This window comes from Rhinolophus ferrumequinum, chromosome 2 (genome assembly GCF_004115265.2).
Source record: "Rhinolophus ferrumequinum isolate MPI-CBG mRhiFer1 chromosome 2, mRhiFer1_v1.p, whole genome shotgun sequence".
NCBI classification, from domain to species: domain Eukaryota; kingdom Metazoa; phylum Chordata; class Mammalia; order Chiroptera; family Rhinolophidae; genus Rhinolophus; species Rhinolophus ferrumequinum.
Window position 1 is genome coordinate 98,503,381 of NC_046285.1, and position 122,906 is coordinate 98,626,286.

Here is a 122,906-nt window from a genome sequence, read left to right on the forward strand (position 1 = left end):
CCTCCATGTTCACTGCAATAATATCCACAAGAGCCGAGACATGGACACAACCTAAGTGTCCATTAACCGACTATTAGATAAAGAAGGTGTGGTACCCATACACAGTATTTCTTATTAGCAGGATTTCTTATTAGCCTGAACCACTCTTGGTAGCTTCTCCTGGAAGCACCCATTCCACCACAACTTCCAAATTACCCAAAGCCTATTGGTTGGTTCATAAAACCCAGTTTTCCTGGAGGATGTCAAAAACTGGAAATAGTTTTAGTTGATTTAATAGAAAATTTTAAAATAGCATTTTGAAAAGAAAATAATGAATCCTTATAAAAGTAAACTGCTTTATAACTTTAGATGATTTTTCACACCCTTACCCTATCTAATTTTTACAGCAGTGCAGTTCAAGGGGCAGAGTCATTGATTATCTTTAATTTGTATAATGTTACAAATCAGAAAACTGAAACATAGAGAGGTTGGGTGACAGAGAGATTATTTGTCTGGGTGGGAATTGAACCCATGTCTCCTCTTTCACTGTTATTGTGTGTTCCTTCCACAGCGGAATGATAAACAGAGCGCAGACTTAATGGATCTCAGCTATCCCACTGAAGTTACTCATCATTGATTGTATGTGCACAAAGATTTCACTAGAAGACATTCAATACCACAGTATCTATAATGCAAAAATCTGGAAATAACCTCATACCTAAGGTCAGGAGTTTGGTTAAATGAACTGTTCAACACTGTGAGATATTACACAGTCGCAAAAACAATGTTCTAAAAGTGTAATTGTTGACATGGAAAACTGTTCATAATATAATAATAATAATTATGATTTTAGCTGTCATTTTTATAATCATATGTATAAATAAAATGCATAGGAAATAGTGTGGAAGGATACATACTAAAATATTAATAGTGGCTATTTATGGATGTTTGGATTACAGATTATTTTATTGTCTTCATTTATGTGAATTTTCTAATTTTTCTATAGTAACAGTCTAATTTTTGAGTACTTTGCAATGAACTGAATGTTTGTGTCATCCCCACCCCCCAAATTCAGACGGTGAAATCCTACCTCTCAATGTGATGATGGTATCAGGAGGTGAGGCCTCCAGGAGGTAATCAGGTCATGAGGGTGGAGTCCTCAGAAATAAAATTAGTGCCCTTATGAAAGGGATTCCAGAGAGGACTCTCATTGTCTCTCCACCATGTGCGGATGCAATGAGAAAACAACCTCTGCAACCCAGAAGGACGTTCTCACCAGAACCCAACCACACTGGCACACTGACCTTGGACTTCCGGCCTCCAGAAATGTGAGAAACAAATTTCTGTTGTTTATAAGCCACCCAGTCTTTGGTATTTTGTTTTAGCAGCCTGAATGGACTAAGACATACTTTTTCAAGTTTCATAATTATTGCATCAGGAAACCTCATCTGGTTACAGAACAAACATGTGTGTTTATACCTGAAGTAAGTATATTTAATATAAAATGACAGGCTTTTTCATTTATTTTATCTTATAATTAACTTGCTATGTATGGTAAACTCAGTTTACTTCTTTGAGAATAATAACAAACATATTTCATAAGCTTATGAAGTCCACTTTTAGTAAATTTCTTTTAGGAAACAGGATTAATCATAAACCACAAACATTTTCATGTTTATTGTGTTGGGGTTTCTTGCCCCAGAAACCCGATGTATTACTGCTCAAACGTAAATCATAATTACTATAGTCTTCACTGGACAAAGTCATAAAACCACTGACTGGGGCCAGCACAAGCCCGTGGGTCTCTGTCAGAGACCGGCAAGGCTTCAAAGTCCTTTCAGGTCCTTTTCTGTTTGGTTCCGTCAGATTTCCCTGAGCTGCTGTTCAAACCCTCTCACGTTTCTCTCACTCCCAGCTCCTCTCCCACCTGACTGAATCTCATCAGGTGACCTGCAGTCTTTTTCACTCAAACCTAGTGGTTTTCCAACTCCATTAGCTGAGGAGACCTTTGTTCCAAGGATTTCTTACCGGGAGGCACTATAAGTAGGGTGATATATGTGCTGGCTTGTCTGGGATGGTTTACATCTGTCATCCTGGCTTAATTATTAAATCTCCCCATTTCACTTTCTCGTGCCCTGGTTTGGACAATAAATTTTACAGTCTCACTGACAATGAGAAAAACATTGAAGATGGGAGCTGTTCTGGTTGGAAACTATCCCTTGCCCTTTTTTCTGCATCTTGGCTCATTCTAATGTTTCCCCCATTTAGTGACAAAAATTATTTCTTTTCCCTGTGAGAATTCTGATCCTTACTTCGTAATCATTGGAAGGTGGTCCAGTGATTCTCAGACTATTGGGCTGCGTATATGTTAAATATGCTATTAACTGCCTGCCACAAAATAGGGCATTTCGAATCCTCATTTCAGAGCTAGAGAAAAAAAATGTGAATAAGCTGTATCCCTGCAGAGAAAAAACAAAAACAGTGCGAGAACCAAAGTCTCCTCATTCACAGACTGTTTCACCCCACGCTGGTTCTCATCAGAGCCACGTCAGGAATAGATTCTCCCAGGTTTCCCTTCAAGTGGAGAGAGAGAGACAAAGGCGGTTGCCTTGGAAACTCTGCCTGGCGGGCTGGCATCACTGGATTTGGCTCGCCCTGCTCTATGGCTGACATCCAACCCTGACTAATTTAAGTTGTTGTTGGTTATGGCTTTGTTAAGGGGGTACAGTGCCGGGGGTGGGGGGGAGAGAACGGGAGAACAGGCCAAAGTGAAATATATCTTTTCCACTGAAAGCAACTCAAGTAGTGACAAAAGAAATCACCAGTGTATTTTAAAAATTAATATTCTTAGTGAAACGTTGGTGACTGGAGACACTGTTAAATAAAGGGTTCGCATACTCATGTGTTAATTCTGTTCAGAATGCCATGAGCCGATTCAACAATATTTTCAAGATGTGCCACCTGCCAGCCACCTACAACTGTTAATTAGGCAGCAGCAGCAAGTGTGGGTGGCGCTTCCATTCGAAGCCTCCTTTGTGGTCTCGGTTCTCCCAAGGGCAGAATATCGTCCGTGTTTGCTCCTCAGACACGGATGGTCTGTATGATCCTCGATTTGCTATTGATCAAGTTTCCCGTGTCAAATCAATCATAATTACAACAACATAGCGCTTCTGATGGCTTTCACTAGATTAACTAAAAGAAGAACTTGAACAGATCATTCTGCTCATTACATAGAGGAGGAAACTGAGGCTGGGAGATGGGAAGCCAGAGACATGAACTGCTCATCTAGTTAGCGGTTCACCAGGACCCAGGCTTCCCAGTCTGGCCCGACCTCACTGCATTCATGACCTGTGCCTCTGCGACATTCTGTTAAGTAAAGTTATTTAACACAGGAGCATATTTTTAAAAATCTTGTTTCACTCAATGGAAGTCTGACTTAAAATGTTATTGTCTGATTATACAGTAGTCCCGCCGCCCCCAGCAGGTTTCGCTTCCCACCGTTCAGTTACCTGAAGTCAACAGCGGTCCAGAAATATTAAATGGAAAATTCCAGAAATAAATTCATATGTTTTAAACTGTGTATCATTCTGGCTATCGTGATGAAATCTTGCACGATCCAGCTCCATTCTGCCCGGGACATGAATCATCCCTTTGTCCAGTGTCTCCGAGCTGGAGAAGCTCGCTGCCCATTAGTCACTTAGGAGCCGTCTCAGTCATCAGATAGACTGTCATGTTATGCTGTACTTGTGTCAGGTCACCCTTATCTTAATAATGGCCTCAACAAGCAAGAGTGGTGAGGCTGGCAATACGGAGAAGCCAACGAGAAGCTGAGAGGCGTTTCCTTTAAGTGAAAAGGTAGGTAAGTATGGAAAAGAAAAAAACCCACAACAGTATAAATAGGGTTCAGCACTAGTCATGATTTCAGGCATCCACTTGGGTCTTGGCACGCATCCCCCCATCCTCAGGATAAGGGGGTGGGGACTGTGGTACTTGAAGGTTTCCGAAAATATTTTAACCTGAATAAAATGCTTTTGATGCCTCCTCTCACAAAGAGATAATACTGTACTTAATCTCTCTAAAGGACTAAATGGCATTAATACAGGCAAGCACTCCTGGGAAGTCTGGTGAGTCACACATAATAGCAAGGTGATCAGAAACGTGCTTATTCAGGACGGCTGACACCTCTCACTGTGCAATTTCAAACCAAGCTGGGAAACGCATTAGGAAAGCACTGGGGGAGGGGCCTTCGTAATGAACCTGAGTCACGGAAACTGAAGAAATGACTGAAAGAGAAAACATAATTAACTTCCCAGTGTGAATTATAAATCCCTTGGAAAAAAGGCTTGTGGGCATGTAGGTGCAGACCCTCTCAGGACTGAATACTGAATGACCTAAACTGTTGGTAATCTGGCAGAGGGGTGTGGGAGGGCGAGGCCTTGACCATTATTTTAATTAAGGATCTTAGTTGCCAGAGTGGAGAGGGATAAACTCCAGGTTGACACGAGGCAACCTACATGTGGGAAGGGGTCCCACAGCTACTCAGTTTGTCACTGTGGGTATGAACAGGCTGGACACCGCAAATGTCTGCGTGGTGAGATGCGGCCCCTTGTGGTCTGATTAGGCAAAAGTTCCAACTCAAAGCCAGAGAGTCTTACTAGCCTACTTTACCGGTGTCAAACGGAGGCACTGAAAAACTGACTTCGGTATTCAGAGAAATGAATAATCGTCACAAAATAGATGAGCACAGGAAAAGGGTGTTTCATCACTGTCCTCTAAACCAGCGCATTTCAAACGTGAACGCGATGGGGACCACCTGGGGGTTCTGGTTCACAGCCGGCAGGGGCAAGGCCTGGGGTTCCGCATCGCTAACCAGCTCCCAGGTGATTCCCATCCCGAGTTGCTAGGGGCCTGGGAGAAGGCCCCCACCCTGCGGGTGGCCGGGGCTGCCCCATCAGATCCCCACTCCTGGGACCACTTACAGTTCCTTTCCACACCCAGACACTAAGGAATGTGGGTAATCATTTGTCTTTTGCTTCTTCAAGTTCAAGGGCCTGTAGACACACACCCACCTCACCCCCACCCGCGCCCCCAAATTATCCTTTTCCCCATCCCGCTCCAGGAAAGAATGTCTTGAGAAGGCAAAGCCCACCTCCCTGCCCCCTCCTATCCTATCAAGGGCCTCTGATCCTAGAAAGCAACTATTTCAGGTTGCCATGGAACTGTGCCTTGTGGATTTCCAGGTTAAGGAAAGCTGTCTGTGATTTTCTTTCATGGTTTTCCTGACCACTGAAAGCAGCAGGCTGTTGCCAACGCCATGTACTTCCACCTCTCCTCTCCTGATGTACACGTTTGAACGTGGCTTATATCTGTCTGTCTGCCAGGCTTCTCACCCACCCCGACTGTATACCTTGTAATTCTGCATCTTGTTTCAAGTGGCCGAGTTGGTTTACACACTCCCCTCCCCACCCCCGTTCCAAGAATTCATTGTATTTGGTTAGAAAAATTTTTTTGGTACAAAGTATTTTTAACTTGATGTGGGAGCAGAAAGATGGAATAGATAAGACAGTAGAATGGATCACAGGTGGGTAATTACCCATGGAAATGAGTTCAATTTGGTAATTTTCCCTTGAATTCCTATTTACACGATTAACATTGAATTCTCACCCCACACAACCACTGCATTACGGGGTAGTTTCTCTTTATTTTAACTTGTCAATTCTGAATATTAAAAGCAACTTAGAATGCTTTAGTATAAAATTTTTTCTCAGCTTAGATTTTTTTTCAGATTTTTCCATTTACCATCATAACTGTAGATGGTAAAAAGTAGACAGGGGATGGAAACTGCTTTTTTCATATAACAAATAATAATATCCAGTGTACAAGTTCCCACAACACGTTAGGATTCTGGAAAAAAAGTCCTGCTCTTGCAGGAAAGATTCTCACAAAACTATAACAAAATCAAATGAGGCAAGAACATCCTGAAGTAATTTAGGAATAATGAAGTGGGGGAAATTACTTCTCACTGAGAAATCAGCAAGGGCTTCCTGGAGGAAGTGGCATTCAAGCAGGACCTTGAAGGATAAGAAATATATACACATATAGTATATATACTGGGTGTGCCAAAATAATGTATACAAGTGGACACTTTGGTCAACGTTGCTCAAGCAGTGGTTCACCGTAATCAGACGTGTCTGGACACTGATGGTAACCACTTTGAGCACCTCTTGCAATTGCAGAAGTCAAATGTGACTTATATTCATCTTTTCTTATTGGTATATATTGAGTATTACAATTTTAATATTTTTTTCCTTTCTTAAAATGTGTATGCATATTTTGGGCACCCTCTGTATATAAAAGGGCGTGTGAGAGACACAGAGTGTTCTGGTTGATAAAAGCTCAGAGTGCCAGACAGGAAAGGTGGGAGGAGATAGTGCCGGGAAACAGCTTGCGTGCTGTGGGGTGATACCCAATGTGAGAAGACTCACTTGACAGTGGTGTGTTCTTGGATCAGGGGGTAGAGGGTTAAACCACGAAGACCAGCTAAATAATTTGGGCAAGCGATAAGCCTTAGGGGGAGATGGACAAGCGGGTGGAAGGAGGGGCTTTGGGAAAGAGTGGGGACCGGAATGAAGAGAGGTGGGGCAAGGAATGGTGAAGAGTTAATGTGACCTGAGGGTTTGGGGTCCAGGGCATGAGAAAGAGGCTCACGTCCTGAGAACTCAGGAAGGGGACAGTACTGTGTCGGGCCTTGAGAGGAAACAATCAATGCGGATTCGAATAAACATGCTCCGTGTGTGTGTGTGTGTGTGTGTGTGTGTGTGTGTGTGTGTGTAGGGCACTTTAGGGTGGGGGGTGGGGGAGGGTCAGCAGGTCAGCAGGAGTTGAGGACCAGAGCCCAAGGGAGACAGTTCAGGGCTATGGGGATTAGAGACACAGAGATAGTCACTGAAGTCATGACATGGCAGCAAGTACCCGAGAGACTGGAGGGAAACAGGGCAAGGGCAGAACCAAGGGGAAGCAGGAGGAAAGAGAGCAGCAGGAAAGGGAGGCGAGGGAGGAGGAGGAGGAGGACCAAGAGAAGGGCCGGTCAGATGCCACTGGTAACAGAGCATGAGATACCTCTGTTTCTGGGTTTGATGAAAATGTTCAGATACATACAAAAGTAAGGCTATAATGAAGCCCCATCATCCACGCAGTGGAGACCAACGGTGTTGACTCTGCAGCTCCCTCTTGCTGTGCGGTTACTTGACTGAAATGTTTTACAGCAAATCTCAGGCCTCGTGGCATTGCACACTTGTATGTTTCATTAAGCATCGCTCAGAAATAAAGACAATAGAGAATTTTAAAGGGAGGACAATTATGAACTGTTGGGAGTTGTAGAGATTGCAGCCAGCCAGTAACACTTTGTAGGAATTTGTGGGTGGCCTTCAAAGGAGTGGTTTCAATGAAATGCCCAGAGTGGATGACCAAAAGGCGAGAGCTCATGTCCTGTGTGGGTATTTTAAGTAGCTGTCAGCGAGGCAGCTGGCCATGGGAAGAATGCTTGTCACGAAGAAGAGACCTGGACATGCTCTAAGGGGCGATTCAATAATCGGTAGAGCAGACAGAGGTTGAGGACGTGAGAAAATCGATGTGTGATGATGCAGCAAGTCCTTCATTCCACTGACTATTAAATGAGCACTTACTATGTGGCCGCATTCCTTTCCGGGCAGGCATAAGACAGATACAGTCTCTGCCCTAGTGGAGATGACGATCCAGAAGAGACAGACGATACAATACCAAATGTAAAACAGGATGTCCGACGTGGTAAGTGCAATCATGTAAACTAAATGACGCAAAGGGCACAGTGGTGCAAGGGAGATGCAAGACACAGGAGCGTGGAAAGAGCTTGGCACAGAGGCCCACCGGCACCTCTGGGCGCAGGAGGGGACAGGCTGGCCGTTGGACAGCCAGAGACTCTCAGAGAGCGGGACAAAGGCAGGGGAGGGAATTCACATCCGTGGGGCTCAATTAGCTTCACTGTATAGAAAAAAAAATACAATGGAGAAGCTCCTGAGTCCTAAGCACTACTGGCCCCTGGGATTGCTAATACTGTGGTAACTCACACCACTTCCCTCTGTGTATATCATGCTAAGAAACAAGGAGACATCCCAACTGCAGCTCAGAGCAGAGCGAGCAGGCAGAGGGCCTCGGACGAAAGCACTGTGTCCGTCCATTCATGAGCCAAGTGGGACTTTCGGCCATTTATTTTACTTCTGAGTCTGTTTCTGCGTCTATAAAATGGAAGTAATGATTCCTATTGGAGAGGGCTTCGTGAGAACTGGGTGAGATAACATACATGGAGCTCCAAGCACAGTGCTTGGTACATGGTAAATGCCATTAAATGTTATGTAAAAACAGAGAACCCATCTCCAGGCCAGCAGCCGTCAAAAAGCAGCTCCTAGTCCCCTTCAGGGAAAACCTTTTGAAAGCTTAAGATTTCTCTTCAAAGAATATGTTTACATACTCTTGTATTTGATTTGGAAAGCATTATTCAAACACACAGCCTAATTTTTTCAAAATTTCTATTGTTCTCAAGAAGCTTCCAAAATCCCAAGCCCAAGGCTTCTGAGAATGGTAGACAATGGTTGGTGGAGAGAGGCCTGTAGGTGACGCTGTTAAGAAAGCCCTAAATTATTCCATTTTCTCAAGTCTGCAAAGCTGGTTCCGGATTTCCATTGCCCTCCTCTGAATTATTTCCCGTTTCCTTTCAGCTTATGCGTTATAAAGCTGAAAGGGCCCCTGAGGGGCTCCCTTGTCCATCTTTCTGCTTGAAAGCTAGTCAAATGGAGCTAGTCTAAAACCAAGGCGGTAATTGTTTAGGGGGAAAGAGTTAGAGTTCTTTTCGCCGAGCTAGCAGAAGTCAGGAGGAGCTGACTTGATGAAATAAGGCCAGTTCTATTGGAAATCCCACTGGGACCAATAAGCCTGGACTCCAGCACCTCCCTTCCTCAGACCCCTTCACGCCATGTGCTCTGCCTTCCAGTTTATTATCACAAGAATTTAGCATAAACATTCTGAAGAGACTACAATTATATACATACATAGATTGGCCCCAACTGTCCTCAGACCATCGTGATCAGCTGCCTCAATAGCAAAACACCCTACAAATGGGCCTCAACTCTCATTCAACAAAATTAATGATCAGTACCCAAAACATGCTTGAGTTAGAGCAAAGGATAAATGCTCTTCCCTCAGTTCAAAAGTGATTGCAAGGGAACTTTCTTGGCTTGTTGTTCACAGTCATGGAATCGCCCAGCTATTGATCTTATTCAGGAAGAATAAAAATGATGTATACATTATTGACTATTCATATAAAATCTTAAGTCATTTGCTTTCAGGGAGAGTTGGTCCTCCGAATCCGCAAGTTCCATACCCTCTGATTCTATAAGATGCGGGTCGAAAGTATTTGGGAAAAAAAAGAGTTACATTATTGCTGATGGCCGAGGATAGTTACGTCTGTACTGAACGTGCACAGGATTTTTTTTCTTGTCATTATTCCCTAAATACAGTATAATAATGGTTTACATAGCATTTCCCTTGAATTAGGTACTATAAGTAACCTAGAGATGGTTTAAAGTACACAGGAGGATGTACATAGGTTATATGCAAATACTGCGTCATTTTATATAAGGCACCCAAGGATTTTGGCATCCGAGGGAGTCCTGGAACCAACTCCCCGCAGATACCGAGGGATGACTAAACAGTATTTTTTGCTTTTTCTCCAGAAGAGGTAAAGAACGTGGTTGCAATCTTTATAAGATAAAGCATTTCGTTTTAGATTTATTAAATGAAAATATGTTAGGACTTGGTTTATTGGGGGTTGAAAAGGAAGTCATTTTATCTTCTTTAAAACTTGAAGTCAAATACTATGGAGGAAGATTCAAAATATACGGTAATGTGCTGGGAAACCAGCTCTGGGGGACAAAATTTTGATTATTTAGCACATGCTTTCTCTGGTTTAAATACTTCTAACCATAGTCAATTTGAAGCTACCAACAATTTAACAACCAACTCACAAAATTCCTGAAAATTTAAGAATTGGCTCTCAGCTCCTTCACACCCTGCAGCTAGACAGAGGTGAGTGGTATACAATTTCTCTCATGCCTTATCTCTTATTTGACAAGCACATTCAACTGTTAAGCCATAAAAAATGTGAATTTCACACCATATGATCACATTTAAACAGGTTTTTAATAGGTTTTTCATCCTACGTAGTCATTAAAAAACAGGTTATAAAAACATTTAATGATGCAGAAATATGTTTATAAAATGTTTAGTGAAAACAATGTTTTCGCATATAAAAGGACTCCCAGGATATACCCTCCAAGGTGAGTAATTACCTTTTAGTTGCCATATTATATATGGATTTTATTTTTTTCTTTGTGCTATTCTTGTTTTTTCAAATTTTCTACAACATTCATATATTATATTTGTAACTGGAAAAAGAAATAAATCCAATGTGTTATATTTTTTTAAAAAAATAACTGGACATTTCAGATTTTTTTCTTTTACATCCATAGAATTTTATAGGCAGATTTGCTAGAAGAATGAATCAGATTAATCTACTTTAACACAGCTAAATATTCGCCATTTATTTTTGTGATGCTTTACTGTTTACGAAGTCCAGTAGTCCCCACTTACCCTTGGGTAGTATCCGGACAGTACCAAACCCTATGTATACTATGTTTTTTCCTATACATATATTTAGCTTCTCTTTGGCTTATCTGAATCGCCAGCATCACTACCCTTATATTTTGGGGTCATTATTAAGCAAAATAAGGGTGACCTGAACACAAGTACTGCAAAAGCATGACAGTCGATCTGATAACTGAGATGGCTACTAAGAGACTAACAGGCAGGGAGCGTAGACAGAGTGGATATGCTGGACAAAGGGATAACAAGAGTGGGACAGTGTGAGATTTTATCACATTGCTCAGAATGACACCCAATTTAAAATTTATGGATTATTTCTGGAATTTTCCATTTAATATTTTTGGACTGCCATTGATCGTGGGTAACTGAAACTGCGAGTAAATGAAATCGTGGAAGCGAAATTGCAGTTAAGAGGGGACTACTGGTCTATCACGAGGTCTGGCAATTAAGTTCACGAACTCATCCTAGAAAAAGTGCTACATACTTCATTGCTGAAGATCATTACGGTCACCTGCAAAGCACTCCCCTTGGGAAGCTATACACCAATGCCAGCGCCTAGTCCACCCTTCAAAGCAATTTTGGAACTCTCTTTCTGGAATGGCCATCAGAGCTGTTGTCATATTACCCTTGATGTCCTGAATGTCATCAAAATGTCTTCCTTTCAATATTTCCTTTATCTTTGGGTAAAGAAAGAAGACATTGGAGGCCTGATCAGGTGAGTAGGGAGGGTGTTCCAATACAGTTATTTGTTTACTGGCTAAAAACTCCATCACAGACAGTGCCGTGTGAGCTGGTGCTTTGTCGTGATGCAAGAGCCATGAATTGTTGGCGAAAGTTCAGGTCGTCTAACTTTTACACTCAGCCTTTTCAGCTGAGTGTAAAAGTGTAAAAGTAGTAAACTTGGTTAACTGTTTGTCCAGTTGGTACAAATTTGTAATGAATAATCTCTCTGATATCAAAAAAGGTTAGCAATATCGTTGCAACAAGTTCACGAACTTAATTGTCAGACCTGGTAAGCATTATCTAACTTATCCGTGATGTAAGGAAAGTAGATTATATTCTCATTTTACAGATGAGGAAACAGAGGCTCAAAATGATTAAATGATTTGTTCAAGGTCACATGGCTAATAAAGTAGCTAAACTAGGACTCTGACCCAGGATTTCTGCTACCCTTAAGATCTTCCCTGAAAAACATGGTGAGGGAAGCTCTGCTCATGTCTCCTTTCAAGAAGTTCCTACTGAACACTAGACCCAATTCTGCAAGGAAGCACCCTCCTGGTTTTGCCCATCGTAAATGCCCCAAGCATGACTAGAATCATCCAGGTGGGGCACACTCCATGCAGGCACAGATGCTGTACAGAACAATGCCCAGAGCAGGCCCTTGCGCTTGGCAATGGATGAACATGACCGGAGAATCTACCGAGAACAGAACCCACGCTCTGGGACGAAAACCATGTACAATGCTCTACATACATGTATTTACAACAATCTGTAAAGGCCACGCAATGGGTTCTGGTATCAGCCTCCACAGCTTCTCCCTAAAGAACTAGGGAGTTCCCTTTACAGGGATGGCTGAAGGAACAGTTTCTGGAAGATCCTGTCTGAAGCCTCTTTGTAGGGCCCTGTACAACTGGGGCTGGGACATCTGTTTCTTGCTTCAGGTCCCTCATTCCTACTCACCGGCAGTGTTTTACCAAGGCTTAGTAACCAGAAACACTTTGCATTATTCACTTTTAAGGAACAGAAGAAACAAGAGCTCATTCCTCAAGTCATAGGTTTTAATATGTGCATATACAACGCAAGTTAGAAAAAGCAGCATTCTGACGAGACCTCATGCCAACTGGAAAAGCCAGGCCACTAGGCCTCAGGGGAAATGGTGGCCCCAGGAGAGGTTGGCCGGAAATGTGGAAAAGGCCTGTGTCCTACACGTGTCAGTACAGCGCCTAGAAGGACACAGCAGTCCCACCTGGACCCCTCGGGATGGGCAGTGTGGGAGCCTCAGGGATGTCCCACAGTGACGACAAGGCCACCCCTTCAGTGACTTCACAGGCAGAGGCCCAAGACGCACACTGCCTTAGGAGACACGCTTGTTTCCTGGGCTTCACTTTTAGACATTTCAGTGGGATACAAATGTGTGTGAGCTTTCTATCTGCACCACAGGGGTAGTCAGTCAACTCCGGAAACCGAGTTTGCGTGGGAAGGCTCAGCAACGGCCCCACCGGAGGCAGCACCTGAACCGTTTCTCTCTTGACCCACAGTCCAGCCTGAGTTAGCACCGCGGAATGAGAAATACTTTTCACTGGGGAAGTAAGCAGTTTTCCAGATGTGTGGATGGGCTAGAAATCCTGCCCCAGGATGAATGCGGTAAGGGGAATTAGGGAACCAAACTGCCCACCTCTCAGGAATGGTCCCGCTGGGAGTGTTCTGCTGCCTGCACAACCAGACAGTTCGCTGAATCCTGCTGTTAACAACTCTCCCATCTGTTCCAAATGAACTTTCACGCAAGGTGCCACTGAAGCAACTAAGACGACACTGGGGACTTGGCCAAACTCACTGAGGCAGGATAACTGTCTTGCTGCCAGCAGGTGCTGGTATTGCTTTCACTTTATGGTGAAAGCTAGTATTGCTTTCACCATATTCTAGCTGGTACCAGCTTTGTGAGAGAAGAGACCTACAGGGTTCACCACCTGCAAATTACCGGAGGCTGTTGACGACCCATCAATAAGAGTTTAATATTTCGAATGATCAAGTCAATGTGATAGCACTTTTTGTTGTGATCACTTTAAGTAATCTCAGAAATAATGAGGGAACTTCTGAGCAGAAACTGAGCTGTTACTCACACAAATGAATACTGTTAGGTGGCCTCATCTGTACCCCAAAACAGAAAAGGGCCTGGACATCATGGGCTTACCTTTATATTCCTGGGCAGACCTAGTACAGTGAGTACCATGTCCAGTAAATGTGGAATTCATGGCACCAAGTTTTATGAGCTCAGTGAAATGCCTGCAAGTCAGTGTTGTAAAATTCAATCATAAAGCACTTTGTTTTCATCTTTATTCTCTTCCCAATTATATAAATACCACGGGCTTACTGTAAGTCTTCCATTATAGAAAACTGGAAAACTGAAAATTTCCTCAGAATCCCACCCTCAGAGATGACTATAACTCTCTTTGGTAAATGTTCTTCCAGATTTTGGGAGCACATAGTAGTAAATAAACAGGATCAATTGGAATTCTACTATTAGAATACATGCTTTTCTGCTCTTGTGCAAATTTTCAAATATTTCTGACAAATAATTCAATTGACCAGTTTCGCCAGAGAGCTGTATGTATTCGTTTTCAGGGAGGATTCAATCACACAGTGAATAGAAAAACCGCTAAGATTTTCTTACCATTCAATATTAAATATTACGCAAAGTATTAAAGGTGAAATAGTTAAAAAAAATAGGAAATGAAGGATAATGAATTTGATACAAAGGAGAAAACAGTTCAGAAAATTATGGCAGTTTCTCATCAAAATAAAAACTCCTAAGTTCTATTTCCAGCAAGTATAAAATGACTTTAAAATTCAAATTTGGAGAACTATCATCTCTTTACCATCAAATATAGCTTAAAAAAGTTAATTCTACAATTCTTCTCACTAGATCAACAGAAAAGAATACAATGTACACAGCCATATAGAATTCTCTCAAGTCTAAGTGAAATAAGTTATAACAAGAATTGCTACATACAAAAAAATTATCCAATGGTAGAGGAGTCCAGAATAGGAGACTTGGAACAGATTTCAGCTTTTGCATCTGGTAAAGGACAATTTTGACTCAACCTCCCACAGCTTAGTTTGTAATGCTTTCAAAACATCTTCCATCTATTGAATTGAAAAAAGAATATAAAAAAATATACATACGATTATGATTAAAATCATACATGGTTAAATGTGATTAAAATATACATCATTAATGCAGTTTCTAAATACGTTATGAATTACACATATTCAGTGTTAATTTAATGAAATTATTTAAACTAAATTTTATTTAAATAAAACATAAATCTATTAACAGAAGTTCTCAACCTCTAATCTATAGCTCTTTTATTCATTCATGACTAGCTTGCCTATCTGGCCATGAGAAGATGTTAACACTGAAAAGTAAAGCTGCTTACAGCATGAGAACTGAATCAAGTGAAATATTGATTGATTCAAAGATATACATATTTCTACTAATTTAATAGTTTTGGTGTACACACACACACACACACACACACACACACACACACTATGTTGATTTTGGCATGAAATGGCTTCCTTATTATTTTTTTTTATAAAGCTTTAGCTTGACTTGTAGTTTGGTTCCCCCAAAATCAACCTTACTAAGAAGTAAAATACGCACTCTCTTATTGTGAAAGTGCTAGGACCAAAACAGATGCCATTATGAGGAGTGCTTGTTCACTGACAGGAAGTTGCTCAGACAAAGATATAAAAAGTGCAGAACAAAATTACCTGCTTTAGGGAATTTTCTATTTCAATTCTGCTTTCAAGATTAAAAACCTCTTTATCTTCTGACACGATCTGCTTTTCAGAGGACCCTAAAACATAACTGAAGTACAGCACAGCTCAAAGTTAGAATACAAACAGTGAGCCAATATTAAATTTGTGTTAGTTAATAATATTAAACTAAATTACACTATATTAGTACCAAATAAACACATAAAACAACTACTGGTGTTCACAGCAACCTATGTAGGAATCTGTTCTATATAAAATCATGTTTTTCTCCATAATGGCTTTGTCCAGATAGTCATACATATTTCCCAACATTGTAAGTATTTCATTATTGGAAATAAACTTGCTCTTTAGTAAGCTGCATAATTCGAAATTCTATTTTAAGGTTTAAAAAGATCCTGAAGAAGCCACTGCTTTTTTGCTTTATATAACTTTTCGGGAACATGTGTTCTTTCAAATTTGACTTTTAGTAAATAATTTGTGGAGTCAACTCTTGATTACCCAAATTTGGGCAACTTCAACAGTCACCCTCCAAGTTATGCTTTGCTCAACTCTCTGGGGTTATGAGATGCTGTGGTTTAGAAAATACACTGCTGAATAGCAGAAAGATTGGCCTGGCAATGGGAGGAAAACAGGCCCAGCACTGATAACCGAATAAAAGCTAAATAGTAAGGAAGAAGGTGCTAGTATTTCTCAAAAGAAAACTTAATTCAGTTGCATTTATTTAGTAAAAGTTTTTATCACATGTAGCAACTTCACTATGTCACTTCTTTTATCAAAGAAGAACACACGTGTCTTGGAAACCCTGCTGATGATGCATCTGAAAAACAGCACAGGAGGCAAAATTGTGGAAGACAATTTAACCTGCTTAGAAAAGAAAATTGAGATAAAGTGGAAAAATTAAATGACATTGAGTAATTTGTAAAACTGTAAATAAACATTACAGAGGGCATCCACTTCTAAAACAAACCAGGTTCCTTGGCATCAAAATTCTGCCCCAAGAGGTAACTTTACCCTAAATGCAACTGTTCAGGAAAAAAATAGATTTAATACTATGATCCTCTGTGGCAAAATCTTCCCTTCATTTTCTCTTATACAGATACGCATCACTTTTTAAAGTTCTGTACCACCCCTGCTGGATTGAGATTTCATGTCTTTTCTGCTTGTACTCTCCCTCACCTCATTTCCACAAATCTTTGCAAAATTCTCAAGGAGATTAAGGGAGCATCTGTTTCGGCTGGGTCACCTATGTATATTTGAAAACCAAAACAGATGTGAGATCTCTCCAGACAGACCTACGCGCTTTACAACAATGAACCGTACTTGTGTTGTAGTATTCTTTTGTGTAAGAATTACAAAAAGTGTGCAGATTTTACAATTTTGATCTAAACCTGTCCAGTTTCAAGGAAGGTGGCAAAGCGGCAGTTATCAAAGAACAGATGAGAAATAATTATAATAAAAAGAATACGGTTTTAAGTTTTTTAAAGAGAAAATCGAAGAAATTCAACAAGAATGACAAAATACCTCAAGTCATTAAAGTGTAGGCACTTTCTTTTCTTCATAAATTTTTGTTCTGAACTGATATATAAGGTTTCTTAGGCTTCTTTAAAGTCTTAGGGTTACTTCTTTTCCAGTATAAGTGAACATACTTTGGGGTCAGTTGATTTATGTTTGTTTGCTATAAAAAAAGACTAATGAATTGGAAGGCCATTTAGATATCTGAAATTCTTAGACTGACATTTGTCATCAGACTCTAATTCGCCTTGCTTCCTAATACTTTTTAGAAATCTTGGCAAGTATATCTTGGCACTTTTTAGGTATCTTGGAGAATAAATCTTGGCACTTCCTTGCATCTCTCAAAAAACCAGAAGACGATTCTTTACTAGACTCAAGGAAACACATAGTTGGACTTTGTATTTCTACTTTTCCAAATCTGTATTTTTTTTTTTTAAAGGAGGGTGCAGCTCACAGTGCCACATGTGGGGATCGAACCAGCAACCCTACTGTTACTAGCACCACACTTTAACCAACTGAGCTAACCGGCCACCCCATTCCTAACCTGTTTTGAAATTCCTATTCTTTCAGGATATTCTAGGAGGCTAAAAACAGGGGAAAATTTAAATGGACAAAATCTATTGATCCCCACAATTGCTTTAAATAAGTCCTATTAAACTACATTTGACTTTTAAGAACTATTGAACATATTTTTACTCTGAAAAATGTTCTCAGTGTTTTCTCCTCACAACTTAGAATATCTGACTTTTTCAATACCAAATAAACCAGGTCAAAACCAAAAATCACTGGCTTTATTGTCAGAAATTATTACTTGAAAATATATTTTAACCTGTGTTGAATTAGTTCTGATGTTTTCATACAAATTTCTCCTCAAACCACTTTCTGAGAATTCCGTTATGAGGTATTTGTTTCCATACATGTCACCCTTACCTTTCAATAGCTTCAACGCTGAGGCAAAACAAGTCCCTCTTATAATCTAGATTACTGGGTGTGCATCTGTATATGTAGCCAAGATTGAGTGAGCACCCTGTGCAGTACAAACTCTCCAGAATGCTGCAATAAAGAAATGCCATTGCTTTAGCAAACAAAGTAGCAACGTGTTACAATAAAAGTCCCATTGTTAAAACCCATAAACACTTAAACATTTAAGTATGTTACTCCAACTATACTAAACCATATGCATAAAAAAGAAAAAAAATGATACTAGTAACATGTTTATATCAGGAATGTAGCCGGTCACCTCCAGGCCACATTGCCTTAAGCACCTAGAGACAAGGGGCACATACAACAGTGATAAGAACAGAGGATACTAAGGTGGTATTTTTCAGGAATGTAAATGCCTCAATCCGATATTAAGAAAAATTTGGAAATAAGACAAAAAGATTTTACATGGCCTTTTAATGTCATATTGTCCAACAAGCCCACCAGGATCATTTCCACTCTGGGGCAGGTGGTAGGCAAACCTTTCCTGTAATGATCTAGAGAAAAAATATTTTAGGCTTGCAGGCCATGTGGTGGCTATTGCAACTCCTCACCTCTGTTCCTGTAGCACGGAAGTAGCCACAGACGATACAAAGCTGAATGGATGTTGTCTGTGCTCCATACAAATATATTTACAAAAACAGGTCCTGGCCGACAGGCCATACCATTCTCGGGAATGTACCAGTGTTTGTTTACACTTACTACTGATAGAGTGCCCAGACTCTCTAAAGTTAGATGATGACTTTCAGAAAGAAGATTGATGAATTACAGATAGTTTTAGTGTGGCACCCAGCAAATTTTTTCTGCTAATAGAAAAGATAACCCTGAAGGTTGAGGTTTTACTCTCCTGAAGGACAGTAAGTAGATTTGTTCTCCAGAGAGTTTCCCCCCCGATACCAGCTTTGCCACGTTCTGGTTCCCTCATCAGTGAGTTAAATAAATCTCTGACATGTGCTCATTATGTATTTGTTAGGGTTGCCTTTTTTTTTTTTAAGTTATATTTTGACACTAACATTCTTCTGTCAACTACAGGTATGTTCAGCATAGGTAATCACAAATATTTTACTTAATGATTCATCATTATTTCACCACAAAATTGTTCCTTTGTTCCCGGTACTTCCCAACTCAGGCTCTTCGTATTTGAGTACACCCCACCCCCACCCCCAATGCCAATTCATGTCTTCTTTAAAACTTAGAATCCACTGTCTCCCAAGTGCCTTCTCGAATTGACCCTTCCAAATTTCCCATTCTATAAATATCTATACTAAAAATACAGTCCCAACACAGCAAGTTGATGATAACTGGGGATTTAAATCTAGCAATGATCATGACAGTGTAAAATACAGCACAAAAGATAGCTATTATTTCAAAAGTACTGTAATTCCTTTCGGTATGTGAGCCACTTGTAATAATCAAATAGCTCTTCCTGCCATCAAGCCAAGTGGAGTCAACCGAGACTCAAACAACACATTAGATCGCGTTACAGTTCACCGCAGACACCGAGAGACAGCATCATATGGAACAAAGGACAAATGGGTACGTTATAATTTCTCACAGGTGACACACTTAGCCAGATAATATGCCACCGATCATACAGTAAGCCTCTTTGGGCTTTTATAAGCTTCTGTATGGTTTCATATGAGAAATATAAAAACACGTTAAACCTCAGGGGGGAACGCTACCTGCACTACGGACAGTGAATAGGAACATCTCCACACTACATATCAAGTCTCGTGACTATTACAAGGCTGCCATTTGCAACCACCAAGACTGTGAACCAACATGTAATGCAGGTGTCATCAGAGCAGGAAGGATACTTAGGTAAACCTATAGCACAAAGACACTGGTCAGTGGATAAGACTGCGTTATCCTAAATTATCACAATCAAACTAAACGCCACTGATTAACACACAAGAACCCATTCACACTCCGGGAGGAACCATGCAGACGGTAGTTACTGTCATCGCAGCATCTTTCTGCTTTCACAGCCAGCAAGAATTTGACCAGCATTCACTCCTGTCACTGCACAACAATGCTGAGAAAGCAGTGCCAGAAATCCTAAGGTGACTTTAAACAAGGAACGAGTTAGCGTGTAAGAAACTAAACAAAAGACAGCATCAGGATGAAGGAAACATCAGAGGAAACAGCACTGCTACCTTTCAACTCATTTCTAAAACCTACAGGTGCTCTTGTCGGCCATCGGCGCAATGGCTCCAGCAGCTATTCGGTGGGACAAGTCTATCAAAAAATTCAGGAGCATCCTAAAGCAATATGGTACTTCCAGAAGTGTGGAACGTGTGACCCTAGTGAAATGCAAGACAAGGCAAGGTGGCACGAACGATAGGTTTAGATGAAACAAGGAAAAAGAACTAAATACTGGCTCGCAGGGTGAGTTAAGTCCCTTTTCAATTCTTTATCATTCCTGATTATAAAAAGAAGTCTGTTTGGTGCTAGAATGTCTTTGACACAAATTTCCCAGTTGCAAATCTTTTAACAGTGAGAACAGACCTCAGGCTCAGACCCAGCCAGGCAATGAACTGTATCTCAGCTAGAATTTAATAACATTGGTTTTCATTGTAATTATCTTCAGTTACTTTCTAGTTACAACAAATGATACATTTATGGCAGTAATATAAAAATTCTGAGTCAACGGAAAATACTAATACTTAATACTAAATCCTAAGTACATGATAGCACAGCTGGTACTCAGATGGGGCAAAAATGGTGAAGATAACATCAAAATGACTAGAGTTGAGAAGTAGAGAAGAAAGAACATAGGAAGCAAGGAGAGATACAAGCATCATCCTGGCTCTTACTACTAATTAGTCTTGTGGCCTTAGCTAAGTTCTGACCTCCTGAGGCCTTACTTTCTTCATACACGAGATGAGAAATGATCTAAGGCTGGGTTTTCCAAATTTTCATCACCTGCATGCCAGCAGTACAATTTTTGCTACATAAACATAATACCTGTATTATTATGAATTTCACTCCCCTTAAACAGAGTAATTTTTTCACTGAAATACACTTCATTTAAATAGGACACTCTAGCATTACTAAAAGTGAAAAACGAGTATTTTAAAATATATTTAAAATATATATGTGATTATTAATTTCTGTTTGTTTGCGTACCACTGAAGTTATGTCATATACATTAGTAAGACATGTTTCGGGCAATAATGACATAAGGCAGAGCTTCCCATTCAGTTTGCTGAGGGTGCCACTTATAGCACATGGGTGGCCACAGGACCTGGGACTGCTGGAGCCCCGTGTTATTTCTGGGTACATGCAGCCTTATCGATTGACCTCCGTAAGCTATATGTGTGTGTACATATGGTATCAGCATTTTGTATGAGTGCCATGACATGAAAAAGGTGGGCACTGGTCTAAGGCACCTTTGGCTCTGAGATTTTAAGATACGGGTATTTTCTTTTTCTGGGTTTTTTTTTTTTTCTTTTCTATTTTCTTCAGCACCAACCAAGCCCAAAGACCCAAAAGGGAGTGTCAGAATGTGCCTTTAGAAATTTAGAAAACTCTTCCATCTCCATATCCAGAGGAGACCACCATCACCCAAGAATTGATACACTAGAATGACTGATTTTATAACTGACTACCGTGAAAAAAGTTTTATCCCAAGTAATCTTACTGGTGATAGTCTTCTTAAAGAGTTTTATTTGAAAAATAAACATTTTCCCTAACATACATACTCACATAGATATAGCCTTACTCACCAACCATTTTCATTTTCACGTTTGGATAGTACCTGTTCCTTATCCACAGACACATTACAGGAAACACCTAGAAAGAAGTAACAACAATTTATTAATGTGGTTTGTTATAATACACATGCAGACATTTAGAGAATTCCTAATTCAACTTTTATTTTACAATTCAGAGGGCCAGAAAAAAAAAAGAGTCCAAAGTGTCTATCTATCTGTCTGTCTGTCTGTCTCTCTCTCTCTCTCTCTCTCTCACACACACACACACACACACACACACACACACACACGGGTGGTTTAAAGCTAAATGTCCAGGAGTATTCTGGAAAAGGGTGGCAGAGTAAGAATTATTTCCTTCCCTCCCAGAAAACTACTGAAGTTAATAAAATGAATAAAATCAGAGGGGAAAATTCAATCGACAGTAAAAGCTGGAACAATTAGAACCTCAACTCACAGACTACCAGGAATACCTGCCAGGTACAGTAAAACTACCAGGAATACCTGCCAGGTACAGTAAAACTGGAGTCAAAACCAAGGAAGATGCTGAAAGCCAGTGCACAGCTCTCCAGAGCTTAAACGTACAGCTTATTTCTCTAAAAGTAATTAGCGAGTGTCCTCAGGAAGCCAGCCAAAAACCTTTTAGACGCGGATAGGAGTCACAGTTGAACTCCAGAACAATCAAGAAGCACTCCTAGAGGATCCTGGTCCAGGACCCACTAAAGCAAAGGATGGGGCCTAGGCAAGAGATGGTGCTAAAATGGCCAAAACACTCTGGATGTCACCTCCTCCTACAGTCTACCTTAACTCGGTAAACTCTACCTATCTATCCAGGGGCTCAAATCAGAAACCAGGGTGCCGACCTTGATTCTGCATCCCCTCATGCCGCTCCCCCACACCCACTACACTGATAAGCCCTGTCAATTGTGCCACCTCACAAGTCGCACTCCAGCCCCCAAACCGCCACCACCTCCTCTTGCCTAAGCCACTGCACTAGCTCCGACCTCCACTTCCATCCTTATTCTTCCCTTCAATGCTTCCTCCAAATGAAAATCTGGGTCACGTCACACCCCTGCTTACACAACTCACTCACTAGAATAGATTCCAATTCTGCAGAACAGCCTACAAGGCCCTGAATTTTCGGGTGTCTTCCTTCCTCCCTAAGTCTTATCGTTATTCTATTTTTTGGCCACACAAGTCTCCAGGTCTTTGCACTAACTGCTCCTTGTGCCTGGGAAAAGCAAAGAGCATGATCCCAGAATTGTACATACAGCCAAGTTGCCATCATGTATAAAAACAACAGAAAGACATTTTCAAGCACTCACACTTGAAGTTTTCTTGAGGATGGAGAGACCACTGACAGCAATTAATCAAACTGAGGAATGAGAAAGCTATCAATAAGCCTTCTCATAATATTGATGAGTCCTGGAGTTGAGAAATGAGCTCACATAAATATTATATGAAAGCTAAAATGACCGTGCTATGGCTACAGAATAATATGTAAATGTTAGAAATCTTGACAAAGTAAAAATAATTCAACTAACTCAAACTGGGGCAGAAGAGAATGGAAATTAATCCAAGAGTTCATTGTTGTTGTTTTTTTATCTTTCATTGGGGGAGATGTTAAATCAATTTGTAAAAATCCCTATTTTACAGAAGAGGAAACTGAGGCACAGAGATGCTAAGTAGCTTGCCCAGAGACATAGCTGGAAATGAGCAGGCCAGGATTGAAACCCAAGCAAGCAGTTGAGGGGGCCATCACCACACTATAAAGCCTCTCAGCAAGAGCGCAATAAGCATCTGATAAAATCAAGGATATCCATGTACACTAGTATGGAAAAATATTCAGACTATATCCGTGGAATAAAAAAAGTAAGGATGCTTAGCAGTATAAATAATACAATCGCAAGTGTGTTTTTAAATTGAGACATACTTAGATATGCTTATACAAGCATGAAGCACATCTGGAAAGACAAACGAGACTAAGCACGTTAACTCTGGGGCTATGAAGGGTCAGGGTCAGGGCCAAGGCCTTTTTTACGTTTACATCCTTCTCCACTATTTGATTTCAACAGGTCAAAGGGTTAATCCCAATGAATTACTATGGGAGATGTATATTCTTAGGCTTCTGTTTAACAACTGAGAGGGACTCCTCAGCGATTATTGCTAATGAACCGATGCATCCTTATGGCCAAACGGCAGGTACCAAAGAGTTTCAGGTAACTGACCGACACTGGAGCCCACCATTCTTCCCGATATTTTGTCACAGGAAAGAAACCATTCCAGGAACGTCAGTAAACTGGTGGTGAATTTGTGCCATCAAAACATTTATAGAATTCAGAGCATAAACTTCAACTTGAAAACCACAAGGCCTAAAAGAAGAGCCAATTTTACACGAATTCAGAAACAAAATATGTGTGAACCACTCCCCTAAATAAATACTATAAAAGCAACAAAACAAGGTAACCAGGTAAAGGTGGGAAAGCATACTGGTAACTAACTGGTAAGGCCAAGATTAAAAGCTAGAACTCCCGCCTTCCTGTTAACTCTTACTAGATCCTCCTTCCTCTCCAATTTTGATGGGGTTATTCGTGCTTTTATTGCAAGTTTCCTTTTAAAACTTTTTTGATAGCATTGTGTTCTGTCAACTCCATGGTCGCCACACTTCAGACTGTAAAGGGGTCTGTCGATACAACTAATCTGATGTGAGAAATCAATCCTGACGTCCCCCTGCAGGAAGCAGGTAGCTGAAAAGCTTGATTTCCTAAATAATCCATTTGCAATATTATTTACCAATTAACAGCCCACTAATTTCTATGGGGAAACAGAGTGTCTACTGCTCAAATGCTTACAATTTACTTGGTCATTTTTTACTGAATAATACAACTATACCCATTCAACCGCTACTGATGATGAATGGACGGGGGATCCCAGAAAAGGACCTGTCACTCGTGAGCCCAAGGAGCAGGGGTGACCCTCCTCTTCCTCTTTTCCTGGGTTAGCTCGCCCTCTTGGATTTTTCTGCTTTTAAAGACCTTGGGCAGCCCCTAAGCACCCACCCCACTCCGCCTCCTCCGGGGTCGCCCACCTGGAAGAAGGCGGCCCTGAGCACACACCCCCCGTCCCCCACCCACCCACCCCCGCTCCCGGCAACTGACAGCGCAGCAGGATGCAGTTGGTGTCCTCCTGGCAGGTCACCCAGCTCAACGAGTCGCCCAGCGGCCGCCGGCAGCCGGAGCACAGAAACACCAGTGGCCTGTCTTCCTCCTCGGCGGGCTCCGCAGCCTCCGTGCGCCGCGTCTTTTCCGCGCAGGCCACAGACATGTCCCCGCTCACGGAGTTCCACATGCTCGTCCACTTCTGCAGCAGCTGGTGGCGGCTTGAGTCTTCCAATAGTCGCTGGCTTAACGGCGAGGGTTCGTTCCATGTGCCCTTGTTGCCACACGCACAGCTGGTAGAGGAGCAACCTTCGCAACTGCCCCGCGACCAAACACCCGCCATTACGTACAAATAGCCCGCGCAGCAGAGCGCCACTGGGGAAGGCCTCTGCGCATGCGTGGGGCGTGGCGAGAAGGCGGAGCCGGGGCTTTAGGGGCGAGGCCTGAGGGAGGCGGGACGGCGAGCAGCCCGCTAATGCGCAAGCTCGCCGTCGCCTGAGCCGGCCGGGGGTGATTGAGCCAGCTGCAGGTTTTCCGTCCTTTGTAAATCAAGGCTGCTAGAGATGTGATGGCCAGTTTACCTGGTTAGGGGTGTCCAGCCACTTACGTAGGAGGGGCGGTGTCTTTGAGAAAGTTACGCGCCCCGAACTAAGTTCCCGTTCTCTCACCGAGACCTGCACCGTGGTCGGTAAAGCGACTACGCCGCCCCACACGGCACCCAGAGACAGAGGAGTTGGGCACATCTGCTTTCTATGGCCTCGTCCCTCCTGGAGGCGCTACAGCCCCTCAGACTGGAGCGTAATGAGATCGCCTGAGAGCTGGTTCACACAGAATACTGAGCCCCACCTTCATAGATGTGGCTCGATGGGTCGGTGGGCCCAAGAATTTGCCTTTCTAACTAACAAGCTCCTAGGTGATACCCACTCTGTCAGCATTGGCAGCTCCACTTTGGATTGCCAGTGTTCCAGTGTGTCTGCCTGATTTCCACGAGGTGGAGAAAGCAGGGGCTGTTGGGGAGCCACCCCGTCACACATTTCTTGGGTGCCCTGGTATGGCTCCAACAAGACCCTGGAAAGGGCGCCGGATCACTCCGGCCAGCCCTGCAAAGCAAAAGCATACGCGCGGTGTGCAGCTGCCTGTTGCAGGAACGCTTGGAAGTGCCTCTGCCGTCCGGATCTGGGAGCCATCTGCCCCTTGCGCGATGAGTATCCCTTCTGTGTGATAAGGACAGACTTGCTCAGCTGCCCCCGAAAGCCAGCCTCGGACGTTAAAGCACCACAAATAGAGACGGGAAAGGCTGATGGGGAACTGACCAGCTGCAGCGCGGACAACCCGGGAGCATGTCTAGAAAGAAAGTTACCCCCAAGGCCCAGGGTCTGCTCAGACGATCCTTTAGGTGTGCCCTAAATCACTGCCCACTTTGTTGGTCAGATAAGTTATTTACATAAATTTTACTTCAAATTTTAGCGCCTCTGGCCACTTGCAAAAAAAGCAAAAGCTTTGGAGTCAGAAGCCTTGGGTTGACCCATCCTTCCCTGAGGTTCTAGTAACTGCGTAGGAAACTGCGGAAAGGCTACTTGCCTTCCCTGATTCGGATTCTTCAAAGATTAATGGGTCAGTACTGCACCAGTGATGTTATGAAGGTCAAGTGATAGAATATACATGAAAATACTTTAGCTCACCATGCCCATGTCAATTAGCCTCCAGCTAGAGGAAAATACTTCGAATTATTTTCGGTTTTTATTTCACGCATAGAATTGCTTTCCCTCCTTTTTTGTGCAGGCAAGCTTGACGTCTCTGGACTGTGGTTGTCAACACAGTGTCTCTGGTACAAGGTTGATAAAACCTATATATGTTCTTTAGTAAGTGGGTAGTCATCTTGGAATTCAAGGGATGATTTCTGCCTCAACACTTAAATTCTGTGGCGGGATATCCCAGTAAAGAAGAAATGCAAAGTGGATTTCCTGATCATTTCCTCACCGACACACTTTTGCTATGGTGCCGGCCCATTCCTCTAGAAATAATAATAATAATAATAATAATAATAATAATAATATAAATTATATTTTACAACTGTATTGCTATAAAGACTCAATATAAATATGATATATTAAAACATTTTCTTTGACCTAAAACTTAATTTTTTTCTTCTGATGTTAAAAGAGATTAAAACATTTTTATGGGGACCCACAATTATATTATGGGCCTTAGGCACCACGCCTAGTGAGATGTCAACCTCAATGCAAAACAAACTCTACAGTCCCAAGTGTTATGAATACATAGTATTTAGATACCCACAAAGTCATATTTTATGTGGGGACATGCTTGAGGAAGAAATGAGATGCTTGAGGAAGATGACCTTGGATTGGGTGGTTGTAGTTGCTTCCTGGACAACCAGTCCCACCCTTCCTCTTAGTTTTACAACTGGGAGATTTGGATAAGGTTGAGTCCAACCCCCATCACCTCCACTGCCATCACCACCAATTCTAGGAAAGGGTCCCCAGAGGTTTAACCTAATCAGAATAACCCATCTTCTCCATAGTCATTGATGGAGGAATGGCTCCTATCCCAGTCTTAAGCCAATCAGTGCATTGTGCTTCTTTCTCTGGCTATAGGGATTGGCTCAGGATAACAGCTTCATCTAAGTTGTCAAATTTTGTCCAATCAGAGTAAATCTCAAGACTCTTGTTCAATGGTTAAAGGCAGAGATGTTCGCTTTGTTCCCTGAATGTGAGCAGGGAAGCACATACCCAGGTCACCTTTCAAAGACGGAGGACAGAACAGAGAGAATCACAGAGAAACTGAGAGCTCAACCTCTGGACTTTTTCAGTTATGCAAGCCAACATATTCTCTTTATTGTGGAAGCCAGTTTGAGTGGTTTTGGTTTTACTAGCAATTAAAAACTGTGTGTTACAGTATGTTAAAGTGGAAATTTTGACTGAGACTCGAAGATGAGTAAAAATGACACACTAAAATGTGTGAGACAGATTGCCTATCTCCTCTGCAGGGAACTTCAGAGCCGATATTGGAGAACTAATTCTTTCCTGCCCTAAACTAGCTCCCACCTTTGGGGAATATTAAAGCCTGGAGAAAGTGGTGACCAAGATAACTTCATAAGAAAGATTTCTTTGGAGACAGGCTGGGTTATGAGTTCCACTTCTCCCCATGAGAGAAGGTGGAGAGTATCTTCCCCTTGCCTCAATCTGGCTAAGAGACTTCGAGGAACCAGTTACGGAGTCTGTGGGTTCCCAGGTGTTTGGGGACAGTGGACAGCAGGCATCAAGCTGTCTTGGTGGCATAACAAAGGTGAGCCAGGTAGGTTGTCAACCAGATAGGAACTTTGGTGGGTAGGTCACCTACCCTAAGAGGATACAAAAGAATGAAGATTCTCCAGCAGCGAACATCCAAGTGTGAAAGGGGCCTTGGAGAAGCAGGGCTGAGGGGAGCAGCCAGTCCAAGGGGAGACCTTCCTGGGTCGTGGGTGTGCAGCTGGGGGTGAGAGTGCAAGGTGTTTCCAAGGGGTCGAGAGAGAGATGGTTCTAACCATGCCAGGCCAGAGGGTGCGAAGCCAGGTTAGGATAGAACCAATTCAAATGAATACCATCTTGACCTCTTTGTTCCCCATTTTAACCTAGGAATGGAAACAGCAAGGAGAAGTGAGAAAGAAAGCAGAGCCAGCCACACACCCCTCCCCCACTAGAAGCAGGGGCCCACTTACATGTCCTACTTTGGGGAGGAGAACAGTTCTTATCCTGGAGTGAAGATTGCAGTATTAATATCTTAGATTGGATATTATCATTCTGACATTGAGATTTTGTTTGCAACTAAAGTAGCTGCAGCATTGTCTACCCCCTAAGAGGTACACTCAAATTCCGAGACTACGGGGAGCATTTCTTTACAAACAGTCTGATAATAAAGGTGTAGATGGCACATAGGAGAGAATCTTGAGGGATAGCGCAGGAACCCAAGTGAACAGCAGTGCGCTGACACAACCCTTCCCTTGACCCAAAGCGATGCAGGGAGTGAGAGGTTACTAGAACCCAGAAGGAAAGAGAGTTGTGAAGAGCAGACTACTTTGAGAGGATCACCCTTCCACCAAGGGACACAGCCAGCTGAGGTGACCTCACAGGGAGGAAAGCAAGAGATAAAAATCCCCCGACGACCGTGGTCTCATCCCTCCCTCCCTCCACTTTCCTGCTGGAGCTCCCAGTGGTCAAAATCCAGTAGCAATCCAGAGATCACTGAGCATATTGATGCGATTTATACAAGTGAGGGTGGAGAGTGATCTGGAGAGGCAAGCAGAAGGAACCCCACACACACTGCCCTTGTCTTCATCCTGGGGCACCAAATAAGTCCTGAGGGCACGGGAGGAAGCAAAATTCCAAATAGAGTTCTATTTTGATTCTATCCTTCAATCCTTCTTTTTGCTCAACATACCCATTACTCGGACTATCTGATTCAATCCTCATTTCTGGCTGGGTTCAAAAGCTTTGGTGTAAATAATAAATAAATGCTAGTCTGATTTAATGTCAACGGCTAGCACCAGGGGAGAGACAGAGAGAGAGAGAGACAGAGAGAGAGAACAACTAGGTACAACTAGGGGAGAGAAGAAATAGGAAAAAGGATAGAAGAAACTAATGAGGCCTTGACAATTTTGCTGGAAAAATGTATGGCTTATTAAAAATGCTCTGGCAATTGGAGAACATGGGGAGTTAATGGCTACTGATTGCAATCATGCTCTAGATTTTAATTGCATGCACTTCCTTGCACTTACCCATAAGAATGACAATGAGGTATGATTGTAGGTCACAGAAGTCAATTGTCTGTCCCCTTTAGTATTTAGAGAGCTGGTTGCAGCTGCATTTGAGGACCATTTGGTCCAACTCTTATTGGTGGAGATATGTCTGGGAGCCAAATGGCACCCACAGCTGCCTCCCCCTACCTGCTGGCACCAAGAAATTTCCATGCTGCTCACTGAGCCCCCAGGGACCTCCTGCCACAATCAGAGCCCTCCTTAGGGGGATAAGATGTGCTGTGGGAAAAGTATGGTTAGATATTTATATCTGTGTTCCAGGAGTGCAACAAGAACTACAGGAATATGCTTCACCTTTCAAAAACTCCTCAGAGGCAGGATGTTCTTTAAATAGTTCTGTTCCCCTCTCCTAGTCAATGTGTGGAATCACGATTTTCCGGTCTTTAACAGAGATATTTAATTCTCATGCAAGTTGGAAAAAAAATGAAAAGAACATGTGATTTTCAGAAAAATCATAATATATTTGAGCTGGGAAAGAATCATAGAGATGCTTAGTCCACACATCTCACTCTGCAAAGTCATGAATCTAGTGAATGGCAGAGATTAGTGGCCATCTGGGCTGTTATATGTCCAGTACCTTCTCCTTTTCTTGGGAAAAGTGCTCCACCCTCCTCCCCAACCCCAGGTGGGGCTTCCCATCTCGAAGGTCTTATCTCACTCCTTCCCCATCCCAGAGGTGGTCTGTGCCCTAGCTCTGATAGTCTTAGCTTCCTGGCCATCCCTGGAGCTTTTTAATGCCAACGCTTGGAGGGAGCGTCCTCTGCCCACCCTTTCCTCTTGAATCACGATCGCAGAGCTGTCGTCAGGCGTGTCCCCAGCCACGTGGAACAGCCTGGCCTGACACTGACCCTCAGAGAGAAGATACGAGGTGGAGGCTGAAAGTAACAGCTGCATCCCCACTTCCATATCTCTTTCCTGTTCTGTGAGCTCCCCTCACAGCACCCCATAAACCCCACTGGTGTCGAAGCTAGTTAGAACCAGGTTTCTGTCACTTACTGCCAAGAGTCCTGACTAACACACAGATTTCAGCCTAGAATCTTGGTCTCTGGACCCTGAGTACAGTGGGGTCTGCACCAGATTGTTGAAATATAACTTCATACATTTGATAGTGCCTTGTATTTCTCAAAATACAGGTCTTTAAAAGAGGCTAACTCTGGTGAATAGCAATATCATGTAAGGGAAGTATATATTTCCAGTATAAAATTCTTAAGTCAGTCCCTCACTTTCTTTCCAAGCACTTCCTTGTGTCTCTCTTAGGTCTTTCCATTTTTCTAATGCAAGCAGAAGAAGGTCTCAATTAGGGAACACTAGCTTTTTAACACCTGTACCAAACACCTATAAATCTCCCTTTTAACTCAGAGGGTGTTCTCTAAACTCCACACATACTGATCACAAAGTGAGGGCTGTGACTTCTGAATCTGGAATTATACTAGTGAGACCTCAAGTCAAATTACGTATCTTTTGAGAGATTTGAGGAAATGCTGCACCCATCGTAGAAGTATTGGATGATACAGTATAAGAATATTCACAGAGAATGAAATTAAATAACTAAGAAATGTAAACGGTGGGGTTGGGGAAGGTAAGAGGCATAAGCCATCAATCCAGAAAGTCCAACATCTAACTTATAATAGGTGGCTCTCAAACAGACAGGAAAGACAAAATAACAAAGGAGAAGAAATAGTCAAAGAAATACTACAATATAATTTCTCAGAGCTAAAAGATATGACTCTTCAGATGCCAAGGATGTACCAACTGCCCAGGACAAAGAATGAAATAATCTCACATCAAGACTTAGCATTGTAAAATAGCACAACTCTGACCTTCAGAGAAAATTCCAAAGTTTCAAATAAGAGGAAAAAAGGTGCGAGAATCAGAGTGGCATTAGATTTCTCATCAGTATCTCAACTTAAGAAGCTGGAAAGTTCAAAATTCAGGGGTGATATCGTTTCCAGACTAGAATTATATACTCACTCAAGTCATGATCCATGCATGGTTGACATTTTCAGACATAAATAAACTTCAAAAATGTATCTTTAACATATCCTTTCTTCTTTGAAAATGTGCTGCAATAAGAAATGGGAGATGTGACATCACAGTAAAAGAAAAGCAAATGTTTAACATATGAAAAGACACTCTGCCACCCTTATTTTTAAACTATGCTGAAAACCAATAGCTCACCTATCAGTTTGTTAAAATCCAGGAGTTTGACAAGACAATCTGTTGCCCAGGCTATTGCCTCAGAAAACAGGTAGTTGTATATAGTGCTGATAGGTATACAAGATATTATAACCTCTGTGGAAAGGAATTTGGCAATACCTAACCCAATTACATACATGTATGTATCCTTGGATGCAGAATTCTCACGTTCAGGAATCAATCCCAACAATATGACAAAAACAGAAACATAAGACATTGAGCACTGTTGCAGTAGCAAAGACCTAACACAAGCCAAACGTCTCCCGCTGGGAATTGGATGACTAAGTTGTAGTATATCCACACAATGGCAGCATTATGCATCTGTAAAAAAGAAGAACTAGCTCTGCATGTCATGGAGAGATGTCCAGAATAAATTAAGTGATAAAAGCATGGTTTTAAAAAAAAGAGATATAGTTTGCTATTGCACATCTGAAAAGGGGGAGAAGGAAAGACTGAATATACATACATATTTACTTATATTTTTTAAAATTAAAAGATAAACCAAAAGCCCTTTTTAAAAGTAATGATTTGACTGAAAGTAAAAGGAAGGGAGAAGAGAAATAGAATCTAAAGATCTACAAATAAACCTTATTTTATAGATTTAACTTCGGAATCATCTAAATATTTTACATAATTATAAAACAAAATAAATGTTTTAGAAAACAACCTCTAAAAATTGAAATATTTAATATATTTAGTGGGTGGCACAACTCCATAAAAAAGAACTATTTCAAGTGACTTTAAAACATGGATTTTACTACACATATCTTGTAGCATATACGTTAAGGACAAAAAAGAAAAAAGAAACTGTCCCCCTCATAAAAGATCTTAAATTGTTTTCAGTAATCATGTTCTTGTTGATATTGACATTGTTATTCTGAAACTGTCTGTGTATTAAATGTTGAATAATTATGTTAGTATCATGGGGAATAGGATTTTAAGTTCTGGAGAAAAAAAGGATACAGCAAAGAAAGATAAGGTTAAGTAATAACTATGGCTGTGATGTAAAATTGGAAGTATCAATATGAACTCGTGATGCTTTTCATTTAAAAAAAATAAATATTTCCTGGGGTGACCGGCTGGCTCAGTTGGTTAGAACATGGTGCTGATAACCGAGGTTGCTGGTTTGATCCCTGCATGGGCCACTCTGAGGTACGTCTCCTTAAGAAAAAATAAAAAATAAATAAATAAATAAATAAATAAATATTCCCAAGCTCTCCACATTGAATAAGCCTGAACATTATAACCAACACTGTAGCAATAAGCATACTTTGCATCCAGATTACGATAGCTAAACACCATTTCCTGCTAAAAGAAACCAGGATTCCTTTGAGAAATGGATGAATTTGATGTCTGGGGCAAGAAACATACAAAAGGAGCTTGGAACAACTTGTCATTCCAGAGAGCGAGGTAGTTAGAAAAAAACAAAACAAAACAAACTGCTAATGAAACCCACATCAAGAGGCTCTCCCTGTCCAAATATAAGGTAATTTGCAGGTCAGTCAAGATAATAGCTGCAACGGATGGGAACACATCAAATAGGTTTAAATGCATGAGTTCAAGGATTTTTAAAAAATTTTTCGTGTCAGAAAATGCTAGAAAACCTAATCATTATTTTGAAAACTGGCAACAAACAAACACATAAAGTAAATCAAACATTTATTTTCCAGTGATGTGAACTGTACCTCGGGTAACCGAATAGTTTAGGAAGGAAGCGTTTTGTTTGTTTTCTTTTTAGAAGTACAGCAGCTAATAAAAAGAGGAAGGAATGATGGAGTAAGATGGTCACCATTTTTTACAAAGCGACATGCATTGAAGGATCTCAGCAACGCTCGTCACTGGCTGGTCATGTCACAAAAAATAGAGACAACCAGACATTACGTGCCTCTTGAAGGAAGGACAACGCACCGCTCTGAGGTATTCTTGCCAAAAATATTGAACTGAAATCTGATTCAACCTCTAGACGTAACTTCACTTTCCAGGAAATACAAGGCCTGGGGAACTTGGCTGCCATCACCAGGGGATCCAGCTGGCAAATTCTTCGGGGCAAATGACCCATTTCCTCAGCAAATAAATGACAAGTTCAAAAAAAATAATAAAATAAAATAAGAAGGAGAGAAACCTATACATTTAACAAAACTTCAGTCATAACAACCAATTGCAATGCATGTATCTTATTTGCTCCTGATTTGAGCAAATTAATTATTAAAAGGAATAAAGAAATGATGAGACAAAGAGGGAAAATTTGAACATTGGCTAGATAGTTAATACAATTAAATAATTAGTAATAATTTTTAGGTGGGATAATAGTATTATGGTTTTGTTTTTTTTTAAAATCCTCCTTCAGAGATACATACTGAAATATTTGCAGATAAAATGATATATTTAGAATTTGCTTCACAGTGTCCAGAATGGGGGGGAGTGAATGGGGATGTAGATAAAAGTAAATTCGCTACAACTTGATCATTGTTCAAGTAGAGTGGGGTTACACGGAGTTTCATTATATTCTCACTGTTTTTGCAAATGTTTGAAATTGTCAATGATAAAAATTTTATTTTTGAAACAGCCATGCAAAGTTTCCATTTACTCTGTTATATACCTATGCTTGTTTCAATATTAAAATGTAACTTTTACCCAAAAAAAGGTTGACAAAAATGGACACTCCAGATAGAAGTGCTGTATTTATCTGAAGGATTTGTATACCCACAACACAACATTGTTTGCCCTATGTGGTGGGCTCAAAAATAGCCCCCCAGAACATCGACACCCTAATCCCTGGAACCTGTGAATGTTACTTTATGTGGCAACAGGAACTTTGCAGATATGACTAAATTAAGGATTTTGAAATGGAGAGATTATCCTGGATTATGTGGGTGGGCCCAATGTAATCATAAGTATCTTTATAAGAAGTAGGAACAGACAGATTTGACTACAGAAGAAGAAGGTCATGTGACAATGGAATTAAGGAGTGGGGGAAAGGCCATGTGATGCAGGACCACAAGCCAAGGAGCGAGGACAGCCTCCAGAAGCTGGGAAAAGCAAGGGAACGGCTTCTCCCCCAGCGCTACCAGAAGGAACCAGCCCTGGCAGCCCCCTAATATTAGTCCCTTATAACTCATTTTGATCTTCTGACTTCCAGGACTGTAAAATAATAAATCTGTGTTGTTTGAAGCCACCAATTCTATGATCATTTGCTGCGGCAGCCACAGGACACTAATACACCTGTTTGCAGATCCCAGTACTGAGCAGAGCGTGGAGGCTGCCCCAGCCGCCTGCATCCCAGCTTTCTGCCTGGAAAATGGGGCTGCCAACACCTACAGCAGAGTACTGTGGGAATGACGTAAAGAGCAGCACATAGCGGCTCGCTCAGGTCATTGTTCAGTAAATGTTTGTTTTCCTCCCTTTCTAGGTTTCTCCTTTCTACCTTGCCCCCTCTACTCAATCTGTAGTCACAATGACAGCTAACGAGTGTGCACATTTCCTGTAAAAGAAAACACCCCAGAAAAAAAACAAAAACAAAAAAAACTTCACCTTCAAGCTTTGGGTTATAAATTAAAGCGGGAAGAAAAACAATGCTTACGGTCAAGGTCTGCGAGGTATTGGTTAATATAAATATGTCATTATTAGCTCAGAGAGCTGACCTTCATGGGAGTAGTCTTACTAATGTCAAAAGAGACATTTTTTAAATTTGTTTTTCTACCAGGGAACTTTCATGGGTATTTTGTCAAGATTATTATCAGACCAATAAATTCATTTTAACAATCAGTTATTTGTCAGGCAGAAGTGAAAATTCCAAACAAATGGAATTAAATTATGTTCAATTGGAAAATGTAACATGGAAGAGAGGAAGGGAGGGAGGGAGGGAGGGAGGGAGGGAGGGAAGAAAGGAGGAAGGAAGGAAGGAAGGAAGGAAGGAAGGAAGGAAGGAAGGAAGGAAAGAAGGAAGGAAGGAAGGAATGATGGTTAACCTTATGTGTCAACTCCATTGGAATACACGTGCCCAGATACCAGGTTAAACACGACTTCTGGGTGTGTCTGTGAGGGTGTTTCCAGAAGAGGTTAGTATTTGAATCCGTGGACTGAGTAAAGCAGATGGCCCTCCCCAGCGTGGATGGGCATCATTCAATTTATTGAGTCCCTGAGTGGAACAAAAACGTCCAACTCGCTGTCTGCGTGACTCCTTGAGCTGGAACATTGGTATTGTCCCACCTGGTTCTCAGACCTTCAGGCTCAGACTGGAGTCTATACCACTGGCTCTCTGGCTCGGGCCTTCAAACGACACCACTGGTTTCTCCAGGTCTCTGGCCTGTAGACAGCAGACTGTGGGACGTCTCAGCTTCCATAATTACATGAGTCAATTCCTTGTAATAATATTCGTGTGTGTGTGTGTGTGTGTGTGTGTGTGTGTGTACACACATGTGCATGGGTGTGGGCACATGCTGGAGGATGATGATGGGAGCTGGAGGTTAGGAAAATGTTTACTAAAGGTCCTCCAAGAAGGGCAGACAGGGAGCTGGAGAACATGAATAGGTGAAGGCAAAAGGGATTCATTTGCATCCAAGGTTGGCGTTATACACAGGAAGTGATCGAATGGATTAAGAGACAGGGGGCGAAAGTAGCGATAGAAGAGAAGATGGGCACGATGGAGAGTGAGAAATGAGAAAAGAAGAATGGTGCGATAGGAAGAAAGGCCGCATTTGCTGGCAGGTGACAAAAACAGCTTCTATTAATGAGTGGCTTCTATGGACAACGTGCTGCTGTAAGTACTGTACCTGGATGTTCACCCCACCCTGGGAAACACAGGTGATGGTCATGCCCCTTTCACAGATGAGGAAAACCAGCTGCAGAGGTGAAGTCACCTGTCTAGGTCCACCCTCCTGGTACAGACAGCATTCAAAGACTCCATGCTTGTGCCCCGTCCACTCTACTGCCCTTTAACTGAGTACACCTGGGAGGCACGTGCACAGGTGGAGCGTGTTTGCAAGCGGACATTTTGCCCATTTTGGAAGACCAGGAGCTTGTTTCTCCCTTTCTAATCAACTGCGCTGCCTCCGTGGTTCAGGGAGAGCGGTCCCTGCAGAACGCTGCAGGCACAGTGGGGCTGCGTGTACAGGATCAAAGCCAGCAGAGAGCCTGTCTACACTGTCCACACCCATCTTTGCTCTGACAGCGTAGGCATGCATCAACAATACTGGGAAGTTGGTATATGGGAGGCAAGGCCCCATGATTCCGTGTGTTTTAATTTCATAACTAATTCTCAAAGGCTAAGTCCTACTACTCCCGTCACATGTAGTCTTACTCATTCCAAATATTTGAAATATTCCTCTTAATTGCGTCTGTGGCTCTAAGAAAAATGAGTGTATAACTTGGAGACATGCCCTACAGAAAGCCAGAAGAATCCTCGTCACACTTGTCATTAGCCAAGGGCTGGGTGAACCCTGGGGCCCTATTACCCAAGAGCTCAATCCATGTGGGATCTTGGCCCAGACAAACAGCCTCGTCCGTCTGACCAAATGCAGCTGACTGGTTGATTCTTGGAGGCTTAAAGGCTGGGAGGCGTACTCAACTGGGGCGAGGGGTTCCTTGGGTTTAATGAATTAGCTGTGTGTACATGAGCGAGGTTCCAAGTTCAGGGCCGACATCACTCAGTTTCTGCCCTCAGATAATGAAGTTAAGCCAGTGATTTGCTGGTTGCTTAATGGCACCAAGTACCGCCTTAATGTAAGCCCAGGGCACGGTCAGCCCTTCGTTTTGGTATCATTACCTTTTTAAGTATTTAAGGCAAAAAGTGATTGTCCTTTCTAGCCCTGTTCAGCAGCTTGTCTTTCAAGGGACCCCGGATATCTGTTTTCCTCGCTACACAGAAGAGCAACCTAGAGCTGCCCTGGATACACAGTCTCCAGCCTTGTAGCTCTGTTTGTTTTGGAGTTTTATCAAGAAGGGCAGGATGGAGAGCTCTACTTGCGTGCTGAGGAGATCAGGCACACGCCCCGACCTTTCTCCCAGCCAATGGCTCTCACATGTGGGCAGGCCTTGAGCCTGGAGACCCACAGACACACTTAGATGATTTTACGGAAATCATTCGGCCAGCCTACTCCGATGCACTGCCTCCCAGCGCCACAGACATGGCCAACAGGACCAACGCCTCCTCCCTGTACTACAGCTACGAGTACTACATGGATTACCTGGACCTCATTCCCGTGGATGAGAAGAAGCTGACAGCCAACAAACGTGAGTCCTGACCTGGGGAGGCCAGCCAGGCACAGGCTGGGGGCTTGGTCCAAATGACTTTCTCTCCATTCACGTCCTGACTCCTCCAACAGCTGTCACAGTGAAGCGGAACATGACCCTGCACTGGGAGATACAAATGAACGGGGGTAAAATGGTATCTGTTATCTGCTATCTTAAGTTTAGAACCAACCTCCTAAGAGCCAAGATACTCTGGGAGCAGACAGACACTCTATCTGCTTTTAAAATAGGTTTCTTGGTAGAGTTTCATTTACCTGGATTCCAAACACTGAGGTGAGTTTCTTTACACTCTTGATTTCGGGTTTTCTGTTGCCTGTGTGCCGATTTGGGAGAGAGTTATTTTCTCGTTCCCCTAAGATGTATGACTTAATAATTTCTATTAAAATACCAGCCGACGTTTAATCTTCATGGTCTCAGGAAGGACACCCCAGATGAGTTAACATCCTTTCGCTCATCTTCCTTCCCGTCTTTATCTCTTGGGTAACATGGTACTTTGTGAACAGTCTTCTCTGATTATTCCAACTGCTCGGTCAAGATAATTAACAAGTTACCTGAGGAAATGAGCACAAAAAACAAAAACAAGGTCTCGGCACTGCGAACCCATCTTCTGCCTATCTTGGAGTCTCAAGTTCCTTTGTTATTTCACTACAGCCACACCATGTGTCTGTCAAAAAGTAAATGCAGTAACTAGAAGGAATGGGATGCTTTTCATATGAAAAGATAGTCTGTTCTACACCAACTCAGAACTGAAATCCATTTAGATGTTACTATGTAATAAAAGGGGCAGAGCCCTGGCAGAGCCCTAGGGTGTCTTGTCAGGAAGTGTTCCCGTTTTCAGTTCCATTTACAATTTCCAGAAGTTAAGTGCAGGCGCCCGTCTGTGTCTGCTGAGGACTTACATGTCCCCAGCACCATACTAAAGCTTTTGGGAGTTCAATAGGTTTGGAGTGTGTTTTTTTTTTTTTTTTTTTGATGCAAGGTATATAATCATGAAATCAAAATGCAGATTTTTGCACACACAGCTCACAATAAGGAAGACAAATAATAATAGCGAGAAGTTGGTAGGGTTGAAATAAAAGCATACTCATATGTATTGTCCAAAGTTCAGAACTTCAGAATGCATACTGGTCTGGTTAAAATGTAGATTTGCGTTCAGAAAAGTCTTTTTTAAATTAACACAAATTAAATTCTGGGTCCGCCTCTGACACTGACATCCTCTTGTGTGCCAGACATCCTGCTCTGTCATAACCTGGGCTCCAAAGCTTTTCCTCGCTGCTTTGAGTTGGGAACTGTTTGCAACGTTAGAATTGTATTAGGTTGGTGCAAAAGTAATTGTGGTTTAAAAGGTTAAAAATAATTGCAAAAACTGCAATTACTTTTGCACCAACCTAATAGAACGCATAATCTCAACCTTTGTCCCCACCCTTACCCACAGACAACTTCCCTTTCCAGGAAAAGTGGCTGATGTTCTCTCTAAATTGGGTGTAAGGTTTGAGAAGATGTTCTTTCTTGTAGATGTGAACTAGAGTTGCAAGTTTACAGCCTGGTGAGTGCAGAAACGAAGTCAAATAAGACACACCTCCCCAAAATCCCAAACCCAGTAAAGACCGTCTCAGTGAGGAAACTTGCCAAAGAGGCCAGTTGCTCCCCTACCCCAAAACACCTGACATGTCCGGGTTTTTTAACATTCACAGAGAGAGGTCAGTTGCTGGATCCCCCCTGTGAAGAGTAAACATCTATTGGTATTTTAATAGAAATCATTCAAGTTATCTATCTTAGGGGATGGACAAAATAACTGTCTTCCAAATCTGCATACAGACAATGGAAAACATGAAAACTACAATTTGAAGAAACTCACCCAACTTATTGGAACCCAAACAAATTAAATTCTATTGAAAATCCATTGTGAAAGAATATTGTTTCAAAAGTGTCTTAGTTCCTTAGAAAGTTAATTCCAAATTTATTACAGAGGGTATCAGATACCATTTTTCAGCCAAACGCATAGATGCTGAGAGGTCTTTGACACCCACAGAGAGAAGTAGGTGCATCTCTGGCCTCCTTTATTCCTGTTTGTATCCCAGATGTCCCAGGCTTCAAGTCTCATCTGAATTTAATTTCTGTTTTCTCTGGAAAAGGAGTTTGGGGTTAGACAAATACTCTCTCCCCAAGGTGTTTAAGCCCTGAATAGGTAGCCGTCTCATTTTTTCTGGGGAGCCAACTGGGACTATGTAGAGGGCAGATGCACGCACTCCAGAGCCAGTTGGCTGGAATTCACACCTGAGCTCGGCCAGGGACATGACGACCTGAATGAGCTTGGGCAGGTAAGTTCCCGAGGCCAGGCCTTCATCAGGAGGAGGAAATTGGAACCGTCTCTCACTGGGAGAAGTGTTACAAACGTGGGGCAGTCTTTAATTCACCATAAACAAGAAAAATATGGCAGGTGGCCCTCTGTGCTCCACCGATAAATAAAACAGGAGGGGGAGCAAAGAACTGGGGCCCAAGGAAGGATGGCAACCTTGACTAGGGTGGTGAGTGAAGACCTCCCCAAGGTGCCTGTGAGGAGGGAGAGATGAGCCTTGAGGAAGTCTCAGGGAGCCTTCCAGACAGCAAGGGCTCTGAGGCAGGGGGTGCCTGGTGTATTCCGGGAACGAGAAAGACATTGCAGTGACTATTTCCTTATCGTTTTGGAAACGACCTTGGAAATATCTTTTTCTCTTAAAATGGAAACCACTTCATTAGTTCATACGTCAACACAACCCATCCGTCAACAAGTAAAAAAAATAAAAATACGGGCCCGTGACATGAAAAGGCAGTATAAAAAGAGGAAGCTCAAGTGGCCAGTGAACAGGAGAAAATGCTCAACTTCACAAGTAATCAGGGAAAGGCACTGGGGAAGAACAATGAGACGCCATCTCACACCCACAGCATCCGCAAATGTAAAAAGATTGATATTGGAAGCGGTGGGGTAGGAAGTAGAGAAATCGGAGCTGTCAGATGCTGCTGAGGGGATGAAAATTACTTGACAAGGACCAGAAACGTTGAAGATGCTGACATGGCAACAGGAGTATGTGGGGTCCTGAGACCCAGAGAAGTTGAGTGATGTGCTCAAGGGGAGCCCAGCAAGGTATTCGCAGAGCTGGGGCTTGGACTCCAGGCGCCAATGTGCCAGGACTCCCCAGGACACTGTCGTGAGCAGTGGGCAGACTCTCAGGAGGATGTGTCATCCAGCAGAGCAGAAACCTTTGCTGTGTTGCTCTCTCTATCCCACCTCCTGAATAGTGCCTGGCACATAGTAGGCACACATAAGTCTTTGTGGAATGAATGAATAAATAACCTGATGGGAGGTAGGCAGCTCTTGTGTGCATTATGCATTTTCACGATGAATATCTGTGTCAGTCATCAATTTATTCCTCTCAGTTCTGAATGCACCCTTCAAAACATGTTCTGTGATAAATGATGGGATTTCTCTAAAGTGAGCCCGGTGTAAAGCTTTCCCAGGACAGGGCTCTGAGTGGCACTGCAGGACGCCTGGGTTGGGTGGGGGGCCCGCAGGGGGATATGAGGACGTCTGGTGGGCCCGGCCTAGTGCCTGATCCAGAACATGGTCCCTTTGAGATCTTGCAGCCTCTGTGTGGCAATAACTTCTCTGCAGCCATCTCAACCTGCAAACCAAAACCCCTGTCCATGTGGCAAGTGTGGGGAGGGCGTTACAAGCTGAGCAGTGGCTCCTCCACAGGCGCCTGCCGGCAGGACCCCACCACCAGCTGTTGGTCACTTCCTTCCTGCCGGTACTCTGGAAAGCTGTCCGTGTTTTTTCCAGCTGCTTCAACTCAGCCCTGGCTAAACTAGCCAACATCTCTGCTATCTGGTGGCCAAACCACACCTTCTCCAAGATGTGAACCCCTTCCGAGTTTGTCCTTCCTTGGATTTTGGGGGCTGGATAGTATCCCCTTTCCCTAAATTCCGAGGTTGAAGCCCTAATCCCCAAGACCTCAGAAGGGACTGTATTTGGAGATAGGGCTTCATAGAGATCATTAAGGTAAAACAAGTGCATACAGATGGGCCCTAATCCAATATGCTGGTGTCCTTATAAGAAGAGGAGATTAGGACACACACACACAGAGGGACGGCCACGTGAGGACACAGGGGGAAGGCGGCCATCTACAAGCCCAGGAGAGAGGCCTCAAGAGAAACGGACCCTGCCAACTCTCTGGACTTCTGGCCTCCAGGACCTTGAGGAAATAAATGTCTGTTGTTTAAGCCACCCAGCGTGTGGGACTTTGTCATGGCAGCCTGTCTTAGTCCATGTGGGCTGCTATAACAAAATACCACAGACGGGTGGCTTATAAACAACAGAAATGTATTTCTCCCCGTCTGCAGGACGGGAAGTCCAAGATCAATGCAGCAGCACACTGCCATTTTTGTGAAGGTCCTCTTCCTGGAATAGCTGGTGCCTTCCCGCTGTGACCTCATAGGGTGGGAGTGGCGAGGGGAGCTGTCCCTGGCCTCTTAAAAGGACACTAATCCCATCCAAGCAGTCTCCACTCTCGTGACCTACGTAAGCACCTTCAAAAGGCCCTAATACCATCACACTGGGCATTAGGATGTAACATATGAATTTGGTTGGGGTGGGGGGGACACAGATATTCAGACCATAGCACAGCCTGAGCAAACTAATACACCCGGGTCCTCTCCCTCAGCTCAAGGATACCTCATAGAGTTTCCTTATATCTTATACTCTTTTGTCGTATTTAATAATTCTTCATATTAAGTTTCCCTATTTAGCCTACAGTGTGATTTCATCTCCTGACTGGGCCTAGCCTGCTACAATATCCTTCCAGTCTTTTTTCTTCTGCATCTGTTTAAATGCACAAACAGCTGCATTGAAAGAGCAAGTTCATAGAGTGCACTCAGAAAGCGGCTCTAATTTGTCTCCAATGGCCCCTGCCAACCTGCGTATTGGTGCGGACTCTTTCCGTGCCTCTGGGTGAAAGTTTGAGCAGGGTCTCCTACTTTCACTGTTCAGTCTTAGATTTTTAAAAATGTCTACCAGTCACTTTAGGTCTAATTCCATGAAATAAATTTTGAACATGTTTAAAAACAAACAACCTATGAACTTCTTTAAAAGTCAGAATTTCCTCTTTCCCCAACTTGAGGGCAGGAGTGCTTCTCCTTTCTTTGTTCTGCTGGCAGCTTTCTCCCCTAGCCACCTGCCCCATGTTGGTTTGTGACATGTCTTCATTGGAGCACAAGGAACAGGAGGTGAAGGCTGGCACTGGTCTGGGCGTGGAGGTGTCCTCTGTCAGGGCAGTGAGTCAAACTGGCTCTTTCTCTCCTGGTGGGGTGCGTTTTGAGACACCCCCACCCCCAGAGGTGTTGCTCTCTTCTGCTGGCCTCAGAGGATGCCCCCAGGGCCCTGTTCTCAGAGGCTGACCCCACCTGGACTGGTTCTGTTGTAGGCCCACTCCCCTCTAGGCCCTGCTCACGCACATGGTCCCTTTAGGCCAGCTCCAGGTTGACACTGAGCCGGCACCCTCCCTTAGTCCCTCTGCTGGGCCTTTGACAACATACAGCCTTACCCCTCAACAGCTGGCGCTTGTTTTCTGTAGTGAACAGTGTCAGGCAGTGTCAATGGTAGGTGGTCTCAGGGATGCTCTGTCACACTGTGTCATAGTTGGGATAAGGTAACCAACAGTCTGGATGAGGATGAACAGAGGTCATTCCACTAAAAGCAGGGGACCTTCTTTGCTGACAAAGTCAATTTTCTCTCCCCATCAGTTCGTCTGGGTTGGATCTCCTCCCCAGTCGGACAAACCAGGAAGCATCATATCCCAGCTCTCTGCAGTGGGCACATCAAAGACAGAAAGATCCTGGGAATGGATCTGTGAGCTGGACGCTTTAGGGTGAAACAAGGAGGCAAAGCTCTTGCTCTCACCTCTTCTCACTAGAAGGTCGTCTGCGGCCCCTAGTTGAAATATGGCAGGTCAGGCTGGGTTCAAGTCTTGTGTCACCTAGAGAAGGAGACAAAATAGAGAGAAAAATACCCGGGGCTCATGTGTTAACTGTACAAGTGTTAACTGTACAAGTGGGAAGGATTTTAAGATTTTTGTGTTCACGCCCACACACTGGAATTTATTCCATTGTGGTTGGGCGGAAAATTGGAAACATCTAGGGGTTTACATATGTTTTTAGGCAGCATTCAGTGAGCAGCTAATCGAAGGCTGTGAGTTGCCCTTTCTCAGGGATGGCTTGAAATCTGGTGTGATTTTGTTTCAGAGACTTGACAAGGATTTTTACCCTTGTAATTTTCGTATGTGGCTTCTATTTCCTAGAAAGGTTAAGAATCTCCCCACCATTGTCAAGTGGTGGAAAATGCAGATCAGTTTCCTCAGATCCTGCTGGAACTGTCTGATTATATGTGTAATCTTTTAATTGTCCCCTTTTCAGAGGGTAAGCTTAGGAGAAAACAAGCCCCATCTTCCAATCTTACGGTGGCAAGAATCTTCCAATCTTCCTCTAATATGATGAGTCTCCCGACAGTGGTCTAATGTTCCCTTGCAGGAAATAGCAAGGTGGATTGACTTCCCTGGGTAGTTCCTGGCTTTCATGTTGTGTGTCATTTACCTTTCTGGTTAATATGTCTTCTTTCTTTAATCATGGCTTGGTAAGAATCTGTCATGGCCCATATTGACTTCTGCTGCCGCACCGCCTGTGGCAGCTTCAATAAGACGGCAGTCTATGTATCTGCTGCTCTGAGAGCTGGGAGAGGAAATACAGAAACACACCACTAATCAATCTGTTCTCTGAACACACTACAGAGAATTCAGTGTAAAGATTGAACAAAGGACCTATATAACTCTTATCTCTCATTCCAGAGTAATCAATTTCAGGTTACAACTTTAACTGTGACTTCTAACACTTCAGCAAATGGTCAGTCCCGTGGGCATGACATAGCAGTAAAAGTAATTTTTCAACAAAGCTAAGAAAATGTTTGCCTTGAACAAAGTTCCCATCAAGGGAGCCCCACAGGGAGGTGCTACACTTGGAAGATTCCGTTATTGCTGAAAAACTGCTTGGAACTCTTCTGTCGGAACTGACTTTGGTAGCCACAAAACAGTCTAGGAAATAGCTAAGGTGATAAACTGTGTGTATCTCTGAGGGTGGATTTTCTTTTGGGAAATAGTTAAAAATCACAAAGAAACCAATTGGGTGAATGAAATTCAGCTGGTAAACACCACGTGGGTATCAAAAATCAAATACAACCTCTTAAAGTAGCAAAATTGGTGTGTGTGTGTGTGTGTGTGTGTGTGTTGTGTGTCCTTGAAGGTAATTCTAAAAGAAAAATTTATAAATATTCATGAATGTTTGATAAGTGTTTATAAATGTTAGATCAATATATTTATTTTAGGAACATTGATTTGATTCTATTGTAGAGAAAGGATGATTATTTTGAAGGTCAGCCTTCATTTGGATTTGTAGGTTTTGGAACACTCATTTAAAAAGGTACTTTGTTTACTGATTCGATAAAGAAAATTGGCTACAATTAACAGGGAGTACCAGATGAAACAGAAGTTGATTTCTCTCCCATGTACAAGTCTGCAGAATGGGGTTGTGGGTTGGCTCCACGGACTCCTCACGATCCAGAGTCATTTCAGCTCATTGCTCTGCCATCACTGGGACATTGTCCCTCATCTTCATGTTCCAAGCCATGCTCTAGCCGCCACATCCATGTTCTGGGCAGTAAAATCTGGTACGAAAATAAGAAGGAACACAAAGTCATAGAAACTAGCAGTCTCTGCAAGAAGACTCCAAGAAACTGTCCTGTAATGGTTCCACACTCTCATCTCATTGGCCTGTCACATGGTCGGACCTAGTTGAAAAGGAGGCTGGGAAATGTAGTCTTCGTCCCAGGCAGCCATGAGCCCAGCCAAAGGTAGAGGTTCTATTAGTAAGGAAGTGCATGAAAGCAATTATTACAATTGACAACTAGCAGTCTATGCCACTGGTACCTTACTTATATCTTACATTTTTGTAAGCTTGAAGGACACAGTGATATCACTTGCCACAAATCCTCTTAAGAGAAATAATAATTTTAGTTCTATTTATATATCATTTTGCAACCATTAAACAAGGAACTATGCCACGTGTATCATACATACGTATTATTTTATTTAATCTGTAGTAGTCTATATAATATATACTATTATCCTCATTTAACAGATGAGGAAACAGATGTAGAAATGCAAAAACCCCAGATTGTCTTGAGATCACATAGCTAGGAAATGGCTGAGTAGAATTTAAACTGAAAACCACGCACCTCCAGAGCCTTGGCCCATAACCCTGTTGTTAGCTCCCAAGAAGGTGAGAATCGTGGGTTTAATGTACTAGGACTCTGGGACTCAAATGTGAATGGCATTTGGAAGAATGCTAAAACTGAGGCTTAGCAGTTTTTACTCAACAAAATGGAGGTGCCTACTATGAGTTGGGAGTATTTTAATTAGGTTAGTTTGCTAACTCCAAGTTCGGATGAGAAGTTCCCAATGTGACATGATGCCCAACTCATGCCATCCAGAGTCTTTTCCTGTCAATCCACTGTGGATGCCTCATTCCCCTCTTTCTGTCAGTATGGACCGGAAAAGGAAGGAAAGAAACAAGGGACAGAGGGAAGGAGAAAAAGGAAGGGAGGAGAAGGAAGTAAATGACGGAAGGAATGGGGAAGGGAAGAAAAGGAAAGGAGAGGGGATGAAAGGGATGTTTTCCTGGCTGCACCAGGGTCACTGTCCAGCCAGCCTGGTGCTTCTCGTTGTGAAAACAAGCCCACGGATGTTTAAACATTCCCAACACTGAGGAATGACAGCTCTTGCCCTTGGACAAAATGTTCTGTTCAAGCACTTAGGCTGACCCTTCAGTAGGAAGAAGGAAAAGAACTCTCTTTTCTTGGCTGCCTTTTTCAACAGAACACGATGAAAGAGAATTTAATACACAAAACAGCTACTGATAGCCCTTTGGTCTGACAAAATTTAAATTTCACTTGTCTGGAGAACTCTGTTCTGTGAACAGTGTTATCTCATTTCCTGCTCAGTGTCTAGGGATAAGGACCAAGGGCAGGAGCCTAAAAGTGTGAGCCTGGGAGAAGCTGGACAGCTGGAGGGACGGGAGTTCTCAACCACTCAATTTTTGAAGCTATTCCTTAGAGGTTCTGACAGGAGTTATTCCGGCTCTAAAGACCTCAAATCCTGCATTATTTTTATGAAGGAAAAAGAGCATTCGTGTCTGCAGAAATCCAAAAATTCCCCGACAGAAAAAAAATCCCAAACCAAGTTTTCTGAAAGCATATGTACTCTCATGTTTTGACGGTTGCAAAGTAATGACTCTGGGATAGAGATGAACTGAAGCAGGTATTGTAGAATTATGCACAGCGAACAGGCAGGAAGGCTGAGAGGCCCAGACTTCTTTGAAAAGTCCTTAGCTTAGGACGGACGGTAACAACCTCATTGCGTACATCCTAGGAGCCCAGAAGTTCCCCTTAAACAGGTCAATGCTCTAGAGGGCCACCATCAGTTCCTCAGCTCAGGCACAGAAAGGAGGAAGGATGTGAGAGCCAGCCAGCCTGGGATCCTTGCTGTCCTTGCCTCTCTGGAGTGTGCATGCCCAGTTGCTGGTACATGACGAGGCAGTGGGGGCTCTGATTCCTTTCGGAGCCACTGTATCTCTGCCTTATACCCTGTGTTTGATGCGGCCAGGGTCTAAGATCAACTCCTGTGAGTCCTCAGTGTCTCCCTCCACCTGTCTTGGGCCATAGAGCACAGAGGTGACACTCTATTCAAATGCCATTATTTACCACGCAGGTAACTCAGAAATCTCTAACATCCCATTCATTCATTCATCCAGTTGTTCATTGGGTCCTTCATTTGTTCACTCACTCATAAACATCTTTTTGTTTGACCAGAACACAGGATACATGAGGCAAGGTAGGGCTAGCATAGGAAGCACTGCAGGAGTTCAGAGGAGGATGGTGGGGCGGGGAGAGTGCAGGTGAAAGGCGCCAGTCATTTCCGGGGTGCTAGGTGGGCCCCCTCTGAATTCTTGAAAGTCACTAGCAGAGCCTGGCTCACGTAGGTGCTGAATAAATACCTGTTGGTTACCATCCTTCTGCAGCCTCCTTTGGTCACACACAGGTGTCCAGCATATCCCCATTGGGCCATCTTGTCCTGGGGTCACGAGTGTGCCTGGGATAAGACACCTGCAGACATTAATTGGGAGCCTAGCGCTCTGTGCCCAGAGCCAGAGTCAACCACCAAGAAACAGTGCCCTATTGCAAAGGTTTCCTAGCGACTTGCTGAATGTTCCTGAATCGCAGCACTGGAGAATGGCACCTTCTGACCTGCCAGGTTCTACCCAGGGCCCAGAAGAAGCTAAGCGTGTTTCCTGGGCAGCCCCTGCCCCTTCAGTCTCCAGCCACAAATACAGCCACAGTGGTGACTGCAAAAGCGCCTTTTCCTCCTGCCACTGCACCCCAGCTGGGCCTGTCCAGCTGTAAGGGAGGGACCGAGCTGGCTGACCAGGGCGGGTCTCAGTTAACAATCCCACAGTGGGAAGGGGTCACTCTGGCTCTGTGCTCTAGAGCAATCTGTCATGCTCACAGCCTCCTTCTAAGGCGCTAACTCTTGGGGTCTCTGGAGCTGCCCTGAATGGGGCTGGTCACCAAAGCCCCTGCAGCCCTCACAGGGGTGGGGAAGCCATCCTGTCACACAAACTGCCCACAGCCCTTCCTTCTGCCTCCCAGGGAGAAAGGAAGGAGGGGAAACCCATTTTCTGAGCAGCAGTAGCAGCCAAAAAAGCAAATCCATGGGTGCCACTTGATTGTATTTACTGCTTTTCCCTCGACGGACAATCACTCTAAACTGACCCAGTAGCTAGTTGCTCTGGGAAAAGTCACTTCCTGCTGCCCGGTTCCCTCTCAAGGTTATTGTTTAAGGGAAATCTTCCCAAGGGCTCCAGCCGAGAGGCTGGAAGAGGAGAGGACGCCTATACTGGGCCTCTTTCCACAGCACTGGGGGCCCTGATTTCCCTCCCAGTTGGTTTCTGTGACATGACACTGACACTGAGATGCACCTCTCCCTCCCGCAGATTCGATTGTCATTGCCTTCTGGCTGAGCCTGGCTGCTTTTGTGGTGCTTCTCTTCCTCATCCTGCTCTACATGTCCTGCTCAGGCTCCCTGCACGGGAGGTAAGTCAGGGGGGTGTGGGGATGTAGGGAACTCCGTGGCTAAACAGTGCGGGATCCTGTGTCCATGCAAGGGAGCACTGTTTGGCCATAAAAGAGGAATGAAGCACTGACCCATGCCACAACATAGCTAAACTCAAAAACATTGTGCTGAGTGAAAGAAGCCAGGCACAAAAGGCACATCGTGTATGGTTCTATTGATATGAAATATCTAGAAGAGGAAAATCCATAGAGACAGAAAACAGATTAGCTGTCGCTAATAGGTATCATCTTTTTGGGATGATAAAAATATTTTAAAATAGATTGTGGTGATGGTTGGATAACTCTGAATATACTAAAGCTCATCCAACTTTACATTTTGTGAACTTTACTGTATGCACGCGTATAATATATCTCAATTAAGCTGTTGAAAACGATAAAGCCAAAATGAGCTCATATGCCTGTTAGGTCTTGCCAGTCAGCTCCCCAGACAAATGGGACCCTAACTTAGTGACCCACGGCCACCCTCTCTTACTCAGTGCCTGCTGTTGGCCTGAGTGGTAAAATCTCTAGGAGCTCCAAGTAGTAATTCGAGCCTCGCTTGCTATCTGTTAATTCTGTGCTAGATGAATGGCCCCCCACACCCAGTTTTCCCTTCTAGCTCAATCTGTACCCCATAGCTACTGCTGTCCTAATGACTTCCCACGGCAGACCCTATGACGCCTCTCTCCCTGCCATAGCGGACAGGACCAGGGGTAGGCAAGGGACCCAAAGAGCGCCCGTCCATGGCTGAAACGTGTGTCCTGGCAGAAGAGCTGGGGCCAGGGAGCACTGAGGGGTCCTGGACACCATTAGGGACCAAGAACCTTGGGGAATAGAAACCATGTGTCAGCTTCGGAAGCTGATAGCAAAGAGATGAGCAAAGCTGTTCTGAGACAGAGGGAGGGGTAACCAGAGAGGACGGCCCCCTACGCGATGGGGTCCCCGGCCGGTTCCAGTGAGGCCCTGTGGATGTGTGCATGTGCAGACCTCCCTCGAGGGAGTTTCTTCTGCCCTCCGTCACCCCCACCCACCCTGCCCATAGCCTCTTATCCATCAGTTCACACTCACCAGGTCACTTATGGTTCCCTTTGGTCACACATGGGGGGCAGGGACCAGCTTTAGAACAACAAAGAAATCCATCCTTTTCTTCCAGTGTTTAGAACTCACATTGAAGTCAAGCGGATTTTTACCCCCAAGAGCTACCTGGGGGACAAACTAATGAAATCACCTTTCTCTTCCGCTCTTTTGAGGTGACTTATAGCAAGCCCTGTGCTAGGGACAGTTTGCAAGATTGGTCAGTTATCCTCCCAGTGGAAAGTTCTCCAGTCCGGTGGGCCCACGGGTGGCCGTGGAGGAGAGGTCTTGTGCATCTTCTGGGCTACCAGCTGACAGGACAAATCCCGACTGGCCACGTGGCTCCCTAAAGAAAACGCCCTCCAGGCACTTGGCAGCAGATGTGAAATGCTCAGGGCAGCAAATGGGTCCCTAGGAAGATTTAGGAAAAGAGAATGCCAAGGCGTTCCCTGAGGAGTTGCTCTTTCCATCCATGCTAGAAAAGAAAAAAAAAAAAAGAAAAATGAGAAATGATCATGCTAGCGCCCACTGAAAGGAGGGCTCTGCTCCCTGGGGCCGCCTTCCTGGCCTCTTCGTTCACGTAGCACTACAACCACATGGGAACTGGTCCTCTAGCTTAGACAGCTATCAGCACATCACCTCATTTGATCCTAAGGACACCTGAGGCAATCATTGTCCTGTTTCTTTGATGAAACTGAAGGCAGACAGGTGGGACATGGTGGCCGTCTCAGCCCGGTGGCTGTCTACTGCCCCCAGCACCCTGAGTGCAGGAGAGGCCATCCAGGAGGGTGGTTTGCTGGCTAAGGGACAAGTTGGCTTGAGGTGTGGATACAAGATGAGCTGTACTCAAATCTGTGGATGGACAGAAGCTCAACCTGCCCCCCTCCCCAAACGTAAATGGACATACGAGGGAGAAGTGACCTTGAGGGGAAGATCTGAGGTATGGGTCACCATCGATCACTTCCTCTTTCCTCCCATTTTTCCACAGTGGTGACCTTTGTGAGCTGGGCTGGCTCTCCCTGGGGACCGTTCCCCTGGCACAGGAGCTCTCACTCCATGGCACCTTCCTAAGTACGGGCTTTGGACAGGCAGGAGGGGGCAACAGGAAAACCCCCAGAAAGGACTGTGCTCCAGTGGCCTGATGTCTGCCCCCGTGTGCTCTGTCCGTAGGAACAACGGCCACCATCACCCCACATGCTCCTGGAGTCATGGCCTCCATCTCCCCCTCTGCATCCGGAGGTTCCTGCGGCGTCACAGGGCCCCTGGGGCCACCCCGCAGGCTTCACCAAGCTCAGTCAAGGAGCCAGGCAGCACAGCACGTGGCCCCCATCATCCGCTGCAGGAGGGCCCCTGCACTTCACCCCCCACCCCGTCCCACCCCCAGGCCCAGCCTGCTCTCCCCGGGGAACTGGCCCTCGACGGGGACCCACATGCCATCAGCTGATGTCAGCAACAAGCCCAGGGAGCCTCCCCTTGGAGACAGAACCTCTCGAATGCAGAACTGACACCAGCAAACCATGGCCATTGCCGAGTGAGCCGGTAAACGCAAATCATCCTGCACACACCTGTGCCCTCTGGAAGCCTGTTTACACGTTGCAGGAAGTGCAACAAGGTGAAGAATGACTCTACAGGAGGCACACACTTTGCCATTTATCCAAGGCTTGCAATAGCCCATCCAGCACAGAGAAGTAGCCCCGAACATTGCAGATCTTACTTAGTGCACTTACCTCTTTACTTACTACCTATGTTCACTTTGGGAAAGGTAGAGAAATAAAATATACATAAGATGAAGAAATATTCACTCACTAATCTTTACTATGCTACTTTTAGCTTCAACTATTACTGCTGTGGTGTTCTATCGAGCTTGAGTTCACTTGGCTGATCTTTTTGAGGACATCCGGGGAGGGCCTGAGAAGTCCCACCCACCCCCCACTGATGCCCACTGTTACCAAAATGGGACAGTGTGTGTCCTGCCAGGCCAGCAGACTGCGGTCAAGGGACCCATGTCACACTTCTGACCTCCCCAGAGCCTTTCCAAGACAGAGCCAAGGACGCATCTCCCCTGGAGGGAGCAGCCAGGCTCAGCAGGCATGGCCTAAGCCCAAGGGGAAGAGTCTGCCTCCAAATGCTGCCGCTCGGCATCTTTAAGCTGGTAGGAAGGGTCCCATCCTGGATGTGACTTCATGTGACTTCTGATCTGAGACCTGGTCCTTTAGTGCCCAACAGCCTGACCCTGGCAGGCAGGCACCAGAGCACAGAAAAATAATTCCCCAAGGTGAGCGCCGGGTTTGGCCCCACCGGACTCGGGGGCAGTGCGTTAGGAGAAAGCGAGGGGAGACTGAGCTCCAGAAAAGAGGGAGAGAAAGGAACAAGTGGCCTTTCTAGCTTGAATCCACCTGTAGGACTCCAACTTCAAAAGGGAAGAGGAGAGGGGAGGTGACTGCTTCCAGACAACGAGCCCTATCTGTGGTAAGGGGCTTAGATGAAGACTTATTCTTGCCTTGGTTAAAAATATTGTTAAAAGCAACAGAAAAGAGTCCGAAGAATACTGGAGGTACAAAAACGTGCAATGCTGAAGCCGAAACCAAGCCATTCTCAGTACTGTGTATATTATACGGGCAAATAAACAGCCACCTCCCAGGCGGCAGACAGGGAATGCCACTGCCTGACACGTGACGACGGCCGAGCAGACCCTGGGGGCCACGGTGTGCAGGAGGCAGGTGGGTACAGGCACAGCTTTAAATGAGCAGACTAGAACTTTATCTGTGAAACCCATGACATTTCATATTCCATATTTGTCAGCTATAACACCAATTAATATGGGAATCGTACAAGTCAAATCCTGACGTCTAAAATACAGGTTTCTGTGGAATAAAAAATAGCCTTTAACATCAGTGAAACACAGAAACCTAACAAAAATAGACATTTATTCATAAGTTATAAAATTCAAAATCCCCTCTGAAACACAATTTAAAAAAATACAGGCTGCCTTCTAAAAGCAGAAGTCAAATCAATTTTATAGTTTAAGGATTTGATATAACATTCTTTTATTTAATAAAATAACTAACAAACACTGGCAGGTGCTTATTAATTTAAAAAGTTATCCAAAGCTTTGTTGTGATTTCATATAGAAAGGAAACCTTCCACAACTCTCACCATGCTCTCTTTATCTAATACATTTTTGGACATATTGGCTTTAATATCCACAAATCTGTTAAGCGCTCAGGCATGTTACCTCAATTTGAGGTATTTCCTTTAAACAACAAACCCCTGAGAGGAAGGGTCAGCCTGACTGAACACTGGATGGGCCTGGTGGCCCCGAAGGACCCGACCCCCACTGTCACTCTGACCACTTCTGCATACAGTCCCTTGAGCTTATTTATTGGTCAATTAAATAAAGGCAACTTTTCTTGTCAGGAAACCGAGTCAATGCACACAGCGTGTCCTGTGCATGCACCGGCCAGCAGGGCAGCACGTGTCGGGGGCAGGGCGGCGATGTCCCTGCAGAGCACGACGACGGCCTCCTGGTCGCCACTGAACGCCTCCTCTGCAGCGTCACAGATCATCTGGACGTGGGTTACGAGGGTGTCTGGCTGCTGGGCGCCCAGCCAGATGTCCTTAATGTACAGAGACACCAGGAAAGCCGCGGCAGCTGAGGAAGGGGACAACAGAGCCGTCAGGACGCCACTCCATGCAGCTGGAAAGCAGGTCATCCCGCCCACACACAGGGGGACCCGGAGCTTTGCTACATGCCTAAGGGAACTGGGCCGCGTCCGTGTGGCAACCCGAGGTGAGCAAGTGGAAAAAACAAATAATTTTGCCTTGGCTTAATTTTTGGGTAATCTTCTTTGCTCCTTTTTAAATTTTTTTATTCAATGAATGTAAAAACGGTTACCACAAGCCAAGTCTCTCCTGGTTCTGACCACCATGGCCAGAACCAGAACTGAAGTTTGAGAAGAGCTTCACGGAATCGTTTCACATCATTTCCTCAAAGGCACTGGCGAGGAAGTTTTACAGGCAAAGAGTCAATTCTCTGACCGCAGCCAGATGACAAAACAGGTCACCCTGCTACCAGGTGAGCTCAACTGCCTAGGCTGCCGGCCGGTCCCTGCTCCCCGCTCCCCTCAGGTCCCCCAATGAGAGGGACAATGCCAGATGGAGGAAGCCACATGGTCACAGCCTCCCCGTGTTCTCTTACAGCCTTTTAAAGCCTTTGCTATTCATTCATTCGTGTATTCAAACCTTTATTAAGCTAAATACCAAGCACATAAATTGTGTGCTTGTGTGTACATATGTATGCATGTGTGCACGTACACATATGCACACACATTTGCACACAAGTATTCATCTGGCCACGATGGGGAGCATCATTGTACATCTGGGAATGGCTGAAACCTAGGAGCCACTGCCCTGCAGGGGGTGGGATCCCCAGTGGGACACGAGGGAGGTTCTGAGCTGAGCATCCTCCTCCATTGTAAACACGGCCGTCACCAAAGGTTTTGCCAGACCTCCTCTCCCTTCACAGTCAGGGTCCAGTGGCCAGCTCTCCACGATCCTCAGAAGTGTGGTGAGAGGCCACCTGAACACTTAACCAGGAGCACCCGAGAGGCTCTAAGGAACAGAGGTTGCCCCCCACCCAGCCCACACCTGCCCCAAACCGGGGACCGGCATTACCTCGCGTGGCTTCATCCTTCTCGTTCAGGGAACAGAGGCAGAGTGTCTCGACTGCTGGGTGGAAGGGGCTCCCCGGGGGGCCCAGGGCCGCTATGAGCTGCAGCATGACTGTGTTGAACAGGCAGGCCACCCTCTGCGCAGGCTCCAGCAGCGCCTCGGCTCCGCAGAGCTGGCTGTACAGCTTAAATATGCCACTCTTCACGGTGCTGTCCTTGAGAAGGTCGGCCACGAGCACCGACTGAGGCAAAATGTAACTCTTAAGCCAGTCAAGGAGTCCTGGCGCCTCTGGCCTGCCGAGTGGCCGCTCAGCCACTGACCGCAGCACCCAGCGGACCACCAGGGAGGCGACGGCATTCACAAGGCCCAGTGCATCGCTCTTGGGGGCGGCCCCATCCACGGGCTCCTGAGCGGGGTCAGGGCTGGGGAACACTGGCCCCCAGTGGGTCACTATGGACCTCAGGAGGCCCCTGCACGTCTCAAGGCTGGACGCCTGCAGCTCAGGCTCGGCCACCTCCTCTGCCTCCCCAGGCCACCTCTTCCGGCCCCGTGGGCCTTTGGCTCGGCCTGGCATGATGGACTTGTTCTTATCCTTGAGCATTTCTGTTATACACACAGAGAGAAGCTGGGGGTGAGAATGGAGTCCCTCCTCCCCACACAGACCCGGGAGGTGGGGCGTGGGGGGGCGGGGTGGACAGCTGCCAGGCACCGAGCGCTCAGCACTGCTCCAGCAGGACATGCTCCTGTGCCCGGAGCACAGCGGGCACTTAGTATGTGACAGTGACCGCCATTACTGCTAACGTAACACGTGAGTTCCCTGACAGCAGCAGAGCTGGATGCAAAGCCAGGCCTCTCGCTCTGGGGCTACAACGATGGACAGGCCCTGTCTTTAAGCCTCGCCTGCTCTGGAAATGCTGCTCGGAGAGGGCGGACGCTCTGGGGGCACTGAGCACAGCGTGGGGAACGCGAGACAGAGTCACGGCTCCTGACACTCACTTAGCAGCTCCTTGACTGGGTGTTTCTCCACGGCTGCTCTCAGGTCCTCTTGGAGCTGGACGTCTCTCTCGATGAGGCTCCACTTGTGCAGGAGGAGGAGGACGTCCCTGGTGGACAGCACCGTCGCGTTCACGGTGAAGCGGTCCATGTCCCTGAAGGCCTGCAGGACGGTGGCCCGGTACCTCAGCACGGAGTCAAGCGCCCCGAAGAAGCTGGTCAGCTGGGTGGAGGCCAAGGAGGGCCTGTGGGGAGCCAACGGCACAGACTGAGCAAAAGCTGCCCCTCGTCCCGCGGCCCAGGAAAGGCACGCCAGTCAACGCCACAGACCACAGGTGCAAACAGGCCATCCCCCCAGGTTTCCCCTTAAACAGATATAAGCATGGACCCCCCCCCCCCCCCCCCCCGTATGCAGAACAGAAAGAAGAGAGCGTTCCTGGGAGGGCAGAAAGGGGACCGGAGTGTGACTCCATCCCAGCGGCACAGAAATCTCTCTGGAAACCGCGGTGGATGGACAGCTGGGCAGAGAGAGCCTGAGGGTCAGGGTGCCAGCGCCTAACAAAACACGCAGAACTGCCATTCCTCTCACGTCATCAACGCTCAGAGCCCAGTGAGAAGGCTCAGGACAGCCCTGGGACAGCACTGCGCACGGCCCATCCTTACGACGGTCACTGGGAGGAAATCCGTCCCTCTGAACTCTAAGGAACTTACAGTTCAACACCATTTGCTCCATACAATCTTAAAATTAAAATTACAACCCTTATTTCAAATAGCAATCAGTTCTCAGAGACCAGTGTGTCTTTCAACAACCCTCAAATAAGAAACACGGTGATCAGCACTGATTTCACAATTTCATTTGAATAACATAAAACCGCACGTCCTGTTCTTTAGCAAGAAAGTTTTCGTTCTGAGATGACAATCTGTTTGCTATCAATCTTCTGGTCCCAATTAGCACCCCTCCGTTCTCAAATCACAAACACGACTGTATATTTTCCCTGACACAGTGGAATGTGAGGAGAATTTAGCTCTGCTGAGGAAATCAAGAGCATTATTCCAAGGGGTCAGATGAAAATACTGAAGTTTTCAAGAAAATTCATGACAAGTCAATCTGTGCAGGCTTAGGCAGAAGCAAGTCTGGGAGCACCCTAACTTTCTTAGGTTAAGGTCATGGAAAATATGTTCTTTCTACAAAACGTCACTTTTGAGTGCTTAAATCAAAATATCAAGGTAGACGGTTTGCCTGCTAAAAGTGACCTGGAATGTATGACATACTACAAGTTTTGAGAGCATGTGAAGTTCTCAGGGCCTTGAAAGCTGCCTCATAAAGTTGAAGCAGAAAAGAGGAAACAGCTAAAATAGGTTTCCTGATTCACCCACAACTGGCAGCCGCCCTCTGGCCTGGCTCTCGCCAGCCCAACCAGTGACTGGCCCACTGGCCCAGAGCCCGCCTGTGGAGTCCTGACCAGAGGGAACGCTGAGAGGGGAGGTGACGCCCACCAGCGACACCCCAGGGGTCAGGCCTGGCGGAGGAGGGGCTTACCTGAGGTGCTTCGTGAGTACAGTGAGAACATACAGGAACTCATTGACCAAGTGCAGGGCAAGGAGCTTCGGGGGCTCTTGGGGCCCAGACTGGCGAGAAGGCTGGCTCCCCGACTCCACACCTTTGTCTCCCAGGTTGGTCACCCACAGCGTGTGCAGCAAGGAGATGATGCTAGAGAGCACCTGTGTCTCCAGAAACCTAAAACCCAATACACAATGCTCACTCTCCGCCACATCCTCTCCTTTCACTGACATCTGTTGGAGGAAGGGTAGGCGGGAGCCACAGAAGGGACGACAGTGGTGCAGTACCAAGCAGTGGTTTGGCTTGTTTTTCCCATCCTTCAACAATTCCACCTGCTTATTCCCCCAAACGGGCACAGAATCTGAGTAACAACAGAGTGCTTGCTACAAACCCAGCTTCAACACAGGGTGAGGCCCCAGTGGACACCCCTTCCTAACCAGAAGACACCCCATGCCCCAACTAGAGACAAATTATGGAGCCGCTGTGGTACAGTGAGAAGAGGTCCTGCTCACGAGAACAACTCGATTCAAAACCTAAAGTTAACAGCCAAGAAGAGATAATTAGCCAATTATGCCTTTTATAAATCGGAAACAGTCTGGAAACTGATGTCCAAAGACACATTCTATAGTTAGGACACTACTTTGTTTTAGATAAATTTTTAAAAATACTTTTTAAAAAATGCACAAAGGGCTTGAATATCCCTGGACTGAGCAGAGTAGTAAGTGCTTTGAAAGAAAGATCCTCCCAGCCAGTGCTATCTGCTGAGACGAGGTCTTCAAGCCTTGAACTTAGGAGGTCAATAGGAATCAAAATAGATCACGCTATGAACTGCACTGTCCCTCCCGAGCCCCTTGCCAAATTCGTATGTGGAAACACTGACTCCCCACTGTGACTGTTTTTGGGGTGGGGCCTCTGGGAGGTGATCAGGCTTAGAGGAGGTCGTGAGGGGGGATGGAGCACCCATAACGGGATTATGTCCGTATAAGAAGAGGAAGAGACCCGGGCTCTCTCCTCTGTCTCTTCCCGCCACGTGAGGACACACGGAGAAGCCGGTGTCTGTGAGCCACGGAGAGAGCTCTCACCAGACCCCACCCAGGATGGCCTGACCTCAGACTCCCAGCCCCAGAACTGAGAAAATGAATCCTTGCTGTTGGAACCACCCTGTCTGTGGCAAGTTGTTACAGCAGCCCGAGGGCGAAGACAAACAAACACTCGACATGGCTCCAGTGACAGCTCCTCACTGAGCCTCTTGACCCTGGGTGGACCGTGGGGAGCTGGAACCCATCACACGAAGGACTGAGCGTTCCTGACACTGGAGCCTGTTTCTACCTTGAGAAATGCAGTCCCGAGACCTTGGCTAAATGGTGCCACTGCAGGGGAGGGGACTGTGCAGAACAGACGGAAGGTCGGCCGGTGGAGCCTCCGCCAAGCGCAAAAGCAGCTGGCACCTGTCACTCCACTCACACAAGACACTCAAAGATTGAAAGCGAGGAAATGCCACTTTGGCCATTAGCAGGAGCTGGTTACAGGCTAATGGTGGCATTAGAGGACACTGTTTTGGATAACATGCATTCTACTGGACATTTCCAGTCGACACCAAAGCCTGCAGTAGACACCACTGTCTCCGTCCCCCCACCTTCCAGCCTGACACACACCTCTCACGCGCAAGGTGCTTACTTGCTCTCAAGAATATGCAAAATCCATGTTAAAAGGCTATAGTCCCGTAGGATCTCATAGGCAGACTTGGCATCCCGGGCGGCATTCTGTAGAATTTCCAGAATCCAGTTCTGAAAGTCCAAAATAAAGAGTTACTCTTTAGTGGGAAAGCCTAATTTGATCATAAGAACAATCTGAAAATATGAAGGCATGTTATGGTTATAGGTGGTGACTGCATATGTTGCTTTGCTACGTCTGTAAGAGTGATGCTTGGCCGTGTAGGAACGTGTCCTTCCCCACAGGTGACAGCTAGAGGACACAGACCTCCATGGCAATTGTTGGGCCCTGGGGGGATGCCCACTTCTGCTAATCCATCACTAGGATCCAAGCCGCAAGCAAAGATGCAGCACACAAACCCATGGCCCAGGTCAGCAGCAGTCTGAGCTGGGAGGAATGAGGACCCATTTCTAGCAGAGCCATGAACGGCCGGCGGCCCATTTTTGCCCCCTCAGTTTTACCACCTGGAAAGGAAGACATGAAATGGGAATGCCCCTTGGGCTGCCAATTGGCAGCTTCAGAATTCTCACATGCTATAAAAAATGAAAAACTACCACTCAAATTTCGTTTATTCAAACGTGTTTCTTAATCCTAACTCACTCCTATTTACCCACATTTTACGTAATATCAGAAGCAAAAGAGGACCGGGCTAGAAATGAATCAGAATACCCAGTTACTGCTTCCAACTAACTGCCCACGGCATGCAGAACGCTCCCACAGGAGTTCTTGGTCTGGGGGACAGTTCCGTGCAGACTCCCCCATCAGTTGTGCAGCCTGTGCCAACTCCACCTCCTGGTTCCCAGCTGAGTTTGGATGACCCAGAGCTTCCGGGCATTAGATGAAATTCTGGTGGCTCAAGAGTGTCTCAGCCAGAGCACCCGAGTCATTTGTGGGGACAATTTGTTTCCAGGCCGCTTAGCCAGCTCCAAAGATTCACGATCAGCACACCCCTCTTCACAGGTCTCACCATGGGGGCGGGGGGTAGGGGCGCACAGGAAGGGGACCGTAATGAAGAGCACTTCCTCAGAGGACAAACAACAGTGAGTGTTAACACCACAGCCTGACAGCAGGACAGGCACCGATGGGGTCTCATTTTCCCTCATCGAAAGTCAGGTTAATGTCAACTTAGTAGTAGGTCGGTCATGTCCAGGCGGGCTAGAATTCATTGTGAACTTGACTTCCAAGTAAAACCTTCAGAAAGAGCCTAGACATTCTGGTCCCAAATACACTTGTGGGAGCCGCCTACCTGTGCCACTTGGTCACACAACGGGCTGTTGAAGAAGGACAGGATGATGTGGAAGACTCCTCGCCTGGCATAGAGCTCGTAGCAGTGCTTGTCCCGAATCCCCTGCCGCAAAATTCCAAAGATCCACTCCCGCTCGGCGTTCCGCTACAACCCAGGTAGATAGGACACACTGTTACGTAAGCTAAAGCCCTTTCACCCAACAACTCTCCAGACACCACTGTTTGCACGATGGCGAAGATCATGGCATGGCAGCCCTGACCTCCACCGCTGATGGTGTCATTAAAAATCCTCGATTTTATCTCTGATTCGGTTTCAAATCAGGAGTAAGGACCAAGTGAAGTTGAGACACTGAACTGTGTGAGTTCAGGCAGGTGTTCTATAAAAGCACACTCCATATTTACCTAGTGATTCACCAAGAAAATGGAACGAGAATGCCACAAAACTCAGACCTCTGACACAGTGTTCAAGGTTTGAGAAGTGACCAAAAAGTTCAAGTTCAAGCCCGCGCCGAACATTTCCTTTCCCTGACCTTCCAGCTCTAACACTGTGCAGTCATGCCAGCGGAGCAGCGAAAGCACTGATGGGAGGAAACGTCAGCAGGGCAGCAGCGGTCAGCGAGCAGAGCAGGGCTGAGTGAGCCAATCCCGGAGGCTTTCGGGGCCGTGTGGGGTTTCACAGCATTACCTCCAAGTCCGAGCTGTAGAAGAACTGGTAGAAGCCTGGAACCTTGTTCATATTCAGGTACTCGTGGGACAGCAGGAACTTGTGGATCTTCAGGTACATGTGCTCCTCTAGGAACAAGGCAGACAGTCACGACGGGCGCTAACAGGATGCCCCTGGGCCTGCTGGAGTCGGGGACCGGGGATTTGGGGGATGACAGAAATCCCTGCCCCTGGGAGCTTTCGCATCCTTACCAGGTTATTAGGTAAAAACTGCAAAAGTAATTGCAGTTTTTGCTATTATTTTTAACCTTTTAAACCTCAATAGTTCTCGAGAGCTGGACTGTATAAGACACCTTAGGTCTACACTGCACACAGACTTTCTCTGTGGCTCAGAAACCACTGCAGGACGTGGAGTCCTCAGAGATGCCAACCATCCCCTAGTCATCAGCCTGGCGGGCAGGGTGGCACCAGGTCACCCAGACAGCACAGGGCTAACACTAAAGAGAACCACCCAGCAAAGGGGGCTCAGGCGCCCTGGGTCACTGGCTCTGGGACACGGTGGGGCCGACAGGCAGGCACCTCCTCCCTGCCACTTCCCACCCTCAAGTCATGGCCCACAGTCTGTCCAGCCACCTACAGCCTGAGCTAATGACACAAGGTCTGATGTGGGACAGACCTCGCCCAGGCACAGGCTAGATGGGGTGCTGAGGTCAACGCCACTGTAGCCCCTGGGAGGTAATTTCTCAGAACAGCCTTTTTCTTTTGTCTGCAAATGGCTCGTTACCTGGCTACCTACGCAAATTTCGAAGGCGAATAAAAAAACATGCAATAAAAGTGATGTAGGAGCTGATGAAAATCAGATCTGAATTCTAATAGCCCTGTGACTAGAGACTAATTGTGGGATTTCGGACAAGCTATTTCACCCTGGGGGCCTAAAGTTGGAGGGCTGCTTCCTCATCTGAAAGTGACCATGTTATACTCACAGAACCCCATAATCCCCAATGGTACCAACATTCTATGATTTTTCATTAATTAAAAAATGTCTTACGACAAACTCACTTCTCTCGCACCACCCCAGTAGCGGGACCCATTTTTATAAGGAGGAGCCCTGTTCTAGTGCCTGAGCTGGCACCTTGTAGGGACTCACAGGCCACATGCGCTCTGGCTGAGGACCCAGGAGCGTGCTGGCTCTGACCTCGAGCCTGGGTCAGCACCTGCTAACACTGACGGGGCTTCTGTGTCACGCACCCTCTAAGTGCAGGCCCCGTATCCCCTCACAGCGGGCCCACGAGGTGGGTGCTACGGTTTGCTTTTACCACAGCTTTTACACCTGCAAACAAACATGAAAACATAGCCTTTCCTCCATCATAAACACGGCTTTGCACCCTGCTCGATCACTTAATTTTTCCGGCTTTCATCCCATAGACCTATAAAGCACTTCCTCACAACCATCATTTATTTTCTGTCCATGACTTGTGGACATCAGGTGGCTCCCAGTCTTTCACTGTGACAAGCAGTGGACAACCCTGATCCGTCCTCTCTCACACGCATGACAGATTACACCTGTAGGATGAACGTCTGCGAGGGGACTTGCTCAGCCTCAACATTTCAATCCCACCTCCACCTAATCCTGTCAGTGGTACCTGGTTTCAAAATCTGCAGGGCTGCTTTGGCAATGAAGAGAGTCAGGGTATAGGTGAGTCTCATGTTCTTGGTTCGGATTCCGTTGCGGACTACATCCAACAGGTAAAGTACCTTAAAACCAGGGAAATGGGAAGAAAAAGAGCATTTTCAGAACTGTCGCCAGACTTGCCTCGTGCAGCCACAACTACAGCTTTGCAGGGTGGCCTGCTCCTCTCAGCCCAGGGCCCCAAGATGCTGTTCATAATACGTAGTGACATCGTTGCTCTCAGGAGCACTTTTGCTTTTCCTTGATGACCAGGCATGTGCCCAAGGGCAGACAGCCCTGGCTCCACGGCCTGACAATCCCATCTGCTCTTGTCTTTCCACCCTGGGGCACAGGCTTCTGAAGCTGTATGTCCTGGATAACAGCTGCCTTAACCAGTAGATTTAGACCCTAGAAATTAAACTACTTTGCCCACCCACAACACAAGAAGAGGGACTGTAAGGGGAGACCTCTCCCACCTGCCCTGGGGCCAAGGACCAGAGGCAATCTCCAGCATCATCCCGTAGAGGGAACAGATCTTCATTCTTTACCAGAGGTCTCCTGGCAACTCAGAAAGCCTTCCACCAGACCAGGTGGGGAGCCAGCCTCGGAAGCCCTCCAGGTCCACCCTCAGCCCCACTCACCTGGGACTGCTCTCGGAACCGTGCCCCCTCCACATGCGAGTAGTAGGCCGCCAGGACGTAGTAGGCCGCGGCTCGCATCTGGGGGTCATAGCTACTGAGGGCTGCGACGGTCAGGCCCAGAGCATTCGAATCCAAAAACTTTCGACAATCCACCACAAATTCTACAGGAAATAAAATATAGCATTAAACACACACACACACACACACACACACACACACACACACCCATGATGCTTGTGAGACATGGTGAATTAAATTTCCGATTGCATTTCGCCAATATTAATTACGTGTGCTAGATATGAGAGATGCCAAGTCTCCAACTACCCTAACTTCTGCTGAAGTCGGATAAAAGACTATCTTCCCTTCTGTGGTACTAGTTACCATGCCTCCAGCCTCTGAGATGCTTGTAAATCCCAATTAGGATTTTTTCATTACTTTTCATAAATACCCAATGAGCCGGAGGAGAAAGGAGTCGCTATTCAGACCTGAAACACGAGATCCTGGCATCTCCCCACATCCCACAAGCCAGAGCAACACAACCAGGTGTCAGCAGAGAAAACCAGCTCTTGTTTCCATCTCGGTCAGCCCGCTGCCTCTGAGTTCCTACCACGAGCACCGCTAAGGAAAATCCCGTAAGGTGGCAACGCTGGAAATTAGCTGGTGCAAACCAGTTTGACACAGCCCATCAATTTTATAAAGGATTAACTTACACCCACTGTGCAATCCTAGTCCCACTGTGCAACCCTAGTGCTTTCTTCAAAATTACAACAAAAATATCACAAAAGGCAGGCCACGAAGCTTGAGCAGAACTACAATCCAAAGAGCCTGCTTTGTTACCTGGGAGAAACTCGCAATCACTCCAGAGAGGATGCGAGCGAGAGAGAAGGTCAGATATTTGAGGGGACCTACCCGACCACATCATAAAGGGTTTGATTATCACTAATAATAACTAGTAAAATTCAGGACACTTCAAATCCTCTTTAATAAGAACCCAGGCCTTTTTACAAGATAAATACTGTCAAGAAAAGCCTCAGAATAGAGATAGGTCACTGTGTTTAAAAATGATTAAGCAGGGTTTGGTCATGATAATCACACATGAAGATGTTCTTTAGACTAAGTGACTGGTGACCTAGGTAAATTAGGAAGCAAACACAAACTAACTGAAATGACCACCCCAAATAGGTAATCTTGGAATATGCTGCCATGAAGTGATATACCCTTGATTAAACCATAAAGTTTCCTTCTCTCTCAGAAGGAGCAGAGCTCATTGGAGCTTCCACCAGCATCCCCCCAAGGGCAGACCGATGGAGGGGGCACTGCTTATACACAGTTCCCTTACTCTATGTTTCTCAACTTTTAAACCCTATTAAAGAATAACCAGGATTTCCACTTCCACTCAAGAGACAGTGATAGGAACCAGATGTACCTGTCCACCTGAAGCAACCAGAAAAGCAGACTGAAGAAATAAAACAAGGACTTTCAGGACATTGGACATAAGACAACAAGGGACAGTCAGCCCCGAGAGATGGGAAACAAGGTGAAGCTTCTGTCTCAGCTAGCAACCTAGAGAGTTTCCAGGCCATGGCACAAAAAGGGCAAACCTATGTGGAGACTGAAGAACTCCGAGCTGAGGAGACAGAGTGGGAGGCCTCACAGGCCAAGACGGCCGGAGTTCACAAGGCAGAGTCCCAGAGAAGAAAGTGCCAGAGTTCTCAGCTGAGTGTCGATGCGCAAGTGTGTGAGAGGAAGCTACCTGAGGCTGGGAAACACCACCTGAAAGTCCTGGAGAAGACAAACCCAGGCGCACACCTGCCTGGAAATAGTTCCCGTACCCACCAGCCAGGGTGAAATCCTCAGTTCACAGTGATAGGGTAGGTTTCTCAGGAAGATTTTACCTCAGTTGTACAGCAAAGTTCATCCCTGACAGAGACTAAAAGCAAAACTGGAAGGAGCAAACCATTTCCAAGTAATTCGAATGTGTCCTAGAACAAAGCTCAAGAACATTCACAGGAATACAAAGCTATCCAGCACCAAACAAGGCAAAAATCACAATGCCTGGCTTCCAATAAAAAATTAGAAGACATTCAACAAGCAAGATTATAGCCCATTCTGAAGAAAAAACCTCCACCATTCAAAAATGACCCAGATATGACACAGGTAACAGAAAGAGTAGACAAAGACATTAAAACAGTTAATATAACTATATTCTACATGTTCAAGAAGCTACCAGAAAGACTGAGCATGTTAAGTAGAGATATGGGAGATATAAAACACCCAAACTGACCCTCTACAGATAAAAATTAAAATGTTAGAGATGAGAAATGCACTGCATGGGATTATCGGCAGATTACACACTGCAGAAGAAAAAAAAAAAAGAACCGGTGAACTGGGAGACAGCGACAAAAACTACCCAAATGGAAACACTGCAATAAAAAAGAATTTAAAAATATGAACAGAGCATAGTGAGCTGTTGTACAATTTCAAGTAGACTAACATATGTGTAATTGGAGTTCCTGAAAACGTTTGAAGAAATATGGCCAAAACTTTTCCAAAGTTGACAAAACTTATAAACCTACAGAGCCAAGAAGCTCAATGAGCACCCAAACACAAAGGAATATAAAGAAAATTACACCAAGGTATATCATAATCAAATGTCTTGAAGCCAGTAATAAAAAAACATGTTAAAAGCAGCCACATAATGTACAAAGAAACAAAGATAAGAACAATGGTAGATTTCTTGTTAGAAATAATGCAATCTAGAATCAGGGCAGCAACATCTTTAAAGTACAGTAAGAAAATAAAACTGCCAACCTAGAATTTTATACTCCATGAAAATCTTTCAAAAGTTAACACTTTTTTCCATAAAAAAGCTAAAAGAATTGATCACCAGCAGACTTGAATTACAATAATTTTTAAAGGAAGTATTTTAGGCAGAAGAAAAATGATAGAAAATAGAAATCTGGATCTACACAAAGGAATGAAGAGAACCAAAAATGGTATCTAGATGATAAAGATAAAATATTTAAATCTCTTTAAAAGGTAATTGACAATTTAAACCAAAAACAACAACACACTGTGGGTTTTACAGCACATAGAAGTAAAGTACATGATAAAAATAACATGAGAGCCAGGAGAGGAGAAATGGATCAATACTGTTAAAAGGTGCTTCTATCCATGAAGTGGCATCATTGCACTCGACGATGAATAGTATAAACCCTAAAGCAACATACACACACACACACACACACACACACACACACGCACACACAGACATTCACACACATTTACATGGTAGCTAAAAAGAAAGAAAATAAAAGAGAATTGGATCAATAATCACATTAAATGTAAACAGCGTAAACATTCCAATTAAAATAGGCAGAGACGGTTAGATTAGATTTAAAAAAGAAAACCCAAGTGTATCTGTCTACAGGAAACCACTTTTAGTATCAAGATGCAGATTAAAAGTAAAGGATGAAAAAAAGAATAATCAGAAGACTCTTGGGCTCCAACAGCTTATAGACTAAATTTTCTCATTTCTAACAAGTGACTATTTTTGATGGGAAGGGAAAAGAAAATCCAAAAGCTTTAAAATGCATCAAACTGTGGGATAAAATTATATCGTTTAGGAAAAGATGAGGTGTGTCTAAGATACACCTATATGCCTACATAACATAATACACATAAAGGAATACATTTGGAAGAAAGAACAGTGCAAACATTTAATATTACACCCACTAAAAATAGTTAGTATTCAGCTGGCTGGGACATTTTTAGTAATCACTGACATTCTCTACGACAAATGGATTTTCCACGTGTCCATGAGGAAAAGTCAATTACATGTTTTGTGGTCATGCCTGTTATTCTATGAAGTCTTGGCTTTGTAAAACTTAAGAGCTGCCCTTGGGTGTTGAACATTAAAAAACAGTTGTTAAAAAACAGCTGTTAAAAAACAGTTATAAATGCCATTCTCTTTGTTTCCAGGACCTCATAAATAGCAATTTGGCCTTCTGATAACAGATCTTCAGATCAAAATGGCTTAACCAGGACAATTACCCAGGATTAAAATGAAAAGCCCGCCCACATCTTATGGGCTTTTGTGGCAGTGCAACTATGTTGTTGGAGCATCAAGGACTCCTCCTCATGCCTCCTCTTACAGTTTTCTAAGAGGCGGCCGTGGGTAAAGCTCATCAGCCCGTGGAGCCTGTGGTCTGGGGACAAGGCTCAGCGCACTGTACACTGGCCTCTCTGTTCTGGGTTCCATGTGAATTATGAGCTGAAGATTTCAGCCCAGGTCTGCTGAGGACAAGAATTTGCTGTGGAAAAAGCATTTGTCACTGCCGTTGCTAATAGCCTTGGCTGGTCCTTTTTCTCAGCCAAGGACTCAAAGAAGGGAAGCAGTGAGGTTAAGAAACAGGTTCCCATTTTCAGCAAAGAGTTGGAATGGAGCTGTGAGATTGCAGTTTCTCTGAAGACTAGCAGCCACACATAAAAACGAATCATACGCCCAATTTAGGATTATAAAACGTTTAGCAACTTGGACCCGGGTGCCACTGCAGGCAGGAAGTGAAAACATACGGTTGAAAACTTGTCACACACAGCATGGATGAATCTCACAAATATAAGGGGGGATAAATGGAGCTGATACCAAAGAATATACAGTGTGTAATGCCGTTTACATAAAGTTCAACTATAGGACACTGGTTTGTACTGGGGAGGAACAGGTACTGCCTAGGATGAGGCCTGAGGAGCTAAAGATAATGTTCTGTTCCTTGATCCGGCCGGTGGTTTCACCAAAACTCAAGACACACATACATGATTTGTGTAAGCTTCTATATGTCCCACTTCAATAAAAATTTATTTAATACAGTGTTCATACTTCCTCACCAGGGCAAAAGCAAAAGGAACAGTAATTTTTAAAATAATATGAAAAAAAGATTCATGACTTAATCCAACCTTATAAACCTGGCCTACACTGGCCTTTATGCTGTTCACAGATTTATGTTCTGTTCAACTGAACCAATTTACTGCTAGGTATTTTCCTCTCTCGACAAACTGGTATGCTTCCTTTTATCAGACAACAAAATTTGTTGAAAACATTACACTTCCATTTTTTGTTCTGGATGACAAGTAGCCCAGAGCAAAATTTAATGAACCTAATTTTCTTGTTTTGTTTTTAATTTTTTATATTTCCATTTCTCCCTATCCATCTCTTGCTTTTTAAAATTTTCTACTCAATGTGAATGATTTTGGTGTAGCTGGTATTTTATGCTATTGTAAATCCTTTTTCAAGTAGACATGTTCTGCAAATTTTTTCTACCTGTACTCGACCAAAAATAAAGTAGGCTGTATTTGGAGATTTTCCAACCTTAAAAGACCATTTACAAGTCACCTCTCTTCACAAAAGGCCTCCCAGGCCCTGTCTCCCCTGCCCAAAAAAGGCAATATTCAAGATTTTGAGAAAAACATTGTGTCCTGATTTTACTATTTTTCTATTAACTGTTTCCCAAGCTTTTGCCTTCTGTTTCCTAAAAGCTCTATTGAGAGACAGAGCGACAGATGAAATGATTTGTTATAATTCGCTGAAGTCACCTCATATTTTTAGACTGTGGAAAATCTATTTTCATGTTTGATGAGAAACAGGCTTAGAGGCAGGGCCAAGGCATAGGGGAATCAGCGAGCTTCCTGGCCACACACCAGACGTGCCTGTTAGTCTGCTGCTAATCGCACCAGGGCAATTAAGATATCTGCTTGCCATTATCATAATCTGACATTTGCATGAAATGCCCCAGCTCCCTTGCAAATAAAACCTAGCTCAGCCACAAAACAGTCAGTGTCCAAGGAGGGGGCCGCTGGAAGCGCCAGGGGCTATGGATGGGCCAGCTCTCTGAAAACCCAGCCCTCTCACTTTTTGGTTGGCACTACTACCGGCAGTGGGGGCCGCACAGCAAATATGTTCCTAAGGGGGAGTGTCTGAGCATACAAAGGCGATTTCAAGTTGAAAAAGGGAGAGGACAGGACAAATAGCGAGTCATGGTCTCTCAATGCACCTAAATCTCTGTGGCCATTTCATCCGGTAATCCAGGCATCACGCCGGCCGAGCCGATGAGCAGACAGAACACACGCCTCCACCTGCCCCTTCACACCCGGACCTGGGAGCCCTTCCTTGCAGGCCCCACTGGAGTCATCACCGGCCCGTAAAAACAGATGAGAAGATTTTCACTGCACAGGCCCTGGTCGTACCTGGTTTCTGAACTGCGAATATATTACCTAATGTTAAAAATGAATTAAATTAGATTTCTAATTCTGGGAAGACGGCATAGACATATTTTTACGATCACGTACAACTGAAAATCCTGGACAACCAGGACATGACTCTAAAAGACGGAAAGAAAGCAGACCAGACAGGGACCTCAGGTGAAATCCTGTCTTTGCTTTCTGCTTCCGGGGGCCTACAGTTAAAGCTGAGGAAACCAGCAGGCCCAAAACACCAACGGGCACAGACAAAGCCGGAACAAAAGCCCACTCTCCAGTCTCAAGACAAAGGACTAGAAGAGGGCAGCCCAGCAAGACAGAAAACTCTTAGATAATAACTGCTCTACTCCAGCCAAGCACCCCAGAAAACCTGTGCCCTGCCCCAGCTATGGCCAGCAAAGGGAGAGCCTAGACTTCCGTGCCTCCGACATTTGCAATTTAGCCCCAAATCCCTGCTGGAGTGGCTTCAGAGAAAGCCAGAGAGGTGTGGCTTTTATCCCCACTGGGAATTAGGGTGGCCCCCGTCAGCCCCCACCCTCCCCACTGTGTATCAGAGGAGGCCCGGCAGGAAGGGAGCAGGAGGCAGTGGGGTCTCCTGAGGCGTGGCATTGGGCACTCCCACCTCTCCCAGCCTGGAAGAGCAGTGCAGGCATGACCCATAAAAGGAAAAATCACTAAACTGGACTTCATCAAAATTAAAACCTTTTGTTCTGCAAAAGACCCTGTTAAGAGGATAAAAAGATAAACTGCAGATTGGGAGAAAATATTTCCAAACCACATATCCAATAAAAGTCTTATACCTAGAATACAGAAAGAACCCTCAAAACTCAACACTAAAAAAAAAAAAGTCCCACTAGAAAATGGGCAAAAGCATGAAATGACATTTCATGCTAGGGGGACATCAGATGGCAAATAAGCCACAAGATGCTCAACATCATTAGCCATTAGGACACGCAAATTAAAACCACAGTGAGGTAACACCGCACACGTGACACATCACCAACAAAGTGCCCAAACCAACAGCCCAGACCCACCCAGGCACCAGAGCTCGTCTTCCCCAATGGGCATGCACCCACTTTACTTCCTTCTGTCTCTCCCCCACCCATTCACCCACAAACTCCCACCTTCAGGCTACTGGATACAAAATCCATTTTTGCTTAAACCAGGAAAAAGCCAACCTCAGCAGGCTTTCACTCATGCTTGAGGATAAAAATCTGTTGGTATTTGACCACTGTCTAGAGAAAATTCAGAAAAGGCTCCGTCATTAAGAATTAGGACAACATCAAGAACAAAGGGACACTGATGGATTTTAAAATTATAATTAAAAAAAAAATCACTGTATATTCAAAATATGAACTGCTACTTTGCTGACAATCACTGGAATAAAAAGGTGACAAGGTAGCTGCAGATCACTCAAGAAGGAGTGACGATAATCCTTCAGGAGGTATAATCACTGTGAGAAACCCGCCTGCAAGGGCCTGTGGTTGCCCCAGCCAAGCACAGCAGGAGCGGCCCCGCCCCCCACCCCACGGCTGCCATTACCTGGCCTGGTCAGTTCACTGAAGAGATGAAGGAGAAAGCAGGGGTCATAAAGGCCATCCAGATCTGCTATGCTCCTGTCTTTAAATATTGGTTCCTCTGAGTCCTGAAATAGCCCGAAACGGACAGACGTGTGTGTGCAGGTCAAGCTCCCAAATATAATACCACGTGAATGTTCACCCATTGTATCTACAGTTCAAACCATTTTGAATATTCAAGAGCATAAGAAAATGGTGCTATAAAAAACAGTGCTTGTATATGAAAGGATATAATCGTTGGGGAACAAATTATAAATGAAACAAGTGATGATAATTGAAGCTGGGTGGTGGGTCCACGGGGGTCCAGTCTCTGCACCTTTGCACGTGGCTGGAATCTTACTTAATAAGAAGTTACCAAACCACATGAAGAAGCACGCTTGTATTTTACAGTCTTCTAAAGCTGAGGGTGCAAACGGAGCCCTCGCAGGGAGGGCTCTGCCCTGGGCCTCCCGTACCTCGGGGGGCAGCAGCCTTCGGCTCTGGGGGAAGTGGAGGATGGTCTTCATCACCCGGTCCCGATCCAGCAGGCGGAGGATGTCCCCGACACTCGGCTGCTGCCACAGAGACTTGCCCAGGCTCCTGCACGTCTTGTGATGCTCCACGGCCGCGGGGCCCCACAGCAGCACCCTAGAGCCGCAGAGGGCAGAGCAGACTGTTACAGGACCCCCCCAGGGACAGAGCTGGTGACGATAATGACAGTAAGGACATCGCTTTGTCGAGCAGCTGGCACATGGCAGGTACGGTTCTGGGTGTTACTGAGTTCTAGCATTCAGTCCCTATCATAACTTAGGAAGGAGGTGGGGGTGACGGAGCCATGAGGGTGGGGACCGGGTGAGGCACAATGACACAGGCCGACACCTGTATGGAGCTCGTCATGTGCCAGACACTGTTCTGAGCCCTTTACAAATGTTAATTCATTTAATCTGCATAACATTAAGGTAGATGTTATTATTATTGCTCCCATTTTGCAAATGGGGGAAAAGAGGCACAGAAAGGATTAAGGAAGTTGCTCCCTGGTCACTCGCCCAGCCTCTCTGTGGCAGAGCTGGAGTTCCCTCTTGGGGAGCCTGGCTCCAGAGTCCACGCCAGACCACAGCGACAGACTCCTGGCTGCGTGCTGACGCTTTACTGATATAAACCTTTCCTTCCCAGACCAGGTCTGCCCGCAGCCTTTCAGCCGTCTCCACCTCGAGAGCCCACCATGTACACACCTCCACCTTTCATGCCACCAACCTCACTGAAGCTTCGCAGAGGTCACCTCACCTTCCTCCTAGAAAATGACACAGGCCTCCCTCTTCCTCCCACCCCTAGCCCAGATACCCGCTATCCACGTCCCCATTGCTGGAAGATGCTTCCTGAAAGCCCAGCTGTCATGAGGGCCTCTTTTCTGCCCCAAGATGCCTGTCAGCTCTCTGCTGTCTCCTGGATGGAAACGGAAATACTTCTGTCTGGTACTGAAAGTCCTTACCAAGCAAGCTGTCTGACCCTCCCACACCTCTTCCCTACACATATCCTGTGATGCAGATAAACCAACCTACTCACTATTCCCCGGAAACATCCCGATGTTCCCACCTCCCAGCTGTCACCACATGGTCCCCTCCACCTGGTGCCCCCGGCTCCTCCTCCTCTGCTAACCTCACCTCCATCAAATGCCTCCCCACCATCCCAAAGCATTCGGTGACTCCCCAAGGGAGAGCATACTGTCACGTGAGGCCATAACTGCTGGTTACACCACATGGCATGAATCAGAAGCCAATTTAAGAGGAGTTACATTCATGACAGTCTGATCCCCTCAACAGACAGGGAGGCTGTGTCTTCTTCCCAACAGTGTTGGGCCCAGCGCTTTGTAAACAGCAGGTGCTCAACAAACATCTATTGGATAAAATACTTCTAAATGGAATTCCTCTACGTAGATACAGAGAGATTCTATGCAAGTCAACAATAGTCACTCTAAGTTACAAAGAATCTTCCTTAGGACGGTGATCCCTGGTGGCCAGGCAGCTGATGCACTGGTCACACCCCTCGGACTGGCACCACCCACTAGTCTGAGACTCATCCCCTGAACGTCCAGAGTTCCCCAGGTGGCTCCCCTAACTCAGACCTGCACCTTCACGGAAGGATGTGGACATGACATATATTTTGAGTCTGAGGAAATGCTTCCCATTCGCTCTCCTCTCCCTTACGCACGCAGGGACTCTGCTGTTCCAGAAAGGGTACAAGTGGTGAAGCACCACCTCCAAAGCAGGAAGAGGGTAAGGCCCTGAGGGAAACGATGGAGAATGTTTATTCATGACCGGGGCACCCTAAAGAGAGAGAAAATGTTTTCGCTTGTTTTTCTTTTTTTGAGGGGAAGAGGGTGGCTTCTAGGCTAATACAGCTTTTATCTTTAAAAAAAAAAAAGTATTCTACAATGTTAATATTTTTTCACTTCCCTGCAGAATTCTGCTGAACTATTTTTCTTGGCCCAGTTAGCTCACTTCCTGCCTTAACAATGAAAATTCTTCTGCATGTATGCACTGGACAGATGTTAGGGTGCTTGCCCCAAATGATAAGAAGAAAAAAAGAAACTAGGGCAGCACAGGGAGTCTAAGACACTTTCCATGAACAGCACATTTGGTCAAGTCCCCTCTTAGCCTGGCCCTCAGAGTTGGGGCAGGGCCCATGGGAAGTGCCCACGTCAGGCCCTCAGGGCCCAAAGCTGTGGTGCTAAGGACGGGGGCAGGCAGCCCCTGGGAACCACGAGAGACAGTCAGAAAGGAAAGAGACAAATACAGACACACACACACAGCACACACATATAAGGGGAGAGTAGAATATCTAGTCGGCACTCCTCACTCTCCCCTGCCCCCCAAATCCCCACATCACAAGTCATTCCCATGTGAAGTAAAAGGGTTTCAGAAAAATCAACTAAACTAGACACTCCACTCAGGAGTGAGTATGGGGGCAGGCCCATGACAGACACGGACGCATCAACCAGCAGGGTGGCCCGGCCGAGGCAGCCCCCGCCCGGACAACCTCACGGGGAGGCCAAGCTGCTTACACTGGAGCCGTGTGCGGGCTAAGGGAGCTCCACCCATCCCACGCCTTTCCTGAGAATCAAAAGGAACGAGAGAACATCTTGGAAGCTTGCTGTGTGAAGCGAGCCCCAGTCTCAGGGCTGGCGCCTTCCAAGCCTGCAGCTCATACGGCCAGGCCCACACTCACCTGAAGTCGATGAGGCTTAGGCTGTTCTGTTCATACGCCCGGAGGAGGAGTAAAATCTTCTGGTCTAGAGGTCAGTGGAAGGTCAATTTAGAAAGCTGGATATGCGTTCCTCCCACCTCATCACACTATCCAGCCCTCATACATTCCTGGGTCACACTGCTCAGTCCCCACACACTTCTGGGTCACATCACCCAGTCCCCACATACTCCCTGGTCCCACCACCCGCTTGGTCCCCACACACTTCCTGGTCACACCACTCGGTCCCCACACACTTCCTGGTCACACCACTCGGTCCCCACACACTTCCTGGTCACACCACTCGGTCCCCACACACTTCCTGGTCACACCACTCGGTCCCCACACAGTTCCTGGTCACACCACTCGGTCCCCACACACTTCCTGGTCACACCACTCGGTCCCCACACACTTCCTGGTCACACCACTCGGTCCCCACACACTTCCTGGTCACACCACTCGGTCCTCACACACTTCCTCACCCAGGACGCTGAGAGTGGCACCATAGGCCCCAAGAAGCACTGCTAGGTGGCTGCTCTCACAGACAGAGGGGCACAGTCTCACCACCGCTGCCATCAGGTCCACCAGCGCCTCTGGAAGAAAACAACACTGAAATGCACGGCACTGCGGGGGGAATGCGCACATTTTGAATCCCAGCAGAGGAGGAAGCATGTCAGGGAACATTGAAATGCTTGAAATTGCCTTCTCTGAGCAATACTGGCCTTAGGGACTGCACCAAGTCTCTTCACCACTTTTTCCTTTTTTTAAATAAATAAACATGTCTTCATAGTCGTCTCTCTTCCTAGGTCGTGGACAAAGCACTATCTTCCCACTCCCCCTTGCAAATTTTAAGGCACCAAAGATTTTAAAGCCTAATCATTTCCCTATGCCTATATTATCAAAATCTCTAATATTTCTATTCCCGCCTAAACAGAAGGCTGGAGACTTTTTACTTTTTCTACTGTCCACACCGGTAACTTGGGTAATGGTTCTCTTTAATTTCGCACTTTATTATGGACCGACCCTGTGGTGATTTCTAACGGGTTGGGGATGTTAATTTTGTCTCTAGACAGAGTGTGGCTTCAAGAGGGCAGGACCTTTCAGACCATCTCCTCCGATGTCTCCACAGCCTACACCAAAGTTGGGATCATAGGTGCTCACGTAAATACTTAATGAACCAGGGATCGTGCCAAAACCTGAGCTTGCAAGATTCCCTGGCAGGGAACTGTCAACAGGGCTGTTTGAACCCTCTGCCCTTGATAAAAGTTTCAATCTTCCCATTAAGACACTGCACGCAACTGACCAATTTCTCTCCTGTCAGACACCCCTCCTGACTCCCCCTAACTCTCAGATTTTAACGCTTGCCCATGATATGGCCATGAGACCATAAACACAACGTCCATGAGACAAAATGGACTTTGAAAAGGGGTCTGCATTTGCTGTTTGACCCTAAGTCTGAGGAAACATTTCTGGAACTTGGCTGTGACAGAAACAAAACATTCTAATACCGTTTGGTAATGCTTCCTGGGTGCGAAGCTTCAGCATACAGCGCGCTCGCAGAAATCAGGAAGTAATTACATCTGTGTCTGAAATGGGGGGTGGGGTGCAGGTCACCTTTCACTTGACCGTCTGGGTTTTCCTCGTCCTCAGACTTGAGCAGAGTTGGCAGAAACAGAGAGTGCTGGGTGAGCATCATGTGGAATACCGGGAGTGGGATAAGCTTAGTGCGCACGGAGCTTTCTGGAAGATACAGGAGCTGCAGGGCTGCACAGAGGGCCTTTAGGAACGCAGGGTCCTGATACCGGAATCTAAGAGGCAAACATCAGTGGGGGAAAGGGCTTCACAAAACGGAATTTTATTTCACAGGAGACAATAAAAAAGCAAAAACAAAAAACACCCCAAAAAACGTGTTCTTGGCATTTTATTAAGACAAGCTTTCAACATACCACCCAGCTGAGGACTTTACAGTGCTAGGCCGTACACCCACCTCAGTTCTACTGTTGCCATAGCGTTACCCTTGCTTTGCCACAGGCCTAGCTATCACCCAGCACAAGGAGCGCTTCTGAAAACAAGGGAGGCAGTGCGGCGTATTTATTTTCTTGACGGCACAAACGCTGAACACACACTTCCTGTTTGGTTGACACGCCAGGAGGCAGCAGAACAGCTGAGCCTGAACTGACATGACACTCACTGCCCCCAGCCCACCTGCCAGGTCAGCCTCCCTCCCTCCTTACGTCCAGCTACTCAACACTCCCATCAAACGGTTCAGAAGACGTCCCTGTCTGAAATCCCTTCAGAACTCTCTAAAGGAATGAAAGCATCAGACTCTAGAAAAATGAATTTTTTTTTTAGTTGTACGTGAATAATGTTAAGAGTCACTTAACATATTGTGGGCATCCCAGAAATACAAATTAACCAAAGACTGAAAGAATGTCTCCATTTCATGATGGTAATCCAGTTACAATTAATCTGTTACCCACTTTCACTTCTTTCTCTCCTCTTGCAGAAAGTATTTTTCTGTTTCAAGTTGAAGGATAATCAAGCAAATGAAAATTATACGTGCAATGAAACATCATTTCATGGCTATTTGACTGCCAAAAACAAGAGTCTGACCATATCAATTTAGAACATAGGATATGAGGGAAAAATGAACTTTCATACTGTTTTGGGTTAGTTTGCTTGGGAAGCAAACTGAAGGTGTAGTAAACTGAAGCTATGCCCACACCACGAGCCAGCGAGTGCCCCCCCTCCAGAGTAAACCTGGCCCACGGGCACTTAAGGGACATGTAACATTCACCGCAGGAATGAGGGAGTTAAGAGAGGGAGTACAAAGAAAAGAAGAAAGGGAGATGTCTATCAGTAAGGGGCTGGCTAAATGCATTAACACGGGTTCAGTCGTAAGCTAGAATTTCCCACAGCAGGAAAAATTAGACTTAGATCTACATGCATCCACATGGATGATTCAAGTTTGTGTGCAAAAGAAAGACACATAAAGAATGATACGTTTGTATAAAATGTTAAAAACACCAAACAATGTTAGAGACACACAACCAAAGTACCAAAGCATACACAGCCATGACAAAGCTCAACCTCAGAAGAAGGACACTTTCAGGCCAAAGAAGGGAAAATAATAAATTAGGACAAATATAAAAAACTGTCAGCATTTACTAAATCTGAGTGCTGCTGTATTAGTCTCTGCATATTTCTGGTTTTTAAAAAATATTTCATGTTTTAAAGCCTGCTTCTCATCATTGCCAGAAACACACTGCATATCAATGGGAAAATTAGTTAACCTCTGCTACCATTACACATCTTTTATTTCTAAAACAAAACACCACCTGCCCCACCACATACAACTCGCTCTGCGTCACCAATGAGATTTGCTCCCTTACTGAATCGCGAAAATAAAATCAACTTACTTGAGTCCAGTCTTCACAAATTTCTGCCAATCGCCAGGGTCAACTTCATTAACTGAATTCTATGAATAAAATGAGTGAGAAATATACATAGGACATCTCAATTTAGAATACAGAATGTGGAATTAAAATTAGAGGCACTCAGTAAATGTGGAAGATAGTTACCTAAATAATCCACAAAAGCATGCAACTGTTTCTTACTTGAATTTTAAAAACGGTTCTGTTATTTCCACTAGTAGCTCTGATATATTATCAGCATACCTGTGATCACCAAATGAGCGAAAGGAAATTTCCTAGCAGTCCAATTACTTTTCCCTTTGTCTACCACTTCAGACAGCGCTAACTGATGTGCCACACACATGGGCCTGGCCACACAGGACAGTTTGCATACATGACAGTACATCTGTCTACCCAGGGGAAGAGGACTGCACTACTCACAGTCACTGATGTGGAGAAAATCTCCAACCGTGATATTACGTTAAATCACAAGAGTCATTGCTTTGGAGGGAAGGAAGGGAACTGACTGGGAGAAAGCACAAGGGAACTTTCTAGGAGGATGAAAATCTTCTTGGGTAAGAGGTGGGCACCAGGGCATGCATATTTGTCATCACTAAACTATGCATTTAAGAGCATATATTTCACAATATGAAAATACACCTCAATTAAAAGAAAAGGGTGGTGTGGGATGTTGAGGGAGGGAGAGGTTGTGTGAGTAGTGGGGGTCTGAGGGTGTATGGGAACTCTGTACTTTCCGCTCAATTTTGCTGTGGACCTGAAACTGTTCTTTAAAAAAATCGATTAAAAAGGGGGAAAAAAAGAAAGAAAAGTGGGGTAAGGAGGGAGCCATGTCTTGAGTACATAAATTCCTAACAGAGCACAGCCTGTCACTTGGTCATCAAGCCAGCCTGCTGGGGGGCTGACAATGGTGCCGGGCAGGGACATTCCCTGTGACAGGGGCAGGTGGGCCTAGCACGGCTCCGCTGCAGCTCAGCACTCTCTAGACTTGGGGACAGCCCTCCTCTTCCCTAGTTCTGCCACTTTTAGGTGCCTACGAGCCTTACATTCACAAACCTGTAACACAGCAAACTAAGGCTGAAATACATGTTATAAAGTCTCTTAACACAACTACATGGAGGCACACTGCTTGAGCTATAACCTCTGAATGTATTTATCACACACTTGTTAACTTTCACCCCAGAGTTATTTCCCTGAGGATTACTTTTTAAGTCTTAGGTTTAGAGTTTAAATGTAAGTCAGATTCTATGACTTCTAATGGAATTTTACACTGTGAACTGAGGAATAACTCATATGTCAGCTTTTAGAATGTTAATTATTTCTGTGCAAAATTATAACATTTTTTAAAAAGGGGCATTTCAATACAAGGAAATAATGCCCCAAAATACCTGCATATTTCCAAATTTTATGAAAACTCTAAACGCAGTCAACAAGTTCACTGAACCTAAAGCACAAGAAACTTGAAGAAAACTACACTATAATAATCAAATTGCTTTACCCAATGTACAGAGAAAAATCCTAAAGCCAGAGATAAGAGACATAACGTACAAAGAAACAAAGATAAGAATAACAGATTTCTTATCGGAGACAAGGCACATAACAGAAGACCGTAAAGCAACATTTAAAATGCTTAAAGAAAATAGAAAACCTAAAATTTTATACCCAGTGAAACTCTTCCCAACTCATTCTGAGGGCAGTGTTATCTGATCCTAAAACCAGACAAAGACGGCAAGAAAATAAAATTATAAATATACCTCATGCACACAGATGCAAAAATTCTTAATAAAATATTAGTGCACTAAATCTAACAATATCTAAAAACAATCATAATTCACAATCAAGTAGGTTTATCCCAGGAATGCAAGGTTGGTTTAATATTGAAAGATCAATTAATATAATCCACCTCATTAACAGATGAAGCAAAAAGACAAAACCATGTATCATATTTTGCCGTGTATACTGCGCTCCCGTGTGTAATGCGCACCCACGTTTTTGGCCCAAACTTTCAGGGAAACGGAATGTGCACCACCCATGTATAATGCGCACCCTTATTTTTCTCTCATTCATTTGGGCAAAACAGTGTGCATCACCCATGGCAAAATACGGTAACCATCTCAGTTGCAACAAAGTGTTTGACAAAATCCAATACCCATTCCTGATGAAAGATGGCCCCTTATTTCAGGGGTTGCCCCACCTGACACTTTGTCTCCTAGACCTGGCCTCTCTCATTTCCCACCAGGCCACATTCATGCCACCTGACTTGGAATGTATCTGTAAACCTTGGTTTGTCTATCTTTCTCTTTCCCTTAATAATGTAACCAGGACTCTAAAAAAAATAAATAAAAGACACCTACCAACAGTTCATTTAATCTCAGCAGCATTTGCTTCTCTTGATCCTGGGAGCCGTCTTGCTGAGTACCACTGAAGGACCCGATCAGCCACTTTACACATGACTCTAGCAGAGTCTTTTTCCAGGCACGCAGCCCTTCTGCTGACCCTTCCAGGACGGCTGAGACAGAGTCGGCCACCATCCAACTGCAACAGAAAACAAAAGTCGAAGAGTTGGAGGGGATGGCCTAAATACCTCTAGCTTTAAATACAATCCAACATTACAGGGGGCCATATGCCCGAGTCCCGCTCCCTATGCTAGCCAAGCACAGGAATCACATGCTTCCCCTGCCTCGTACTCAAATATCCAAGATGCACCAGAATTTTTATGACTAGGGAAAACACTATTAGCGCATCAGAAAAAGGACATATTGTCCACACTTGGTCAAATCTCAACCTCAATTACACTGACATTTTGGACCAAATAAGTCTTTTCTTGCGTAGATGAGCTGTCCTACGCATCTTTAGCAGCAGCTGCCTTCCACACGTTAGAGGCCAGAAGCGACCCCCGTCCCCCAACCCATATTCTAGTAACAAATGTCAGACGTCGCTAGCTATACCCGAGAGTGTACAAAATCACTGCGGGGTGAGAACCACTTAGGTAATCAGAACCCGCCATCCACTGGTGGAAACAGCCTCACTCCAGCCAGGATGGCTGTAAGATTTCTTGTACAAACTGCCTCTGTACGGATTGGCACAACAGCAGTGCAGCAAGTTTTCACTGGTTTGTAAATACTACAGGGAGAAGGGAAGCCGAGATAGCAGTCATCAAACAATCTAAGCCTTCGTACCTGCTGTGACTGTTTGGAGCCTGAAGCAAGCTGGGCAAATGGCCCATGAGGACACCAAGGTCCTTGGCTCTCGCAAACGGGACTAGCAGGGCCAGGATCTCCTGATGCAGCCCCGACTCGGGGGGCCCATCAGCACTTAGAAGTCGGGTCTGCAGCCGCCTCCACAGGGCTTTCCTCAAGACAGGAATGACAGCAGAGGACACTGGGGCAGAGACAACGAGGACAGGGAGTCACACGAAGTGTGTACTGGAGCCAGGGCGAAGCAGCTCACAAGCGCCGATGGTTGTATCTTAGGAATCTCGTGACTGGGCTGTCACACTGGTAGCTTGAACTGGGCCCGGAAATTGACAAACGTTACCCATCGGTCTCCCCCAAGGGCCAATGTTAAACATTTAGCAGAACAGCAATGGTCACTGCTGACAGGGTCAACCCTCTGACAGGGACTGTTCAGCCCAGTGGGCCCTGGGTGAAGCCCTCAGCCTGAAGCCCATAAAACTGTGAGCACCAAGTCCTGGTCAGGAGTCACTCGTCAAAGGCTGGGGAACGGGAGAGCTCACGGGGAGGTGCATCGACAAGCCCTGACTGGAAGGCCCCCTCCTGCAGGGCTCTCTCACTCTGTAAAAACGTCTATCATCACTGACACGCAGTTAACATAAAACTGAGGCACAGCACTGAGTGCAAACTCATCCATACGTAGAATTAAAAAGAATTAAGTTAAATTTGAGGTGATCAAAAGTGCCTCAGACCTGAAACCCGAGGAGTGGAGAAAGCAGCTGGGCCCAAGTTGCTTCGACTCAGCCTCAACTCACCAACACTGCTGACGGTGGGGAAAGCGGGACGGGACAAGGGACGATACCCCAATGAGTCCCTCACCGTAACTGGACTCAGCCCCGGTGCTGCCCCTCCTGGGCCCAAAGGCCCCCAGCTATTGCCCACCCCCTCGCCCAGCTCCACGTGGTAACTCGCAGTTGATGCGAGCACAGGGGCAACACCTCAAGCCACAGATGGGGAGTCTGGGGGGAGGGGTGTCAAGTGAGTCATCTTTCTCAATCTGCAGAGCTGGGTCAGAAGCTGGAGGAGAAAGGGAACTGAACCGTCTGACTTAAAATTCCCAGCTGCCCAAAGCCACCCTGCACATACCTCCTGCTGGGCGCGTGAAGTGTCCCTGGGTCCTGCCCTGCAGATAGGCGAGGACGAGGGGCAGGAAGTCATCCAGGTGCTCCTGCAGGCAGCGCGCTGTGCCGGCCTGCCCGCACCATAGCTCGAAGCGCAGCAGAGGGGTACAGCCCCGCTGCAGGAGCAGGGCAGCGATGCCAAGGGTGGCCTGCGTTCGCCGGGCCAGGCAGTAGTCGAGCAGCTGGGCCCTGACCATGGGGGCCAGCACGGGCTCTCTCTGCAGAGACTGGAGGAACACGGCGTCCAGCTCGTCCACGGCCAGCGTGGGGAGCAGAGTGCCCAGGCCTTTCACATACTCAGCGGACCAGAGGAGCTCCCCATGCTGCAGCTGGTCCTGGGGGCTGCTGGTCAACAGCTGAACCAGGGTCTTGCCGAGGACGTTCAAGCATCTCTCCTTCCCGGTGGATTTCATGGGTCGCTGGGCCACCAGGTGGGCTTCAGGCAGGCTCAGCAGGGCCAGGGTGATCTCTCGGAGCTGGGCGCCCTCCATGTACGCATGCAGCTCCTGCAGGGCCTCCAGCTGAGGGAGGGTCTTTGGTGGGGACGTGGCCGGGCCCGCCCTCCTGTCTCGAAGCTCTTTCAACACGCTCTGGGTGATGGCCTCCGAGTACCTGGCCAGGAGGCCCAGCTGACCCATGCTGCGGAGCATCGGGGCGCTCACGGTCAGCAGCTGCAGGACCCCTGCGCTCAGGTGGGCCGCCAGCCGCTTCACGAGGATAGGGCTGAGGGCGTGTGGAGGAAGGGCCCCCTGCTCCAGGGCCAGGTACCAGCCCTCCAGCGTGGGGTGTCTCAGGATGGCCACGAGCACCTCCTCCAGCGTCTGAAACACAGTGACAAGGCACAGCCTCACCGGCAGCCCAGGGCCAGCAGGAAAGGGGCAGCCGCTGCGGTGGGTGCGTCTTCGCCGTGGTGAGCAGGATGGAGAACAGAAAGCGGCTTCCTATGCCCTTCCATCCCCACGCCCGAGTTTCGATGTCCCTCCGAGAGGTGCCCGCAGCACCCTAGCCCGAGCCCAGTCAAAGCTGTAACCCCACTACCGCATCTCCTGCCCGGAAGACCAGCAGGGCTGGACCGTGACTTGGTCAGTGCCCCACCCAGGCCAGCAGGCATCTGATGAATTCACCCGGAATGAATTTACTGTACAGCAAAACTGCTCTCCATAGTCACTCAGTGCAGGGGACGGGCCTCGCAGAAACGCCAAAATGTGACTAAGACCCATCACCTGACTTCTCCGTAGTAGCCCTGCCCTGCTACATGAATCTGGCTGAGAGATGTGTGTATCAACTGACAACAGGGACACAGCGATCGCAGCTGAGACGCCGTGTGTGGGGAAGGTGCATCGGGATGACAGTGCCATGAAAGCCCACAATCCAGAAGTGACGGCAATCCTGTCTCCACTTCCAGCAGGGAGCTGGGCCTCCTGTGACCCCAAGGAACCATCTCTGACCCTGCCACTGAGTTTAAACCACTGAGCAGAAAACAGCTGAGCGCTCTGTGGTGGATTAGTGAATCATTTGATTAAGTCATTCTAAGCAGCCTTGTTGAACACGATCCCTAGTCAACGAAGTCACACCGGTCCCCAGGGACAGGAATACATTTTCTTCCTCATTTACTCTGAAGGAAAGAAAAGAGGAGCCTATTGCACTTTCCAACCAAGCTTGGCCAGTTAGAAAAAACAAAGCACGGGTCCATGTTAGGGTGCTTTGCCCCAGGCCGACTGGCAGACACCCCCAAGCAAGTCCTGCACCAACAGACACCCCCAAGCAAGTCCTGCGCCAACAGACACCCCCAAGCAAGTCCTGCGCCAACAGACACCCCCAAGTAAGTCCACTTGGAGGTCGAAGAAGGAGCTGTGAACTTAGGAACATGCTTCCTTCCTGAAACCAGGAAAACAGACCAAATCGGATGAGAAAGATCACCCTGGCCCAATAACAGCCCACTTCCCAGACTAACAAGAGGAGAGCGAGGCTCATCCTTCCCGGAGCAGGACGTTTACTCTGTACGTTCACAGTGGAAGGCCCCACTGCCTGGCCTACACTCAGCGGCTGCAGCTATTTCAGTATTTCAGGGGAAAACAGTCACGTCGAGTTTCTCAAGATGCTCACAGCACACAGTGTGCGGGAAATTGCTGCAGGGAGGGAGGGTGTGACGCAGGTAGCTGACTGGGAAGATGAACGTGCAAATGAACCCGTGCTTATATCTGGGTGAAGGGGTTAAGAGTGGCTTTACTGTCCCCTCAATAATCTCCTGCAGGTCCCTACAATGAACACATACTTGTTTTTAATCAGAAGTGGAGGGAAAGCCTCTCTGTGACTTGACAAGAAAAAGCTAGCAGGCAGGAGACGCACAGACGCAGGTGGCAGTACCTTGTCATTGGCCAACTCCAGCGACGCCACGGACTCCATGTCCAGGAAGAGGTCAGCCTCGGCCTGCGCGGCCTCGTACTTCTGCCTGTTCTGGGCGTCCAACTGCTCACAGTGGATGACCAGGCACCTGAGCAGATCCAGGAGAAGCTGCAGGAGGGGAGGCCCCGCGCTTCTGCCCAGCTGTGAGGATGAGAGCCAGGGAAGGGCTATGTCACCACCACCGTCACTGCCAGGTCCCTCCCTGACCAGAGGGGCAATGTCACCACTAACAAGGATGGAGGAGGGAGGCTGGCTGGAATGGCCACTGCTTGTGAAATGCTGATAACTTCAGTGACTTCCCAGTAGGCTGTGTCCTCCTAAATCCTGATGAAATACACAGGTTTTGACCAAAATGAGGAGGAAAGGCCCACTTCAAAGCCTAATCTAAAAATCTATAAACCACATCAGGGACAGAAATCTCACCAATGAACTACTGAATTAAAACTTATGAAAGTGGGGATGGCTGGCCATCTGTGGTGCGTCTATTGTGGGAAAGGCCCCATCCACACTGACAGCTGCCCCAGTGACAAGTTCATCTGCACGTAGCCCCCTGTCTGCAGCTGCTGAGGGATTCGCTTGGTTTACAACTAAGGCCTGGAGACAATGGTGCTTAACCCGCCTCTGTGCTCCAGAGAGACGAGACCGCCAGCCACGTAGAGCACTCAACCAGCCGCCTGGGCCTGGAGTTGCAGGCTGGCCCTGTGGCCCTACGTGTCAGGTCACCGCTCTCCCAAGTGTGGAGTTGAACATGACCCCAGGACTCTTATCAGTGCTGTCAGTGGCTCTGGACCCGACTCGGAGAAGGCCGTGTTCTCTGAGCTGCAGATCTGGGAGCAGTGCTGACCTGGCCAAAGTTCTCCACGGTGCTCCCCAGGTACAGCAGCACATGTTTCACCGAGCGCAGGATCCGGTGCAGCGGGAGGCGGGGCAGGGCCGTCCGCAGCTGTGCCTGGACTCGCTCGTCCAGGAGCGCGCCCTCTCTCTCGTAGGCTGTCTGCAGCAGGACACCGAAGCAGGAGGCGGAGGTATCCTGAGGGGCCAGGCTGCCCGGCGGCGTCTGAAGCTGCTTGGGGAGACAGCAACAGCCCAGGAAGAGGAAAGACAAAGCGCAAGGGATGAAAACGGTGCACGGCCTGGCGAACAGGTACAGGCTGACATTCACAACAAAGGGACTTTCACAGGAATCACGTATTCACTCTAAAAAATATGTAACCACACGGCCTATAAGTAACTTAAGTCCCGATATTATCAGTCCCACGTACTGTCCCAGACTGTGTTAACGCGAAGGTCCTGACTCGGGGCAGTTACACGGCTTGGAACAGACACTGCCACAAAGGACGCATGTGACAGAGGTGATTTCACTCCAGGAACCACTGCGATTCATCACTGGAAACTGGGAAACCTCGTCCCTTAAGGGAGCCAGCTCTGCGGCCCTCTCCCAGGAGCCTCGGTTGGAATAGCTCGTTGAGAGGATAAGAAGGCAAATTTAAAGCCCAGTTTCTGGAGTTGTTCATTTCCTCTCACATAATTCCCAAAATGCCTTCTTTATTTGGCCCTCGAGGCTTCTATTTTTATAACTCCAAATATCCCACTTCCTAAGGCCAATAAAACTGGGCTATATGAGTATGTGTCCTGAAACTCAGCAGGTCTCCAGGTGGGGTCCCTGGACCAGCAGCTGCACGCCCGGGCACTTGCTAGGATGCAAATTCCCGGGGCCCACTCAGACCTGCTCAATCAGACTTGCTGGGGGAGGAGCCTCCAGGGAATTCCAATGCACCTGCAAGGGCGAGGACCACTGCTCCCACCTACTCAACAGAGCAGACACTTACACTTCGAGACCCACGAGTGTAGCCCTGCACTGTCCAGAGCCCCCACGAGCTGCTATACGGCTATAACCAATTCCTAACCCTGGCCTATCGTGGAGACAGGGGGCGACACTTGTGAAGAGCATGGACTATGGACTGGAGCCAGAACTCAGCACTCCATGCTAAGAATGTTTCCCCACAAAAAGAAAATCCATTTTTCCTCCCTTCCCTTTCTCCCTTTACTTTCCCAGTTTCAGCAGAATGGAGCCTGCTGGGGGCCTGTGGGGCCAGGTCTGACCGCTGAGCATGAGAAGTTCAGGGGCATGCCAAGTGGGCACAGGTCACTTAGTGAGGAGAAAAGAAAAAGCAACCTCCTGCCCCAAAGCTGGAATGTAATTAGCGACTGTACAGCAGCCGGAGGGAAATTCAATTCCACGGCCCCACTACGACCTGTCTCAGCCCCTTAAGTCGGGCAGCCATGACACCCCTCAGCTTCCTCTCTTATGCAGGGGACACTGGGTTAGGAAATTTCACCCTACAAGCTGCACCCTGTAAAGCGATACAACTGTAGCCGTGGCAGGAAGACACTGCCAGGGTTTCCTAGGGGAAGGCCTGGTTTCTGCAGGAGCAGGCATTGCCGCTGCAGCTGCCGCTCACCGAGGCCCCTCGGGCTGGCTCCGGGATCCACAGGCTGTAGTATCTGTTGAACCGGGACAGCTGATGAGAGCAAGGTAGGACTGGAGGCTCTGACTTGTCATAGGCCTGGAGCAGAAGACACAGAGCCAGAGGGTCTCTCTGGGTGTGCAGGAGGTCCGTCAGCACCGCTGTCAGGTACGTCACCACGCTTTCTCCTGCAAAGGAATGAGATGCATGCCGGGAGAGGCTTGCTGGGACCAGCCTTCTGGGATCCATCAATAACACCAATTCTCTCTCACCTGGTCTATTCAAGACCAGGAAAATTCATGCTGACTGCACGAGGGGTCACATAACCATTCTGGAAGGCAGATACCAGCACCAGAGGCCTCACAAGGCTCCATTTTATTAAACAGTCGTACTTCAGGTCCTGAGTCCCAGGTAGAGAAGAGGTGAGGCAAAGCCACCTGGGGGCAGGAGTTGCTCAGTGCACATCAATCCACTTCCTCTTCCTTGACAAACAAGCCTCCCTTGCAGTTACGTCGGGACACATGACTGGTTTACCCTCCTCCAAGCCCAGCCATAACACCCCTGCTTGACTCTCTAGCACTTCCACAGTGACCTTGGGAACCACAGGTGGAGATGGCACTGCTACACGACAGGAGCAGCCTAGATCCCTATGCTAGCTGCCAGGGGACAGCCGCCCAGGAGAACAACTTGACCTGTACTGGACTATGACAAGGTCGAGAAAGAGACCTTTCCTCATTAAACTATTGACATGTTGGGGGAGTGCTTATTTATTACTGCAGCAAAGCCTGAGCAATACAAACTAATTACACCACTGTGATCTGTGAGTGCTTCCTTGGGTCTAAATTGCCTGGGTACTGAGCAAATACGAAAAACCCATACCTTAGCATCAAGATATCAAGAATAAATATTGAAAAGATCAATGTTCTAGCAGGTATCCATGAGGCCATGCAAATACATTATTTCAGATTCATCCTTCAAATGACTGATTTCCCAGCCTTGCAATTCCTATCCGCATGCTTAGCTCTTCCGCTGGGAAAGTTCACTGCGGAGGGTCTGAACTCTTGCTGCTCTGGGTTTTCAGCAATCATTTCCAGAGGTCCTGCAATCCCACCTCCTACCCCAGATACCCAGCGGGTCTGATGCACCCACAACATCCTGACTACACAGGGTACCTGCTGCATTTTCTGTCCCGAGGAGCAGCTTATTCCTGGCTTCCAGGGCTGCGGGGACCACGGCACTGAATGGGAATGTGAGCACGGCCACGTCTTCGTTCAGTAAGGCGCCAATTTCCTCATCCAAGCCTTCGCTGCCTTCCACCAGGACGTCCACCATGTCGAGAACGTCTGAGACAGAGAGGCAGGGATCAAATGGAGGCAAGAGCCAGCCAAGGGCTCTACTGCAAAGAAGCCCACAGGGAGGGAAGAGCGAGAGAGTATGTGCAAAAGGAGAAAAATAAATGCTAAACTTCTCTCAGGGAAAAATGCTGAATACGAAGTTTGGTTCTACGTAGATGAGGACACTGCCTGTAATATCTTAAGATCTTTGCCAGGATATCCAGCTCAGGTGATACTAGGATGAAGTTTCCTCAGGTGACACAGAGAAGCCCAGGAACTTTCACCTGGACATTCAGGCAAACAAGCCAAAATCTGAGAAGCCAACGAGTGGAAGTGTTAAAGCAGAGAGCGGGGCCAGTGTCTGGATTCAAGCCCTGACTTTGCTACGCTGCCTGTGTGAGATTGACCAGGTTACTTAACCTTTCTGTGCCTCAGCTGCCTTATCAATATAGAATATGAGAATAATACCCCTGCTTAGGGCTGTTAACGAGGTTATATACTTCAGGTTTATAAAGAGCTTAGATCAGCACCTGGAATACAGTAAACACTGCACAAATAAAAATAACCCAGCAGATAAACTCTGTACATAGCCCCCATTACATGAACAAATACGGCAACTTTCATTTCCACAGTAGGCTGACCTGTGACACAAAGAAATGGGACGTCTACACTCTGCATGACCTTTAATGCAAATCTTGTTTGCTTTCTCTAATATGCCACTGCAGCTCGATCTTCAGAACCCAAGGAGTGCAGGAGGGCGTGGCACCTACCGTCGATGTGGGAGACGGGGATGCTGACGTCATCAGCGTCCTGCTTTGTCACATTGGCCTGCAGTGTGCTGGCTTCTTGGACAAAGTCAGATGCTTTGTCTGTGTACGAATAGGGATTTGCCACCAATGTCAATAAAACCTGGGCATTAAAGAGCCAAGTGATAAACAGTGAGATGGTCACAAATGAAATGAAAAAATGCCCCAAAATATCAATGGAACAATAAAAAGAAAGGCTAAAATATTAACGGGCCTTAATAAGAACAATAATTTTGCCGCAATTTTTAAAAACTATTTGTTGTAGAATTTTTTTAAAAATCTCCTTTTAATATATATATCATTGCTTTTAACATCACTTTTAGTGTACCATTGTTTGCTCATGCAAAACAAAATTCCTAAAAGGAAATTAAATAGCACATGGTAATATATTCCCATTTTACAGATTCCAAAACTAAAAGATTCTGACATGTCAGCAAGAATTAGGAAGGCAAACCAGGAAGAGAGGCCTTTTGGCACTGGTGTATCAAAATGCCTGAATTATGCTGAGGATCACTCAGAATTATCCTGAACACGCTCCTTTACACAGAAAATATGTGCTTACACGTTCCAAAAACTGAATCACAGTCTCTTTTTTCTCTTCCACGGTGTTATCTAAGTGCTCCAGCCACAGCTCCAGCTCCTTCCACGTGTACTCAAACACCCCTGTGTCCCGCAGGATCTGTCAGGAAGCAGACATCAGTGAAAAAGTCAGGCTGGAGCCTGCTTTCTGGGGGAGTCGCCGTGGTTTGACTGCTCCAGCACGACACAGAGACCCAAGGAGCACAAAGGGTGAAAGTTGCATCTAGTTTTACTCTAAAAGCTTTTCTTTCCAAACAACACTTCCATTGTTGAGGGAAACAAGGAAAAGAGCATTCTGTGCTCGGGCAGAGAACATAATCCCTTGTCCTGCTGCTGCTTACTCCGTTCCTTCAACTCCTTAATAATAAAAAGGGAAAAGTCCAGCTGCTACTTAGGGGTCTGATTTTTCTACCGGGATTTTCACAAAGTTCCGGGTAAACGTGTAGGACTTGACCCCTCACAGGGACTCCACCAGCCTGTCTGAGATTCTCTAAGATAATGAACCTGTCAGTGTGGCCCCTCAAGACTCAAACCCGGGGCAAGGAGCACCCACCATTTCTGAGAGAATGGGGCTGTTATGAGGTAGGACTTGGGCCTGTGGGGGTGACACCCCCATGGCCAGATGGCAGAGGCCCGGGCTCTGAGCAGCCGCGCAGCACGAGCCCAGCAGCAGGGTGCAGCAACAGCACGTGCGACTGTGCCAAGTCCACGTTTGCACTTCGTGATCATGACACCTGGTTGGGTCAAGTTCACCCTGCACAATCTGTAAGGAAATGGCTACGTACAGAGGTCAAGACCTAGCCGTTCCCACCCTTCAAGTAGCTCAGGTGAGGCTGAAGGGCAGCAAGATTATCAGCTCTTCAAAGAAAGGTACAGTCTTTGCACTCGAAAGATGACAGATGTGACTCTGCAGTACCCCCCAAGATGTTTGCTGCACAGCAGAAAGGAGAATCCGGATTTCCTATTGCTACAAGATCTGATGTAGCCCTGGAAAATGACTAAAAAGTATAAGAAAGAAGAGAAGCAAAGAGTCAAACTCTTCATTTCTTTCCACTGACATTGACAACACCTGCCCTGTGGGTGATAGGTGAGGTCAAAAGGCTGAAGATGAGGGAGAGAGGCATCGCCTATTAAACAGTTCCCGGGGGAGCCAGAAATCTAATATTTATTGAGCCCAGAACGTGGGAGGCATAACCTACTACTTTATCACATGTAATCTCCTCTGCAACCTACAGCTTTATTATTCCCATTCACTATGGGAAAGCGAAGTTCAGAGAGGTTAAGTAATTTCTCCAATGCCACCCAGCAAGTGGTAGAACCAGGACTCAAATCTAGGAACAGACTTCAAAGTGGATGCTTTTCCCACTCCACCATGCTGCCTCTCAGGAATGCAGCCAAGTTTAAGACAAAATAAATTAAAACTGCCATAAAACCTTCTATTTTTAAATTACAATAGTCCTAAGACATCCTTAATTCAACAACTATTGACTAAGCACGTACTTATAAGAAGGACTCTGTAAAATACTTCTCAGAATTAGGAACTGGTAGAAAATGCTCACCTTTATGATCAGAAGTTTGGTTGATGACTTGAGTTGTAAATGGCTACTGGTCACAAACATTTTCATCAGTAAGTAAAACACGGATCGTTCTCCTCCAATAATTTCTGCCTCTGGGCCTTCCTGGAGTTTGAACAACAGCACAGAATGACATAAACGTAACAGGCCACTACTGCTGAGCAAACAGGGACTGTGTGCCCAGTGTGGTTCCAGGCCTCTTACCTCATTTCAACTACACCTTGTCTTCAAGACTGCTGAGGTTTTGTACACGAGGAACCTCAGAAGTGAAGTCACTCACCCCACCCCCCAAAACCCCCAGTTGTAGTGATTATAAAGAGCAGCAGCAGGGAGCAACAAGGTGGCCCTCTTCATGGTGGCCTTCGTCATGTGCCAGTGCCATTCTTTTTTTTCTCTCTTTTTTTTTTATTTGGGGAAGGGGAGCAGGACTTTATTGGGGAACAGTGTGTACTTCCAGGGCTTTTTCCAAGTCAAGTTGTTGTCCTTTCAATCTTAGTTGTGGAGGGCACAGCTCAGCTGCAGGTCCAGTTGCCGTTGCTAGTTGCAGGGGGCGCAGCCCACCATCCCTTGCAGGAGTCGAACCAGCAACCTTGTGGTTGAGAGGACGCGCTCCAACAAACTGAGCCATCTGGCACTGGCCCATGTGGGAATCGAACCGGCAATCTTCGGCATTAGGAGCACGGAGCTCCAACCGCCTGAGCCATCGGGCTGGCCTGCCAGTGCCATTCTTGCTTTTTTACATACTGCCTCACTTTATCCTCCCAACAGTCCTCAGGTGGGCACGACTGTTATTCCCATTTTACACATGTGGATACTGAGGCACAAGGAGGTGCCTGGCTGTTTAGTGGCCAAGCTGGGAATCAAGTCCAGGGAGCCCTGGTGCAGACCTGGCACCGCCTGGTGGGTGGTGGAGAAGGATGCGACTCAGCTGTCTGACACCGTGATAATCTGTGCTCGCTGCATTTCAGCAGGGTGCTGGTGCTGACAAAATCGATCCCTTATCCGTAATTTAGCCTCTTGCAAAGGATTTTGGGCCTTGAACACATCTCAGAGAAGTGCACAGAGCTCCAGCTTCCTGGCCCAGACTCCACTGAATCTGCCTCACTGGAGTGACCCTGAAGCTGTGGCCATGAGGTCGACCCTGAACCTGGGAAGTGCCAATGTTCCTGAAGCCCAGCAGGGATACAGGATATAAATGAACATTTTAATACCAGATCTTTCAAAGTCAGAGGCTTCTGTTTACTTTCTAACTAAATCATCAAGATCTCATTAGCCCTGTTCAACTGGGCTGAACAACTAAGTAACACCCCTGTCCTGTCATCGTTATGGGGCCGTGGCAGTGACCTCAGTGGGGTATAAAGGTTGAGAGCTGGGATCTGGGTAGCTGCCTGGGTCCAATCCTGGGGCCTCCACTTCTAGCTGGGACCCTGCAGAAGTTTCCTAACCACTCTGTGCTTCAGCTGCCTTGTCTTGAAGTGGTGGTAAATGAGCTGACACAGTAAGTTCTCCGTAAGAAGGAGCCTCAGCTAGGATGCTGGTGAGCCTGAGGGAGAGGACTCGGGGGGAAATACAAAATCCCAGTGCTGCAGCATTCTTACGCCTTTCCGGAAATATCACACGTGAAGATGCCACATACATTTCCATGCTATTGCTGCCATAAGATCTTAAATAAGATCTAAGTCACTAAAAAAGTTATCTGAGCTACTGAGAAACACACTCAGACGATGCTTAATTTTGCCTGGTCATGTTTCCGCCTTTGGACAAAAGTGATACAGCACCTCGTGTTTAAATACACAGGTCATATATGTTGAATGCTAAGTTCCCTTTATGATTCAACATTATGTTCTCCAGAAAGTCCTAGAAGACATTATTAAAGACAGAAAAATGCCAGCAATCTCGACTGATTTCTTCCACCAGTCTCAAGCTTGGTATTGATTTCTATCTCTGTCTTAAGTTCTTCCAGGATGACGACAAACAAGAAGGAATATATTTTATTTTATTTTCTCAAAGGTTTTCAAATGACAAGAAAAATGTAAAATAGTCAAGATAAAAAATACAAAAACTCCCAGTACCCAGCAACAATATATTTTCAGTAAGGACACATGAAGTGCCTTATTTTGCAAAATCAAAGAGAGTTACAAGCCCCCCGGCTCACGAATCAGGACCCCGCCTCTGCTCTAGATGTGTCTCTAAAAGGAGAACCGTTAACATCTTCCTTCGTGCCCCCAAACCCGTCAGGGTCCTGTTGTTTCAGTTAGAAATTCCCAGGCCAAAAAACTAGCAAGCCTGCAGGATCGCTAAGGATGGAAGGCGGCTGGGGCGGGGGGAGAAGGGGGCGGGGTGGCTCTCAGTTTCCTACCTGTGCCTTTAACCACAAAAACTTGCTGGCCGGAAGTTCCAGGGCCACCTTCAGAATGTGGTGCTGCAGGATGGGAGGTACCTCCTCTCGAAGGCCCTGCTCTGAGATGATGCCTGCAGGAGGAAAAGAGGAAAACAGGCAAGAAGTCATGGAGAGGTAGGCGCCCAGCCACTGCTGCCCCGGCCCAAAGGACCAGACGAGGAACTCCTCGTCTGAAAAGAAGGCTGCAGGATTCCTCCTCCCGGTCCTGTGGTCACCCTCAGACAGGCCCACCGCCCTGCCCAGACACCTCACCTGACACCCCACCCCTCTGAGGTCTATCTAAATCCATTAACAAGAATCCCGGATGCCACTTGCCCAAAGACACCTGCCCTGCCACTCGGCCCACACTGACCTCTTCCTACAGCTCGATGCCCTCCCTGCACCCCGTGCTGCCCTCCAGCTGCAGTCTCCAGTTCATGTCCACCTCCCGCGTGGGGCACAGGCCTTGCTCCCCAGATTCAAGCATTTTATGAGCAGACTGTGGCCACCCAAGACTGGGTCCTTACCCTCTGGCCTGATTTCTGGGTTTCTCTTCGATTGGGAAGGACACAGCTACTAAATACTAAATGGCCACATTCTAGTATATTTCCTATTCTCACAGCAAAGAGAACCTCTCTTGTCAATTAAAAAGTTAATTACAGCTTTGAATAGAACTACTTCACTTGTTTATATAAATCCCAGGAATGATATTTCTGCAGGTCTTCTTCTGTAGGCCAAATTAAAGTCAATTTTATTAGACAAACTTTCCCATCAAGAAAACATGGCCAGAGGCGACCGGATAGCTCAGTGGGTTAGAGCCCGAGCTCTGAACAACAGGGTTGCCAGTTCGATTCTCACATGGGCCAGTAAGCTGCGCCTTCCACTAGATTAAAGACAATGAGCTGCCGTTGAGCCTTTGGAGGGGGGTGGCTGGATGGCTGAGGTGGTTAGAGTGCGAGCTCTCAACAACAAGGTTGCCGGCTGAAAACGGCAACTGGACTTGGAGCTGAGCTGCGCCCTCCACAACTAGATCGAAGGACAACAACTTGGAGCTGACGGGCCCTGGAGAAACACACAGTTCCCCAGTTACTCCCCAATAAAAATTTAAAAAAAAGAAAAAAAGAAAAAAAAAGAATGACAGGCAGTATTTGTTGCCAATGATAAATTTTTTAAAAACCCAAAAACAAAACATGGCGGGACAGCCATCACGTTATATGTACAAGATGTGATTTGAACCTGACTCACTGGGTAAAATATGAGTAACTATGCCAAAAGTGCCTCTGTATGAACGGGACATCCTTCTAAGGGGTTCTTGTTTCTGCAACCCTCTGAAAAGAGGCAATAATAAATTATCATACTGGCTGGCTTCTCCCTTCTCCTCTCTCGCTGCTGCTCAGTGTTCACCTGATATTTACGTACGGAAGAGTGGCTATTTAAAAAATATTGGTCCTACTGAAAAGCAGCAGGCTGGTGGCTCATGCACGCCGGCCAAACAGCCCACCGCCCTCCCTGGTCCTCGCTGTGCGGGCTCTGCTCTGGTTTATCCGCTTCCTCCATCCCCGCTGGCAGACACAGCAGAAGGGTGCCCATGTCCTCTGAGACGCACCTTTCAGGAGCTTGCTGAAGTCGAAGTTGTACTGCGTGACCACGTGCGGGACCACCTTCTGGTAGAGGCATATGACCTGCAGCAGGACGGCTTTCAGAAGAACGGTTTCTGCATCGTCTGAACCAAAATAAAGCAGCTTGAATTAGGAAACACACGTGTTCTGTCCTCCTTCAACAATCAGTAAGCGGTCAAGCTGCCCGTGACGCAGTGCAATCAACTGCCCGCTAAGCAGACAGACCCCTACAGAACTAAAGTTAGGGAGTGAACGTGGTGAAAAGGTCAGGACTATGCAAACAACATGGGTTTAAACCCCCGTTTCACTGCTGGGACCTCAGACAGGTTAAAGCTACTCCGTCTCTCTGGGCTCCAGTGTCCTCCGAATAATGGGGACACAATAATGCCTACCCTTGCAGGGCCACCGTAAGGATTAGTAGGATGCAGATACGATACAAAGCCCCTTGCCTGGCTAATAACAAGGTCTGAGTCAGTGTATCTCCTTACCAGGGGGTACCCTGGAGCCTGCCTCCCTCTGCACAGCAAAAAAGGGGCACCCCACTGACAGGCCCGAGCACAAAGCACCTGTCGCTCAAGTCTTTATAGAGATAGCACATGCGTAAGGCTCGGGCACATTGCTAATTCACGTCAGAATTCACTCTGAGATTCCATCCTCAGTCTTCTCTCCAAGCAAAGGACAGAGGATTCACGCTCCTGTGTCAGCTCTGTCTGCACACAGCAGACGCCCCACAGAGCACTCACCACACTGGGGAGCCACGCAGGCCGCAGGACTCCTGGTGCCCCTTTTCTTTCCTTTTTCGTTATCTTGTTTAGTCTCTTGTTTTCTAAGTGACTGCCAGACCCACACGATGGTGTTTAGGTCTGGTAAAATCTAAAAGGGAAAACAAAGAAGCAAAAAACGAGACACATTAAACGAGGAAGAGAAACAAATGAACTGAACCTACAAAGAGAAGTTTAATACAGAGGGGAGGTGTGAGCGTGGGTATGTCTGTGTGTCTGTGTGTCTGTGTGTAAAAAGAGGGGGTGCAGGGTGAGAACAGGCCCACATCCTCTGTGAACTCTGTTCTGAGGTGTGATTCCCAGAACTGTACACAACAAAAATTTGGTGAAAAAAACAAGTGCTGACAATTAAAACAAACCCCTTGAGACTCATTCACCTGAGCAAGGCCCTGGGAACAAAGAAAGACGTCCTTATGACCGTCTGGGGGGACCTGCCCAGCAAGACCGTGGCTCTTCCAGGGCAGCTGGCCAATCTGCAGATGACTGGCCTTCCTGAATTACCAGAAAAAGCCACGGGGAGGAGGGAATAAGAGGAGCTTCCCAGCTACCCGGTGCCTGACTGTGGCCCCAGTCCAGCATGCATGTGCAGTGGTTGGGGGAGGGAAAAGAACACAATAGCTCCTGGTGACACTTAGGCCCCAGGAGCACCCCAACCACTTGACCTCACACCCACCGTCTGTGCTCCCAAGACCGCCTTTACCACCTGGTATGCTTACCTGGGACACCTGTTAAGGAAAGCCCTGGAAATTTCTCTGGAAAGGCCAAGCCTGGCTTCCGTGCCTACCTTACTCAGGGCTTCTCTGAAGAGCCGCATAAAGTCTTCCATCATCGCGGCCGTGTACATGCCGGACGCTTGCCACACCTCTTTATTCAGGCAGTAGTCAAGAGTTTTTAATGCTCTCTTCAAAATGAAGGAAACAAGGGACAAAGCTGTGTGTTTCACTGATTTGCTGTCCAACTGGGAAGAAAAAGAGTAAAATGCACAAATGTCTTTAGGCTGCACTGCTGGACACTGCTCTCCCGAGCCCCAGGCTTGGATGGCTTTGGCCCCTTCTCAGGTCACCCACAGGGAAGCTGTGTGAGACGGCTGGCCTCTACGCCATGAGAGGAGGTGGCCCGGCGACCTTGACCTCCGCAGATCTGACTTCAGCAGTTGCCGTGAAGGCGGTTACTAAAGGAAGGGTTGGAGAGTTATTTTTTATTTTTGTTTCATTGTCTGTTTTGGGTAAGTCTTCTCTGAAAACCACTCAGCTCATATGGATTATCTGTACCAACAATAGCCAAGCTCTCACCAGATGCCAACCAGCCCCTAAAAAAGCATTTCACACCAGGTGGAGCAATGACAAGAAAAGGCGTTGGTAGTTTAGAAGGAACAACCACCTCTAGGCTCGGTAAACATGCCGCCCCTGATCCCAAGCCTCCAACACCCACATTTGCTACTTGTATTCCGAATGACAGCACGAGAGTCTTCACAATTCTCACTCACTGCAGGGAGTGAAGAAGGTTCCAGAACCTGTGATACTGCCAAAAAGAGGGCAAGACGAGACCTGGCTAGTCACGTCTGGGCCCGCAGCAGCGAGGGGATCTCCTGGGTGCTCAGGCCCCAGCTCAGGCCCCAGCCCAGGCCAACTCAACTGGTCCCGCTGATTCCTGGGAACAGTCAAGTCTGGAAACACCAGCTGCTGCTTAGATTTATAGATTTACACTCAGGTAGAAATGGAAAGTTGTTCTGATGGACTTTTGATTTAATAACTAGGACACCTCATTCCAACATTCCAGTTAGCGGGGTTTCATTTTACATGTACGCTGTACGCTACAGCAGCACTACATGAAACATCCGAAACCAATAATGAGGCAGGACCCAAACAAGCGTTCACATGTACACCTGACGGCCTGGAGCACGAAGCTCAACCAACAGCCCCAGACTCTACCTCCAGACACCTCATTTCCTGTTCTAGAAAAAACTAACTCTTTTCTTTCTGATTCTAAAATGTATGCTATTAAAAATTATCAGATAACGTGAAGAATAAAAGAAAAATGTAAAATAACAAAAACAAACCCAAACCCCACAGCCTCGTGACTCCACTGCCTAGGTCCACCCGACTCACGGGCCTCACTCGTGGTGCGTCACAGCTCAGGAAAGGCCCGCGGAGCAGGCAGAGCTGTAGCCGCCCCTCGCCGGCCGTGGCCCTGCACAGGAGGGCAGCGCTGGCAGGAGAGAAAGCCGTGGCCTCTACCTCGTCCTGTAGCCACTCTGTCCAGGGGATGGAAGCCCCTCTCCTAAAGCAACACCGTAAGAGAGAGACCCAGGCTGCCTGGGGTCAGCTTGGAGGGGAGCATAAATGCAGCCGGCCAGGTGAACTGTTCTTCCCATAGAGGCAGCAGCTAACGTTCCTTTCAATTCTACTTTCTTGCAAGCCCTTTGAGTGAAAAGATTTTGTGTCTTCCACAAAATAAATGGGCAAGCTAGCTGGGTCCTAATTTTGGTTCTTATGATTTGGCAACCAGAACAAAAGCCCTTTCTGCCTAGTCCCACACAGGCCCCCTTCTCTCTACGCCTCACCCCACTACCCACTCTGAGCACAAAGCCTGGATGGGTATCAAAAACTGCTGAATCCCACTGTGCCATCTCAGGCGTCTCTGCCACTTTACGGTGACTGCCCCATCACCACCAGGCCACCTCTCAGGCCTGTGCAACCCACCACGGCAGGCCCTGGGCCTGCTGTGTTTACACAACAAATCCACCTGCCCAGAAAGACGGGACTCCACACCCCCCAAAGAAACCCCAGGCCCTGCACCCCTCTGACTACCTGGCCCACCCTGGTAGGTCTTGAGGCAACCTGGATTTAGGAGGGGCTGGCAGAGCCTGGACCCACGTGTGCCAGCAACTCACAGCCAATCACCTAAGGCCATGATAAGTCCCTCGGAATGTGGCTTTTGATGGAACTTGGGGACCTTTTATAATAAATAATGATATGAAATTGAAGGATTAATTTTTTTCCATGAACATACCCTCCAAAAATACCTGAAACAGTTGGTCTTCAAAGTACATGTTTCCCAGAAAACTTAACACTAGTCACTTAAACCATTAACGGAAGAGTTGCGAGGCAAATTTCAGTCCAACCCTGTCCAAAAATTCCAAACTAATGAGACTTCCATGCATGACGCTAGGCTGTGGCTGAACACACTTCTCTTCCTCTGATTCTAACACGCCCCCATCTTCAGGCAGGCCTAGAGAGCGTGGAGAAATGCAGAGCTCCGAGCTCAGTGCTGGGGGTGCAGTCACTCCACCCCTTGGCAGGAATGTGCCTTGGGCTCCAGGGTCCCTTCCCCAGGACACAGGGAACACCCTGAAGGACCACTGACAAACCACAACCCAGTCCAGGCCAGCACTCTCAGAATGCTCCCCAGCACTGCCAGGAGAAAGTTCTAGAAGCAGGATGACCACTTACGTTTAGTGCCTGGGTGAACATGATCTTATTGCACACCGGAGGAACGGTGGTTACCATCACCATTGCCAGAAGCCGAGGCAAAGGGATAAACTCTCTGGTTTGAAACGCCCGGGAAATGTCCGGCTGGGCCTCATAGATCTGTGAGTAGGAGAAAAAGAGAATGAGCTGGTGCCGGAGATTGCATTTCAAACCTGAGGCTTACTGTACACACCCAACAGTGCCACATTCCAATGAAAGAACCACCGTGATAAAAGGCGCAGGCTTGCCACAAGGAACAGGGTCCAGAAGACTAACCCCCAAACCCACTTGTTAGAGACAAGTCAGGTCATGAGACTGGCTGTTACCAGGGACTTCCCTGGGACAGGACTTCCCTGGACTTCCCCAGGACCGCAGGGACCTTAAGCAGAGCTCGGCCTGCGGTCTGGGAGCCTCTTAAAACCTCTGATGACAAATAAGTCAATGCGAGAACAGCCATGTTACTCATCGCAACATGCTTGACAAGCACCTGTCATGTGACCTTTTCAGCCCTTCATGACAACCCTATGGGGTAGGGATATTTTATATTAAATTTAAAAAGTTTACAGAAGCAAACTTAGGCTTCAGTGAGGTTAAGTAATTTCCCTAGGGACACACAGCTAGTGAGCAGAGAAGCAAGGACTCACTCCCAGGCTGGCAAACGCCGTGTACTTGCCCCCTCCCCTTCCCCGGGAGAACCAAAGCAGTGCCCAGGGGGGCTGGCCGCAGGGCTCCCTGCACCAAAATGAGGGCAAAGTGCCTCCTTCTCAACCCAACACACACATGGGGACTGCACGTGTAGGCACTCAAGGAAAAGTAGAGGATACAAGAATGGAAGGTTGTTTTACAGATAAACCCATGCTCAACTTGATGTGCAAGAAAACAATCCCAAGTATTTCAGCAGTAGGCAGGCCATAAATGACAGAGAGAGAGAGAGGGAGAGCAGGAGGGAGAGGGGGAGGGGGAGGGGAGGAGGAGCCGGGGGGAGGGGGGGGGAGAGAGCGAGAGAGATTAACCGAGCCAGGAAGGACTGCCAAAGGCTTGGTACTAGTACTTCCACTGGTAGAGGAGGGGATATTGACATCTATGATCAGAAGGAAATTAATACACATCCACTCAAACTGAGAGACCACCATGCCACAGTTATTTCAAGTTGTTCTAAATACTTGAAACAGCAATCTTTAAAAACCATCCTACAATGCAGACATTTCCCTAATTCCGGCCTAACTCTGCTGAAACTTGTTAAGATCTCACTCTATGCCACATCTGGGTGAAGAAGATGAAATTGGCTCAACAGATTCAAAAGGCATGAACCCCAAAGTTCAGCTCAGTGAATAGAATGTCCCAGTGGATAAAAACACCTAAGTTACATGATCTCAAATGTCCCCTGAAGAACAAGAACGGCTGAAAGAAGTTCTTCACACTGTAGTTTGTCAGAGGTCCCTCTCTGCCCTGCCTGCCGCCCCCCAATCCTTACACTCCGCCCCCACTCTATCTAACAGACTCTGAAATGCCCAGGGCTTTCACCTTCTTTAGAAGTTTGATATTATTTGACCAAGTGGACTTCGCTCTTGGGAGAAAGGAAAACGTCACTTCCTTGAAGTATTTGTTCAGTAAGTCCGGGCACACTTTGAGGATGTTCACCACAAGTTCAGCCACCAGCTCGTCGTCTGCTGCAGTTTTCAAACCCAACAGGAAGTGCAGGAGTGTCAGGTTTCCTCCTCTGCCAGGGAAGCAGAGAGAAGGGTCAGCGGGGACTTGTCACAACACACTGAGAGATCAGGGTAACAACAGAATCACTCTCGGTAAACACAGTTGTAAACACAGACGACTGGCAAATTTCATTTTGGGTAGACGTCCCCGGTGGCATGAAACGGGGTGTTTTTCTGGCCTGTGGGGTTGCAGCTCTCCATCCAAGGGCTTCAATTTCACTCTCCTACTTCTGAGTGGCTGAACAAGTCTCTTCTTTGGTTCTCCACCTCCACCTTTCCTCCGAGTTCCATTTGACTTGTAAAGAAGACACCCCTTCTCCCTATCCACCGGCCACCCACCAGTGGGCCTAGAAGTCACGGCAGTGTAAAGGAAGGGCCAAATCAGCAGGGAGGGATCCACTCCCCAAATCTCATTTTGAGACTTTACTGACCTCTTTCTTCCAACACACATGAAAAGGTGTGTATGTGAATAAATATGTATGTGCACATACATATCAAAAATACAGAGACTCCATCTCTCCTTTGAAAAGATGAAGGGTTTTTTATATGAAATGCTCAAGAATTGCCACACAGTCCATAGTGCTATAAATTATTTCTAAAAGTCTTTTCACAGATCTTTTACTTCCTTTGTTTCTAGCTTATTTCAAATTCCTATGCCTTCACTTGCCAAGCTGAAAGAAGCTAATACAGCAGAAAAAATCTGTATGAAAATATTCAAAACTTGTCCTAAATGTGGGCAGTTTTCAAGAAGATGATAAAAAGCCGCCGGAAAAACCTATGGACATTAAAACTTGCAGAAAGGAAACAACCAGCCCAGGATCTGCATACCCCAAACCGCAGGCCTCTGGGTTCTACCCGAGAGGCCTTCTAAGAAAAGAGGCCTTTTCATATCTGCTGGACATGTGAAGTCTTAACAACCAGAAAACCCTGAGAATTTGCCTCATTGGCATCCATGCTGCTCGTTTCTAGGACCCTCACTGTTTTGCGTCCCCTTATAAACTGACTGAAACTAAGAAGCTATATGACAGCTTCCCATGTATTAAAAATCTTCAAAAAATTAAATTAGAAAGTATACTTTTCATCAGAGAGCTATCCTTTTAAAAGCTAAAAATTCTTAATATGAAAATTTCATAAGCAAAACATAGTTTATGCTGTCAAATGAATGGAACATTAAATCTACAAAGAGTGCTAAAACTACCGCACACACATACACACAAGTGCTAGTTCAATCAACAATGTAATAAAATGAATAGCGTTTCTATTATGTAGTGTGCATGCAATACTTGCCACACACTGCTCTCAACAGTTACCACACCCTACCACTCTCTGAGACAGGTATTAATTTTATTTCCATTTTACAGATGAGTGCTGGAGTCAGAGAGGAATAGTAAGCTGCTCAAGCTCTCAGAGCTCACTCCAGAATCTGTTCCCTTAACTTTCACACCAGGGGTCAGCACACTGTAGCCCACTGTCTGTCTCTGTAAATAAAGCTTTATTGGAACAAACACAATTACACGCACTGTTTATGGCCACAGCTTCTTCGGTACTACAATGGCACAATTGAGTGGTCACAGTAGAGACCGTATGGCCAGCCAAGCCTCGAATACTTACCATCTGGCCCTTTAGAGAAAAAGTTCGACAATCCTTGCCTACCCTATAATACCTTGCTTTCATCAAACACCCTACTAGTGCTGGGAACTGCAGAACAGCTGCTGTTCTGATTCTCACCTATCAAGTAATAAACATGCAAGGTAGTGACAAGTCACAGTCAGAAGCAAGAGCCAGGCAGAAGGATGGTGACAGGAAAGGCCTATTTCAGAAAGGGATGCCAAGGAAAGCCTCCCTGAGTTGGTGACATTGGTGTGGAGACCTGAATGACACAAGGGAGTGAGACTTAGGATGATTGGGGACCATGTGTTTCCACTTCCTCTAAGCTTTCCCTTAATGTCCCCACAAACAAAATTCCCTTCCCTCCACAAGCACAAACATTTGTCTTTTGCCCACGGCTTCGAAAATTGATATAAATCACAGCTTATTTAAACAGACCCACACCCCTAAGTTGGTTCAATATGCTCATTTAATGATCATCTGTTTTATGGATCTACTTCGGGGGGAAAATGTGTGTGATTTAAGCATAGTATTACATTATATTAGACTATAAAAGTCTGCTATTACATTTTAGTAGGAAAACAAGCTTATTCTAACTGACGAGAAAAAGAGACGATGTGGAAAGTTAAATCACAATAATCTCAGAAACAAAACAAATCCAAAGTCACAAGCAGGGAGAAAAATTCCCACCATGTCATCCCTTTCTGAAGGAATCAGCTATTTCCTGACTGGTTAAAACTAAATTAAACCATCTATACCCTTATAATAAAATGCCAAGGGGATAAAAAGTAAGAGTCTTTCACAATGACCAGAAAACATGTCCAGTACATTTACTGTCGCATGGAAAAAAGCAAGTTGGTGAACAGCGTATCTAACAGTAGGCCATTTGGTTTTTAAAAAATAACACGGATATGTATTATAATAATACAACCACAAAGTCTAATCGAATACAATCTAAGCTGTTAGCTTTGGACTATATATGAAATATTATCGTAATTGTGAAATATGAAACAAAATGTATAAACAAAATTGTGAAATCCTAACTGGTGAGCAGCAGTCACTGTGGAGAGGGGGACCTTTCAGCTGTGATGAGGATGATCCTGGAGCCAGTTTTCCTGGGATCAAATCTGAGCTCTGCCACTCACGGGGGAGTGACCTGACCTCTCTGTGCCCATTTCCCTCCTCTGCAAACTGGAATAACAATGGCACCACTTCAGAACTGTGGTGAGGCCCCTCTCAGGGCCTGTCCTCTGTAGGAAGGCAGATGTAAGACTTATTCTCAGAGTCAGCCACCGAATAGACACACACAGCACCGCCCTGGGTGAGAGATGTAACATCTCCGTGACTCAGTCAATGGTTAGTTATCCTGACACCTTCTCCCCGAGGGCACATAATGACAAGTTCTCTGGGTCCCCAAGTGCTACGTATCTAGTTCTAACCCACTACAATTCCATCACTTAACAGATTTCCACTGGACAGTCATGGATAGATGTGGTGACTTCTGAGAAACACACACCTGGGATTCACAAGAGTGTTACACTTTACCTGCCGAAGGTACCCAAAGACGCATCATAAAAATTAATCCCATGCTTGAGCGAACAGCAAAGATCCATCAGGAAGTGATGAACCAGCTCCCTCACCATGGTTTTCCCTGCGTCTTCAGCAGAAACCTAAGAGGGTTTTAAAAAATTCAATGAAAATCCCAAGTTCATAAACTTTAGTAATAGCTGTAGAATAAAAGTGAAAATATCACAGGCCTAATAACTTAGAAAACATTTTCAAGTAAACACCGGGTATCATTTCAAAAAAACAGAAACCCCAATCAAAATTAAAAAATACTCGTAAGAGGAGCAAGTTTAAATCTGTATTTTTAAACAAGCTTAAGAATGACTTATTTTCTCTTGCCTTTTCCAATAAAATTCCACATTTGGGAGTGTTTTTATTAAGGCCCTGAGGCTTCCTTGTAATAGAGTGTACAAAACATGTTCAAAACAAGAGGACATAAGCAAGTCACGAAGATAAAAGGAAGCGAAATAGTGGGCTCTTGAGAGGTAATTATCATAAAGTTAACAGGAAGTCTGATCCTTCACTGCTCTGGCCAAGTCCATGTTCAGAAACACCCTGAGGAATTTCAAAATGAGGAGAATTAAAAGGTATATTGGCCTTGGGTCAATGGAGCCACTGTTCTAATTTAGCATTTTAGTAACTGCTACGAAATAAATTATACATGTCAGTAGGTGAGGAAATTAGGGTTCCCTAGATGCTTAGGACCCTGAATTAAGAGAACAAGCCTTGAAACTCCAAAAGCTAGATTTGAAAACAATGGAAGAGAGGAAAAGAAGAGGTAAACAAGAGGAGGAAGAGAGAGCCTGGATCAACTCTGTACTCCTACTGGGCAAGCATTGCAGGAAAATTAAGATGTCACTCAGAGAAAGGGAACCGTTTTCTCATCAAAAAAAAAAAAGTTTAATATCACGATACCTCAGAGGCTAGGAAAAAAAATCTTATTCTAAGAATAAAATTTTAAAACCACATTGAATCTAAGTGGAAAATTAATATTACCACAAGCCAAAAGAAACAGATCAAATGAAAGGACTTTTTAAAAGCAGATGTTACGTTTAGTCTTCAGTCTCCGAGCTGTGAGGCTCACACACTAACAGTGAAGCCAAATGAAACCCCAACATGACTGTACCTCAGTATTTTCCAGGTTCACATCAACAATCCCATTCCAGCTGTAGAGAGATGCTATATGGTTCAGTAACTGCCCGGTGAAGAAACGCACCTTCTGGGTTTTTGTGATATTTTTATTGTGAACTATCTGAAAACAATAAAACATGAATTTCAAGGAATTCAACTTTTAAAATAGTGTTTACTATTTTTCATCATGATAAAAATAATGTAGGTGTAGGACAAAACATTTGGCCAAAAAAAAGGGAAAAAATATGAAGAGAAAAACAAAATCCACCAATATTCCCACCATCCTAGGATCCCTACAGGTAACACCTTGGTGTATTTCCTTTCAGCCTTCCCCAAGCCACACAATATACATGTGTCTGTATGGGATGGGGCGGTTACAGCTTTGAGATAATATTTTATATGTATATACTGCCTGCTTTTACTTATGTAGCATGAACTTTTCCCATATTATTAAAAATTCCTTTAGGACATCATTGGGAGGCTGAATATCATCCTACCCTGTAAGTGACTGTAACTTAATGTAACCATTCCCCAGGTGTGTACACACTCTGGCTGCGATCAGCATCCTTGTACAAAGCCTTCACTGTATCCCTCTCTATGGACTTGGCATTGTGGCACAAGTTCTCAGCTCCACCCAAACCTATCCCTTGAATCTCTGGAGGTTTATGTGCCTCACATGAGTTTCTGAAGTGGTTCTGAGGCCAGCCCCACCCCCACCCCACTCCCAAATCTACAAACATTTTTAAGACTTTTGACACCTACTGCCAGGCCTGGTCTTCCAGAGGGTTGTAACACTTCCTCCAGGAAAGCACTTGATTCAAAGCATCTTTCCTAGCACTAAATATCATTATTTTAAAGTCAGTGCTAATTTGGTAGGGGAAAAAAAACAAAAAACTGCATCTCGTTAATTCACTATTTTAAACCAGGGTTTCTCAACCTCAGAACTACTGACCTTTGGGACCAATGACTGTTGTGGGGGGCTGTCCTGTGCATTGTAGGATGTGGAACAGCATTCCTGGTCTCCACCCACCAGATGCTAGTTGCACTTCCCCAGTTCTGACAACCAAAAATGTCTCCAGACATTGCCAAATGTCCCATGGGGAGCAAAAGCGTCCCCTAGTTGAGAATCACTGTTTTAAATATAATACTATGCTAATTAGCCATTTGTGTGTGGATTGTCAGCTCATGGCCTTTTGACAATTTTTTATATTGGAAGGGTCACAGAGTTTTTTTAAGGTGCTTGGGTATTAAAAACAGTGATCCTTTCAGCAAGTTTTTAAATTTCTATAATATGCTTGTAAAAGACAGAATGTACAAGATAACACAAAACAACATTTCGCTAGGTGTGCAAATGAAGGACAGTTGTCATTTATAGCTCACAATGACTCCCATGGCTTCCTATGAAAGGGTGACCAGCAGCTTTTCTCCTGCTGTGAGAGAAGGCAGCCCTGCCTCAGCCTAGGTGGCCGCTTCAGGATTGCTTGTCACCACCAAGTTTCTGCTGAAGAAATAGTTTTCCGTTCAACCTATGTAACAACGACCTGTGTAACCTAAGATGTTAAAGCTCCAGAGTTCTGTAAAACGCTGGGGAAAACGAACGACAGAAACGCTGATTATCAAACACGTACCTTTGTTTGCAGGGTGGATAACAAAATATTGATGGTAGAAATCCGATCTTCCTTTATGCCTGAGCCAAAAATGCAAGGAATAAATTCTGAAAGTAAAAGTTTCAAAGCATTAAACTCAAGAATATTTTGAACATGAGAGGAAATGAGAGAACATTACTTCTTAAATGGTATAGCAAACAATGCCATCTACTTTCTTTTTTTTTTTCTTTTTAAGTTTTGTCTTTTTTAATTATACAAGTTCAGTGGAAATGACCACTTTTGTGACAAAGGAAATCAAGATCTACAGCTAAAATAATGACAGGAAGATTAAGGAAGTTCCATAGCTCTTTAGTTCTGTTTTAGTTTCCATTTCTCACATTAAAAGAAAAATTAATTTGATGCTGACTATTTGAAAGAGAATGTATGTTATGATTATAGCTTTCCAAAGTTTCTCTTTGCTTAGACTTGCTCCAAGATGTATTTAAAACGATGGTCATCATTTTGTTGGATGGTGGTAGAATTTGGGGTGATATGCTTGTTTGCTTTCTTTTCATACTTCTAGGTCCCCAGGTAATCAGCCACCGCACACAGCTTGATTCTGTACCCTCACTAACAGACTGGTGATGCCAGGCACGGCATCAAAGCAATTACAATTTCACATGCTTAACACACACACCTAATTTGTATAAAAGCAAATTCATTGTTCTAAAAACAAAGCCTGAAAATACTAGACAAACCAAAAGAATGAAATTTAAAATCAAACATAACTCCACTACCCAGAGGTTAACTTCCAGGTTACCAGTTAACTGCTAACCTTCTGCTGTATCTATACTGTTATATTTAATTTTTAGTAAAATAGGATCATACAGAACAGTTTTGTAACCATGTTTATACCCAATCATATATTGTTAAAAAGTCTGATGTCAACCAGTATATTCCGACTTCTTTTTTAACAGGTGCATTCTACCTTATGACCAGACCTCAATTTGCTCGGTCGATACCTTGCTGGTGGACAGTTAGCTAATTTTCAGCTAATATGGAAAAGCAGCCCCTAACCAAACTTCTAGTCACATCCTTCATTATTTCCTCAGGATAAATGACCAGACATGGGATGGCTGGATCACTCAGTTCAAAAGTTTCAACATAATGTCCTACATCCGATGGCCGGCAGGACACTAACTGAGGTGCATCCCTGCACCCTCTAACAGTGTAGATGAAGAAGCCCAAAGCATGTCCTTTCATAAACGGCCGATGGCTGTGACGACCCAGGGGAATCCTGAAGAAACTCCGAGCCCTGCGGCAGCAGGACACCCCACATGGGACCTGGCAACAAGCAGGACTGTCCACTGCACCAGGCAAAGAGAGCATCTTCTCTACGGGGCTGCCTGCACAGGCCAGGGCGGGCAGCAGACAGGGTGACCACCGCCCATGCCCTGCTCTTAGTGGTCCCTGACAGCCATTTTCTGGAGGCAGGCAGGTCTCCCACCCTGGGCGAGGGAGGAGAAGGGCTGGAGCCCCGACCACACTGGACACGCTGACATTCCTCCTCCAACAGCTCCAGAGCTGCAGCCAGGACACGGACCGCTCGTCATCTGCAGGCTCTGCGGATCTCACCGAACAACCGCCATGTGCTAGGCCCGGCTAGGGCTGTGACTTACCACCTTACTGAGTCTCCTGATAAAATGCAAGTGGCCATAAAAGATTAAATTATGCCAGCCCTGATGGAGGGAGACAGCCAACAGGTGACCCAGTTGGAATACCTTGGAGCGCTATTACTGATATTCTGGTGACACTAGGCAAAGCCACCAAAGTAATTAAACTTTATTTTTTTAAACACTATTACTAAGGAAGGCCAGATAGCCAGGGCAATGAATCTGTGTATGCTCGGGACCCATAAAAGGCCCTTTGTTCGCACGAGTCTCTGAAGTTTGCATTTATCCTTTGTTGGTACAGTGCCCAGTATTCCAGACAGCGTCACAGGAATACCTCTGTTCGTGCTGACCACGGTATCCAAACCACACTGACCAAAGCTTCGCCACCCACACATCCTTCAGTCTAGTGCACTCGGCAGCAGCAAAGGCTGCGGACTTTTTTTTGTGGGGTAGAGTTTTCCAGTCACAGACAGGCTTTGCTTCAAGACGGCACACCTACCTTTCACCTCCAGCACCTGCACTATGGTGCTGTCATCACCGGCAATCAGAAAGGAGAGGGCGAACTGGATGTAGGCCAGCCGGACGTCAGGCACGCCCTGGGGACAAAGGAGACCACGTGTCACATGCGTGTCCACACATACGCAAGGAAGCAGGAACACAGCACAATGCACGCCCCTCCTGCCACAATGGCACAAAGGCACTCGACGCTGGTGCCATCAGAGGGCTCAAGTCTGAAACCGAGCCACCGATGGGCCTCTCTTTATGGAAACAAAGGGTTTCTTCTATGCCCTTCCTGCTCAATCTTCTATGCTACCTCTTTCCGGTCTCTTTCAAGCTCTTTTAAATACAAAGTACGGGTAAAATATAGTTGTGTCCCCTTCCTCAACTGTCATACACAAGCATTTTTAGTTTATGGACCACTTTGGTATAAGAGCAAAAGATTCTCAGTCGTCTAGATACCATCTATTCTCACTTGCCAATGAAACAATATATCTACGTTTTTGAAAATCCAGAGGTAAAGAAAGACTGGTGCTGCTTTTGATGAGATGCCAATGAGCTGATGTCTGGTTTTTACTAGATATTATAAATTTACGCCAGACACGGAAGCACAGTTGCTGTCATATTATAAACCCAGCGTGGCCTTCCCAGGATTGCAATCTGTACTGTCCTACGGGCGTCAGCCAAGGCCCAGGACCAGCAGCCAACACTCAGGGGAAGTCACTGGGGCCCTCTGGTCAGTTTTCCCTCCCAGTAATTTTAAGACAAACCCGTGTTTCATCACCCCTCTTTTACACCCAAAGAGCCTGGACCTCGTCAGCTGTACCAGAACTAGCACAAACGCTTAGATCCTGCACTGCTGAAACTGAAAACTTCTCCCTACTTCAGTTTTAATTTGAAAAAAGTTAACATCATAGAGAATTATCGCCCTGAATTCTGAAAAGATTAAGGAGTCTCTGCCTTCCAGACAGTTCCCCTCCACTTAAGGCAGCAGTACTAGTAGTGGTACCAGTAATGTTTACTGAGCACTTACCATGTGCTAGATATTACGTCAAATGCCACACATCTGTCATCTCATTTACTCCTTATAACAACCTCAGGTAGCGGTGCCTACCACACCCATTTTATAGATGAGGAAACAGAGGCTTTAAAAAACTCGCTCAACGTCACATACCTACTAAGTAAGTACTGGCATTGGGATAATAAGAAATAACTGTACAAACACACTGCTTCGTGCTTGACTTCATGTCTGACTACAGGAGAGTTTTTTCTTCTCAGGGCTCCACGGCATTTTCATTTCACTTTTCTCAAGGTGCAGGGACCGTGCTTGGCATCACCTACGCCTCTACGTGAGGATAATTCATTCTGTCTTGTTTCGCCAGGTACATGTTTCATCTGACTCGTGCTCTGTAATGTCTGGATGGAGGCCTTGCACATTCGTTCTGTTTATGGAGTCTCTCTCCACCCACGTCACACAGCATTTCGGCAAAAGTGGTTAGACTAATGCTGGTTTATTCCAAATACACTAAGGGCTCTAAGCTCTCCTCTCCATTCTGGGGACTAATATGAAGAGTCACAATATGGAGTTTGGGTACAATGACAACTAAAGTCTTGAAAAGAAGTTGCATTTCCTTAGAGTGTCTGCAATGCTCCAATGCCTTCACTCACCAATTCAATGTTTGCAAAACACCAATTACATTCAAGACGCCACAACCTCAGGCTGAGAGAGAATGCAAAAATGACTACAATATTGTCCCTGTCCTCAGGAAGCTGAGTAACCACTGCGACCAAGTCTCCAGATGCCTCATGGTTCAAAGAAATGCATCACCTCATTCAAGCTCAGTTAACTTGTACCCTGGTCTATGTATGCCTTGTGATTCAAAAGAATGCTGATAAAATGCTAAAACTTGCCTGGTCAAATTAAATTTGGTTTGATCCTTTCTCAGCGAGTTGGAAAAGTTCCACTAGTTGGGGTTTTTATGTCCCACTGAAATATCAGGAGTCAGGGCCCTGAGTGCTGGTCCGTTATCTGCCATTCTAGATCTTTTTATCCTGCTTGGACATAGCAGAGGTGGACTAGATCCTCTGGAGAGTCCCTCCAGCAATGAATTTTGAACTAAAATGGAATTCAGTTCTCACCTCCTGGTATCCGTCTTATATACCCCAGACAACCCAATTTCAGACTCCTAACACTGTGGAGAAATATAACCTCCAGAACACAGCATCTGCCCCACTCCCAGAAGCGGCCACCATGCCTCCTGCTCCCACCTGACCAGATAGTCCCTTGGGGCCCCACCCTGTATCTCAGCAAACTCCATCAAAGGCAAGAGGGCCACATGCCTACTCCTCATTCCTACCCTGTGACTTCACAGGGCTATTATCCCAGGAAGAAAGTGTCCCGAACTCTACAGCTTGTTCCAAAACACTGTCTAAAATAGACCAAAACATATTTGGTAAAACTGCTCTTCGCACAGGGTTTCTTAACAATGCTTTCTTTGGCTGGATGAATATCCATAATCTTCTGTTTACGAGGCTTTAATAATTCCCTCTAAAATGTCAGAAACACTCATTAAACACACACACACACACACACACACACACAAAGTATATCTACGAGCTTCTTCAATAACTAAATAGAATGGGAAAAAAAGTGGGGATTGAGGGCAGAAAACTCAAAGATACCAAGAGATTTCAGAAACTGATCCACCAAACACAATGTGTGGTCCTGGTCTGGATCCTGATTTGAACCACAAAGAGTAAAAACGTGTTTGACATAGTTGGGGGAAAATGAGACTGAACTGGGCATTAGATGATACTGAGAAATTATTAATGGTGTTCAGTGCGATGATGGTACAGTGCTTTTGTTTTTTAAAAGGTCATTTTCTGTAAGAGATACACACTGAAATATTTATGGTGAAATATGATTCACGTGGGGGATTTGCTGTACTAGTCTGCCTCAAAGCAAACCAAAAGGTGGGAGAGGTGACAGTGCCTGATGTGGGATGGCAGGTACATGGGGACTCTATTTTTGAATGTCCCTGTCATTTCCTATATGAAAAAAAATTTTTTTTTTTAAAATTTCTAGAAACCATTGCTACAAAACACAATTTACGACACCTGATGTAGAATAAACTAAAGAAAGTAAAAACATTTTCATCTTGACCATACATCCCACTTTACAGATCAAGGAGGTGTAAAACAGCTTGCTGAGACTCTGAGATGCAGCAGCCTGTATGCAGCCTCGAAGCCAGGGTTCAGGCAAGGAAATTGGGAAGGGAATCCCAGCTATGCTTTCCCACGTGTGTCTCAGTGGGTGGCCTGGGTACTGACAGTTTACTTAGATGGCTGGTCTGGTTGAGGTAAAAAAAGACAAAAGACGGGGTGGGAGGGGAAAGGGAATCTAATAGATAATTATTGCCAGGCTCACTGCCAGGTAGAACCAAAGAACCATGATATTTGCCCTAATGTGCAAAGAGCACACAAATTCTTTTTACTAGAAATGCATTTAAACGTCGGGAGCCATGACTTATCAAATGGAATTTGCTAACATTTTAATAAAGCATAGTGTCCTTGATACTTTCCCTCAGAGAACACCTTATTTGCAATTCCAGGAAAACTCTCAACATTGAGCCAAGCTCACAGAGCCTTAAAAGTCACCCAGTGTTACTATGCTTCAACCTCAGTCGATGTTACCTGGCACTGGAAAAACTCTTAGTTCCCAGGATGAGTTAGCGAACAAGGCCACATATGGGCGCAGGAGTAAATCATTCTAATGTGGTTCTCCACTCCGGCAGACAGGGTTTGATACGGGTCTGTTCTTCGCGCTCAGGAGGGGGTGTGGAGAGCTGGGCCATGGCTGTTCATGGCACTGAAGCGCCAGCAGGGAGAACTGATCTAACGGAAGGCAAGAGGCACCGAGACACCCTTAGGCTGGCACACGCGTTGGGAGGATGCCCTCCCTCCAGCTTATGAGTCCTCAAACTTGTGCTTTCTCCCCAGTAACCTTTCCAATCCCAAGTGCAACTTCTAGACCCCGCCAGGGAACTTTTCTTTTTTACAGCTCTCCTGAAACCAACCATTCATACTTCGGTGCTCTTTGGTACAGTCCAGCCCATACTCATTATAAGACTTATAATTGGGAGATACAAGAAATATATTAAGAAACCATAAATGTCCTCTTTGATGATGTCACTGGCTTAGACTTCCAAGGGTTTTCTCCGAAGTGGACAGATATGAACAGGAGGACTAAGTCCACGCCATGAAGCTCATGGGGATTATTTCATTTGCTCAGTGAAGACGCTCACAAGCTCAGTCATGCCCAAAGGCCAGAAAGGCACTGTGACACTGAGCCCCAGAGAAGCTGGCCTCCGATGTCCCTGTCATTCAGGCTCGGCCATGCCCTGGCCACCACTGTTGGCCAGAGGTGAGGCCTTCCTTCCTCCCAGGCTCCAGTGCAGCCAAGGCACATTTCTCCACACAACGGTCTCCTACTACATCTATGTGAGGACCAAGACTGGAGAAAGGAGGACAAGCCAACCACTGCGGCTCCAAGTGGAAAGGAAACATGGGAGATGCAAGATGCTCAGGGCTCCTCACCTTAGAATCCCTCTTGGTCACCAGCGTGTACAAGGTTTTCTTATGCAAATCAAAATGGCTGCAGACATCCCTGGCGGCCTCAGGACCCTGGGTCACCATGGCGGCCATCAGGTTCAGGCAGGCTCGAGCCATCCTGCATAGGCACAACGGGGAAATCAGGCATGTCAGGAACAGCAGAAGCACAAAGCCACCTCACCACGAAGCCACCCACACACACAGTTGTGGTTTGCTATCCCCAAACCAGCAAAAGGAAGGAAGGAGACATGCTCTTTTTAAAAAAAAAAAAAAAAATCATTAACAAAATCTTCAAATGAAGCCAAAACAAAACAATAAAATAAGTCTAAAGAGGATCCAAGAATACAAAATGCAAGTTATGAAGAAGACGGCCATCTCTGTGTCCAGTCAATCATCCTGTAAGTGGGAGCCGCACCCACCCTGCCTTTGCAGGGCACAGAGGACTCCTCTGTAGTGGGCATCTCCAAAAGTGAGCCTGTGGCTGCCTTTCCATTCTGCAGGCACCCAGAACCCGTGGTTTATTGAGCACCTTATGTTCTAGGCACTCTTCCAGGTGGAAAAGATAGCATTTTATGGCACTCAAGTCCCGCACCTGCATGCACCTTGCATTCTAGTGGAAGAAGAGAGACAGTCAACAGATTGATAGAGAATATTATGTCAAATGTATAGCTGTACAAATAGACATTTCCCTCTACAGGCTAAAGGGACAGAAAGTGACAGTGGACACAGGATGGTCAAAAAAGGCTTCCTTGAGATGACACTTCTGCAAAGCCCTGAAGGCAGAAAGGGAGGGAGCCCATGATGACCTTTGAGAAGGGCCGCTGGGGCAGAAGGATGCCGGGAGCGTTGCCAGGACAGCAAGGAGAGCAATTCAAGAGTGAGAGGCACTTATGGTAGGAGTCAGTGACAGTGAGGGGCCAGTCAACAAAGAAGAGGCAGAGCCATGGTCACGGAAACCATGCAGCTCTACTTTGGGAGTGGAGGAAAGGTCAAATGCACCTGTGGAGAGCTGAACGCAGACCAAGCCCAAGGCTATTCTGGCCACGTACGTAAAGGCGGGCAACTTACTTGTAACCCGAGGCATACAGGGACTCACAGATGAGCTTCATGTGGTTATTCATGAGCTTTTTCACGATGTTCGTTCCCACAACATGAAAATGGGAAAGATCACTTGCGGTCCGTAATAATATGGCCTCAAAAACTTGAAATATTAATAGCATCTGCAAAGAGAGAATCGAAATGCTTATGAAGCATCTCCTTTCTTTTCCCCATCTACATATCTGCTCCTCTGGTCTTAGCCACAGTCACTTGCATGTTTAAAACCTTCAACTCGCAGGATGAGGCCGCCCCAGATCCTGGGCCAAACACAGGAAGATGGCAGCTTAGCAGGCTGCCCTGCCAGGCTCCTGGCTCTGGAATTAGTCTTGCTTCCATAGTCTAGCTAAATAGAGAATGCTTGCTTACAACTACACAAAAGGAAAAGAGAAATTTCTACTTACGATTGGGCCTCATTGCCCAATCAGGGATATTCAGGTCTATACCTTTACAGCAATAACCCTAAGATTCCAATAGGTTCCAAATATCCCCAAGTTTGAACCTCTTTAGAACAAGAAGACTCATAATATGTGTCTGAATCTGTGAGACACAATTTTTACCAATTTCCCATTTGTTAGAACAAACCATGTCAAAACCTAGTGCATGCAGATTAAGAGTCTACGATTCTTCTTTCTGGTATTATTTACCGATAAGAAATTAATGCTTTCCACTCAAACGCTTCCAAAGGTCACGATGCAAAAATGAATGCATGCCGCTAACACAGGGCCAAAGCACTGTTCTCTGTAGAAAGCTGGCAATGTCTTGGACATTTATATCACATTTGTCTTCATCGAGCTTAATATATAGCAGCATTCGCTTTTTCTTCTCTTCATCAAACCAGGTGAGGAATAACATACCTCACTTTCAGGTCGCTTCTCCCCACTCAGGAGCTGGAAAATCTCTGCACACTCCACAGAAATCTTGATGTACCCTTCCACGACATCATACACATCTTCTCGCGGAAGCTTCTTGGCAGCAGAGACAAACGCTTCCAAGGCTGAAATAGAGTTATGTTCAAATGTTAACAAGGACAATCTCCCTAGAAACCAGCACAGCCACTACTATTACCGAGGGAGGCGTCTGGCAGGAACACCAGTGAATGTTCAAAGGAGCTGGTTTAGAGCAGAACCCTTCTTGATCCAGGGATCCTCCCTGATCAAGGAAGGGCACTGATCCACACCCCAGAGCTCCCTCTGGGTCTTCGCCAATCTAACCCTGCCTCTCTCTTCTCCCCCACCCCGACATGAAGGGGGTATAATCAGAGAGTATATATGGAAAATGTGGTATATCTATATAGAGACACATATACAATGGAGTATTATTCAGCCTTAAAAAAGAAAGATATCCTACCATTTGCGACATGTGTGGACCCTGGGGGTATTAAGTGAAATAAGTCAAACATAGAAAGACAAATACTGCACGTTCTCACTTTGTGGAATCTAAAAAAGCTGAACTCATATAACCAGAGAATAGAATGGAGGTTGCCAGGAGCTGGGGGGCGGGGGAAATGGGGGGATGTTGGTCAAAGGTACAAACTTCCAACTATAAGATGAGTAAGTTCTGGGGATCTAATGTACAACATGGTGACTCTAGTTAACAGTACTGTAGTATATACTTGAAAGTTATTAAGAGAGTAGATCTCAAATGCAATCACCACAAAAAAATGGTAATTATGTGAGGGGTTGGTGGTGTTAACTAACTTTATTGTGGTCATTTCACAATATATACATGTATCAAATCATCGCAATTTACACCTTCAACTTACATGGTTTATGTCAATAATACCTCAGTAAAGCTGAAAACAACACCACCTTCCCTAATGCCTGTATGAAAACAAACCCCCTAGCATCTATCAGTTCCACTTCCCTGTGAGTGGATCCTATCATAGGAAGTGATGAGAACATATCAAAAGGGAGACAGAATCCAAGATAGAGATCAGATTCAAACACGAATCCAACACAGCCTTAGAGGAGATGCACTTTCACCCGTTGCCACATCGACACACATCCATCGCCTGTCAACCCGGTTCCATCCGAAACCTGTTTACATGCAGCACCTGAATATCATGAAGCTCTCCAAGCTAAACCATGAATATGGATACAGATGCAATCTTGTAAACAAACATGCTCTTTCTTCTGTCAGGGAGGTTCCTGTCCCTGTCCCTGCCCCATCCTACAACTCTACTGAAAAGCCACTTCCTCCAGGAGCCTTCTTTGATTTCCCAGATTAGACACGGGCCTGCAAGCACCAGATTGTATTGATTGACATCTGCCTTCCCAACCTGACTATTCCTAAGCAGCACAATGGCAGGGCCTGGGTCTCATTATTACTCACCATTTTATCTCTACTCTAGTAACAATAGCCCCTAACAAATAATGACCAAATAAATGAATGAATGTCACGTGTAATTGCGCTAAAGCAGGTATCATCTTCCCAGCACTGGCTAGCAGTTGCAGGTGTCAAACATTTAAAAACAAAAACTAAAAAAAAAAGAAAATCCCAAAACAAACAAAAAAACCCCACAACAAACCAAAAAGGAAATCTGTGGGAGACAGACTGGAAACTGAGGATATGCTGGCTATTAACTTAATGATTTCTTTACCCTGGGAGAAACACTGTCAGTTTTATTTTGACCCGGTACCAGTGTTTCCACAGACTAGCATATTCAAGTTTGTTTTTTTTCTTATAACCCATATACTTTCTAATGGATTACATGGCATTGTGAAGGGTGGTCACACTTTTCAAAAAGTGAAATGATAGGATCTGCTCCGTATCAATCACTAGTCCAATCCTGGGCAACTGACCAGTGCTTGCGGGTGGCCTCATATGGTAATTTACTATTATACATGTCATCGGGTGAGGTGAGTGTTGAAGGATCAATGCCACTGAAAACAGGGCCGACAGCCATTCGCAGTACTAGAAAGCTGTCTCCCTGAACGCCCCGAGCTGACTTACAGGCGGGACTCCATAAATATTTGTTGGTGAATGAGTAGTACACTTATTCACTCTCTGAACAATTGCAATAAAGAGGTTTTAGTCTGCTGAGGGACGCTGCTCAGGGAAGGGAGGTGTGTAGCTGCACGGAACTGTCACAACCAAACAAGTCGGGGCCCGCTCGTGTCGCTGGCCGCCCGGGGCAAGGAAGTGCCGCGCGCAGTCCAGGAGCGGTCCCGGGAAGCCCTGTCACCGGAGCCTCGGTTTCCTGTATGCAAAGAGGAACACAAGGCTCTGACCCCCGGAGACCGAAAAGCTGCAGAAAGGGGGGGCTGTGTCTAGTACACGGAAACGCCTCCCAAACCCAGGCGGGGAGGCGGCCTAGCGCACACGTGCTCCCCGCCCCCGGCTGGCCCCGCACTCACCCTGCCCGGCTCCCTGCGGGTCCCTCAGCTGAGCCTTGAAGCGCACGCCTGTGAGCTCTTCGGTGCGGGCCCGCTTGCCTGCGCCGGCGGGGGAAGCCGCGCCGTCCTGGCCATCCGGGGCCTTCCTCTTGGGGACCCCCATGGCCGACAGGGCGGAGGCGCGCCGGGATCCACACCTGGGGACTTGCCAGAAAGACGCCAGCGGACAGCAGAAGCGCTACCGGAGCCCACACGTGCGCAGGAAGGGGCGGGGCTGGAGGGAGAGGCGGGGCCTCGGTAAGTAAGGCCGGCGGAAGGGGCGGGCCCGCGGGGTGGGGGTGGCGGTGGAAGCTGTGATCGGCGGAAGGGGCGGGGCCCGTGGAAAGGGAGGGCGGGAGGAGGGTCGGGGAGCAATCAGGTCTCACGGTTGGTGCGGGCACGGACTCCCCGAGATCTGCCTGTTGCTGCAGTCCCCGCAGGCTCGCTCGCCGCCGAGGGCAAGCGGGCACTCTGCGACACCCCTGCCCAGCCGTGGGCGGGCAGGAGCCCACTGGCGCGCGCCTCTTTCCCCCGTGGGCTCTCTCGGGTCCTTGGCAGGAAAACCCCCAGATCCTCCGCTCCGGGAGGGCACAAGCTTCGGCTCGTCGTAGCAGCACAGTCAGCTCAGTTCTTGACCTGCGGGCGCCCTAACGGCGTCGTTTGAAGATCTTGCTTGACACACAACGGGATTAGATGCTTTGCCTATTCCGGGCCCTGCGAGTTGGCAGGAAGGGTGAATACCCCGAGCTAAATGCCAGGCGGGCGGATGCGGAGAGGACCCCGCTCGGGTACCTGGGTCGAGGGTCATGCGGGTGCCCCTAACCCTGACCCCAAACTTATCTCCCAACCTGAACCAGACCGTTTTGTCTGGTGTGATGCTGCTCCGGACTGACCTCCACCCCAGGTTTCCGCAAACTGATGGGAGTACTTGAGCCCTTGCAGCCCTGCAGGGTGCGAGGAGAGGATCAAAGGAACTAACTAACTAATGTCTGTGAAAACCCATCGTGGACAGTGCGGTGGCCTCCATACTTAAGTTCCCGTCATTAAGATGGAGACAGCAAAGCCAGCCCTACCTAATCGCTGGGGCTATCCTGAGAAAGGGATGCGATGTATGAAAAACGGCTTTGGGAAAAAGTACTGTGTGTTTTTATCCGATCTGAGAGCCACATGCCATGCTCTGAAATAAAATGGAGGTATAAATGAATAAGTAGAAAACGGGCTGGTGAATTTTTTAATATGACTTCATCAATACTTGGTTATGTGTTCAAATAAATCATGAATAAATCAGCTCATTTCAGGAGTAATTTGGTAATTCCTGCAGGTCTCTGTCAAGTTGTCGTCTAGCCTGAGGAGATACTGTCTTGTGTTCTGTGAGTAGATGTATAACGAGCATCTTTTGTGGCCTGTTGGAGTTTCAGTCTCTAGTAGAAAAAGCCCCGGGTGTTGATCCTGAGCCTCTGGCGTGGCGAGACTTTCGTGCCAGTGGAAATGCCTGTGTCATCAGCAGGTCAGACAGAAGGAGTCACCCCAGCAGATATGAGCTGATTCAGCGGTAATAAGAGACAGGGACATGCTCACAATGCGAACTCTAAAGGGCAACACTCGTATTAGTAGAGACAGAGACTTAATTCTGACTGATTGCCACACTGGTTCTCTCCTGTGGTTAATTGCCAACCACCAAGTTTGTTTTCAACCAGGGTGGACCTGACCACAGAGGCAGCAGGGAGAGGTAGGAAATGGTCCAAAGCCCTGTATCCAGTTTCTACCTGTGTGACCTTGGGCAAATTACCTTCTCTCTTTATAAAGACATCAAGAAGGTGAGGCAACTTGTCAGTATAACCCAGCTAGTAAGTGCTTGAGCCACTCATCCAGTATATCCTAATCCAATTTAAAAACAAAGAAAGAACTTGTCAATACCCACCCCAGCCTTACCCAGTGGCACACCTGATGAGGGATATGGCTCAGAAGTACAGATGGATGCTTCAGACTAAGTTGGCTTGATGCCATGAATCAGACCAGGTCACTAACCCCACTTGTTCAGATATCAGGCTCATCAACCAACTCATGGAGAATGACATGTCTTTCTATATCAAAGGCCTGAGTGGAGAGAAGGGATCCAAGAACATGCTGGTCTATTGAAGATAAGCATCACTGTTTCTGGGACATTCTAAGCTGGTATCTCCTTTGGGGCCTTTTCACTTGCTGTTCCCTCTGAAACTCTGCCCAGACCTGATGTGGCTCCTACTCTCACTTCATGTGGGATCTTTTCATGGATCTACACTCCCTATTTTACACTCTTCTATTTTTCTTTATTGCCTTTATCACCTACTGGTGATATCACATATTCATTCGTTTGTCAAATTCCTTTGCTAAAATGTGCACTCTCTAATGGCACAATACAAAGTTCAGTGCTCTGTTATCACTGGCACATTGTAGGGATCCATAAATATTTGTTGAATAAATGTCTACATAAATATGAACATAAATGAATGCCTAGATCTGGGTCTTGAACTTGGTTAATGTCAGTCTAGCCTAAAAGGCAGGTTAACTGTTGGAATGCCGTCAAAAACCCTCAGGATGCAGGTTTTTGAGTCTACAAGTTTGTGAACTGTTTCCTGGACTGTGGTGAATTAGCCAAGGGAAGCATCCAGTCTCTAAAAGTCAACCAGTTCATCTCCAGTAGCCACACTTCTCACTCACACCTGTCAAGTGTGGATGTTTATTCCCATTTCAATATTTTAAGTTTAAATTCAAGTTCTGGAAAGAGATCAAAGGAGAAACTCAATCAGAGCCTATATCAAGTTCATATTAAGGCATGTTAATCATGGACTCAGAATGTGAGAAGTATACATTGCTGTACATAAGATAACATTATCTTGGCAGTTTACCCTGCATTATTGCATCTGGGTAAAAGCTCGTTAATGTAATCACATTATAGAAAGGACAGCTATGGAATTCCTTTCTCTATTCTGTACAAATTTTATTCTCTTTGGTGATGAATGTTTTAGTGTGGCGTTTACTAAGATCAAGGCAGTTCCATTATCTGTTTGTTTAGCAGTGAGAAGAATGAAGCATTCTTTCAAAGACAGTCACATGAACTCTGTGACAGTGTCCATAGGCTAAAAGATAAGTGAAGCTACAGCTGCTCCTAAGTCAACAAAACACCAATATCCACTAGGATTTGCTATGTTCATCGCGTTGTACAACCTTCCATAATACATTCAAAAAAGTATAACATAGTATAGCTACTCGCAAGGGACTTACAGTATCACTGAGAATATGACACACCTGTGAAGTTCAATAGCAATAAAGAACTTAACCAAGAACCCAAGATGAGATGAGATGTTACAAAGCCACGTGATAATTGTCAAGTGAATTATTTGAGCACTAGACACATGACATTAGTATGATTCGGGTTAGATCATTGTGGGATTCTTACTGAAATGACAGTGAAGCAGAGAATAAAACAGAAGCATCAAATATGCCTTTTTTTCCTTCTCTGAAGCAAAATTGAAAAAGAGTTGTTCCCCTCTTGTCCAATATGGAATAAAAGAGCCGTAAGGGTGAGGCTAGTCTTGATAAAAATCACAACATAGATAAAGTTTGTCTTCTTAAGTCTCTTCCCTCTCTGCTCACCTACCTCCCCACACATACTTAACACCTTCTTGCTGCCCCCCCACCCCCATCTTCCCAAGGCCCTAACTGCTGCAGCTTTCCCAGAAGTTAGCTCCCTGGAAAATTTCTCCTCCAGAATTATTTCCTTTTCTGCCTCCCTCCCTATGTTAAGTGACTCTCCTTCCCCACCTTTCCTCCATACCTGTTCCCTTACAGAAATGTTTTTAGATAGCCATCAGAAAATAAAGAAACTTGATACATTCCTTATAAGGTATTAAAGGACCATAATTTACAGCCAACCCATGAATATTTTTACACTTTAAAAAAGGACACTTGGAAATCAGAACCCCCAAGTTGAATTTCTAGTGTGTGGTTGTGTTTTAGTCACTGTGGCATTGAATAGGGGGTGGGGGTGTCATGGGGAGGACAAAAAGTCAGCTCATGACCAGGAAAAGAAGGGTTTCTGAACATTGTGTATGAATCTGTCAGTGAATCCCAACCATTATCCCATGTGTTACATTTTATAATTAGGAGACATAGCTCAATGTTTAAATATACACTGGCAGGTCCATTAGGGAAGCAGGCACTGATCCTGCCAGGACAATGCCCACAGAAACAAGCCTTGATAAATATATATTATGTTGATGACCAGGGTCTCAGACCGGACTACTCAAAAATACTAGGTTATTGAGTTGACGGCCCTATTCTTCGAACAGCAAAATATAACAAAATCGATACCCAATTTAGACATTAAAATATCAATGATAAATTTCAAAGCTGTTGTAAAGACTGGTCTAGCATCTTAATTATTAGATATGAGAAAATGCATAACATTAGAATAACAATGTATTCAAATTAATAGTGAGAGAATTGTATACCCACAAACAGGATATGTGTCCTTTTTAATAACAT

General features: G+C 45.9%; 3 protein-coding genes across 4 annotated transcripts; 1 reads left to right on the forward strand and 2 right to left on the reverse strand.

The window, feature by feature from the left end:
• Positions 1–11,610: 11,610 nt before the first annotated feature.
• On the reverse strand, positions 11,611–24,905 carry MIS18A (MIS18 kinetochore protein A). The gene is made up of 5 exons (XM_033092418.1): positions 24,539–24,905; positions 21,396–21,462; positions 17,617–17,739; positions 15,169–15,265; positions 11,611–14,538 (listed from the first exon to the last, which is right to left on the reverse strand). Exons 1-5 carry the CDS (start codon positions 24,879–24,881, stop codon positions 14,458–14,460), a joined length of 711 nt encoding a protein of 236 aa, XP_032948309.1. The 5' UTR covers positions 24,882–24,905; the 3' UTR covers positions 11,611–14,457.
• A 12,509-nt stretch (positions 24,906–37,414) lies between these two features.
• MRAP (melanocortin 2 receptor accessory protein) lies at positions 37,415–53,630 on the forward strand. Its single transcript, XM_033133308.1, is given in 5 exon segments — positions 37,415–37,778; positions 48,927–49,026; positions 51,289–51,487; positions 51,489–52,838; positions 53,536–53,630. Coding segments are annotated over 4 exon segments (645 nt in total). The 5' UTR covers positions 37,415–37,567; the 3' UTR covers positions 51,624–52,838; positions 53,536–53,630.
• Positions 52,862–118,619, reverse strand: URB1 (URB1 ribosome biogenesis homolog). Of its 2 annotated transcripts, none has more exons than XM_033133307.1 (39): positions 118,362–118,619; positions 115,860–115,999; positions 114,976–115,127; positions 113,893–114,025; positions 109,298–109,394; positions 107,168–107,253; positions 105,535–105,660; positions 104,388–104,512; positions 101,050–101,245; positions 99,508–99,645; positions 96,840–97,013; positions 96,017–96,146; positions 95,261–95,377; positions 93,634–93,746; positions 91,260–91,379; positions 89,684–89,800; positions 89,086–89,224; positions 88,154–88,324; positions 86,976–87,169; positions 85,358–85,570; positions 84,475–84,654; positions 82,073–82,928; positions 80,933–81,134; positions 80,108–80,288; positions 77,742–77,800; positions 75,937–76,130; positions 74,805–74,915; positions 74,308–74,371; positions 71,559–71,730; positions 71,069–71,171; positions 63,275–63,435; positions 62,608–62,719; positions 60,987–61,093; positions 60,303–60,446; positions 59,021–59,130; positions 57,323–57,520; positions 55,786–56,027; positions 54,793–55,392; positions 52,862–53,770 (listed from the first exon to the last, which is right to left on the reverse strand). In XM_033133307.1, the coding sequence occupies exons 1-39, from the start codon at positions 118,501–118,503 to the stop codon at positions 53,532–53,534; spliced, it is 6,858 nt and encodes a 2,285-aa protein (XP_032989198.1). In that variant the 5' UTR covers positions 118,504–118,619; the 3' UTR covers positions 52,862–53,531. The 2 variants fall into 2 exon arrangements, with proteins under 2 accessions (XP_032989198.1, XP_032989197.1); XM_033133306.1 differs by having other exon boundaries at positions 85,358–85,579.
• Positions 118,620–122,906: the final 4,287 nt, after the last annotated feature.

What these genes read in the sequence shown, in the direction of transcription:
- MIS18A (XM_033092418.1), bottom strand. Translation starts at nt 24,881, where the DNA reads ATGGCGGGTGTTTGGTCGCGGGGCAGTTGCGAAGGTTGCTCCTCTACC. An exon ending in CGTGAAAATGAAAATGGTTG is followed by an intron (nt 17,740 to 21,395) that starts GTGAGTAAGGCT and finishes TCTTTATTGCAG; the next exon opens with CATTCTGGAGAGTTTGTACT. An exon ending in TAGAAAATTCCCTAAAGCAG is followed by an intron (nt 14,539 to 15,168) that starts GTAATTTTGTTC and finishes TCAATTCAATAG; the next exon opens with ATGGAAGATGTTTTGAAAGC.
- URB1 (XM_033133306.1), bottom strand. Translation starts at nt 118,503, where the DNA reads ATGGGGGTCCCCAAGAGGAAGGCCCCGGATGGCCAGGACGGCGCGGCT. An exon ending in TGACCAAGAGGGATTCTAAG is followed by an intron (nt 109,395 to 113,892) that starts GTGAGGAGCCCT and finishes CTTTGTCCCCAG; the next exon opens with GGCGTGCCTGACGTCCGGCT. An exon ending in CCTGCAGATTTTGAAACCAG is followed by an intron (nt 61,094 to 62,607) that starts GTACCACTGACA and finishes CCTTGTTCCTAG; the next exon opens with AGGAGCACATGTACCTGAAG.